We start from the raw sequence: 121,896 nt of genomic DNA, 5'->3' as shown, positions 1-121,896 counted from the left end.
GGGCAGCGAGCAGGAGTGAGTTTGAGGTGCGGAGTACCGTGCTGATGAATGGATGCTGCGCTGCCTAGCGACCAAACCACCAATGAAAATAGTTTGCAGAAGATTTGACAGAGGGAGAATATTCCACAATCCCACCTCGCTGGAAGAATATACGTTGAAATGAGTCACCGAGACTATTTCCATATAACTAGGCTACGGTGATCCTGTCCATAATTCAGTAATCTTAAAATATTTATATTTATTCTGATGCATAATTATCACATCAACAGGAACATCTCGAGCGTACAAAGGACGGTAAATAACAGAGACAACACATAGTTATGTCAGGTTTTATTCTGTTTAGTTTTATTGTTTTAATTCTGCAAACAGTGGCCTAATGTTTTTCAGTATTTCTGTACTACTTTGATTTAGAGAGAAGTGTCTCTCCTACCATGACGTTGAGTGAACCGGCGTGCTGTCTGACCAGCACTAAATCTACAGCGCCCTCTAGTGAATTCATTGGGTATGTAGGTCAATATGCAGGACGGACAGGAGTTGGAGTTGCCCTGTGGAGGGAATTGTGCTACACTTAACTTGCCTAAATAAACCTTGCTCATCAGGCTATCTGCCGTGTTCACCAGGCCTAGAATATAAAGTCCTAATAGTCCATGAGGAGAGCGCAGTGGCGGCTCTCATCGTATGTGAGCCATTTCCTCCAGAAAAGGGGTTTTCATGCAGCCGGTGCAAAGCTGGTCCATCCACAGCGGAGCCTCGTGCTGCAGAGGGGTGCGGCGGGGGTAGAACGTGTAGGAGAGGTCGTAGTTCAACAGGCAGCTGAGGGACGCCATGTAGATGTCCGAGAAACGACACAGACGCCTGGAGAAGTAGGTGGGGTTGTGGCACGTTCTGAAGATGCTGCCGAACTGAGGGTTGAACAGGTTCTTGGTCATCAACCTGGAAAATAAAAGATCATGGTGCGCTTTGAGATGATTTATCTATGCAGTGAAACACTTGACAAAAGCAAGTTCATTGTGAGGCGAAAGTGGATGTTTAGCTGAATACGGAGATTTAGAATGTAGCAAATGCATTTAAGATATAAGTGGTATTCACCTGAGTTCCTCTCTCTCCTTGAGCCATTCCTGCAAAACCTGTTTTGACTCTGTGTCCCGATGCATCTAGATTAAAAATGAATATAACAGTATGAACAAATCAAGGTGTACTCTTATATAAAAAATAAAAAAAAACTGTTAAAGATGGAAGATTAACCCATATTTTAGCAAAGAATTATCAGATCCTCAGCTCAAGGTTGCGATACACATACAGTTTGTTTTCTTTGGTCCAAACCTAAATTAACCTAACTTAATTTTTGTATTTGGTTCATTTAGGTTCACACTGCCCAATTACAAGCAAACAAGGGCTTGTAAACTAAAGTTATATGAACACACAATGGGCTCATTTAGTTTTGGTAACCTGGCTTCATACCAGGTAAGAAAACATGAAGAAATAGCTGAATATGAGCATCATCCCAGACTGCAGTTTACCCTCAAGTTCATTTTGTGATGCTAGGCATTCCAAGCATGAGGAACTGCTGGGTAACAGATGTCTACGTATGTTTCCTTATACCCATAAAACCTTGAGTTTTGGGGTAATTTCCTGAAGTTGGTTCCAATTACATTCTCGTTACTAAGGAACTGCACCACAGTTCTCTTGGAAGAGGAACGAACCCAAACCCGCATTTCCAGGTGTCTGTGTGATTATTTGGTGCCACCGGAGTTCAACTGAACCACTCCAAAGGTGCTTGGTGTGAATCTCTCACCTGCAGGCGTTCCAGTAGTCCTGTTAGAGCCTGCAGCCAGGTGAGACTCTGGGCATACTGCTCGGTGCTCACTACTTTGGTTTCCAGGTCTAGCTCAGGCACTATGGCTCCTGTGCGCCAGCCATGTCGCAACATCAGGTCCTGCCACAACAAGTACAAGTGCTTTGGTCAGACACGTGTGTGGGTGATGTAACATCCAACCATGTGTTATAATATGAATACTAGAGTCTGTTAGTTGTGGATGCCCTGTGCACAGCGGTGCTCTACTAAGCTGCTTGTTAGAGCATTAATAACAGTCCATACAATGATGAGTACGGTGGCCGAGAGAGCTCAACGCACTGCAACTTAAGAAAACACATGCAAATAGACAAAACACAAGCAAATTAAGAGAACATCTTCATCAATTTGACAACACATGCGCTGCAAATACACACAACACAACCAAATAGACAAACGCGCTGCAAATAGGACACAAAAAAGTGATGAACCCGGCTGGGACACGCTTGTTGTTCAATGTTTTGTAACTTTTGAAGTTATTGAAGTCGGCTACTCGTCAGTGGTGTTGGAAAATGAGCTAAAATGTAAGTTTTTTTGGTTTATTTTAATGTTTATTTTAGCATTTGTCTATTTGGTTGTGTTGTGAGTATTTGCAGCGCATGTGTTGTCAAATTGAAGAAGACGTTTTCTTAATTTGCTTGTGTTTTGTCTATTTGCATGTGTTTTCTTAAGTTGCAGTGTGTTGAGCTCTCTCGGCCACCGTAGGATGAGAGTATTCTACCGCACTCTGAAAGGACCCATTACATATTTACATATCTTTATCTGAGAGGAGAGAAACAGGAGAAAGCTGTAGGGCAATCTGATCCTGGGCCACATATGTGGCTCCTGAGGTGCGATACTTAACCACTCAGCTGTCTCAGGCACATGTTTACATCTCTTCAATGTGTCTAAGCAGCAGCAACAAAATAGATTGTTGTGAACAACATGTTTCATCACCAGGCTTCTACAGGATCGCTCATTCTCAAAGTCCACTGATTAGATACAATGAACATAATGTAAATGCAGAATTGGCCTGAAGCCTTTCAGTCTGTGGTAGAATACATTCATTTTCCCATAAATATTACAGTGTCTTTCAGGGCAGTGTGTGTATCTGTTAGTATGTTTGTGTAGGTGTGTGTCTTTCTGAGCCTCTATTCTAGGGTTGCGCAATTATTCATGTAAAATCTTATATTGTGATTTTAGTTTTCACAATGAATAACCATAGAAGATTGGCATATCAGCAATATTGAAAATTTTCATTTCATTTAGAATTCCTACTGCAGTTGGAAATACTGAAGACACTGCTATAAGATACATAAAAGGCAGTAAAATAAATGTGATATTAAATTCATAAAGACTAATAATTGTGATTAACAATCATGATCAATACCTAACAAAATAATCTAGATTAATTGTGGAATTCTAATGCATTCATTGATCTCTGATAATGTCATCATGATGTTTTGCCACTCACAGCTAAATCACTATAAAGATGGTCTCCAAAGTAAAGAACGCTTGATCCTCTCCAGCCTGTCAGTCTGAGGAAGTCAAACAGGTTCCCCTGAAACACAACAATAAAAGCCACAAACCACAGGGGATTTCATTTAGTTTATTAAGACTGAGACAACATGCATGGTGTAGAAACACAGCTATTAAATGCACATAGAGACACATAAGCCTTATGATGAGGTGATAAGGTAACATTTCGCTTTGAGAGAGAGCAGTAAAGGTGTACTTAAACCGGGCGCACACTACACAACTTGAGGCCCGATTTAGCTGTCCCAGACAAGTTCTTGAAGACAAAATCCTCATGTTGGAACGACAAGTTACCAAAGATTGTTAAGTCTGAGCGAGTCAGAGAAACACAGAGTTTCACAGACACTTTGAGCTGTCTCATACATCCAGAGGATTTCATGTTTGATTTTGTCAGCAAAAAAATCTGCAATGCTCTTGCAGTTCTGAGAATGGTGAGAAGCAATAACCAATGATGGCTTGTGAGGAAACCCGGCAGAATAGATGGAAACTATAAATATAAAACAACACGTCATTATGGCTTTATAATTTCCAAATTCTGCATCTAGCACTTCTTTTTTTGTTTTTTGGGACAAATGAGTGCACACAGAGTAAGTGCTGCCAGCTGCTCCTCCTTCTCAAACCCCATTTTTGCACAATCATGTGAAGAACAAAGTCATGTTTCACATTTGTTTTCGCAAGACAGTGCGATACTGAAATCCTTGAAGTGACGAATCATTTAATATGTGACTCATCGTTTGCAGTGCACACCACTATGTTGACGAGACAAGAAACTACAGGAAATAAGGTTGCTTAATGTGAGTGGTGGAGCGATCTTGGGTTTTCCACAGTTGTGTAGTTTGCCCTCTGTATTACCTGTTTGTAGATCTGTCCTTTCTCCAAACTGTTTATCTTGTCCCACTGAAGGTCACCATTTCCATCCAAGCGTCTGAAAGGCCTGAGAGAGTGACAATATTGAAGGACATTGCAAGGTGAAAAGTCACAATTGAAACTCCAATACAATAAACTGTGAATTTATCATGTTCGGTGTCATTTTTGAGTTGAAATACATTTTGACTTAACTTTTGACTTTAACTTTTCTGAATCAGATAATGAGGGTGGCACCTTCACCACAGAAACACTTACTCACTTGACACAGTCAGTGAAGAAGTGAGGTTTGTCTGCCTGTACAATGACCACATCAAAAAAGTCTCTCCAGTTTTGCCCCACCATGTGTATCATCCCTTTATCCCTGCAGACAGAAAAATATCAATATAACAGAGATTGCAGCAGTATTGTTTGCCTTCATCATCAGTCAGGTGGCACTTATGAAGGCACGGCTCTGTCTGATAGAGGCACTTACACAAAGCTGAAGGGGCTGTTGGTGATGAGGAATAGTTTCTTCCCTTGACTGACCAATTGATGCAACACAGCATAGGTCTCCTCTCCTCTCAGAATGAACTTCTCTATGGAGAGCAGAAAAAACACTTATGAGTACAAAGTGTAACGGTGAAGTCAGAGCATGTGCAGCAATATATTGGCTTCACAACATAGTAAGAAATGGATTTCTCACCCAGATCTTGCATGATCCATTTGTACATGTAGCCTTTGATGTGAACCATACCGATCGCTTCCTAAGGATTAGATCGATGTTACACAGTGACAACAGTTTTCTACAGTAAATCTGTGCTCTCCAAATTTTCTTGGTGCTCTCTTTGATCCAACACAACCGCCTGCTGAAGTAAATATGAAAAAAATGGAAAAGGGGGTGTAGACTAGCGGTAAACTAGCGAGGTCTGTGTCAAACTGACATTAGGATGAATATGGTAGTGGACACCATGCACTGTCCTGTAACTAAAAACCCCTCTCACCCCAGTACCAAGAGAGAGCAGTTATTGTCCTCTGTTCTACCCATGTGAATCCACTGCAAGCTTTCACCAAGGTCAACAGATACCTGAGCCTCCAGCTGAAGAATCACACTATGCCAAAAGAGTCAAATGAACTGGGTCAGTATGTTTCTCATCAGTATGTTTCTCGGTATGAGCTAGAGGGTGAGGACAGAACTTTATATAGTGTGAAATGAAAAGTACTGTGAGAGTCAGTGGGCGTGCTCACCGAGACGTCTCTGTAGAGGTGAACTGGGTCGTATTCGATGTCGTTGGAGATGAAGAAATCGTTAGCCACAGCCAGAAGGGTCATCTCTGGCAGGGAGAAGATGTCCATGAACTGTTTCACCTTCGGCCCCTGTGTTAGAGAATATTTTTAAATGCTTGAGATTTATTTGGCCTGTTTAGGAGGGATGCAGCAAATGTGTGTGAATTTGTAAAATGAAAACACACCTCTATACCCCTTTGAACCGCTTCCTAATTATGAAGCTAAATAATTGGAACCATTTTCTTTTCAGTGAAACAAGAACCCACTGAGAGGCTACCCTGCAAACACAGCTAATCCCTAATTGAGACGAGGGCCACAGCAAAATGATTTTGGGTAGGACTGTTTTTCACAGAGGATTAGAAGATGGAGAGGCATACTTCCCGCTGCAGGAAAGTACTTAAAAGACTTGATGGACCATAAACTATTTGAGCCAAAACGTCAAAGCCTGAACCGCTCCTAATTAGCAAACTAATCAAATTACCTGTGTGATTGTCAGACTCAATAGAGATTTGTTTAACTATGAACAACAGATTTTGTTGGACACAGAGTCCAGCTTTAGTCAGCTTTATTTGGGATTAGAAAACTGCCTTCCAGTTGATTCATGACGACATGGGAACAGCTGAGATTACAAAATTCAACCACAGGACTTACGTAATGGTAAAGCCATGCAAAGCCAGACACCTGACACAACTGTGGACAGCAAACACATTTAATCCTCGAACGCTTCGAGAGTTGCTGCATGAGATTATGACAGATGTGCTGAGCCTAAAACGTTAAGCAAAACTCTTTTTCATCTGCCAAAGCTGGAATGAACATAGTTTTAACCACATATTCAGTCAGAGAAGAGGCAGAGAACTATAATATTATACTTAAAAATGGCATTTACTTTTTCAAAATATTAGAAAGAACATGTTTTGATTAAAAGGTTGGATGGTTGTTGGATGTGATGTTTGTGTTTTTACACTGAATGTATAGTTTTACTCATCAGATTGTTCTCTCCCCTCAACTCCATTTTACATGAAAGTTGACATATTCATAAAAGTAAAAAAAAAATGTATATATATATTCAGAGGCACTGATTTGTTTTTAGGTCTGCCCTCCACTGACCTGGTGTACCTGACATAGATGATCCAATTGTATTACATAACACAGCATACAACTCTCCGCCTCACCTTTCCATAGAAGCCGCTGTCCTGCTGCAGAGGGACATGGTGCGTCCCCCCATAGAGCTGAAGGACCTCGTCATCTGGCAGCGGGCTCAGGCCCCTGGGGACGCCACAGAGGAATGAATGCACCAGAGCGTGTGATACCCAGGCAACAGGATCAGACAAAATAAAATAGCCTTCAGCAGCAGGGATGGGCATAAGGAAATGGGCAAAAATCACTGCAGCATATAAGGATCAAAAGCAGTAATAAAAAATGTTGGTTATAATTGTGGGCTAAATTGCATTTCTGCATTGCCTCGAAGACTTACTAGCGTTTTGGGACATTTGCACACAACACAGTATCAACCCTCACCGATACACAGTTCCTGGCTGAATGTAATGGAACGCATCTATCTTCATCAGGAGACCCTTAAGGGTGGGCAAAAAGCAGTTTTACTTGTAATTATCTGTATTCTCCTGCTGCAATCTAACAATTTTGTTTCCAAAGAAGGGCTTGGTTATAATGTTCACCTTTTCAATGTCATAGTGAAGGCCCCGAGCAGCGAAGTTGGGAATGTAGTCATACTTGCGGATACCTTCAGGGTACTGTCAAGCAAGAAGGACAAAATGGATTAATTATTGGGAATCTAAATGCCGTTGTAATGTCAAGACACTTTAAGCCCCTGGAACAGACCTTGAAGTGTTCGATGAGGAAGCCTCTTGCCGTGTTGTAGATCATGGTGTCGAGTACGTTAGAGTAGAGGGCCAGTGTGTAGTCGTAGTCGAAGCCATAGATGTCCACCTCAGCCAGGCTGACCTCGTTGTTGGCATAGATGGTGGAGGAGTTGAGCAGGTTACAGGCACCTGGTGGGATCAGGTCTGATCCAGAGAGAGCGGATGGGAAACCCTCATTCAAATTAAACAAGTACAATACAGATCAATTTAGACAGATCTAACACTGGCTAATCAGAATTAAGAGGATGATGCATAATCCAAATTAACCGTCGCTGGGTTTGGGCCGCCACCACGTTTGACTCAAATTTTAAAGTTTAAAATTCAGCACTAATCTTTTTTTTTGAGGAAAGGCATGCAGAGATTAGGAAACCTGTTGATTAAGCACTTCTGCAGGGGGGAAAGCAGTCCCTCTAGCGAGGCTGGCAACAACAGGATTACAGAGAAGTCAAAGTTGCGCAATGTGCAATTCTAGGATTTAAATGTACTTTTCATTGAACTGAATCCAAAAACCACTGCAAACAATCAAACCATATGAAATCAAAACCTTATTTTTCCAGTTTTTTCCATCACTGTAGAGTAATGAATCATTGAATCTGAGCACATCTTTCATGATCTGTTATCCAAATGGAGATTTTTGTTTTTGTATAATCTATTTCATCACCTGTTTTTTTTCCTGGACACTATTTATTTAAACAAGGACAACAGTCACACAACAAACACACAGGCACAGATTAAACAAAGATTTTAGAATCTATTTCCCAATCTGACTCTAAACCCCTCACTGGAACATGAACACGGGACAGTTTGACTGCATGTCCATGGGTGAAAGTGGGACATGGCCTTCTGTCCTGGCACAGTTCAGTGGGGGCAGCAGCTGGGCAGCAGAGGTGATGGATCTACCCGCTCTGAGGCAAGTTCACCATCAGCTCTACTGCTGGAAATATCTTCCTTTCCAGACTTAAAATACTATGTCATATGTCAAAACATTATTTCTATGGCATTACTAGTTCATTAGAGAGCATAGAGAGGGGATGGCATTTGACTGGCCAGATTAAAACCTAGGATGTTGTCAATGCGTGTTTTGCTTTGGCATTTACAAAAAATAAGTCTGGAAAATTATAGCAGTATTATATTGATACCATAGGGGTGAAACAATATACCAAAGCAGGGCTGCGCTATATGGACAAATCACATCACATCACAATACATCACAATATCAACATCACAATAATCATAGGAAATTATTTTGATATGGCTATATAAACAACATCTGCTTACATTATGCAAAAACACATGCTAAATAATCAAATTGATGTGCATTGTATTGAACTGCATGGTAATGTAACTATGATCAAACTGACATTTTCAAATAAGATTCCTTACTTTGTTTTAGATCTCATTCTGTGACAGATTTTAATCAGTATTACCTTTTTAGAATTTACTTATTCAACCGAATTGTGTATCACAATAACTCCACATCTTTAATTCACCATGATGTAATTCTAATGAAACAATAATAATGCAATAATATTTAATAATTGTCCACCCCTAGTCCAAACAACCACAGGAACACTTCAAGTCCCTATAAGAATATATATTTCAGTGATTTCAAGATCATGGCATATCAGCTATAATAACAGGTTATATTGTTGAGGTTAGATGCTGTTGAAGAGTTGCAGCCGAAAGATGAACCACAGACTTGTTGACTTGTTATAGGCTTGTTGCTTTCGCTCATACCGCGTGCGGTATTCAGTTGTTTCAGCTTAATTACTGTAATACAATTGGCATAGAGGAACTGGCAGCATTAATTTGCCATCTGTCCGATTTGACCTACTTCGAAAGAGGATGAACACAATCCCTGAACAAAATGTCTTCAAGAGATAAAGGGCATTTTATGCCAACATGTTTATTCTGGGAACAGTGGGACTAGATGACGTGGTTATGACTAAAGCGGTTCCCTAAGTATCAGGGCAGAAAAATGCTGAAATGTGCATAAAGAGTTTCTAATGGCGGAGACACGGGACTGTGTGGCATAGAGCTGCCCCACTTACCGTGAACCAGCCGTTTCATCTCACTGTAACGAGCCCAGAGGTAAGTCTTCTGGTCCACTTTAGTGGCGGTGGATGAGTACGACCGCCCAGTAAAACCAGTATCACCAGTGGCACCAGTAGCACCCAGGGGCTCCTGGGGTCTCTTCTTACCCCCAGCCTGGTGTCTGTGAGCGGCTGGTGAAGGCTCGCTGGATAAAAGCGCGTCTCTGCAGGAGTTTGAGCCACAACTTTGCTCATCGTTTTGGGTTTTTTTATGGGCGGCCTGCCGTCCACTTCCAGTAACCACACATCTGGAGGACACTGCGTTCACTTTACAAGATCTCGCAACAGGAGGAGTCCTGTTCCCTTTAGTCCACAACGCGCGGCTTATAGCAGTACCTGCTGTCTTGAAAGACATTGTTACCGTCCAATACAGCAAATCACACCAGATATGTTCTTCTGCTTCTGTAAGCTGGTACTTGACAAAACTTTGCCTGACGCTTGTCTGCCATTGCCTCGTTTTCCACTGCCACTTGTCACGCCCCTTTATTAAAAAGAGGCGAGACAGGGGAGGGGCCGTAGTCTCTGTAACCAATCAGAACTAAGATCTACCTGCACGCTTCCATCTCAGCCTCCTCCCAAAATCTGTTTACAGCTCCAAAAAAGTATGAAATGTCCATTAAATGTCTCCAAACAGCTCGAGCAGCATGTCCCAAGTTTTGAAGCGATACGATTGCATTGTGGGTCAAAATATCCAATATTTAGCTCATTATCGCCTATATTTTCCTCACAGAGAGGGTGAATTATTCCTTTAATGAGTGCAGATTGCATAGTGCAAGTTACTAACAGTCTCATTACTGGGTAGTCAATACACATGTGTATTTATGTTATTTTCCCCTAAAACAATAGTAGCCTATATCCCATATAATTAACAGCAGGCATCTAAAAAATACTATATCAATAAGTTTCAAATAATACTGCATTAGTACCCAAATTCCACGGTACATGTACAGTGTTCGCTTTATTTATTCTTCATGACAAAAGTGGTTCACAGGTCAATAAAATAAGTTGCATACACATGAACAGTTGAGGACCACCAAATGTGTATGTGGGGCATGTGCATGTCATTTTCTACAACAATATACACAAAATGCAGACCACATACAGTTGTTAATTAAAAACATTATACAGCAATAGCCGATAAATTATACACAACTTGCAAAAGAGTGAATTAAATAGATTCAGAAATCCATTTACAACCTTCAAGACAATATTTCATTATGGTAGGACATTTTCGCTTTTTAGCATACTTACCCTCATTTGAGTTAATGAACAGTCAACTATCAATAGGCTCCCTGGTTGTCTATAGCTATGTTATTATACTGTCTAAACCATATTTAGACATCGTACCTCTAATGTTTCTATGGACTATGGTGATGATAATGTTTTCTGCATCCACAATCAGAAATAAGCAATTTTGTCTCTTTTCAGTTCTCAATAGGCTAATAATTGTTGATGGTGACCATTACTTCCAGGGGAATTGTTGACTGACAATGAACTCATTCAAGGGTATGCATGCTAAAAAGTGAAAATATTCCACCAAAATGAAATATTACTTTAAATCAGTGCTAACACTTGCCAATGAGTTACCTCAAAAACAAGCGAAACATTCCTTCAAATAAAAAAAAAAAATACACATCACTTCTACAGTGCTGAATAGTAGTCTATATTAAAAATGTGATGTAGTCTAAAACCAACAGACCAGAGGAAAACCAAGGCACTAAAATTTTCAACACAAAAAAAAAACATCAATCAGCAGGACGTGGCCTCTTCTTCTAAAACCTACAATACAGGACGGTAAAGAAAGTGAAACAATTTGCTGTCAACATTTTCTTGCATTCAGTTTTCCTTCTTTTTAACAGACATTTCCAAACGTTGACCAAAATATGACTGGCCTCATTAGATTCTCTAATTTCTTTGAATTTAAAATGCACTCTGAAGCAGGCGGTAGATCCACTGTGGTCCTAAAAAGACAGTCCTGGCATCAAACTACTGTATTACCATTCCTGTCTTGGGTTCCTAAAGGGATACGTTTACATTGTGAATCATTTTCCATTTTATTTCATGATAGGGCTTTTGCCATCCATCTTCTCAATTCTATTGAGTTCTGTTTTGCTATTGGCTATAAAGCACATTATAACTTCTGAAAAGTGCTATACAAATAATGTTTATTATTGGTATTTTGTTCTCCTACAGTCAGGTAGGGAAATGTTTCTACATTTGTCCTTCAGCAACCATAACAGCTTGCTAGCATTGTTAGCATTCCTAGTTAACCACAGGCAAACAAACTAGCTTGCTGTGTGTATTACCTGTTAGTTTGAACTTGGAAAGCTCACTTTGGTAGCTATCAGAATTTTAGTTAACAGAGTGCCAATGCATACAAATGCCTGGTGAAATAAAATAATTAAATTCAAAATGTCAAAGTATCCCATTTAAGTAGTGAGAATATAGCTTAGCTGTTGAAAAGAGTGACACAAATCTGATGCTGAATTAGTGGGCTCGAGGCAACTGTTACCCTGACTTTGTAACCAAGAGAAATGTCCATTTGACATTTTTCCTGGTTAGTATTAGGTTTGGGTAAACTAAGCCCTGGAAGTCTTAAGTGATACAATGCAGTGTTATTGCAGCCCCACAACCCATCAAGCAGGAGAGCAGACTATCAGCAAATGCGATGCTTGGACCGGTTTGCGTCCCCAAATGACAACAAGATGTTTACTGTGAGAGATGCCAAATGACAGGTGTAAAATGACTGCAGCGGGCCTCTGTAATTAATCAAAAGTCAAGGTGAGCCTGAAGATCCACCCTGATCCTGATGAACAACAGGAAGGATACAGGCACTGTCCTGACTCGGTCTGCATAGTTTGCAAAGTAAGTATGATGCCCATTAAACATCTCCCAAATCACAAATCTGATTACTTGGTGTTTGACCTGAGGTGGTGAACTTATGGCTGATCTATTTCCATCAGTGAAATGACCTGTTTACTGACCTCAAGTTAAAGGGTATGGCTGATAGGCCAAAGACGCACACATTACAGGATAAAAAAGGGGATTTAACTACCGCCAATGAAAGGTATAAACCTCAAGACAACAGCAAGCTCTTTACTTTTGGTATAGCAATTATGTTAGTAAGGCTGCATTGTTCTATAAAACCATACTACCTGGGAGGGTTATCACAGCTGATCTAATGGGTAACTGTCACTACAAGCAGCCTGACAGGCCTGGTCAGGAGGCCAGGCCAAAGGCAAGAGTGTCAAGACATACAGCCTTGAAACAGATCATAGCCTTGCATATGCAAACATAGCAGGGTGAAACACAGGAGAGGCTGCTCAGTTAGACAAAGCCTGTTAATTGTGAGTTTGAGGACAGTAAATACTGTACATGAAGAGTGCATCAGTCTGGAATAAATACTGTCAATGGATCATCACAACACACAGCCTTTAACAAGACCATGAGATGGAGGTTGGTGCCACTCGGGACAAGACACAGTCAATGACATCACAGAGCAATGAGCAGCAAATCTGTCTCTTCATCCCTCCTCTCCAGGCTGCATGCAGGCATCGCCGCTCCGAGCAGAGAGGGCCGAGAAGGCGGGATGAGAGATGTTTTTTGTTTTTTTGTTTTTTTTTTAATCCATTGTTCTGGTGGGTAGAGCGGGGAATGTGGCGTTAAGTCTCGGATGGACAGGATGTCTCGGGTCAGGAAAGGAGGAGGGAGCCGGGGGGTCGACATGAAGACAGGTCCTTATGGAGGAGTGGGGGTTTGGAGTGATGGAAGGACTTTTTCAGCGCTACAGAGACAGGGGTGAGACAGAGACAAAAGAAAACATATTTAGTTCTCAACTCAAAAAAATAATCAATGAAAAGGGTGAGGATAATTAAGCCACAAAAAAATCAATGCAGCACATCAAGAGAGACAAAGGATCAGCAAATAAGGAGCTCACAAGAGGTTGGTGGCTATGAATTAAGGTTGAAATGTATAGAAAGCGAACACTTGTTAGCCCCAATGGGCATTCGTTCTTAACAAAATGTGTGCAACAAGACCCATGATTAAATTACAAATATTATTTATCGATTCTTGAAGATTATGATTCATAGCATATTTCTTTAGGTCGGTGAAGTATAATGCCACTTTATCTCATCGCCTGCGAGATGATTTAGACTGTGAGCTCCCTGCCCAAGCAGGTTTGGCCTGAGATTTATTACCGGAGCTCTTACTGGCATTAGCGTGCGATTCCTCAGACGTTCTACTTGCTGAGGCGGATCCACGTCTGGCCTCTCTACAGACCCCAGATATCTTGGACTTACCGGGTGGATTGTGCACAGAGAAAGAGGTGGTTGTCAGGGCCACTGTGGATTTAGCGTTAAATTGAGAAGAGATCACGTCTGGCTGAGACGTATTACGGCTTGTAGATGCTGCTTGCACAGAATTAGACCTGTGAGCCAAATGTTGTTTTCTTCGTACAGAAACATCTAAGTTTGCCTTTAACTGAGGCTTTTGGTCTTGTTTATTTACACCCTGCGCTTCAAATGTGTTAGTATGATTGACATACAGAGTTTTAGAAGAGGTTAGATTATCTATGGAGGAAGAAAACAAAGAAGACTTGAGCCTGGTGCAAGAGGAGGGTACAACGCGAGTTGTGATAAAGGTATCCTGACGTGCAGGGACTGATGCTCTCCGGCCTGCAGCACCCTGTCTTGTATCTCCGACACGCATCTTGACCATGAACTCACTGTTCAGGGAACTGGCTGAGCCTGTACGGGACAGGGAATGGTCACTACCCAGCTGTCCAGGATTTACCTCTGTGCTAAAAACATCACTGACACTACGACTTCTAATGAAGGTGGCGTCCCGTGGGAGGCCCTTGCCTCTGTGAGGCCGGCTGCTCCTCTGGATAGGGGTGTCAGGACAGAGGGAGGGGTGGGTTCTTACAGGACTGGTGTGGAGGCTTCGGGTTAGGGCTCGGAGGTGTTGCGTGGCCATGGTGGGAACGCTGCTGCCGAGAACTGGACTGGCGCGTGGACTGTTCCTCAGTGGCGGGCGTGCGGGACTACTGCGGGGGCTCCGTGGGGCCCGGCCCGACTTGGTGCCCAACTCCTTGGCCCGGGAGCGCCGGGGGCTGCTGCTCAGACTGTGGGGAGAGAGAGGAGCCTCCAGGTCCTCCAGGCGCTGGGTCAGGGCCAATTTCTGCTGGATGGCCATACGCAGCAGGGAGTTCAGTGTCTTCTTCTCATCCTCAGCCGCTGCCAGCTGCCTCTGCATCTCATCCAGCTGAGTGACATACTGGTCACACCTGAGAGACGCAGACACAAAGACGACAACATGCACAAACGGACAAAAACAAATTTAAGCACAAAGCCACAGACACACAACAGATATTATACACGACTCACAATGACGCAGACACATAATTCAAATACCAATTGTAAAAGAGAGGTAAGTAAAGATGGCAACAAGAATCCTGGGTTTTAAGAATTAAGACTTCTCTCTTGGCACCATATACAAATGCAGTCACTCCGACTGTCCACAAGATGGCACCACAAAACTGGATCATGAGCAGTCCGTTTTAAAAGCTATAATCTTTAGCCCTTCGCAACAGACAGTAGTCCTTGACCACCGTCTGTATTCCAATCCCTCTTAAGGATAATCGAATGCCAGCTCATAACCGTCTGGAGGGCCTAGACGGTCTAATGCAAGTCCAACAAGAAAGCTTCTGCTTGCTTTAATAACCAATAACATTAATGCACACATTTCTGCTGTCCACCACAAAAACATGTACTTATAGACAACTGCACAACTAAGAAACAGCAAAGGGGAAAAAATCCTTGTCAAACACTCATCCAGCACACACATTTAATCACACACAAGAACACAAACACTCCCAACTTCCCAACAGGCACTGCAAGGGCCCACGTGAACAGAGGCATAAGCTCTGAGGAGGTAAGTGAAGCAGAGAGTGTTGTGATCTGTAAGACCAACCATGGACAAACACCCCCTCTCTCTCATTAACATTAGGCTTCTTCCTTGAGGTCACCTGGCTTGACAGGACGAGTTTGTCCCTGCTCCCCCCTGTCGGCACAGGGCAGAGCATGTGGTTCCTAATCGTCACGTGAACCCATGGATTGTCCACAGGCTTAAGGATGGTGGTAAGCTTATTAGATGACACTAGCAGCAAAAGCTGTACCACAACAAGAGCACCAATACTAAGCATGAAGAATACTAGTTAAATGGAAAAGACCAGACAGTCAGAACTAATGAACCTGTTTGAGTTCAAACAAAACGCAAAGCAAACAAAAATCCACTGTCACAGGACAAAATGAATGCAACAGTCTTTCTGATAAGATAGTTTTCTGTTATTACCAGACTCAATAGGATGCATTTCCACCCAGTCCAGAGATTTCTAGGTTGCCACTGTGTTTGGCTGCAGACTACATAAAAAGAACAGCTTACCGGCTGGCAAACATGACGCGGAGTGAGGAGAATGTGGCAGCGTCTTCCTTCAGGGCTTTGAGTTCATTCCTCAGCTTCACCATGGTCTCCGACACCATGCTCTTCTCCGTCTCATACTTTGTTTTTAAGTTGGACAGAGCCAACTCTGCAGTCTGAAATCATGTCAAAAACAAATCCAACAGATTACATAACGGATTACACACCAACCACCAGCCAAAGGCTTGTAGATTTTCGCTATGGCGGGTTAGCTTGAAGACCCTCATTTTTTCTAAATGTTGTTACTCTGTAGAGCAGTGGTTCTCAACGTGGGGTCCGGGGACCACCAGGGGTCCCTGAGGGGGTTCCAGGGGGTCCCCAGAAAATATATCAATTGTTAAACTTCAGCATTACTTCATTTATAAGACGTTTACACAATTAGAGAATGTAGAAGAATGATTATTCTGATCATAGTTTGACTGTTATCTCTCTACCTACAATACGACAATACGGCATGGAATCCTGGACAAAATAATATCCAACAATAAAAATATTCTCTGATTTGGGTCTGATTTTGGTCACAAAATCTCATCAAATGGGGGTCCGTGGCTCTAATGTGGACTAAATTAGGGTCCTTGATATGAAAAAGGTTGAGAACCACTGCTGTAGAGTACGCATAATCAAACAAGCCATACATTTTGTGACTATGACATGCATTCTGTGCAATAGCAATCTGAATCAGAGCAACCAAGGTCAACCAAAAACCTTTTCTTTGATAATTTCAACATGAAAACTGTATTATCTGAGTCTTTCTGTCAAAGGACACACAGCAAAACACCCAGACATTGGACAAGAGAACGTAACCTATGTGAGCTTGGCCCAGCCAAGCAGATTAGGTTGAGTGTGTGTCTGTGTGTGTGTGTGTGTGTGTGTGTGTGTGTGTGTGTGTGTGTGTGTGTGTGTGTGTGTGTGTGAGAAAGGGAGAGTGGCAGTTAAGGGGATGACAGAAGCAGGTCACGCACTGCTTGAGGCACAGGAAAGGGAGGGGGAAGGAGTGCATCATCATACTCCACTCAAGGTGCAGAAGCCCAAGGGACTGTCTATACAAGAGTGACAATACAGGCCAGCCATGCTGCTTATGTCAAGATTATTCATGGATAATAGATTTATTAAGAAATAGAAAGAGTTCCCCTCTTACCTTATCAGGATAGCAAATTTAATAATGAAAAATACTGAATTTTATGAGGAGAATTCAAGAACGGGTCAAAATATTGGCAGTAGAAGAAAAAAAAGATCAAAAGACTAAACTTGACAACAATCTCTCAGTACCAAGGCAGCTGTTCTTAGTGGTCAGATAAAAGGATTTTTTGATATACCAAGAACCAGATGAGAACTCTCATAGTAAGCCAAAATGGAAAAATGTGGGAAAGTTTTTATCAAATGCCCAGCTACATAGTTAAAGTAAAAAAGTTCCACATTGACCATGGACCATACAGGAGTACAGTGTAGGGAAAGTCATTGACAGCTCAGGTTGATTGAGAGCAGCCTCTTCAGTGGAAAACTAGATTGTACAAGCCATTCAGCATCCTTGAAATAGCAACACAGTTTAATTTAATCAATCTAAGACCCCAACTACATCAAAAGAACCGTTTTGTGACCATGCTAAGAGATCAAAGAGGAAAGATGTGGCCTAGCAAATGCCTGCTGTGCCATACCTGTTTGTTAGCCTTGAGGACAGTCCTGAGGGTGGCAATCTGTTCTCTCTTGGTGCTGAGAAGGGACTTGAGTTTCAGTACTTCCTCCAAGAGGTTTTCAGCATCCCGCTCTGACTCTCCACTGTTGCTAAGCGCCGAGTAAGGCAACGCGCCCCTCTGGCGACACAGGTCCACCGCCACCTGTGGGAACACAGTCACTTCTTAAAGAGAAATGGTAGAGGATGGTAGAGAAATATGACATTTTTAAGTGTGTGTGTGTGTGCGTTTTTTAAATGTCTCAGTATGATTTTTTATCAGGGGCCAAACAACAGCTAATATGCTCAACGGCTCAGAAAAGTAGCATGTTACCCAGTGCATGCTCAGCAAAGGGATCAAATATTTTCTGCTCACATTCCTGAACAAAGGATTATATGCCTGTCAAATGAATCTTCAGCAGTACATATGGTCAAAATAAAAAACAACCAAGCATTTCTGTACAGAAATAGACAAGTTCCCAGTGTTCCAGGCCCTGTTATCTGAAAGGATTGACTCTGATGGTAGCCCTGGCTCGACTCTGACCTCTGATAATCCAATCCATTCAGACCTACACACGTGTCAACAGGGCCTAGACAGGGGGTTGATCTGGACAGGACCTGGAGCTACTAAACTACACCAAACAGTCTGAGCTGAGCATTAGGTGTGAGAAACTTGTGGAGGAGGGGAGGCTTCCCACAGAACAAAAGCAGGGCTTGTAATGATGAAGCCACTGTACAGGAGGAGTAAGAATTTGCCATGGTTATGCCTTTCAGCTCACAAGGAATCCATGTGAGAGCAGCAGCATTCTTCCTCTGAGGTTTCTGATAAATGACAAATGTGATAAACTGTCCTGTCCTACCTGGAGGTGTTTGATCTGACAACGGATAACCGCCACCAAGTTGCGAACGTTGGAGGGGTCCCTGAAGTCCAGGGTGGGGGATCCAGGGCAACTAGGAGGGTCTCCGCTGCCTCCTGCGCTGTCCACCTCCCCCATAAACTGCAATGCCGCAGCCTTGGAGATGAACATGTCATTGGGACGCTGCTTTCTCTGTGGGTTGTGGGGGTGGACGTGGTGTGCCCTCCGACCACTGCCCCCACCTCCGCTTGCCTTGGCGCCGTCACGGTAATAGTCCAAGGTGACCCGTTTGGGTGTCAGGTTGTTGCACACGCAGATGTGGTGATAGAGGTTGGACAGCTCCTCAGAGAACGCCAGCAGCTCCTCCTGGGCCACGCTCAAGTGGCCCTCGGAATCAGTGGCCACTTTCCGTGTGGCTCCGATCTCTTTCTCCAGCTCACTGATGCGCTCCTGGTCCTGCCTGCTGGACTTGATGCACTGACGGATCTTGTCAGCCAGCTCCTGGGCCTCTGCTCTCCAGCGTTCCTTCTCATACTTGCAGCGTTGCTCCAGGCTGTTGTAGCGAGCTCCTGCCTGGGACAGTTCCTCCCTCAGCTTGAGAAGCTCCTCGCTGGCCGCGCGCATGCGTGCCTCCAGCACCTCCGTACTCTTGGTGTCTAGCTCATAGTCAAAGTCCACATTGCCTCCATCTCCATTCTCTGCCTCATCATCCCCCCTGTCCTCTGCCTTCTCGGGGAGGTTGTGCTGCTGGCTGCCCTGCACAGCCTCCAGCTGCTGGGTCAGAGAGCCCACCTTGTCCTCCTGCTGACTGAGGGCCTGTTTTGACAGCACCAGCTGCATCTGCAGTTCCTCTACTGTGCTGGCCAGGCCAGACTTCTCTCGTTCTGCCTGGGGAACACAAAGGAAAAAATATGAAAATCTTGAGAGGTATAAACATTAGGAATACCTTACCTTTGCTAACCAGATTGAAAATCGTCAACTATTTATTTGAATAATCCTTTTATTCAGCACTAAGCCAAACAAAGGGCTATTAACCCCTGTAGATTGTTAATTATTTTCCATGAAACAAAAGGACAATTCTCCAAGCCCTTAAAACATACATTTTCCCCTCAACTGCAATGCATTATTTATGTACCTGAGTACTTGAGACACAGTGGCTGAACCCACTCAGCTCCACTTCTATGCTCCTAACATCTGCTGGGCAGGAGCTTGCTAACCCAACCCTTGATTTAAGTGCATCATGAATAATACATCTCCTTCAGGAAAAGAGCAAGACAAAAGGTCAACGTATTCTTAATTTTCTGAAGTATCCCTTATTTCTTAACGGAACAGGTAGGAGTTATTCTAGGTTGTTTGATGACTTGGATGACTGATAATACAGTATATCCTACAGAAAGGTACACTGCCCCAGTGACAGAGAGGATGTGGTCTAGAACAGGAAGCAGCAGATAGACAACTCAGTCACACAGACTAATCTGTCTGACAACCTTACTACTCAACTCATGATATGTAGGCTAGGTGTTATAAGCTAGCACGAGTAGATATGAATGGAGCAGTAACCATTTATGTAGGTGCAACGGTCTCCTTTCGTCAAGGCATAAAAGCACTTCTGGGAATAAAAATACATATTTCCAAGAAATAATCCATATGTGTATACAATGAGCCTTATACGTTATTTTCTTAACGTCTAATAGTGTTTTCTGTTGTGTTTTTGATTTGTGGATCCTCTTAGCCATGAGAAGAGTCAACACTGCAGACTGTCTGCATCAATTTCCATATCTGCTATACAGTATTTAGTAGTCATTCTGTAATAATCCATTACTGCCTTAGGCTTCCTTAGATTTCCTCAATATAAAAATAAAAAATGTTCAATAAGTCATTATCATATATTTTTCACACTTTGACAGCAAGCTAATTAGTGACACAAGAACAGCGAATCCTGTTTTTAGAATAGAGCTGTCCATTATGTAAGTTAGTTTGCACAGTGAAAGGAAAACACCCACCACAGCAGCACCATGTGCTACCGTTTCAGCTGCAACATGTAGCAGGGCAGTAAGGAAGATGGACAAAATGTCCTTTGCAACAAAAGTTCAAGTGACAGCAAAGAAGAGACATTCCCACAGCCATGACCCTTAGCTTAAATGAGCAAGACATTATTGACAGGAATAGTCATTCAACTTTGGCAGTGTGAAAATATTTTGGCTACTTAAAGTCTGACAATAAACAGAGCAGCGTGCACTGCAAACTGTGTCGAAGATCCACACCAACCCAGCCAGGCAATACAACAAAATCTGTTTCATCATTTGAAACCGTATCATGTTTAAGAGCATGTGGAATGTAAACAATTGCAGTCCCAAGTGAGTGCTGGTAGTCGACCACCAGGAACCACTGGACTACTGTGTGTCTAAGTTAGTGTGAAAACATTTTTGACCATTTTTGGCTGGTACAGTATAACTGTTTACAAGAGTGGCATATGGTGTCTTGTTGCCTACCTGTAGGAGTTGCTGTTTGAGTTTCTGGCTGTCTGAAAAGTGTAGCTCACTCAGCAGGTCCGACACCAGCCCGGAGGCCGGGGCACGCAGGAATACGTCACTATTCCGTGGAGTGGAGTAGCGCTGGATGAGGCCGTTAGTTTTGGAGCCCCCCAAGTGAGGAGGGTGAGCAGAATCGGGAGCAGACCCAGGACCATTATTATAGCCGCTGTCCTGGTCCTCTCCCTCACCCTCTCCCCCCCGGCCCTCCTCCTGGCTATCGTCCAGCTGCTCCAGGTGGAGCTCCAGGTTCCCCACAGAATCGAAGGGGTTGAGGGCCAGGGCGGAGAGCTCCCGCCTCAGACTGTTCTTCTGCTCCCTCTCCTCCTTCAGGGCTTCCAGGGCCTCATCCAGCTGCCTCTCTGCAATCTCCCTCAGCCTCCCCGCCTCCTCTAGCTGAGCGCGCAGCTCATCCTGCTCCTCGTCCTTCTGGGTCAACTCCAGCTTCACCGCCTCAAACTCCACCTGAAACGTGACCATGAACAAAACCAGGAGACAAAAAGGTTGTTGTTGTTTTTTTTATATCAAAGTTCTTCTCAGTGTTTTGTTTATTATATGGAAGACATGGTTGCACATTCTAGCATCCAACATGCCTAAATACATATCACTACATTCAGCACAATAGTGTTACAGTCACACACCTGGATGGCAGAGGTAATGAAACTATGGGGCAGCTGGTTTGTGATACCCATTATGGAATAAGGTGAACCAAAATCCCTTTGTACCTATAGCTGAAAGCTAATTGTATATACAGCAGAGTGAGAAGCAAGTCCTTTCACTTTCTTTTTTTAAATCAAGTGAACAAGCATCATCTTTCTACATAACCTGGAATTACAAGGGTCGTATGAAATCCATTTAGATTTTTACAAAAATGTTTTTTCCATTTTTATTCATTTATACTGAAGTCCCTGTAAACAGGGGGCATCGTAGTGGCTCAGATGCCAAAGGCACATACCATGTAACCAACCACAACATCCTGGGTTCATATCCTGCCTGGGGATTTTGTCTCATGTCATCTCCTTCTCTCTCCCCTTCTTTCTTGTCTCTCTCTACTGTCAATTATCTAATAAAGCAGAAGTGCCAAAATAAAATATTTTTTAAACAAGCATTTAATTTGTGATAAACTGTGACCTGTTTGGCTCTGTGAACACAAAAGCCTATTTTAGCAATCCTGGGATTAGAACCCAGGACGCCCCACATAAAAGTCTGCTGTCCTACCAAGTGAGCTAAAGCACCAGTGTCAGAGAAATAGCTATTGCATCTCTGTATCCCGCAGCTGTACATGTGCAGGGTTATGAAATCAAATTTTTTTGGGACCAAAAGACCAACCAGCTGCTGGTTGCAGCTAAAAAGGTGCCTGTAATCCAAATGTGGTTGTCTTACTTAATCCATCTATGCTTGCAATAACCATACATAAAGTGTAGCTTTCTTTATTAATTTAACAGGCATCTTTAACCATTGTGAACACTTGTGGCTGGTGGTGCTCAAAATCATTTGGGGGTGAATCTAAAACGTGGACAAAACATTTCTTACAGTAGAGGCAACATTAGGTTTTACCTAAAAGGCAGCTAACAAATGATGATGCACACACTAAGCATACAACACATAATGCAGAGCGCTTCTGATACACAGCGATGTTCAGAACTGGTCGTGGACTGTTTGAAAGTGACTGGGGCTTGGCAGAGCTGCACATACTTTGGAAAATATGTGCGGGTGATTAATGCCCAACTCTAAACTGTTTATGCTATTGTTGAGTATTGAGCAGAAACATGTATATTGCAAATGGGATATGTAGGCTCTAGCAGAAGGTCGACTGTCAATTCTACATTTTGGCTTCATAACCCACTTGGATTTTCCACCATACACTTAGATAAATTACAAAACTGCACAAATAGGCTACTTTCAACATCCAATGAACAAGTTCTGCTCCCCATATATGTCACCATGATATATACTCTGCTCATCTTTTCATTGTAGAAAGTACTCAGAAGAAAATGTTTTACTGTTTTTACAACAATTTTTCCATCTCATAATTCTGTGTGGTATTCCATGTTTATGTCTAAACTCCATTTTTAAACCCAGATTCAGTGATTCAGTTTGCGATTTCTGCAAAATGGATAATATAGGACCCAAGACTACTCTTCAACAATGAGTGTTTGTGTCCAACACACTGACAGAGGAAAGCATGGGCACGAGACAAAGAAAGCCAGATCCAGTGCCTCCAACACAGTAGACAAGGCTCATCTGCATTCAGAAGCACTTGTCTCACACCCTCAGACTCCAAACAATAGGAGTTCCACATAACCTCTTTCCTCTATCACTTGTGAGAAAGGACACAACCCACAAGAGAAGTAAACATCATTTCTCATGCAAGACACACAAAATTTTGAGACCATTTATCATTAACAACAGTTACAGTCAGACATTTTAACTGCAAACTAGATGGTAGAAAGCCTATAAAAAAACATTTGACGCATGCTGTGTTTTGAAAACGTTCTTGGCCTTGTTTTTCAGTACTTTTGCAATTTTTATTAATAAATTTATTTATTTAATAATTTATTTCTAATTGTGGTCGATTCTGTCCTCCATATATGAGGGCTCTAGACCCCAAAATGGCTTTTGGTGGAAATTCTGTGTATTTGGTGAGATTGAGGCTTGAGCGATGACTGACCTGATTCTCCTTGAGCACAGACACCTGCTTTTGCAGAGATATGTTCTCTTCCTCTAGCTCGCCGTTGTCCTGCAACTGGCGCAGCTCACGCACTTTATACTCCTTCATCTCATCCCTCAGATGGCCCTTCTCTGCCTCCAGACACTCACACTCCTGTGGAACACAACCCATTGTCAAGCCAATGCAAAGCACAACATTTAAGCTCCAGCTGATTTTACTTTGGTAAGGAGGCTACAAAACTAATATCTGAAATTAGTTGGAGCAGTATGATGGCTAGCGGTTCAGGGGTTCAATCCCTTCAATACAGCATCATGAGGATAATAGGCCTGAAACAGTATACAGTATAACATCAGTACACCAGTATAAATACAGGTGTGTTGAGTGAATAGATAAGTGGCCCTCTATACCTTCTTTAGCTGGGTGGAGACGACCCCCATTCTATCGATCTCTGCGTGGGCATTGCCCAGAGCAAGGCGCGCCTGCTTTAACTCTGCCTGTACTTCCTCTATACGGGTTGCCATGGCAGCCTCCTTAGTGGCCGTCTCCTGCAGCAGACTCTCCTCCCGGCACTCTCCATCAGCAGCTGCACGTTTCTGGCTGCTCACAGAATCTGCAAATGCCTACACACAAAGGAAAATGGCAAAAGAACAGGGTAAGATTTTACACATAGGAACAATATTAGCAGTACTCAATTGCATTCATGCATTGCTACTCATATCAAGGCAAGAAATGTAGACATTTTTAGCAGAGGAAAGGGAAATAGGATTTCCCTGACAACCACTAGCTGAAACCTGATCACACAGTGCAGAAGTCACCATTACATTTCTGTAACAGAACACGTCAGACCTCAACCACAGCTTCTACATCATTTCATCTGGTCTATTTTTATCTAACCAATGTGATACTACAAGCCCAATATATTGCATTATTACAGTAATACCAGGCTTTTCTTAAGTATAATGCATGAATTTCTTTGTGTTCTATTCACATGTGAAATGTCAAGAGAATTTTGCACAAAACAAATGTCAGAATTTCACAAATTGAGTTTATAAATTAGATTTGGCTGATGCTGAGTGTAGGCTGTAAGGAATTCTCAGCTCAGCATAATCAATAACTTTGACACAACATGCACTTGTAATGCTGCTCCTAGCAGTGTGCATCAACGACTGCTGATGAAAGTATTACCATATAAGGAGCTAAGTGAAATGAACATGCTACTAAATACGCTCAACTGAACATCATGATTTGGTTATATAATGATGCCAATTTACAACATGAGTCTGCTCTACATTGTAATAATGCTGCTGGGAACTAGGTAGGCAGGCTAAATGCCAAGGAATGAGGTTTATGCAGATTATGTGAAATATCTGAAACTCTGTACCACTAATTCCCTTCAGACATAAAGAGCTTTGCTCAATATTTGGTTTTATAACATTGTAATGGACCAGTTTCACTGTAATTCGGGAAACAACTCAATACTAAATGTCCGATTGCATTTAAGCAGGATTCTGAATGATTTTGTACCCTTGATTTGAACAAGTGGATGGAACAATTACAAAAGCAAAAATCTGACCACATGACAGATTAGAATTTTATGAGATTATTTTCTTACATAAACCAGTTTAATAATGCCTGCTTCAGCAATACTGAATATTTCTCAGGTCCCAACGGATGCATGGGCCAGTGCAGATGTTGACAACAGGAAACAAAATTAACCCATCTCACATCTGTCAGTAAAGACTGTTTCAAATTGAGCCTGATCCCTCTCCACAGTCAAGTTCGAGTCTCAAACAGCACCATAACCACAGAGTTTTACCACACAACGGTCAATTATCATGAATCAATGAGACTGAATGACACAATCTATAAATTTACCGGAGGGTTGTTTGTATAGAAAATTAGACTATGGTAAATTTACCAACTACATGTTACAATATCAATGCCAATCTGTGTAAGGCAAAGATTGCCTGATAATGTGTGCTTTGACATAAACCTCTAGTCTGTATCTTGACTATCCAGTGCTAACCTCAATCACTAATGCAACACTGTTTGTACAGAAGTACCAGAATCCGCTTTAGCTGAACACACAAATGAACCAGCAAGTCTAAAATACCGGATATGCTGACAAAGGGCTCTGGAGCCTGTCTCACCGGTTCTAAGCACTAAACAGTATCCTCTCTCTGATTCTATCAACATCATATGACATTACAAGAGCAAAACTGATTCAGCATCCTGATCACGAGCAAATTCATTAGATGATTCATAAGAAGCCTCAGCCTTAACAGAGAATTGTTATTCTGGTAGCAGGAAGACGAAGTTAACAAAAACCATTGTAGGGGTGAGCAATCATATAGTCATGCCATACTCTACTGGGCAAAATGTGGCATGCTAATCTAGGTCAATGGTAGTCTGTTCAGGCCCACAGAGTACACCAAAAGGCATCAACAGCCATTAATTTAAAATGAGCAGCATCACCAGAGAGGCTGTGCCTTTGTGAATAATGTCAGACATTAGAATTTTGACCGCATTTACCATTTGCAGAGATTGTCCTATGAAAATAGGTAGATTTTACAGAATAACATCCTCTCCCCAGTGTACATACACAAGCACGCACACTAGCACATACACACCCCCTATGCTTCATAGTAAACCAATATACTACATGCAGGATAACTACATCTTTATTTTATTTGTAGTCTTGCTTGTTGTTGTTTTTTTCACTAATATTATTTGCAGTCACTGACTAACATCAATGTTGAGTGAACTGGATAAGAAATGCATTGCTAATAATGGAATTACCACTTATGTTAGCTGCCTGACTGGCAAACAGGCTGCAGAAATCAAACTGTTCTCTTGCTTAGGCCCAATTCTCCAGAAAGGGTCAGGTGGCTCTTTCACTTAACCAGCTTATTCTTACCGTGAGAAAGGCATTAATTACTTAACATGTCACTATCAAAATGGGTCTTGTACTTGTTACCTTGGCAAGCAAGCTTATTTGAAGTTTAAAGTTGGGAGAGAGAAAATAACGGGGGCTATGATGTGTAAAAATAGGAAAATAATATGTATGAAAAATGGGCTACAGATTGCTACATTCCTGCATTATAATTGTATAACCAAAGTTGTATTAATCAAAACCTTTGGCAGTTGACACGCAACAAGCTTGCATAATACTAGTCCCAGAGTCTTAATTATTGCTTGATTCCTCTTCATTTCCCAACAGCAGCCCCTTTGTCAGACTAATCCAGAGCTGGTCAATGGTCAGTGCAGTACAGTGTGTGACTGGCACTTATTCATGCTGGAGTAGCATTAGAGCACGACTGTCAACCAAAAATAATGTAAGTAATGCACCTTGATGGAAAAAAAATCTCTTGTCTCAACTCTTCTTCAACAGAACAAGCATCATCATGGACATTCAATTCTAGAAAATCATGTATCAAGTACAAACAGTATATCATTACACACAATACTGTTTGATGTAAAGAAACATGGAAATGAGACTGAAAATGTGTTTTAAAAAAAGAAATCTCTGTTAGGCACAAATAGGAGTAATGTGTAGCAGAAATCTGTTCTGAAAAAGAAAGACCACAACTGTGAATGAGCTCGCTAGCTACCTAAGTTATCTAAAATAGACATGGCAGCGATGTGTAAAAAAAAACAAAAACTGGAATGCTGGGGGGGGGATCACAACCCTACAAGAGTAATCAATATATCTTGTCTACACATAACTTGAAGGCTCTGGGTCATCATACCTCTTTGAGCTGCTGTAGCTCCACTTTGAGGACTTCATGCTCCTCTTCCAGCTGTCTGTGTTTGGTCTTGAGAGCAGCACTCTCCTCCAGCACCACCAGGCCATAGCGGGCTGCCTGCAGCTTCTCCTCAGTGGCCTCCTGGAGCTCCAAAGTCAGTCGTAAAACCTCAGCCTTCAGGTCTCCACTCCCCATCTCCGTCTCCCTTTCTCCCTCCACTGCTGCACCTGCTGGGTCTGCATCCGCCTCCAGCATCCTTGCCTGGCCTCCCACTGGTCTACTAATACTCCACTGGGACGCCTGCCTCCTTCACTCCTCCACTCTCATTACTCCACGCTGTGGGGGAGAAGAAACACAAAGATGAAGGTTATCTGAGCTAACTGAGGCATAAGAACTGCTATCAAGTTTATATAGGCATATGGGTTTTGTATAAAGCCTACCAACCCACACTATGGCAAACTGCATACGGTGATTAGCAGAAGCCCAAACAGCCACTAGAGAAATGCAAGAACACATTACCTAAATGCTGCCTGTTTGGAAACATGGCTAACCTTATAGTTACCAAGTAGCTCGCCAATTCGGACTCTAATATCTATATTAGCAGGAGGTACAAAATACAGTTCACTCCTGCAGCTAGTAGCATTGCTAGCTAGCTAATTGGTTGGCTAAGCTACCTCCTAGGCCGTGGCTATCTTAAAGATCGCCATTGATGATTCCGCAAATCCCCTTAGTTAATAGCGACAGGCTGGCACTAAACTGAGATGCTAAGACTGGACTGTTCGCCACAGAGAAAACGTAATGCTAACTACATCACTGGCCAGTAATGTAATATAAGAGTTAACGTTATATCAACCATACCACGTCTCAATCAGAATATGCAGGTAGTTACTAGTTAACGTTAGCTAGATTGGAATTACATCCCCTGAAGTGTGTCCCCAAATGTCCTCCACAAAGTATCCGGGGAAACAAAACGCATTTATTTGAGGGTGTATGATTTCCCACCCGCGTTGCCTGGGTTGGGCGGAGTTCTCCCGTTTCCTGATGTCCACTTGTCTGACCGAAGATGAAACACCACACGCCGGGTTGTCCAGACTGACATTAACACTAACGTTAGCAAACAGGATACGATTGAGCAGTTCGCTAAGGGTAGCTTTGGCCTAAAATGACAAGAAGACGATAGTACAGCCCAACCAGCAATCTCTAGTTGGAAAATTTAGCTAGCTGCCTATTTTGTAACCGGCTAAATTACATTAAGGCAATACACGACACCGATCTCCCGAGTAGTGGGTTTGCTCTCTCGTTGTTAACACCAGTGGATCCCGGTTAACATTACTAGGCAAGCTAGTTAGCCAGTATTAGCCAAACGAGCTACTCACCTCCAGCCTTGCGTCAAGTATCCGGCGCGTCAATCGTCAACAAATGTGAATTGAGTTGTTCCTTCAGTAGCTAGCCAGTGGCAACGATAGCTAACAGTGACAGCAGGGCCAGGTTACAGAGAACAGCGCTTCTCCTCCCACCCAGTTCTCTCGTTTCCCGGTGAGGTCGAGTGTCAAAAGCGCGCCGAAATCGTAAAGCACGATTACCCCCCCTAGCAACGGCACTGTGCAATTTCACCAGGAAACAGTCTTTATCTTCTCACTGGGGCTTATCGTGGTCTGACCTATATATCAGTACATAGACATTTAAGTATGGATACACTATGCAATGCATTCTATTCTATTCTATTCTATTCTATCAACAAATGCGAAATAGGAGATAAATAATGAAAAGCCGGAGGTTAGTGAAGAAAGAGACTTCCGCTCGTAACGTCCTGGACTTCCTTTGTACTTCCGTATGTGCAGTGCACGTTGGTTGCGGTCTCAGTAATGTATTCAATCGCTGTGCATAGTTGTACACCATGAAGATCGTTACTTGGAACATAAATGGCATTAGGACTTTCAGAGGTGGCATTAAAAACGCTCTTGATTCGCTGGACGCAGATATTATCTGTGTTCAGGAGACAAAAGTGACAAGTAAGTGGTTGGAAAACGCGGGAGCTGTCAGCTAAAAGCAAGCCTATTATAACGTTATCCTAGGAAGCTCTTCATCTAATATTAACTTTGTTATACTAATATATTATTTTAATCGGTAACACCCCAAACTTTCCCCCACAGGAGACTTGCTTGATGAAAGAACTGCCATTGTTGACGGCTACAACTCCTATTTCAGCTTCAGTCGTGGACGCAGCGGCTATTCAGGTTCATAACATTGTCACAACAATTCACTTCACGCCATTAGGCTATGCCGCTGTTTCTGTCGTTTGTTTCAGTCATATCCCAAGTGTATCCACGCCAAAACCTCTTATCTAGCAGTAATTTTGCTGAATGGATACTTCTATTACTGATATTAGTTCATGAAGCAGTGAGTGCCCCCTGTCATCTGTTACACCAACTGTAGATGCTACGAACACACTACAGTATGCAAACTCTAAATTGACCTCCCATTCCTGCCCTGCACAGGGGTTGCCACTTACTGTAAAGACAGCGCCACTCCATTTGCTGCTGAGGAGGGTCTTACAGGTCTGCTGACCAACCATGAAGGGTCTGTTGGATGCCATGGTGACCGTACAGAATTTTCTGATGAGGAGTTGCAGCTTTTGGACAATGAAGGACGAGCTGTTATTACCCAGCACAGAATCATGTAAGAGGAAAATACTACTTTGAAGTTTCAATTACGATGCTTTGTTTAAGCATATTATGTTTTTGTGGCACACCTACTGTGTCTGTATTGGGTATTCATCTTTTGTTTATGTGGCCTTATATTTTTTTACCCCCACAGGTGTCAAGACCAAATGCAAACAGTTACAATAATCAATGTATACTGTCCAAGAGCTGACCCTGAAAAGCCGGAGCGAAAACAGTTCAAACTGCAGTTCTACAAGTTGCTGCAGTGTCGGGCTGAAGCCATACTCAAGGCTGGGAGGTGAGAGTTTAGGGAGGATTAGCAATGACATTTAACACTTGAGCAGTCTGAATTAAATATTATTATTATTATTATTAATTTGTTTCTCTGTTCATTCTTTCAGCCATGTGATTGTTTTAGGAGATGTGAATACATCTCACCGGCCACTAGACCACTGTGACCCCGATGGCATTGTAAGTGAAGGGTTAGAATACTCTCATATGAGGGCTTTTCTTGTTTCTTCTTTTATACTTTGGTATATTAAAGGATAATTTAGGTTAATTTCATATGGTGGGTAATAACAAATTCACATCCATGCTAAGTGTGCACAATGTATCCATGCTCATAATAATTAGACTCTTCCTACTTTATTTTTGCCATCACTTAGGATGATTTTGAGGAGAACCCTGGAAGAAAATGGCTGAATGGCTTCTTGCACAGTGACGGTAAAGGAAAAGGGAATGAGGAGGAACCAGCTGAAGAATGTGAGGTAACTTCAGTAGATCCCGTCCACAGTGGAAAATTTGTGGATACCTTTCGCTACTTCCACCCAACACGCACCCATGCTTTCACATGCTGGTCCACTCTCACCGGTGCCCGCCAGACCAACTACGGCACACGCATCGACTATATATTTGCTGACTACCTGCTGGCCAAGGAGCAGTTTGTGGCAGCAGACATCATGCCAGAGGTGGAGGGGTCAGACCACTGTCCCGTGTGGGGGGAACTCCGCTGCTCTCTTCTGCCCAGCTCTAAGATTCCTCCTCTCTGTACTCGCCATCTGCCAGAGTTTGCTGGCAAGCAGCAGAAACTCTCCCGGTTCCTCGTTAAAGTGGACCAAAAATCAATCCAGTCTGAGTCCAGGGATGCATTACCTGGATCTCAAGAGGCTGAAGAGAGGCGGGAGAACGTAAACCCCCTCAGAGCCGGAAACAGCTCTGGAAAGAAAAGGACATTGACGGCGGACTCTGCTGTCCCAAAGGGGAAAAAGACTAAGACAATAAAGACTTCCTCAAAGCCTCAGGGCAGCCTCCTTGCCTTTTTCAAACCCAAGCTCACTAATGTTGTTCCTTCTATGGAAACCCCTGCTAGTCACTGTGAAAAAATGCTTGGGATAGCGAGAGTGACCTCATCACAGAACTTCCAAAAAGGGTGTGCGACTAGACAAGATGTCTCCCCAGGCACAGGCGGGGACGCTGAGGTTACTGAGGGTGTCAGTGATGGCTCGCCACAGCTGTGCCCCGGCAGCAGCAGCACAGAGGAAAGTGACAAACAGATGGAGACGAAAGCTGAACGTTTAACCTCACAACCCACCGTGGGACCCTCGGATACCAAGAAGGGGGCATCGCTGGTGTTTTGGAAGTCTGTGCTTCACGGACCGCCCCCGCCACCCGCCTGTAAAGTTCATGGGGAACCCTGTGTGCTTCGGACTGTCAAAAAGGAGGGGCCTAACATGGGCAGGCAGTTCTTTGTGTGCGCCCGTCCTCAGGGGCATTCCTCCAATCCTGAGGCTCGCTGTAATTACTTTGCGTGGGTAGACAAGGGGAAATAGCAACGTGTTTATTGTAAGGACCACAAGTTTTTCCTGGCTCATCGATAAACTTAGGAAAACCCCTAGTTCAAACATAGTATGACTACTACACAGAAGTCTGGCATTATTTTACAGATGTTAACTGTTGATTATGTAATGATTTTTTTAGTTTTAGAATAAAGACGGTACTTTTTATGTCTTTGTGTTCGGTTTTACTTATTCTCATCGCATCATATAAAGAGTGTGAAATTGGCCTGTGTGTGTACAAGGGTAACGTGATAAGACTGCTGAAGCTCAGAGAGCCTCACACACCATATGGCCTCTGACGGTCTGAAACCAATTATTGTGTGACCTGGGTCTTAAGGATTGCAGGATGAATATTTAATGCTCCAGATGCTGTTTTCATTACATGACGATTGCCTTTGTACAGCATTAGATTTTTGGAGCTTATTGCAGTGTGACTATAGTGAGACTTTGTGCCCACTAGATAGCGTCACTACAGAAGTGATGACTAAAAGCTGAAGCACAATTAAAAAGTAATTTCCCACAACTAAACAGCCAACAGAATTGCCATCACCAGCTGCACAACCGCAATACGCCCACCATAATAGTATAAACCATGGAAGCATAGGATAGAATATTTCCAACATTGCTCAGTTTTAGGCCTACATTATATTGTAAAAGCTAGTTGAGCAGACATTTATCTAGCTCCACATGGTTTGCACATCTGCTTTAGTGCTCCTGGGCTGAAAATTCAGCCTCAACGCTGACAGTGTCCAAATATTTACAATAAGATTCTTTCATAAAGTAACAGAGCTCCACACGTGGCCTGCTTAGACTCTGCGGAATAGGGAGTGGCTTAGCTTGTGACATGGCAGGAAACATCTTAACGCGGGCAATTACTACCTCCCTCCTTTTTCCCAATTTTTCTCTCTGTCTACTTTCCTCTTACAGCTACAGAGAGCGTCTTGGCTCTCTAAAAAGCAGGTTTTGGAAGTGAACCAGGCACCAAGTTTAGACATAGAGGAAACTGCTACCCCGTTACTTCTGTCTAGACTGAAGACATCCCTCTGTCTGTGACTGTTGGTAGAGAGGTGAGTACAAGAGGAAGGCCTGAACACACTGGCTGTTCCACCATGTACGACACCATTTCCCATTCATATATGGGGAAAGTTACAAAAGAATAATATTATCCTTATTTCCACAGTAAAAACATTTAAATCCAACAGGATTCTGTTTTAACCATTCAGCTGAGGATATATTTATGTTCTTATTCCCAGCTTGTCCCTTTGGTTACATGTTGGCAGAATGCTAAGTGCAGAGGTGGCATTTTGAATGGCTTACTGAAACTGGAGCGCTACTTGGCTTCAATCATTGGCATGGCTATTACATCCCAAAATAAAATTAAATGTTTGATGCATGATTTCATTGAGACAAAATGTCTCCTCACGTCTGCAAATGTTTTACACAAGTTATATAATGTTATCACTGTTCTGCTCCATGTTGGCTTTTACCAAAGCACTTCCTTGACTGAATACGTGTCACTGAGGTCAATGACATGATTCAACGTAACCATTCTGTTCTCATTATTTAGATAAACTGTCCATGAGTGTTATCCAGATGTTTCACATGCTAGGAAATTTAACTTAACACTCCTGGATTTCTGAACTCTTGAAATGTGATGATTTTACTCTTTATTTTCATCATGATGCCCAGCTTTATAACAACTGACACAACTTGAGAACTTCTTTAGAGTAATGGAAATTGTTGCTTCTCATTTTGTGCTACTACTAGATGAGATCATTTTACAACAGAAAGGCTAACTTTCTAGAGAAGGATGTCATGTTGAGATAAAGAAAATGTGGGTGTTTCTTGGGTGTGCAGAGTTCAGTTGAATTTTATCAACTAACATCTTAGTTCTGATGAGCCAGCAACAGCTTGGGCATTTGTTTTAATTAATTGCTGTATTAGGAATGTATTGTGTGCTGCACAATATCTCCTTATATACAGCTTATAGAATGTGAACACTATCAATCTTCATGAGGTAACCCTCAGTTTTCTTGTGTATCTGAGACACTGGAACTGTGCAGGCAGAGCTCTAGGATCTCGCTGTAGTGACATAATACAGTAACTTGTAGTTTGCATGACTTGTTCATTGCTCCTCTTGCATGTCAGTGTGGGCCTAACTGTTTCTCTGTGTTCAAACACATGATACACACGATGTTTACAGTCTTAAGCAGAATCACATGCAGGCAACCTTAAAAAAGCACTTATCTCCTAAGCTAATTAACATCACTGTGACTTCCAGCAGGATGTAAACTGTCAATGAGTATCCGCCCATGCTGTAACAAAGCCCACCTCAGATGACACTCAGTTCGCCCCTCCCCTCTACTTGCATGAGTTTGTAATGACATGGTAACGGTCATGGTATTCTCCCTATTAGCATTAGAAGCACACCTGATCCGATGTGTTCCTGGGATTAAATGTAGGCTTAAACTACAATCACTCTATAAACTACAAGCAGTTTCTTTCTTTTCTTGTGCCTCTGAGATTTGACACCTTTTGAGTGTAGATACCAGTTAAGCGGATCCCACCAGTCTCTTTGCAACTGCGATTGTGTAAATGCACACTACCTGTAACTGGTTTAACAAAGGGTTAAGTATGGGTGTTCCCATTTCCCGCTCTCACTCCCACCCAGACACTAAGCTCTCTCTCACTCTCTCCTCCCTTCACTACCAAGGAGCTTTGGAGAGACAAGAAACTCCTCAGCAGAAGGCTATATATAAACACTGGAAGAGCCGAAAAATTGAGTGAACATCCTTGAGGATTTATTCTGTCAATATACAACAATTCCCACGGTGAAAACTATCCTTATTCTTGACCAGGGTAAGTTGCTGAATATCCTGCAGTGAGAGTCCTTTAGGTGTTGAGGAAGGGAAGGGCTAACTGTCAATAGTGAGCTGCTCTTGCATCAGACAAGAGCCATGTGGTATACTGCTGGATACTAAGGCCACAGTAATTTCTATTTGGTTTAACATAACTTGTGTGTTATGTGTGTTTTATTGAAAACAGGCGAGAGAACGCTTAGTGTTGTAAAAAAAAAAAAATTTTTGGCAGCTCAGGCCTTAAACATTTTATAAAGGTGGTGAGGGGAGCTTGCGGGGAAAAATGTTTGTACATGTAGATATAGATACAAGAATACTTTTTAAAAGTGGTTTTGATCTCTAACAGTGTATGCTGAGATCAGTAACATCGATCTAGTTTCTAGTAAACCAGGTTTGTCTAGTTTTTCCATTCTCCCATAAAAATGCAAAGCAGGACCCAATTGGAAAATAAGTCTTTTAAAATGAGACCGTAGTGATTAATCGCATGAAACTGTCTCTCTGTGGAAGTTAAAATGCAAAATATTCCTGACATGTACTCTATGCCTCTTTGGCTGTGTGTGTTGGCTGTGGGCCATGGGAATTTGGTTGGATATCTAGCTAAAGAAAGTTACTCTAACCAAGTTGACCGGAGGCCAGGATGCATGGGCCAGTCAAGCCAGTGTTTAGACTAATTAGTACCTTTTACACTGGAACCTATTGTTTATCTCCACAGGCCAGTGCTTTCAGCAACCAAGTAATATGCATCATCGTACTTCAATAGGCTTGTTCAAGGATTAGCGTAGGAATATAAAAATTCCTGTTTCGTGTGAAACTCCGAAGGAATGACACAATGTAGTGTGAGTGTGTCCTTAGGGGTCAGATGTGAAAACCCTGAGGGCAGCCTGACCCAGAGAGGAGGCAAGGATCCCATGACCCAGTGGCAGTAGCAGACCTACGCTCATTCTCAGTGTCTCTCCATGCCAGCTTTGTGTTGCCTAGAGCAGATTAGATCAACATAAGTCCTCTGACAACATTTGTTATTTAAAGCGTTTCATGTCACATAAGCTTTAAATTGACTTACATCCCAAACTAGAGTTTCCCTTTATTGTGCCAGTGGATTTATATTCTGTGGACCATCTTGGTTACCTAGAAGTTTTGTTATCCTCATCTCTAATGTTAGGGTAGGTACTATCAAATGATACAGTGTGAAAGGATAATTATATCGCTCAAAGAAAATGTGAGAAATCACATTCTTGTTAACCTTGCCAAGCAGGAAAACTGATCGCAGTGTGTGTGTCTCTCAAGACTTTATAAATAGGTCTGTTCCGTTGTATGCACATATCATTTTCAGTTTGTTTTATATAAGTCCACTTCAGTGGTTCTTGTCAGAGTAGTGCCTTCCTTCTGTTCAATTACAGGTAGTGTAGTGAGTTTGCAATGGAGAGGGGGATTCAAACAGTCTGTGTCATTCTAGGTCGAAAATCCATCTCATTAGAGTATCGAGCCAATATAGACATATTTTCCTGCAGCTTCTGGCAACACTGGTTCTGAGATTCCAGCTAAACCTTTAAAATGTTGATGCATACTAAAGCCAGCATACTATTGGTTTTGTCCATGGAACAGCGTGAGAGGTCAACGTGAGCAGCAATAGTCACCAGCAAAGAAAGTAAAGAGCTAGCATTCTTTCTGTTAATAATGGAAAGTTGGCAAGATCAGTGCAACAGTCCCATTGGAGTGTAACGTGTGGGGGGAAACAAAACAGTCCCAGGTGACATCAACCCTCCATGCACGTATTATGGGCAAACTCTTAGTAGATTTTGGTTTGAGTCCATGAACAAATGTCCAGGTTGATATATGCTGATTGACCATAAACAAATGACTGTTTTCACCAGACCGCTCCTCACATTAAGGAAAGCACAGATTAAACACTTGTTTTCTCCACTTCCTGCTAGGTGAAGGTTTCAAGAAGGTTCTGTCAGTCAAGCAAAGTAGACCTTCAAAGTCTCCCACCTCACAGACCTAACAACCAGAATGGAGCTTCAGAAGATGAATGGACATAGCAGGGATGATGGGTAAGCCTCATATGTTGAACACTAGTGACGTAGATTGCAACAAAAAACATAGAATCATGACCAGATTAGGGCAAAATAGTAGTGGAATACATTTAAATTCAGGAAAAAAGCTTGGTTTATCCCATCTCACAAGTGAGGTATACAACATTAAGGCTGCTAAGTGCCTGGAAACATAAATCAAGTGCAGCTCAACGAGTTCAAATTTTTGAAGCCATATTTAAATGTATGTTATAGTTTTACAGCAGTCGTCATGTCTGCCTATTTTGTTTGTTTATTGTCTTCATTCTCTCTTAATGTTTATTTTTTGTTATAGGTTTGATGCGCTGGAATCTATGGCTGAGCGCGATGAGTTTCTCCCACATAAAAGTGGTGGCAAGAAAGAAGCTCACTTTACAGATGTGAGTGCTTTGGCTCGGCCATACTTAAAAACACTGTTGAAATTAATTCAGTCATACTGAAATATAATATTGAAATGTGCTATATGCTTAAACTAATCAGCCGCAGTCTGATTGAAAAGTCTTTGGTGTGAATTATCTTAATCCTTCTTGGTAGATAGCTAATGTGATTTTTCCAGGCCTATTTTCTGGTTCATTAACTCCTTTCCTTGTATCCTTTGATATGATGTGGGTAACTTTGAATTTATGAAAGGATTCATCTGTGCAATATCCTCTGCTGTCCTCTTACTGCAGTTTGAGGGGAAGACTTCGTTTGGAATGTCCATCTTTAACCTCAGCAACGCCATAATGGGCAGTGGAATTCTGGGATTGGCTTTTGCAATGTCCAACACCGGAATTATCCTTTTTATGTGAGTATGCAGGCCAAACACACAATCCCACATTTGGCTGAACTCTGTCCCTGTGAGTATGTGTGTGTTTGTGTATGTGTGTGTGCATGCATGTGCATGTGCATGTATTTGCTCATAGCGCAGTGTGAGTGTACATGTGCATTTATATGTCCAGGTTCAAAATACCTTGTTGTGACAAAACAATATGATGTTGATTCGGGCCCCTTGTGCTTTATATTCAGCATGAGGATGCACCATGTTAGCAGAATATCCAGCCTGCCGCACTCTTTACTCACCAGTCTACCCTCCCAGCAAATCTTAAGTTTACTTACAAGAATAGAGCAGGAGTGTTTGTTTTGTGTGTTTGGGTATGTGTCGTCTGACTGTGACTGTGTCTGTGTGTGTATGTCTGTGTTTCTGTCCGTCTACCTGTGTGAGCGGCATGCATAACAACTGCTGTCTTGAGTATCTAGCCTGATCTATCAGAGTGTATAGTAGAGCTCATACACGCCGGCTTCCCTAAATCAGATTTGAGTGGTTAAAAATAGCCCGTAGTCATGATCAGATCCAAGGCACGCCTGCATGGATCAGTCCTGTGCTATGTAGCGGGGGGAGGGGGGCTGGCAGGCTGGTAAACCAATGAATGGTGTCATTTACTAATCTCACTTGTGTGGGTGTAAAAACACAAACAAAAAGTGTCCCCAAGAAATACAGGACATTTCTTACACACTTCATGGATTAGCCGTTTTTTCATTTGTCCACAGAGGGGCACTGTATAAGTATGGGACAGCATGTCTCCAGTAGATACTTTCTCATTACTGCAAGAATTGTGTATTAACAGAATATAACTGGCTAAAGAATAGCTAAATATTTTATTTACTTATTTTTATATACTTTTTTTAATTGAGAGAGTGCAGCACAGCTTCCACCCTTATACGAATAATGTAATGTTAAGATTGACTAGGCCATTGATAAGCCTTTATGTAGTCTTAAGAGGACTTGTGTGTCCTAACAGATCTCCTTTCTTGTGTGCTTCAGAATCCTGTTGGTGTTCATTGCCATTCTGTCGGCATATTCGATCCATCTCCTGCTGAGGAGTGCTGGAGTTGTTGGTAAGTTAGTAATAAATTGAGCACATGTAACTTGGCACTTGTGGCTGCAAAAGAAGTAATTTCTGTGTTTATTACTAGTCTTATGCATACATAATGTTTGTGTGTTTTCAGGCATCCGGGCCTATGAGCAGCTTGGGAATCGGGCCTTTGGACACCCAGGCAAAATGTTGGCTGCCTGTATCATAACGGTACACAACATTGGAGGTACTGAGCAATGTTATGCCATTTCTTCCTTTTGATGTTATGTACCTGATATCCCAAGGTGAATCTCTCAGTGAAAGTGTGTGTGTATTAGTAAGATCTAATTGTTTTCACTTTCTCTCAGCAATGTCCAGCTACCTCTTCATTGTGAAGTCCGAGCTCCCATTGGTCATTCAAGCTTTCCTTGGAAAACATGAAAACACAGGGTGAGTGTGATAGTGACATTTCCGGCATTAATTCATGTATAGTGCAGTAGTTACAATGTGTGGTGGTATACTGATTTATTTATTTATCTTTTTCATCTCTTTGTCTGGCTGTCTCTTAGAGAGTGGTTCTTGAATGGAAACTACTTGATCATGATTGTTAGCGCTGCCATCATCCTTCCTCTAGCACTCATGAAACAGCTTGGTATGTTTTTCACACCATTGTCACACTTTCTTTTTTTACTCTTCATACTCTCCCATGTCCATCATGTCTCCACTGTCTTATTTTGTTTACCTCCATGTCCTTTACTGAAATGAAACTACCACCTCATCCAGGATCTGTCTTCTGTCTGCGAGCATCATAAGTCATTCTGCTATTTCTTGTTTTTGGTGCAATCCAGGCTACCTGGGCTACACAAGTGGCTTCTCCCTCTCCTGCATGGTCTTTTTCCTGATTTCGGTGAGTCTTTGTCATTGAGCTAAGAGTCTACAGACCCTATAACCAACAACAACCAATTCCTCTAATAAATTTGATCTTCCATTAACGAGAGGGTTTGTCTCTCTAGGTGATCTACAAGAAATTCAACATCCCCTGTCCACTGGATGAGGACAATCATAATTTGACACAAATTGCTGCAGACTTCACTATCCACAATGGGACAGATGACTCCTGTGAAGCCAAGCTAGTCACCATGAACTCACAGGTTAGACGAAATGACATGTTCACATTGCCTCCTTCCAGTTTCCTGTATTGTGAACTATGTCTCCATGTCCTGGTTAGTGCAGCAAGTTCATCGTGTTCCGCACTAAAGCGTTATGTTGATATATATATCAACACAAGCTGTAAATTGTGTCGCCTGCTGGACATGAAATACTGGGCAGTCTTCTTCAATCAGTGTTTGGTGTGTTACTCACTGAGCTTGGGTTTGTTTGGTTTTCAGACAGCGTACACCATCCCAATCCTGGCCTTCGCTTTTGTTTGCCACCCTGAGGTGCTTCCCATCTACACTGAACTGCGAGAGTAAGTCAGGACATTATAATCCCCTATCAAAGAAACAGCATATCCAAACTGCGGTTCCTTCATCCGCACACAGATAGCAATGCTTAAAGTTTTATTTGGACTAATGTAATTTTTTTTCTGTTTACTTTTACCCCAGCGCTACCAAGAAACGCATGCAGACTGTTGCCAACATCTCCATCCTGGCCATGTTCGTCATGTACCTGCTAACTGCTCTTTTTGGTTACCTCACATTTTACGGTAAGAGCCGCTTACTCCCGACAGTCAAATGTCACCTTGTGCTGATGTTGTGAATCGCAGCGCTTGAAATGAATGACCCACTTGTTCTCACTTCACATCACTTGTTGTGAATGAGGGACTGGGCCACGTGAGATATGACTAGGGCTCTCTGTTTCTCTGCGGGCAGTTGCTGTTGAGTCGGAGCTGCTGCACACCTACAGTCGAGTGGACCCCTTGGACAGCCTGATTCTGTGTGTGCGTCTGGCTGTGCTGGTGGCTGTCACTCTGACTGTGCCTGTGGTTCTCTTCCCGGTGAGATGTACATCTGTCATTGTCTGTCCTTTTAGCTAGAAACATCATTGCACTTAATGATTACGCCCAGATAGCAAGGCGCAAGAGTGTCCCTGGCCTGGGTTGTATTTGTCTTGTGACAGTTATGTGGTAATTATCCAAATGATGCTTGAAATGAGATACATTACCACTGTATGAGACACATGAGCCTACCTTTGTTATGATGATGTCATTTTGTCTGGCTAAAACCTGTCTCCTCTCTTCCGCCCATCCTCCCCCCCTTTCTTCCTTTACTCTTTCCTTCCTCCCTCAGATCCGCAGGGCCGTGCTCCAGATCTTGTTCCCTGAGAAGCCCTTCCACTGGGCTAGACACATCTGCATTGCAATTTGTCTCCTCATCATCGTCAACCTGCTTGTTATCTTCGTGCCCTCTATCCGAGACATCTTTGGCCTCATTGGTATGTTCACAGAGGCAGAATGGCCAGCTGGTCCTGGCTTCACTGCATATTGTGTATTGTGAACTACTGTGTACAATCTCACTCATTTCACTTCTCTGTTCTCCTCTTCCGTCTTCAGGAGCCACATCTGCCCCCAGCCTCATCTTCATCCTTCCTGGAATCTTCTACATCCGGATCGTTCCTGAGGAACAGGAGCCTTTGCTGTCCAGACCCAAGATTCAGGTAGCGCTCGATTCCTTCACCTCTCGCAGGTTATATTTCTAGTCAGAGTAAAACAATGGTTATATCTATGACAGCATTATCAAACTTCTATGGCAGCCATCTTAGATGTACCAAAGGAGATTACCATCATACACCAGGAAACGCCCATTCTGTTTATTGCAATACTATGATACAGTCTTTACTTGCAGTATTTGATGCCTGAAAACCTTTGTTGTTGATATAGATTTTGTTCTCACTCCTCTTTCCCTCTTTCCCCTCCTGTAGGCCGCATGCTTTGCCGCAGTGGGATTTATCTTTATGATTATGAGCTTGTCCTTTATTATCATTGACTGGGTGACTGGAGAGGCACGAAGTGGAGGCGGCCACTAGCCGCTGCGACTGAACAGAGGACCTACGAACACAGAATGCCAACCAAAGCTCTCCCCGTCATTAAATTACCCCCGATCTGCCGAATACTCAACCAAATGTACACAAGAGCATTTGGCCGCACAAGAGGAGGGATACGTGATGAACCTTCGCCTACAAGAAAAGAAAGAGTTGTGACATTTGCTGGGGCAGACAATAGGTCCTATATGGAGGAGAGAACACAGATGCACGAGAATAGCAATGTGTTCTGACTGAGAAAATCTATATTGTGGCTCGCATTAAGGATGTTGTTTGGTGGCATTTGTAAAGATGTTGGAGAGGCAGCATGAAAAACATAGTGGCAGCATAAAGGATAAGAGGGAACAGCATGACTCAAATGGAAATCCCATTTTTAGAGTAAAGATGGTACAGGGTATGTGTACAGTTTCGTGGAATAGCTCAGTCACTGCCAAAGTCCTTCTTATCCACTTCCCTGCAATTTCTGTTTTTATGGAAAAGAAATTTGATATTGTGTTATATTGCATTTTTTCCCCTTCCTGGGAATTTGCTTTTTATCATAAACATTTTGCTCTGTTCATTCATCATTGACTGTTTTACTACATATTAGTACAATCAAGTCCATTTGTGCAGTGTTGTCCAAATATTGCTAACTGTGATTACTCTGACCTCACTGATTCAGCTAAGTATAGTCAGAGAGGGTTTGTATCTGTGACAATGGCACCACACTAACGTTTCCAGTCTATCAAACACAACGGATGACTTTTACATGGGAAAGAATTTAGTGTGTTCAATGTGTTATTTTATTCCTGTAACACTTAACATGAATATTGTGAAGATGATCGGCTTCAGACTCCAGTCTGAGGCAACCTACCATCAATACTATGATTTGCCAGATACCAGTACAACTTGCGGTCTTTTGCTGCTACTCATGAAGGTCATTTAAACAGACAATTACTGACACAAGTAACACATGTGAGTCATCAGAAGTGGAAAGATGGTTCTTAACAGTCTTGAGGGGGTTTTGTATGTCTGAAAACAATCATATTTCAAACCAAAGAATATCATGTGTCACATCAAGAAATAACTTTCTACAGTTTTATGATATTTTATTATATTTTATGTACAGTGAAGGCTGTTACAAAATGAAATGGAGCATTGAAACCCAGTGTCAAAAATGCTGTCCTTTATAGCAGTCCCAAAAACTTCACTATTGTGAATAACTGATCTATGGATCTTCTGTTAAAAAATGGAGTCTGTTCTGTTTTTGTTTTTTTTTGGTCTTGAAATTGGACTTAAAAGATATTTTGATTTTGTTATTCGTCCTGTATATTTTTAAATTAATTTGAATATTGTTATTGTCAATAAATTTCAATGTCTTTCATTTGTACATATGTTTTGAGATATTCTTTTTCTTCTTCATCTACATAAAAGGATAAGTGCACTAAAACCTCACAGTTGTATGACAATAAGCCGTAATCTGAATTTACACACAGGAGGAGAAAAACAGGGAAAATGGAAGTATCACATTCATTTGTGCTCAGCGCTTGAGAGAAGGAAGAAAAGTGGGGGTAGAGAAGTGCGGTTGTCCCTTTCCTGCTCTGAGTTGTTATGTGCACATCACACATCACAGAAGAGAGAAGAGAAACTCCCTTGACACTCTTGAGCTCAGTATTCTGTCGGTGTTGAGAGGAGAGGAGAGGACGGGCACTTAAATGCCGTACGCAATCCTTTAAGACCAACTGGGAGATTTTGTTTTTTCATCAGAGGACCATGAGCCGTGGATCCAAAACTAAAACGGAGAACAGCCACAGCTCTCTGCTGACCCTGCAGGAGAATGAGAAGGTGGAGGAGCTGCTGGGCAGAAGGTGTACTGTAAGTCCTGACCTGGCCCGCTGTAGGAGTTATACACTGTGTCTGTCCTGGCTGTTGTGTGCTTTCTGATGCGAGGCTATGTTGTAAAGTGAATGTTGTAAAGTGACAGGAGGCATCCAGGTAGTACAGGTTATCCTAGTAGTTCTTCACCATGTCAACTCTCGAGCCTTGTCTCTGTTGCCTTTGGCGGTGAAGCACCATGTCTAGAATTTTTATGAGCAAATGTGAGAGCCGTTAAGCCACAGGCTTTTATTAGCTTTCTGTGTGTTTTAGTAGGATATATTAGAAACTCGGTAACGCTTTATATTAAGGTCCTTGTAATAAGCGTTAATTAATAGGTAATAAGGCCCTTATAAGTCCTTATAAGGTGCTTATTAACACTATTATGTGTTAATAAGACTATATAAGTGTTAATAATAGCATCATAAACACGTTTATTGTTAGATTATAAGACATTTATAAGCACATATAAGAAACTTGTTAACAATTTATAGACTGCTTAAGAACACTAATAAAAGCCTTATGAGTTTCTTATAATTGTTTATAATTGCATTACAAACACATTTATTGAGTTTAACTAACTTACCTATTATGTCATTGTTAAGCCTTTACTAAGCTTTTTATGTTGCTTTATTAAGATTAGTACATACTTTAGTATGCATTTATTAGCAGTTAACTATGCACTTATTAACAGTTAACTATGCTTTTCGCAGCTCCCCCATCTGGAATGAGCAGTACATGTGGTCAAGGTTGATAAAATGTGAACAAAAAATTACATATAAATACAATGTTTTAGAGGTGAAGCACAAAAACACACTTTAAGACAGCTCTTTAAAAACATTTTTTTTTTTACTTTCCATCATTTTCACGTAAATGGCAGCCACATTAACTACAATTAACCTGAACTCAATGTCCCCCTTTGAAATATGTATATTATGTATTAATATACCCCCAGTCTTCAACCTTTTGCTGTAACTGTAAAGTTAGAAGGTAGTCTCAAAGGAGAGAGAGAGGCCGGAGTCAGATGAGGACATCTAGACAATTAGAAGGGAGAGGGTGTAGCCCAGGGTGAATTTTAGTTAGTTTCTATAAAAAGTTTGTTAAGTTATATAGTTATACATAATTCTAAATTGGATTGAAATTAAATTGGTTTTACACATGTGTAGTACGGCCTAACCCACTGATTGCCAACCGGGTAGATATTTGATATCCATTGGTGGTTAAATTGCTATCTTCCAATCGGAATTTAAGAGAGGTGGGACTTAGGCTGACTGCGAAAACTAGGTAGAGCACAGGGAGAACATGTGGAAGCAGCAGAGAAAGGATTATCCGTCTTGAAAACACCATCATAATATTCCTAACTGGGTTGACGGCATGTTAGACCTGTTAGCTGTCTGTCATGAGCTGTCTTAAAGTGTGTTTTTGTGCTTCACCTCTAAAACATTGTATTTATATGTAATTTTTTTTATCAACTTTGACCACATGTAGTGCTCATTGCAGGTGGGGGAGCTGCGAAAAGCATAGTTAACTGTTAATAAGTGCATAATAAAGGATTTATTAACCTTAATAAGGCACTGTTCTCGCTTTAGATCCGGTAGCTGCAAAAAGAGTAGTTAACTGCTAATAAATGGATAATAAAGTATGTACTTATCTTAAAGCAACATAAAAAGCTCAGTAAAGGCTTAACAATGACATAATAGGTAAGTTAGTTAAACTCAATAAATGTGTTTGTAATGCTATTATAAACAATTATAAGAAACTCATAAGGCTTTTATTAGTGTTCTTAAGCAGTCTATAAATTAACAAGTTTCTTATAAGTGCTTATAAATGTCTTATAATCTAACAATAAACGTGTTTATGATGCTATTATTAACACTTATATAGTCTTATTAACACATAATAGTGTTAAAAGAACAACAATAGATGGTGATGACCCACACGTTTTAAAAAGTAAAACAGCCAAAGTGGCCGTTTAGAGCAACACTCCACTGCAAGCTGTTATCTATATAAATGAAAGCACTTGAGGAAGTGAGTTGCCACCACAAAGCTGCAAAATAACTAGTGAACTGCAGTGAAATGCTGAAGTGCCGTATCAGTGCTCCATTGTATCTAATGTGTGTTGTGTGTGTGTGTGTGTGTGTGTGTGTGTGTGTTTAGTCCATGGCCGCTGCAGTAGCACAGCTGTACATGGCTCTGCCTCACAGTCCGTCCAGCTGGAGCCTGCAGCACACTGGAGTGGTTTGCTTCATCAAGGACAATCCTCAGCGCTCCTACTTTATACGCATATTTGACATGAAGGTAACCACACACAGCGGTGCCGTTATGTCAAGGGCCTGAACACATGAGACTGACCATGAGAGCTTTAGGCCCTCTTCAGACTGGTTGTTCTAACCACCACATTAAAGAATTAATACACAATGACAGAAGACGACTCAGATCTGACTGCTGTTATTATTATTCAAATTTGTTTATTGAATTTTTCAATTACAAAAAACATAATACACAGATACATAGGACATAAGGAAAACCAAGGCATGAAGCACAAAATAATAATTAAATAAATAAATAAGGAGACACAACAACTAAGAACCTCAAAATAACATCCACAAACATTACAATAATTACAATACAGTCGCAGGGAATGTGTTAACTGTTGAGGACATTCATGTTTCCGGAAACCATTGTCAAAAAGCTTTGCTGCAGCTACATCAGCCAGATCTTAAGTACTATAGCATCCACAAGATTACAATAATTACAATAAAGTTTGCAGGGGATGTGTTAGCTGTTGAGGATACTCATGTTTTCTGGCAAACCACTGTCAAAAAAGCTTTGCTGTATCTACATCAGCCAAATCTTAAATACTGTATATCCACAATGCACATTTATTATATCTGTAGTACAGAGGGCATGTCAAATCCCAGTCAAAATCAAACCGCTGACACTTAAATCCCTGAATCTCTACTCGGCAGTATTAAGAGGAGAGAGGTATTTTCGGTCAAAGTAATCCAGAAACGGACTCCACACTCTAAAAAATTTCTGAGCCGAACCACGCGTAATGTGCTTTAGTTTCTCTAATTTGAGATGCGCCATAACATCCCTGACCCAACATGCATGGGATGGAGGGGCAGATCTGACTGCTGTTGCAAGGCTGAAATATTTATCATGTTTTTATTTCCACAGGTTTACTGCTGTACTCAGCCATACTTTCACACTTTTGCTGCTGATGTAAGCAAGAACACACACACTTTTTCTTTTTTTTTGCAATTTCTTGAAATTAAACATGCAACTTCCTGTGTTGAATATAGAGAACTTCAGAATATTGTGGGGTTTTTAATGAGTGTGTGATATCTTGTTCATTTCTAACACAATGCAGGACTGTCAAGTGGGGCTGAACTTTGCTACTGTACAGGAAGCTGAGGCTTTCCAACACGCTGTGGAGGAAAAGATTAACCAAAGAAATAACCGTCAAGGTCAGCGAGTTCAACGTCTCCATGTAGTTGTTTGTTTTTAGAATTACAATTCATGTAATTGAGTTTTTAGATTATGGTTCATAGCCATATCTTAAAGCATAACACCTGACTATACGATATTTATACAGTATATACGTAAGATATTCAGATGGTTCTTTGACTTAAGAGTAGTCCAAAAACTCTGTGCAAGTGAAATGGTTTGCTTCTTCAATAATTGCCACACAAATATCTAATCACTGGTTATACTACATCAATGTGATTCAAAGGGGCAACTGCAATATGTTTCATCATTCTTAGTCAAATCAGTTGAAATCCACTTAAATGAGGATGATTTAAACCAAAATTTGAAAGCTTTCAGGCCAAAACTCTTTATATATTCAGATACATCATTAGCAAGCAGTCTAACAATCAGTAGCCTATGTGCTTTATAAAACATACCAAAAAATAAATAAATTCTCAGGACAATCTTTAAAAAATGCAGCTCTAAATGGTACTGTATCTATTACAGCTTGCTCTGCTTTAGACAAGAAATAAATGTGTTAACTTTAAGGAAAAGTCAGTTGCAGAAATGCCATACATTAGTGTGATGAAGTGCTGCAAACTGTTTTTTCACACTCTCATATCCTCTGATGTTATTCACAGATAAGAAACAGCGCCCCCTGCTGTCTAATGGTAAGATGCAAATATAGTAGTATAGACAAAATGTAGTTAATAGTGGGGCGCCCTGGTGGCTGACCGAGTAGAGCGCGTACCATAAGGCTCAGTCCCTCCCGCAGCGAATCCGGCCTGCGGTCCTTTGCTGCATGTCCTCCCCTCGCTCTCTCTCCCATACCTTCCTGTCTCTCTCTCACTATATCTGTCCAATAAAGTATAAAATGCCCAAAAAAAAAAATCTTTAAATGTAGCTAATAGTGAAAGTAGTCCTTCCTTCCTCTTTTCATGTTGGCTGTCACTTTTACAGAAAGAGAAAACCTACCTCCACTGCCACATGGCAAAGGTGCGTCCCTCCTCATCCTCCTCCTCTGCATGTCTTTCTGTTGGAATTATTATTACCACCCATGATGCATTAGATAAAACGAGTGCCAAACTGTATCTAAGGTGTCTCTACTGCAAAACCAGGACCTGCTATCACCGCTTCTCCCTCCATGGCCATGGTGAACATCCAGAACCCAGATATCCAGCCTTCACGCTACCGCTCTGTGCTTTCACCAGTGGCTCCCGCAAATGTGACCAGCAAATCCAAGAAAGAGAAGAAGAGCAAGAAAAAGAGCACCAAGCTCTCCAAAGCAGACATGGGGGCACCCAGTGTGTTTAAGTGAGTAAAGTGAGATGTCAGGCATTGAAGTTTGGTATTATCTAGAAGAGAATCTTTGTTATTTTACTCCATATCCTCTCTCTCTATTATCCGATCTATTTGCTCAAATTGTAGCTGTATCTATCAGACTTAATTGTATTGCACTCTCTCCTGTTTCCCTCCTGTCAGGCATGTTACTCATGTCGGCTGGGACCCCAACAACCTCGACCCCGATCTGCTGAAGCTGCTCTCCTGCGCTGGGGTCGGTGAAGCCGAGATGAGGGACGAAGAAACCTCCCAGCTCATCTACAACATCATCGAGCAGTCCGGAGGCATGGAGGCGGTCAAGAAGGAGGTGAACCAAGGAGGTGAGACTGCATCATTTTGTGCTTCCTCTCCAACATCATTACTCTACTGATTACTGTGAGGGTCTAAAGCTCTGCTGGGTTGTAATCCAGCATCTTGTCTTTTCTCATTCCTTTGCTCTGTAGCTGGACCTCCACCCCCTCCACCTGGCAGGCAGGGCCCTCTCCCTCAGGTGCCTGGCTTCTCCTCCTCTGCCCCCGCCCCTCCACCTCCTCGAGGCCGCTCTGGCCCCCTGCCCCCTGTCCCGGGCCAGCCACAGCGTGGGGGCCCCCCACAGCCAGCCCCGGTGTGCGGAGGCCTGCTGCCCCCACCTCCCACGAATCGAGGCGGACCTCCACCGCCGCCCACCACTCCATCTGGGGGAGGAGGAGGTGGAGGTGGATCTGGGAGAGGGGCCCTGCTAGATCAGATGCACCTACACCTAACGTTTCCAGTCTATCAAACACAACAGATGACTTTTACATGGGAAATAATTTAGTGTGTTCAATATGTTATTTTATTCCTGTAACACTTAACATGAATATTGTGAAGATGATCGGCTTCAGACTCCAGTCTGAGGCAACCTACCATCAATACTATGATTTGCCAGATACCAGTACAACTTGCGGTCTTTTGCTGCTACTCATGAAGGTCATTTAAACAGACAATTACTGACACAAGTAACACATGTGAGTCATCAGAAGTGGAAAGATGGTTCTTAACAGTCTTGAGGGGGTTTTTTATGTCTGAAAACAATCATATTTCAAACCAAAGAATATCATGTGTCACATCAAGAAATACACTTTCTACAGTTTTATGATATTTTATTATATTTTATGTACAGTGAAGGCTGTTACAAAATGAAATGGAGCATTGAAACCCAGTGTCAAAAATGCTGTCCTTTATAGCAGTCTCAAAAACTTCACTACTGTGAATAACTGATCTATGAATCTTCTGTTAAAAAATGGAGTCTGTTCTGTTTTTGTTTTGTTTTTTTGTTTTTTTTTGGTCTTGAAATTGGACTTAAAAGATATTTTGATTTTGTTATTCGTCCTGTATATTTTTAAATTAATTTGAATATTGTTATCTGTCAATAAATGTCAATGTCTTTCATTTGTACATATGTTTTGAGATATTCTTCTTCTTCTTCATTTACATAAAAGGATAAGTGCACTAAAACGTCACAGTTGTATGACAATAAGCTGTAATCTGAATTTACACACAGGAGGAGAAAAACTGAGAAACAGAGCACTGCCTCTTCTGAAAATGGAAGTATCACATTCATTTGTGCTCAGCGCTTGAGAGAAGGAAGAAAAGTGGGGGTAGAGAAGTGCGGTTGTCCCTTTCCTGCTCTGAGTTGTTATGTGCACATCACACATCACAGAAGAGAGAAGAGGAACTTCCTTGACACTCTTGAGCTCAGTATTCTGTCGGTGTTGAGAGGAGAGGAGAGGACGGGCACTTAAATGCCGTACGCAATCCTTTAAGACCAACTGGGAGATTTTGTTTTTTCATCAGAGGACCATGAGCCGTGGATCCAAAACTAAAACGGAGAGCAGCCACAGCTCTCTGCTGACCCTGCAGGAGAATGAGAAGGTGGAGGAGCTGCTGGGCAGAAGGTGTACTGTAAGTCCTGACCTGGCCTGCTGTAGGAGTTATACACTGTGTCTGTCCTGGCTGTTGTGTGCTTTCTGATGCGAGGCTATGTTGTAAAGAGAATGTTGTAAAGTGACAGGAGGCATCCAGTTAGTACAGGTTATCCTAGTAGTTGCATACTAGTCTTCACCATGTCAACTCTCGAGCCTTGTCTCTGTTGCCTTTGGCGGTGAAGCACCATGTCTAGAATTTTTATGAGCAAATGTGAGAGTTGAGCCGTTAAACCACAGGCTTTTATTAGCTTTCTGTGTGTTTTAGTAGGATATTAGAATTTGAATATTAGAAACTCCAAAGGTAATTTGGCATATTTGTTCTTTAAGACAGCTTCAAAGGGATCTCCTGTATTTTGTTACAAATGCAGTTTAAAATAAGTTGCTGACATTAGGTCATCAAAAAGGAGGCAGCTGTAACAGGAAATGGTGGCTGAACCATTGCTTCCTCTGCTGACAGAATTAGAGGCTGTAGCTGGGTCTAGTCACACATCAGAGCAGAAGTTGCTCTCTTCAAGCTGGTGAGGTGAACTAAGTGTTTGCCTTCAGTTGCGGCTGGCTGGCATTACAAAAGAACAACAATAGATGGTGATGACCCACACGTTTTAAAAAGTAAAACAGCCAAAGTGGCCGTTTAGAGCAACACTCCACTGCAAGCTGTTATCTATATAAATGAAAGCACTTGAGGAAGTGAGTTGCCACCACAAAGCTGCAAAATATCTAGTGAACTGCAGTGAAATGCTGAAGTGCCGTATCAGTGCTCCATTGTATCTAATGTGTGTTGTGTGTGTGTGTGTGTGTGTGTGTGTGTGTGTGTGTGTGTGTGTGTGTGTGTTTTTAGTCCATGGCCACTGCAGTAGCACAGCTGTACATGGCTCTGCCTCACAGTCCGTCCAGCTGGAGCCTGCAGCACACTGGAGTGGTTTGCTTCGTCAAGGACAATCCTCAGCGCTCCTACTTCATACGCATATTTGACATGAAGGTAACCACACACAGCGGTGCCGTTATGTCAAGGGCCTGAACACATGAGACTGACCATGAGAGCTTTAGGCCCTCTTCAGACTGGTTGTTCTAACCACCACATTAAAGAATTAATACACAATGACAGAAGACGACTCAGATCTGACTGCTGTTGCAAGGCTGAAATATTTATCATGTTTTTATTTCCACAGGCAGGGAAGCAGGTGTGGGAGCAGGAGCTCTACAACCAGATTGTTTACTGCTGTACTCAGCCATACTTTCACACTTTTGCTGCTGATGTAAGCAAGAACACACACACTTTTTCTTTTTTTTTGCAATTTCTTGAAATTAAACATGCAACTTCCTGTGTTGAATATAGAGAACTTCAGAATATTGTGGGGTTTTTTAATGAGTGTGTGATATCTTGTTCATTTCTAACACAATGCAGGACTGTCAAGTGGGGCTGAACTTTGCTAATGTACAGGAAGCTGAGGCTTTCCAACACGCTGTGGAGGAAAAGATTAACCAAAGAAATAACCGTCAAGGTCAGCGAGTTCAACGTCTCCATGTAGTTGTTTGTTTTTAGAATTACAATTCATGTAATTGAGTTTTTAGATTATGGTTCATAGCCATATCTTAAAGCATAACTCCTGACTTTACAATATTTATACAGTATATTCGTAAGATATTCAGATGGTTCTTTGACTTAAGAGTAGTCCAAAAACTCTGTGCAAGTGAAATGGTTTGCTTCTTCAATAATTGCCACACAAATATCTAATCACTGGTTATACTACATCAATGTGATTCAAAGGGGCAACTGCAATATGTTTCATCATTCTTAGTCAAATCAATTGAAATCCACTTAAATGAGGATGATTTAAACCAAAATTTGAAAGCTTTCAGGCCAAAACTCTTTATATATTCAGATACATCATTAGCAAGCAGTCTAACAATCAGTAGCCTATGTGCTTTATAAAACATACCAAAAAATAAATAAATTCTCAGGACAATCTTTAAAAAATGCAGCTCTAAATGGTACTGTATCTATTACAGCTTGCTCTGCTTTAGACAAGAAATAAATGTGTTAACTTTAAGGAAAAGTCAGTTGCAGAAATGCCATACATTAGTGTGATGAAGTGCTGCAAACTGTTTTTTCACACTCTCATATCCTCTGATGTTATTCACAGATAAGAAACAGCGCCCCCTGCTGTCTAATGGTAAGATGCAAATATCGTAGTATAGACAAAATGTAGTTAATAGTGGGGCGCCCTGGTGGCTGACCGAGTAGAGCGCGTACCATAAGGCTCAGTCCCTCCCGCAGCGAATCCGGCCTGCGGTCCTTTGCTGCATGTCCTCCCCTCGCTCTCTCTCCCATACCTTCCTGTCTCTCTCTCACTATATCTGTCCAATAAAGTATAAAATGCCCAAAAAAAAAAATCTTTAAATGTAGCTAATAGTGAATGTAGTCCTTCCTTCCTCTTTTCATGTTGTCTGTCACTTTTACAGAAAGAGGCGCCCTACCTCCACTGCCACATGGCAAAGGTGCGTCCCTCCTCATCCTCCTCCTCTGCATGTCTTTCTGTTGGAACTATTATTACCACCCATGATGCATTAGATAAAACGAGTGCCAAACTGTATCTAAGCTGTCTCTACTGCAAAACCAGGACCTGCTATCGCCGGTTCTCCCTCCATGGCCACGGTGGACATCCAGAACCCAGATATCCAGCCTTCACGCTACCGCTCTGTGCTTTCACCAGTGGCTCCCGCAAATGTGACCAGCAAATCCAAGAAAGAGAAGAAGAGCAAGAAAAAGAGCACCAAGCTCTCCAAAGCAGACATAGGGGCACCCAGTGGGTTTAAGTGAGTAAAGTGAGATGTCAAGAGAATCTTTGTTATTTTACTCCATATCCTCTATCTCTATTATCCGATCTATTTGCTCAAATTGTAGCTGTATCTATCAGACTTAATTGTATTGCACTCTCTCCTGTTTCCCTCCTGTCAGGCATGTTACTCATGTCGGCTGGGACCCCAACAACCTCGACCCCGATCTGCTGAAGCTGCTCTCCTGCGCTGGGATCGGTGAAGCCGAGATGAGGGACGAAGAAACCTCCCAGCTCATCTACAACATCATCGAGCAGTCCGGAGGCATGGAGGCGGTCAAGAAGGAGGTGAACCAAGGAGGTGAGACTGCATCATTTTGTGCTTCCTCTCCAACATCATTACTCTACTGATTACTGTGAGGGTCTAAAGCTCTGCTGGGTTGTAATCCAGCATCTTGTCTTTTCTCATTCCTTTGCTCTGTAGCTGGACCTCCGCCCCCTCCACCTGGCAGGCAGGGCCCTCTCCCTCAGGTGCCTGGCTTCTCCTCCTCTGCCCCCGCCCCTCCACCTCCTCGAGGCCGCTCTGGCCCCCTGCCCCCTGTCCCGGGCCAGCCACAGCGAGGGGGCCCCCCACAGCCAGCCCCGATGCGCGGAGGCCTGCCGCCCCCACCTCCCACGAATCGAGGCGGACCTCCACCGCCGCCGCCGCACTCCACGTCTTCCCACTTCCCATCACACCCGCCCTCTAAGTCCTCTCACTTCTCCCCGCCGCCGCCACCCTCCATGTCATCCCATGCCGCTCCCCCTCCCCCGCCTCCCTCTGGCCCGCACCGCTCCATGGGCCCTCCACCTCCTCCTGCACTGTCTGCGGCCAGCAGGGGAGGCCCTGCACCTCCACCTCCTCCGCCTCCTCCCCCTCCGCCCCCACAAGCGCCAAGCTATTCAGACTTCCCTCCTCCTCCATCCGCTGGCCCACCGCCACCCACCACTCCATCTGGGGGAGGGGGAGGAGGTGGAGGTGGAGGTGGATCTGGGAGAGGGGCTCTGCTAGATCAGATCCGACTGGGGAAGAAGCTCAGAAATGTAAACCAAACTTTTTTTTTTTTTAAATATTCCACAAATATATATATGTCAACATGCAACTCTTGATTATCGTACTGAAATGCATCATAAGTAGAGTTTAACTTGAACACTTGAGCCCCATGTTCATGTCAAAATGGCGTCCTGCTGTCCCGGTGTGTATTCTAGGTGACAGAGAGTGCTGATCCAGCTCCATCTGCACAGCCAGAGGGAGGGGAGGGCATCGTAGGAGCTCTGATGATGGTCATGCAGAAGAGGAGTAAAGTCATCCATTCCTCTGGTAAATATGAATTATAAAAATCCTCCTCCACTTTCCATAGAAGGCAGTTCTGAAAACCTTGAATCAAGAGAGTGAAAAAAGTCTTATACTTTATATTTGTCTTCTGTTTCAGATGAAGGTGAAGATGACGGTGGGGATGATGACGATGATGATGACGAATGGGATGACTGATATACGAGTTGTTGTTCCTGTGGATTTTCCTTATATTTGCCCATAGGCAATGAACTTAATGTGACTGTGATTTTTACTTGTCAACCCCTAACTTGCAACACTGTTAAATGCTTTTTGATTTGTCACGGGTTCGTTCATTGCAGTCTGGAGTACAACTTGAATATGATTAAAACTGAGTGAGTGATTCAGTAAATATGTAATTCAGTATAAAGGACTGAAAGTGAAAGGCTAATTTGAGAATTCAGAAATCTTTATATATTTGTTTGAACATTTCCAGTGTAGAATTTATCAGCATGACAGCACATAGCACTGTGTTACTCACAATGAAGGTGAATGGTGGCTCTAATTGGAAGATAATTCCATTTAACTCCATTTGTTCCTTGTCCTTCCATTGAAAAGAGCCTTTTTAACTTTTGCAAATACAGTATTTGGCAGAACAACAACAACAATCAATACTAAATCTGAGCCAGTTTCATTCCCATTTTTATAACATGTACATATAAAATTATGTTCCTATATTTCTCATACATTTGTGCAAAGAGCCCTAATTCCCTCTAAAACCACCACCGACAAAGTGCATAACTGGAAGAATACTGTTTGCCATATCTTCAACACACACATAGGTCACTAGAGCACAGGACAGTAAGGGAGTCATTACATGACATGACAACATCCAATGGAATTGGTTTGAAAGAATACATTACACCTTACAGACAGCATTATACATCGAGGTTGCGAAAAAAAACAACAGAGTAAACTGTACAATTTGGAAACAAATAAGCATGCAACGTATGCATTTATACCCTTATATTATTATCATACAATACAAGAGTAAACCAATGGCTTGACCATATCATGACCATATATATTATATTCACAATCAATATATTACATTTCTATTTCAAGATACTTAACGACGGCATGAGAGCATCACCTGCTTTTGTGTGAATGGAGGTGACGCACAATCATGCGTGTCAAACATGGAAGTCCACCTAGAGTCCAGACAGGCCAGTATTGGACGGCGTCAGTCCCGTTCTCTCTAGCCGAGGCCTTGTTCCTGGCTCTCTGTGTGTCTGCGGCTGGTGCGTTTGCGCTGCTGCTGCTGCTGCTGTTTGGGACTGAGTTGCTCCCAGTAGGACTGGCAGTACTGGTTAATCAGTCTAATCTCAGGTGGGAAGGGCGTGGAGACGAGGGGTGATTGCTGGTAGGGCTGATAGGAGTTGTGGTGGTTTTGTCCTGCCGGGCGACTTTTTGGATGTTCGTCCTCATCCTGAGAGGTGAGGGCTAAAACAATGGCCCGGTCCAGGATGCGCAGCGCTACGCGGGCCACCGTGTGTTTGAAGTTGTTCTCTGTGGCGAGGCAGTGGTAGAGCCCGGCGTCTGATTGGTTGAGAGACTTCAGAAGGATACCGTGGTTTGTCTTCAGGACTCCCCCCACCCGGTTGAGCTGCAGAACAAAGAAAAGACAGTGAGAAAGTGTTTGAGTAAGGATTTCTAATGGTGGGTGATTCCCTTGATGTTTAGAAAAACGTAATTGTTCTTCCGTACCACTTTCCTCTTTCCCTCTCTCTGGAAGAGCCACTTGACTGTGGCCTGGGGCGAGCGGGGCTGACACTCCAAGAACGTACTGCTGCCCTCCACCCCAAACTGCACCGTCTCTCTCAGACGTTTCTCCACTGAACAGAAAGAACAGAGGAAGAGAAGTAGTGAGAATTGATTTTGACGAGGTTTCAGCAAAAATTTGAAGTGACCAGGATCCTTGAACACACACACACGCACACACACACATAAAAACTGCCACACCTTTGGCATTGAAGCCTCTGCACTGCCTCAGTGGATCGCCATGCTTAACGTCCTGTCTTCTGCTCCTCCTGAGACAGAAAATCAGAATTTAGAGGGAATTAAGTTGAGTTTACATTATTGCTTTGTAAACTCAACTTTACTGCTGCATAGGAAAGACCTGTAAACAGTCTGTGAAGATAGTGACCCTGACCTCTTGGTGGAGGGGGTGAAGGCAGAGCAGCTCTCTCCATCCCAGGCACAGTAGGGGTCCCGGGCCAGGCAGCAGTCAGAGCAGGCCCTGCCGTACGCACCACAGCGGTGCAGGGACACCTGGGTCAGCCCAGCATCCGACGACACGTACAGCTGTTGCTGTGGTGACACAAGCAAAATAAACTCAAATCAGTGTGCTTGTGAAGAATGGAACATATGTAATTTATTCAGACTTTTCTTAATGATCCCATGAAATGGCATCTTTACTTTTGATGCATTTCCTGTTGAAACAGGATGTTGGGGCGGGACATAATGCAGTGAGGGATCATTCAAAAGTCTAAACCAATTAAATATGAGTCAGGGAGAGAAAGGCAGTTTTATTTGATGGGAGGGGTGCGGAGGGGCGGGACTGTTAAAAAATCTGGTGGTTTTATTAGTTTATTAGTTTATATTTACGCCTACTAGTGCAGCATGAGGTCACCATGAAAGATACTCTGTTTTCCAGGAAGTAAATGTAATTGGAGTTCATTTCACGGGGACTTTAAATAATGAGAATTTTGCTTACTCTTTTCGAAGATATCTTCATTGTTTTGACAGGAGCTCTGGTCTGTAAATTAATAAAAAGCAGCCAGATCAATACATCTTCATCTTTGAGATCAATAGTTTAGTCTTTTCAGGACAACATATTGCGACATACCCTGAACACCTCCACTTCCTCCAGAGTGAGCTCCTCCATGCTGGTCGGGTCCTTGGGCAAAACGATAACTTTTTGGACAGTGCCGCGATCTGGGTGTGTGAGAGGGGGGAATTATATTTAAGACATGCTTTTCCAGACTAATCCTTCAGTCGGGCCGGTCCCATCAATCTTTCCTCGCTGCGTCTCTCTCACCTGTCCCTAGGAAGATCACCTCGTAGCGTCCATCCACAGCATCCACCTGATCCACCACCATGGCAGTGTAGCGGTAGTCCACGCCAGTTCGCACCACCAGGGGGCGGCGGTGGATAGGATAAACAGGATGGTACATGAGGGGATGGGCTCTGATGAAGTTCACTGCCTCGTCTGAGAAGTCCTTGGAGGAGCGGATGCCGGGGGTAAACGTTCCTCCTGGACACTGGATGGGAGGAAAGAAGGGGTGGAGATTTTTTTTAATTGGTTTGCTAGGTGTACGGTTGGTTGCAGTTTGGTTGAATACATACTGTATATAATTGGTCACTTTGGAGATAGCGTGAGTGAAACCTACTGTTCCAGGCCGTGGGTAGGGGATCTTGCCAGTGTATTCTGTCCATTGGTAATTATGGCCGTGTTTGTGGGCAAACGGTCCATTAAAGACGTTCCGGATGTCGGCCATGGAGTACACACAGACCGCTGAGCCCTTGAACACAGAGCTAGAACAGAAAAAAGACAATTATGAGAGGTAGGAGGCAGCTAGCACCCAACCCCAGAAATGAAAGATAGGGAGATGAATCCTATATAAAAATGGATAAGAAGACATCCAAGCATCCATAACCTGCTCACCCAGCGGTAGTGAAGAGAGCGTACACCACAGGGTTTCGTTCGTCCTGTGTGGGCTGAATAAAAACATCCCCTGGAAGAATAACGACGGCCAAATCAATAACACAATCGTAAAAGCAGTTTCAATTAAGATGCAATCAGTTTAAATGGGGGTATTGTATTGTGGCCTTACTCAGTTCATCAAACGGCGTCTCCACCCCGTCTTCTCCGATCACGGAGCAGATGAGGCGAGCCTTCAGGAACGTCGTCCAACGGTTCACCAGGGACTTCTGTCCACCCTCGTCGTTCTAGACAGGTGGAAAAATCAGGTTACAACTCAGTACAACAGCCTCTGCTTCATATTACGAGCTGCATAGATTGTTACTACAGATGGAATTTGGTTTAACTCACCAGACACACTCTTCCCACCCTCGCTAGAACGCTGGGGCTCGCCCCGCCGCCGGAGTCCAGACTCTTTTCACGGAAAAAGAAGTAAAGCTTGTCGTCGTTCCTTTCAGCACTGTCGGGGATCTGTTGGATCTGAGTAAACACAGGCTCTAGAGGATAAAAAAAAAGACTAGGGATGAGAGGAGTGAAGCTGGTGGTTGAGATATAAAATGAGAGGAATCATAATAAACTATCATCAGCAACATGTACCTGCTCACACACGCACTTACTCACCATTGAGCCACCTGGAGTCATATTGCTCCGTCCTAATTGCTGTTCTTCCTCCCATGGTCCTAAACAGGGCCGCATCTGTACTCATGAAGTCAATATGGACACCTGCATAAAGGTTCCCATCTGCAAAGACAATGGGACATCAGAGAGATGGCAGATTAGGGTTCAACAGTACAAGGAGTTTAAAAGGCTTTATCAGGTTTTTTTAACATATAAATGAAGGGAATCTTACTGATCAGAACAGCAAAGTTCTCCTGGTTGGGATCATAGGAACATTTTCCCTTCCCTGAATCCACATACCCAGGGACCAGCCTAAACAGGTAGTCCTGCAGGAGCAGATTAGAGAGGGAGAGGACGCATAAAAATAGAGCGCTAACACGTCACAAGGGAGCATGGGAAAATTGTAAACAAATCAGTGTCCCAGATTGTAGTCCTGAAATATTTAGCAGGACAAAGCTTTCCAGGCCTGCCGCTGAGGGACTTTGTGTTAAATCCCGCTTTAAGCACTGCACATTTCTTTGTGTTCACCTCTGCCCTCCAGCCTCTGTTGATGAAGGTGCATATGGGTTGGTACGCCCCTGTACCACAAGTGTAGAGGTGGGTGCGGTTCCACGGCTCTATCAACCGCACAAAGTTGGCACACTCGCCCTGGGTAAAGAGGGTAAGACAAATGGAATTCAAACACCATGGGGAATCATTGTCCCATCTTGAAAAGTCTCAGATCCTTGAAAGAGCAGCATACAAGAACAAGATCCCACCTGTCTTCCCTTTCCTGTCATCTGACATTCTCCCTTTCTCTTGGCAGATGCTGGCCAGTGGATCTGCATTGAGGAAAGTACAGATAACTGTTAAATTCCCCAAAATACAGAATTATTAGGGATTACATTTACAGATCTGGAGAACTATACTGAATACCAGATACCAAATAGCAGACTGCATTTAAGAAAACACAAACTGTTGGTTTGTACATACTATGAGTGGCTCCTTGTTGACATTGTGCATGTCCAGGGCCACCAGGTACTCCCGGCTGCCCAGGTAGAGACGGCCTTGGTCCTGATCCATCAGTAGGATGCGGTAGTCGCTGGTGTTGAAGGAGAAACTGAATGGCCGCGCCGCCCGAGTGTCCATCAGTTCTGTGGGGCAAACACACATGTATAGGGATGCACACACATGCATGGACACACACAAACACACACAGTTTCCAGTGGGAAAAGTGTTGCAGCATTGTCATAAATGTCTGCACCGTTTGCACAACAAACTATTTCATATCCAGCAGGGGGAGCAAAGTTTTCCTTTACTTAACTCTCAAAATCTGTTCATATTATTCCCCTAACGCCTTCACTTAAAATGCTTCATCACTGGCTTGGATGAATTTACGGTCCCTTGACCAACACCATTTGTCACTTATTTTTCGGTAAAATGTGTGTCAGTGATTAAATATGACTCAACTTAGAGCATTTTAAGAAACAGATTCGCTTTTAAGATCTCAATATTTTATGCGTTCCGACTGTCTGATTGAGTTTAAGGCACCGCATGCCCTGTGGAGCTAGACGAAAAAGCAGGTCCCTTAGGATACACGGTCAGTGGAACTCAGAGCTAATTCTTAAGATCAGGGTTGTGTTCGGTAGAGCATGACCTGTTAAGACATGCTGAAATGGAAAATGTTTCTCGTCTTTTGTTTCACGAGGCATTCTCCCGAAAGCTTTGATTGAACAATTTTCATCTGCTGTAAAACAAATGGACTCGGCGCTGCACTACTCTACCTCAGAATGTGAATTACTTTCCCCTCCTCCATCCACACAATAATTCACTGCGGTATTTTGAATTCACAAGGCATCACACAAATCATGTGCATGTGTAAGATATTCATCATGCTGTGTGCAGACTGAGTCATGGCCTATGGCAGAGGCATGTGAAAAACAACAGGCTTACAATCACAAAGCAGTTCACAGAGACTTTCAGAAGCTGGCTTACAGGGAAGCAGGAGGAAGAGCATCTTTATTTACTTCAAAGTGCCTGCCATCTTCCGTTTGAGGTCAATGTTAACAGGATGCAGTCAATGTGCCACTAAAATAAGCTAAGCAATCGCATCTTTGGCAGCAGCGGGATGGGGTCTTAGAGGTGGGGCAAGGTCCGGTTCTGTTCCTGAGAGGTAAACACAGGATAACAAGCCTCTGGCCAAGCTCCACTGGGCCATAGTGGACTCACAGCACAGGCTAAAACTAGCAACGCCACACCCCTATACATGTCTCCATCCTCCGCAAATAGCAAACAATGTACTGCCATCATCCGGTAAACATCCAGAAAACACTTATCCCCTGACAACATTGTAATAACAGTGGAAAGAAAACACTGTAAACAGACATATGATGCAGGTACGAGGCTACAGCTAGGCCGCTATCAGCTTTCATATTTCAACTTGACAACATACTGTCACAATGGCAATATTGACAATTACCTTTCAGTCCTAGGCATAACAAAAATATGAAGAAACTGACTGTGCTGAGTGGGCATGAGATCCTAAAACGTGGCTTCAATTACACCGCACACTCTGCTCTCTAGCAATGCTGACTAATTCTGTCCGACTAACAGTCGAACGGGACTCAGTCAATCCCTTTGAAGTGTGTATAACTGACACAATTTCCCAGAAACAGAGGAAACAATACAAGATCTCTATCCTCTGCAGGCCTCCCATACCCCAGAGTCTCTCCCGGGCGAGCTCATTCGTTCAGAAGAGTCACATGCACCCCCCACCTCTCCAAAACCTCCTCCGCAGGCGCCTTTGGGAACAAAGAGAGTCCCTGTCACAAACAATGAACAATAAATTCTTAGAGTGGCAGAAAACAGTTGGGTCGTAAATCCAACTTTTCTCCCTTTGCTTTGGTATTAGGGGGAAGGGTGACTGAGGTCTGTGAAAGCGGCCACCGTTATCTCTAAGCCCGTGCCAACAATCTAATAGTTCAATACTTCTCAGTTGTCACTTATCACACCAGCTGCTGTATATTAACTCATGATGGAGTGCTCTGTAATGATGTGGGCAGGAACACGAGCTTGTACAAGACCAAATGCGTGTACAGATTACTACTTCATGCAACCTGCTGTAAAACACAGTGGTGTGTATAAGCTGTTTACTGAATGGGATTAGAGTCAAGGGTCATATAAAAACGCACTGCAATTACTCTCAAGCTGTAAAATGAACCACCGCCCTGTACAATGACTATGTACTATATGTACACAGCTGATTTCAGTCATGTCACTGCTGTCAGACTGTAATGGGGCCACTTTGGGTCATTATCATTCACAGATTTCATGATTATCTCACCTCTGATCTGACTTTCAGTGGCTGGTATGAAGCAAAAAATTGTGTAAAATCATTGTTTCTTATTGTGTAACAAGATAAGGCACCAAACATGCTAACATTGCCTAGACCTGACCTGGGAACAAAATGTCTTGACTCAGCTCCACATGAAAGCAGTAAGGAATTTCATAAATCTGAGTCAAACCTCTAATTCTTATTTACAGGTACTTGAGGCGTGCTGTGTGTGTGTGTGTGTGTACTTGTGGGTGTTGAGTGAAGAAGTGACAACATCATAGGGATTTAGGAATAACTGTAATCATCCAGCATTGTTTTGATCAAAGGTGTCATCCAGGTATTTGTAACATAAATCTCTACCATTACAGCTAATGAGGACAGGGAGCAGACTACATGGGAAAATCCCAAATGCCGATTCCATCTGCCCCAGCTTGTATTCACACCTCTTGGCGATGATATTAAAGTTGGAAAATACCATTTTGCGCTTGTGATCAAATTTCACTCGTTTCCCTGTTGTGTCATTATGTTAAACATCAAGAACAGAGCAGAAACGTCAGATCTGACTGTGTGTGTGCATGTGGGCTTTAGGGTGTGGGGAGAAACTTTTTCGAAGGGCACTACCAGCAACGAGCCACGCAACATCCACCTTTTGTTTTCTGTGGTGCACTGTTTGACATGAGGCAGGAAATACGTTCTTTACATATGTATAAAAAGGAAACATAACCGGTGGTGCGTATGTGTGAGTGTGCGCGCGCGCACGGATGTGTGTGAGTGCGTATGTGTGAGTGACTAAGGAGGAAACCAAATAACCAAAAGAAACTATTACGACAATCCCAGCTGTCATTGGAGTTTTTAGTTCGTCTGTATGAGCTCACCTTTGAAGGAGAGGCGAACCCGTGGGGCGGACTGCTGCAGGCCCGAGCCTCTGTAAACACATAAGGCCAACAGGAGGAGTTGGACCCCAGATGCTGTCATGGTAACAGTCATGCAGGTAGACCACAGAGATCTAAATCTGGACGAAGAAAGACAGAGGAATGAGCTATTATTACAGAGCGCCCCATGAGAAATATGAGACAGAAAAAGAAGGAAGGACAAGCAAGAGACTCCCTCTGATCTCCCTGATCAGAAGATTGGCACACAGCCTTCTGAGGCGAGATGTATAGTTTGGCAGGAAAGAACAAAATCCAAATCTGCACACCTGCTCTGGAAAATATAACAGCCCTATTCTTTATTTAGAGCACAAATGTAGGGAGGTATGTGTAAAGACTATATACAGTAATGGTACTTGCAAGCAAAGAAACTTTCAGAAAACAGGACCCCAACACTCATCAGTGATCCTCTTTCTCTCTGACTGTCTCTCAATCTTTCAACAAAGCACACCTACTTTCCAAAATGCATGACTGAAATACATGACAGTTCAAAGAAACAGGTAGTCCTATCTGAAACAATTTCTGACAGTTTAGGGGTGTTGAAAGGTAGCCTAACTGTTAGACCTTAACTCAAGCATTCATTATGCATCTGCACTTTGCTGGAGAGGATCCCATATAAATTATGAATACTAAAAGCTGAGTCCATAACATCCATTAAATTGTCTCTCTGAAGGTGTGCTTTGCTTCGGCTATAGGCCATTCCACGGCCTTTCTTTTTCTCATGACATCCATGTAGCCAAGGCAGGAAATTATGGCTTTTAAAAGAAGTATTCATGGTTCAAAACTTAACAAACTTCACAAATGCTCCTATATTCATTAGATTTCATAATAAGGTGTGCTGAGATAAAGCCTTTAGACCAGGCTTTCCCAGCCATGGAAACTATGTGGGGTCCCATGATATGAAAATGGGGTCCCATGGAAAAATTTGGATCAAACTAAAATGACTGGTGTGCTGATCATTTAGAAACTAAAAACAGAAGCCACTTCCTGGCCTGATTGCCATGGACCAGCTCACCAGAGCAGCTTGACTTCTGCCCCCCTTATGGGTGACTTATATTCAGTATGTGTAATCACACTGATGTGAACAGATTTCATGAAGAGTCATAGGAATTTGTGACCTAAATACAGGATCACCCACTAAAAAAGGTTGTAAACCCTTAATTGTACTAATCCTATAATAGATTTTATAATAGAACAAAAAAAAAACTATAAGACCACTATAAAGTCACTACTGAGTACCACAGACACAAAAGAATTCCCTTTAGGAATTTTATCATAAGCATTCCTATAGGTAATTCTTATATAGGGAATTAAGTTAAAGATTTTGGGTCTAAACATATGGGCTATCTCAATAGTATAGACTAAAACCCAATCCTACCCATTACACTTAATCTAGGGTCATCTAAAATTATGATTAAAAAAATATAACTAGAAGCATGATAGATATTCATCAAATTCAAAACCTTGAAATATCTAAATTGCGACCATCACCAGTAAGAAATATCACTGGCGTGCCTGTGGTAGTCAATGGTGATTTTATGGTGACCCATTGTACCCACGGTACTTCTGTAGGATTTTCTATGGTAAAAATTACTGACCGGTGGTAGCGGCGTGATATTTGAAAGTTTTGCTGTAATATTTACACGGTATACCTTTAAAATGTATTATAGGCTTCTACTATAACCTAGTTCGTTTTTCCATGGGGAGTGCACACTTACCTGTGAACTCAACATCCCGAGATAGAAACCGTCCTATTTACTTCAATGATCTACAGTAGAGAACATAGGTTAAAAGTTGAGGTTGAGAGAGAGAGAGAAAAAGTTGTCCTACCTTTGTTTTCTGACTTTCTCGATACCCGCTAAGCCACGGAGATTCAAAACTTGCAGGATGTTATCGCTGCATTCCCTGCGTTTCGCACCTCGGCGCGGTATTGGAAAATCTTTCCCAGCCCTGCGCAGGAACAAAACAATCCAATGCGTTTTAAAATCCCCTTGATAAAAAACGCTGCCTAGTAATCGACGGTATTTCTTCAGTGTAAGACAGAAAAAAACAAAACAAGCAACAATAATTGATCCCTGAACGCTTATTCCACTCCTCCCAAAAAACTTTCAGTATGGATGGCAACAACCATCACCATTATCTGATGCGATCAAGATGCTGCTCCATGTATCCTTTACTGGGAGTTTGATGCTGTTCCAGTCTGAATCAAGTGACCAGGTGCAGGTGTTGGGAGTCTGTCTGTCCCGCTGTCCTCTCCCTTCTGTTCTCCCCCACCCTCCCTTCCCTCTCCTGTTGGCCCACAGCAGCATTGGACCAAACCTCTTGGTACACCATATGGGTATTATTAACCCTCTTGCTGCTGGTGAGTTTATCACACTGCTTCCATCTACACTGGCTTCAAGGTGTAAAAGTGAAACTATTTATTATTAATCTATATAGTTTTTTGGCCAAGTTTATTTGCACTGGATTTGATTGAGTTTGATGGAACCTGATGTGATGGACTTACACCCACTGTCTTATATAAATGCTTTTCTCATGCACCAGGAGGGCTATTCTTACACACGAATGCAGGAGCAGTGATTCACTATTAATGGGGAGCCAGTTCTGTGTCTTGAAAAATGCCACCATTACTCTACAGCGGGACAGATGAAAAAGATTCCTGGGATTCCTCTTTGGCCAGCTCCTGGGCTCACGACAACGGTGACAAAGTCAATTGAGGGGGGGGGCTGGACGCAAAGGACATGCATCCTCTTAATACAGCCCCGAGCTCGAAATTAAACTGCTTCGAGAGTGCTTTGTGGTAAGCTCTGACGCAGTAGGTGCACTGAAGACACAAAAGCAGAGGCTGGATATATTCTGAGCAATGGCCTTGCAGACAGTAAATAAAATAAACACATGGAGCAAAGCGGTGCGTCAGTGACAGCAATGTGTGTGAAAAGCCAAAGAGGAGGGCAGTTCCTGGCAAACTTCAGGAACCTTCAGTTCAGACTTCCCTCTCCCAGAAATGACCTTTATTTGACAACATTCTTGGGTTTCATGTGTTTTCATGTTGGGTTTTAACCAGATGTGATCTACAATGGTGTCTCCAAGATGTGTCCAGGTTTAGAGCGGAGGGGGTCTTTGTTTCCCTCTCTATGGGAGGCATCCCTCTCTTTCCAGCTGAGGAAATGAGTCATGAGTGTGTGCTGAGTTCAGGTTTCCGTGTGCTCTCAAGTTTGGCCATGGACAGCAGCACACTGCCCGGCTCCCACTGCATCACAAGCCCCTCTAACGTCACCCATGGCTCTGATACTGCACCATTCAATGGTCTTATCTGAGCAGCACCCACCCACTATTGCCTCAACTTGCTGAGAGAGATAGGAACCACTGTGTGTTCACCACCGTTACACTGGAATGGAGATTTTTACTCTGTGTGAGTGGAAGGACCAGACACAAAAGGGTGCGAATAGGCCTGCTACCTACAGCATGATGGATGGATTTGGTATTACAGAGACAGACAGCATGTGTTAGAAAGCAAACTTTGTGTCTGTCTGTCTGGTCTACAAAAAGCTTTGTCAGGAGGATCTTCTGGTCTAATGGATAGGTAATGTGAAATGTGAGGGAGACATCCATCTCTGCAGGACAAGAAGGCTCCAGTTGAATCCCTGACCCTCAGACACATCAATCATGTCATCAAGTCTAAGGGCGGAGTATTGTCCCCTGAGGAAAAACAACCCATTATTTGACTTACTGACGGCCTTTTCTGTATTGATGAATTGAACATTGAGAGTCTTTGAACAAGCCCTGCGATGGACTGGTGGCCTGTCTCCCGGCCTTCCACCCAATGCATGCTGGGATAGGCTGCAGCCCCCCTGCAACCCTGAGAGGAATTGAGTGGGTAGAGAAAATGAAGGACATTATTGATCAGGATTATTCCAAAAATGTATAACCACAACACTTTCCAGTTGCAGGAATATTTCTCTCCCAGCTTTTTTTTTTTTTGCTTACAATTACTATCTTACAGGACAGAAAAAATGTAAACATCCAAAACTTAAAGATATGGGAACAGGTGCTGCTACTGACATCCACGAACTTCACGCGCCAATGAATATCAAAAGAAGAGAACAACTTCTGAAAACATCTTTGACACGAAGGTGCGCATACGTGGCGCACATTCCAGTCGCAGCTTGCTTGCCTCGCACTGTATTGGAAGTGGGGAGATAGCAGGTTTTTACAGAGAGGACAGTCTTCCCTGAGCTTCCTTGCTGAAGCTCAGGAAGACGGAGCGGCGTGTACAGCATGCCACGTGTCCACCAGGCCGGCCAGCCAGCCAGCCAGCCACCATCTGCCTTGAAGACAAGACTGGCACTCTCCTTCACTATAAAATGCAGCTGGGAGAATCAACAGCTGTTGAAGAATAGCTCCTTCCAAATAACAAAGGGGGGGGGGGGGGGGTGCACAGAAAAAGAGGGATAGTGAGTACTTATAGAAAGTACAGTGCTTGTGTCTTGCAAGGTAAATCTGTCACCACTCTTGCATTAGCATTTGGAACCAGCTGAATGAATGAGTGTGCGGATGTTCTAGCTAATTAAAGATAGATTCTGTGGTTTTGGAGGCACTAAAAAGTCCAGAATGGTTTTGTTTTTAGTATGCACTAAAATCTTCACTTCAACTCCATCTGAACCTGTATCACAGACATCCTTTGTGCTTACATATGTATGGAGAATCCCATTGGAAAGCCTGTCAGGTTTAAAAAAAATAGCTCTTCTGGAGACAAATTCATATACCCATATGCATGCACATGTGCACACAGACATGGACACACACACACACATACACTCGCTCCAACAAGCTACAGCTCTGCAGCTTCAATTAGAATGAAAATCATTCCCCTTTTCTCTCTCTCCATCCCCCCCTCTCTCTCCCTCTCTCTCTCTTTCTTTCTCTCTGCGTACATCCTTGAGACGCCAGGCTCCAGGTGAATTTCAATGTCAAAGACAAGTAGGTAATACAAGCGCTGCAATCTGTTCATTCTGTCAATTGGTTTGCGTGTGTACGGGTGTGCATGCACGTGCACGTGTATGTGCGCGCGTGCGTGTGTGCATGTGCGATGTGAATGGTGGGGGGTAGGCCTATTCATCTGTCTGGTGTGATCATGGCTCTCTGTAACTGGGCCTAGGCGTCACTGTGCACTCTGTGATCTCCCAGATAAGAGTCATCCATCTGCCGCGCGTATCTGTCAGGGCCTGGGCGGCTCGGCTTATCGCTCCAGTCATCTATTTCCCTCAATCATACTCACTCCGTTCTCCATTCTCATCCCTCTCCATTTTCTCTCGCCACAGTTCAAATGCTGTGTTTAATCTTGATTAGCTGTACAGGCGGACAGGACAGGCATGCGTGCACACTGTGGTATTTAAAACCTGCAAAAATGTATGGAACCGGCAACGTATGTGTGTGCATGCATGTAGGCGCACAAATGAATGCACACTTTCACAAACAAGCCAACATGCACGCACACACACACACACACACACACACACACACACACACACACACACACACACACAGGTAGATGGCAGTCAGGGGCCCTGCTTTAACCTATCAGATTACCCGCCTCAGCGCAACACAAGCCCTTTTCTTCCTCATACTCTACACCATACAGTCATTAACCTGGAGAAAAGCTCCTTGTCAACATCAATCACACAGAAGATGGACGAGTTGCCAGTGTGTTATCTTTTCATTTTTAGATTTGAGTTCATTCTGCAGTGAATCTGAGGAGCAGGTTCCAGGGAACTACCTTGTGAAACCTGAGAATGCGTCAAGCAGCATGACAAGAAGATTTGTGTACAGTAGCAACACGGCTCAACCCTGGGGAGTGTAGTTTACACTAGGGAATCCATTTAGGCTTTTACCACCCCATACATAACAAAGCCTTCACAGAAAGCCCTCAGACCACAAACAAGCCCAAGCAGTGACATTGTTGTCTCAGCAATCTGTACATAGTTTGTCATGATCAATATTGTAGGAACCACCTCCATTATTAATTCATAGTCATAAAAACATGTGTTGTGCTCGAAGGTGGTACACTAACCCACTGGGCTGAATAAAACTGCTTCAAAGATGAGACAAACACTGTGTTTCACATGGGATCATTTGATGGGATATAATATGTTTCCATTGCCTGTATTAATAGTATATCCCCATCCTAGAACTGCATGCCTCTGGGTGCTGGGCCTACAGCAGGACAGGTTTTTGCTAGTGGAATATTTATAGCTGTGCATTAAAAGTGGAATCAAGGGTTTAAGTGTTCCATTGCAACATCGCTGCTGTTCCTTTGTCTGGGCCTGTCCAAAAATGTCTTGCCTGGGGCTATTTGCAGTGCTAAGAGTACATGCAAAATGTCAGTCATATCACATACCCACGTCATATCAAAGATGAACTGCAGATTGACACTTACCTTAAAGGCTATCAGTAGTATTTTTTTTTATTCTTTCCTACAAGAAAACAAATGTTGTAGCCAACCTACATATCCCATAAGTGTTTTCTTTCACTACCTCATGCATAATTTGTTGTCACTAGTAAAACAGACTTGAGGAACAGCTGTGCAAGATTCAACTAATCATCCTCATTTATGTTGGGGCACAAGAAAATTAAATCTTTAATACTGGCATCAAAGCACTATACAGCATATCCATCCCAAACCAGAACTCACAGCACACCTAGAGCGTGGGATGTGATAATGATCTTAACTACACTGCCATCTTCTGGCTCTGCTGTACACAAATTACAGTTGAGTGAAGGTCCAATCCTGGTGCACAGGAAATATTGAAATGTCCTATACTGTATGTGTTCATGTGTGGTGATGTTGCAAAGTGCTGCGCAAAACACAACAGACCACAAGGTGAAACAATTTGCTATTTTATTAGGTCTGACTCAGAAGGTGGACATGATTTTATCTTTAAGCAAACAAAATAAAACAAAGCCATAAACAATTAGGTATTTTTAAACTACAGTGTTCTATAAAATGCAGCACACAAAATATAACTTTCTGATCATGTTTCCTATGTAAAATTCCAGATTATTTGAGAAATTTGTCATTTAAACAGATCTACTGCCTTATCCAAAAGACTGTTGAAATATTATTTACAAATCATTGACTGCTAAGAAAAGTAAGTAAATACAAATACTAGTTTCGTTACTGTCCACCCCGTACTGCTGCTCTCAACTTAACTCATCTATGACTGACATTTGAGCACAGCAAAATATTTCCTCTAAACAGCACAGCCATGTATCTAATGTAATCATTGTGTTACGTCTCATGCACACAGGCATGTCGTACAGTGGAAAATATGTAGAAAAAAATTTAATAAATACCATATTTTTTTAAAGAAATGACCACAAATCAAAAACACAAAAACACAAATACAAACTAAACACAAAAAATAAAACTTTTGAGAAAGCAAATTCAAAGTATTATTCAGTTAAAACCTTAGCAAAAAAACTATCAGCTACATATAGCAGGAGCATGTTACAAAATTTAAGTATCCACAGAAATAGGTCAATGTATTGATTAAATATAAACTACCCGATGAATTTAAACAAACATCATAGATGGTTATAAATTGATAAATTGTGTTAACGGGGATAAAGGTTGGTGTGCAGCAACACTGAGGAAATGGAAGGAGAGGAAAACACAGGCAGTACATCAAACAATATTTGTTTCTAGTTACTACAGTAGAGTACACCTATCTTATACACAGCCAACAATAACCAGAGAGAAAAAAAGGTCTCAAAATCAATATGTTTCTTTCAATAAAATCACCGCCACAATCATCCCTGAGAACAAAATTTGGTTCAGTACTTAGTGCATCTGAAATGTACTGTCACTATCTCAATTTAGCTTAAACAAAGCTTTTACCTTGTCACATATTCTACAACAGGCAACCTTGAAATGACCACTGATGCCATTGAAGGTTTCAGTAATATTTGTTAGGAGAACTTTCAATGAAAACAAATTTAATGCCAACAAGCCAAGTCAAGGCAATCAAATAAAGTCTCACCTACCTATGGGTAGGCTGTCATATTTTATTCTCCATTAAAGAGAAGACTAATTGTACTGTGTGGCATAATATGCCTAGGAACCTGTTCTAGAAAAACATCTGTCAAAAAGTGAATTAGAGTACATTAGAATACACAGTATAGACTGTATAAAATAGAGGGGAACACGCTGCCTTGGCTTTTTTTTTTTTATTAGTTAACCCTGATTTAAAATGCTGTTAAGCATTTTAGGTATAAAACAACAACAACTACAGAGCTTCTGTGCATAAAAAATGACGAACATTGGGAAGAAAGATTCAATCTTTGCTCTCGTCCTCTTCGTCAACCTCAATATCCTCTTCATCGTCCTGATCTCTGGCCTTCTGTTCCCTTGACGACTCCTCGTCTTCATCGACATACACCTCCTCATCCTTCTCCCCAAAGGACTCCTCCTCATCTTCTCTGGCCTCCTGGTCACTGTCATCAGAGCCTGGGGGACAAAATTAAGACTGTTTATGTTTCAAGGGATACACTTTGGGTAAGGATGGCAATGATATAAGAATAACTACCCAAATAAAATCCAAACAAATCTGATTTTGCGTTAATGTAGAGCGCTGTCACATTGTCAAGTAAAACTGCATAATCAAGAGCAGAGAAAGAGCAACAGAAACAAGAACAAGCCAAAATGCACCGCCACCCCAAGATTTCCCAAACCCTGATTGTTTGTGATAAAGGTGAATTTGCAACACTGCTGTTGAGGGTGATGTCTTACCGTCAATCACAATTTCTCCATCATCCTCCTCCTCTGGGCTCTCATCTGAGGAGGAGATATTGCCTGTCTATTCAGTTTAGCCTGCATTACTCAGACATTTGTATTTCAACTACAGGACAACAAGCCCATTGAGCTTGATGCTGACAAGCCCTTGGCCTCTCATTCACAACATAAAGCAGCGGCAAACACTGTGGATTTCATACATGGAATCATTTTATAACAGCTTTCGTATGGGTGCTATTTGCCATCATATGATTTAAAAATAAATCCTAAGCTGTATTAATAATAGAATACTAGTGTATCAACATCAAGTCCAATTAAATGTATTAAGTGTATCTGTATAAGTGTGTAAAAGTAACTGCAAACTGTACCCAGGGTTCCCACACTCATATAGACATCAAATTCAAGGATTTTTCAGTGACTTCAAATGCCTTTTTTGGTGAAATTCAAGGACTTGAAATTGGCATGTTTTGGGGTAAGATATGACATCATAGAGGCCTCTTTTTTTTTACTTATGATCGCAAATATCCATCACAGGGTTTTCCTCAGGATGTATAGTCTTGTGGTCCTAGCATCAAGGTCCAGAGAGCTGAGACATATTGATGAATTTGGGTGCTGAAAAATCAATTCATCCATCTATGGGTTCAAACCATCTATTCATTTTCAAACACTTTCAAGGCCTTATTTAATTTTTCTCAAATCCACAAACTTTCAAGGATTTTAAAGGCCTGTGGGAACCCTTTCTACCCCAACAGGCCCCCGGGGGCCATCGAGGGTTTCAGCTGTCTTTAACATGAAAGCCAATGGCAGCTTGTTACTAACCTGCACTTTGCCCCCTCTCTTCCTCATCGTCATCTTCCTCCTCCTCCTCCCTGCTGTGGCCTTGTCCAGCCTCACCAGGCTCCTGGTCATCGTCTGAGTCTGAGATCACCACACACTCGTCCCCATTGCTGTTGTCAGCTGCTCTGGCCCCACTGGTACTACTGAAGGAAGGAAAAACACACACACACACACACACACACACACACACACACACACACACACACACACACGTTAAGAATGAACACCCTAATGGCTTCAGCATGCATTCCGCCTGGCTGATGGTGTCCTCCTGGCAGACAAAATTTCAGGAAACTGTTAAAAGTTTTCACATGAACTATAATTTAGATGTCCTGAGGCCAAGAACGTTTCTGGACTATATAACCTTAATAAGCAGTTTGTCCACTGACTACATATTTCACTGTTTCTGCAGCTTGACTACATTGAGAAGTGGTATGAGAAGTGGCTGTGTGACGTACCTGCCATTCTCCCTTGGTTCCCAGAGAGGAGTGAGGTAGTATCTCAGAGGGTCTCTGTACAGGTCATCCTTAAGTATCTAGACATTGGCATAGACATTATTTTCAATACATTTGGATGAAAATGCTCTTTAAAATCTTTTAATACACCATATACAGACCTGCTACACAGGCCTCTTCCAGCATACACCTTACACATATGACTGCAGTAGCATGTGTATTTTGGCGTATTTTATAGTGACAACTCATACTAGCTAGCCGCTTTGCCAACATACAGGCTAGATACTGCCAGCTCATGTTGTTGGCATCAAGTGTGTGTTTGCATATTGTCTGTGATATTAAAAATGAGCCACCTCGATCTGCATTACTTGCAGACGAACAGTACAAATGATACAGACTGATTCATCATTTTCAACCCAAGAAAACTGTTGCTTTCATGACAAAAAAGGAAACAAGCTTTTACTTTTTGCTTCATAATTCAAAGTACCACTGTCACCATGTCAGCTCCACAGACACTTGACCCAATTGGGCCAGTGTCTGATCAATTGACTTGCCCAAGTCAATGTCTACTGGCCCTGGGCAATCAAGCAATCCTCATTGTTGAACATTCCAAAATGTACAGTACAAACTTACAGTACAATGAGTGCATACATTTGTGTGTACATGAGTGTGTACATTTTAAGAATGGTTGGCCCCCTAAACCTGGCAGTGTAAATGCCATGCTATATCTGTTGAGTTACACAGGACCACATTTCTGTGTGCTATATTCACGTACTCTTGTCTCACTCACCTGTGCTATATCATCTCGTCCTGGGTTGCTATGGTCACTGAACCAGCTGAAGAAGGTCTGGTAGACCCCACGCGACGACTTCCTGGGTTCACTGTGGGCCGTCAGGTTCTGTCCACGATGCCACAGGATGGGGTTGGAGAACGACACAGGAGATCCTGAGACAGGAACAGCCAACATTAAAACTTAAGTCCTGATCCAGAATTTAAATGGCCATATTAATTTTAGGTATTTTCACAGATTCCAGAGCTTGACTTGTACAGGGGAAATAAGCATTTTTGTATGCGATCCTTTTAAAGCCTCCAAATACAAGCAAAACTCATGTTTAGCTGTCACACACTGTCTGCTTGCTCAATCAGTGAAGTGAATACACCTTTGTGATAGAAGTCCACTCTATAAAAGCATCAATATATATTCAACTCACCACTGATACATAATGTTAGGTTCAAGATCAATGCTGTCATAATATCAGAAGTGCAGTAAATATACCAATTTCCCAATAACAAATGAAGTTTAGGCCTGCTATGGCTACTTTTTCTTTCTTTTTTTTTATATAGACAAATAAATGTATAAGGGCATCATAAAGAGTAAGTTGTCAGGAAACTCTGATGTGAAACTGTGATTTGAATTGGTAAATTCTGTGATCCAATTGTAGTTAGGTTCATCAGATTATTCTTAAAACAATATTTGCAAATATCACAATACCTTGTCCTTGACACCAATATTGTGACAATAGCCACGTTATTGCAGCATTTACTGTACAGTTGCACCGTTTCTACATTGTGGGTGTTGATGAAAACAAGCTTGCTGAACTTCATCTTGGGTTTCCTGGCCATACACTCCTCAGACTCACAACTTTTTGTCAGTTCTTACAGAAAATGTTTCTTGTAATTTATTTCAAACCCAAAATATGACCAAATAACTTTCAAATACCCTGTTTGGCTATTAATGCATTTTGTTAGGTTTGATTTTAGACAGGCATGTTTTTTTTGTTAGGCCTACTAAAAATATAACCAATTAAATTAAAAAATATATATATAAATATTATGTATATGATAAATGAAAATGTTGGTATCTGACATTCAGGTGTCACCCAGCTACACAATACATCTTTTATAACTCCAAGATGCATATTGTGACTTCTTGTATCATGATATGGTGCATGATACTATGATGCATGCCTTTCTGTCAAATATGTATTTTTTCTACGCCTTGACATTAAACTCCACAGACTTATTCTCACCCCCCATCCCAAGGTGGAGCTCCTTCATGATGATGTTGTTCTGGAAGTAAGGGTTCCTTCTGAAGTGGAAGCGGATCCTGTAGCCCAGTTTGTTGTTCTTGAAAGACTCAATCTGAGAAAGACATGAGAAAATGTTTGAATTTTGCTACCAGGCAAAATAGCCTACTTTGACTTTGTTAGAATGCAACCCCAATTTTTTTTTTTTTACCTCAAGGTCAATCATGTAACTGAGAGCATCTTCATCAGTCTCATCGATGTGAGCCGACAGATGAGGATGGTTCAACAGCTGTCACATTGGAGTCAAGGATAAACAAACAAAAATGATTTTCTTTTATGACTTCACTCACTCAAACACAAACGAGGGAGGGAGAGGGACAGAGATAGATTTATAAAGATAGAGAGAGAGAGCGAGAGAGAGAGCGAGAGAGATTTCATCATTTAAGGATACTGCCGTGACCCAGAAGCCAGGAATGGATTGTGTGATGGAGCTGCGCTGGTCCAGATGCGGGCGCCGCTGACGACTCATCTTCAGCTCCAGCCGTTGGTGAAGCCGGGCACTCTTTTTCTCAAGAGCTTCCAGCCTCATCTGTACCTGCGCTAGAAGAGCCACTGACTGTCTTATCTCTGGGGCCATCTTAACCGAGACTATGGCACACTCCCCATCATCGTTGTCCTCGTTGTCAGATGGAAAAGAGGAGCTTGGTGTGGAGGAAGAACCAGGTATGGAATCATCTCCCTCATCTGCGTCTGGGATGTTCTCTGCGTCTTCTCTGTCAACATTATGCACTGATGTGGAGCTATCAGCTGCAGCTGCCTGCGTTTTAGAGCTTTCCTTTGAGGAGTCGTGGCCACCACGGTGTTTGAATTTACTCCCCCGTTTCTCCTGTTCAGCTCTTTCAGATGAGCAAGGAGTCTCTTCACTGTCTTCCCCATCTCCTCCTGTAAGACTGGCAAGTGCTTCAGCAGCTGCTATGGCTGCTGAATCGGATTGGTCCAGGGAAGTTGAGGGACGATACTCTCCTCTAGCATCTTTCTCAGCATCTACTTTTGCATCACCAGATCCCTGTGCATCTGAGGACTGTGGTTTTTCGGTGCCGCTGGCATCATGACGATCAGCCTTGGTTGAGTTGTTGATAGGCAGGACATTGGCGCTACCAGTGTTGTCAGAACCATGTTCCCTTTGCACAACAGCTGGTTCTCCCTCGCTATCTTTTGCTTGGTTCCCTCTCCCAGTTTCTTTACTTTCCGCTTCACTATTTTTGCAACTTTGTGAAGTCGAAAGCGTTTCATTTGATGCGTCACTTACTTTGGTAGATTTGCTGGGAATCGTGCTGCTTTCATCCTGGTCGGGTGACGGACATCGTTTCCTCGACCCAGAGTCAGCGGACTGCTTGCAGTCCGTCAATTCACTCATGCTAGCTAGCTAGCCAAAATAGCTAACCAGCTAGTTAGCCAGCTAGCGTAACTAAAACAAACTTAACTAAATCGATTAGACACCACTAAGCTAGTTAGTTATTTAACCACTGCGATTATGTTCCTCAGATGACAATATACATATTTAAGGAAGCTAATATAGGAAGCAGCTCTCTTGTTTTTCCGCGGCCTTGCGTGACAATTAGCTGGCTTTGGCTAACGTTGCTACAACTAGCTAACGTTAGCTACTGTTACCCACTTCGTGTGTCCTTCGAATCATAGCTGTACCCCATTTTCTCGAGTAAAAGTCCAACAAGCAAGAGTCTATAGAAATAACCCAAAATATCCGTGCTATGCAAAGCTAGCGCTTTGTTTAAAACCAGTATGCTTTATATTTGTTTATATTTGCCCTCTCCCTTTAGCTTACTATTCGTGCAGCGACGTGACAGAAAAACATTTCCCTGATTGGCTACGGTACGTCGCGCTAAAAGCTCTCCACCAATCATTTACAAGGGTTTGTTTACATGGATCAGCTCTAGCAGAGTAGGGACAACTGCGCAGCGAGCAAGTGCAGCTGTTGTAGTCACGAGATGATTCTGATGCCATGCTATTGAGTTCGTCAAATATTATTGGAAAAATGTTGTAGATTAAAACAATTTTTACTTTTTACGGGGTCGTCTTGTAGGAGTAAGTGAAACAGGCGACGTTACAATTTATACAATTTATTCATTATATTCATATAGGCTACAGAGGGTTCAAGATCTCAAACGTCAAGCCAGATGAAATCGAGCAGTTGTTATTGGGTGTGAAAGGAGGCGGGGTGCAACGTACTTTGTGCGTAGACAGACAGTGGCCTATGTTATAGCTTTGATAAGATCATTAGAAAAATGCAGCAATGTGTTGATATGTCCCATGCAAGATATCAATCAGGACGCACCAGCAGGCCAAGAGTCAGGCTTATAAACTTTGCAGCGTTTATTTCACTTAGCAAAAGTGTGTTTGTTTCTACCACTTTTAGGCTTAATAGTTTATTTTGCTCTGCTGCTTGCACAATTTTTGTCATTTTGGTTGGGCCTTTAAATAAATAGATTTTGTAACCGACACCTATCCGCTTTACTTCAGCACCAGAATCGCTGGACTGAGATCCCGCCATAGAAAAACTGAGGGGTCACCCAGGATGAGGTAGCCTACAATAAAAACAAAACACCTTTTTGGCAAAAAGGCAAGATCAAAAATCATTTTGGTTTGGTTGAGGTCTTATGTGCATAAACAGATAGTCTAATAGAAGCTGGGAAGCCCTTGAAAGACTTGGTTTGCTTATAGGCCAGGGAATTAAGTGGAATTGTAGGTTCTATAGCAGTGGGTCCAGGGGTCCTTGAGGGAGTTCCAGGGGGTCCCCAGCAAACTGATGAATTGTTAAACTTCACTAGTATTTCATTTACAAGAAGTTAACACAATTAGACAATTGGAGAACACAGAAGAATGACTGTTTTGATCATAGTTTCACTGTTCTCTCTCTACCGATAGTCATGGAATTCTGGATGAAATCATCTAACAATAAAAATATTGTCAGATTTGGGTCCGAGAGACATAATCTCATGGGGGTCCGTTGCCTTAATGTGTATTCATTTAAGGGTCCTTGATATGAAAAAGGTTGAGAATCACTGTCCTATAGCATAGCATGAATAGTAGCCTACATGAGCATCGATCCAAGTCTAAATTATAATATGGATGAAATAGATAAATGTATTTGTCATAACCTGCCGGGGCATTTTTGACCATTAAATTATGGTGACGAAATAATAGCAAGGTGCATTTCCGTCCGATAAGACAACATGCCTGCAGGTTATACCAAAACTATTTTGAGGGTGTCATTCGTTGAGGAGGGTGTCTAAATGCCTTACTATGACTTGCAGTATTTCCAAAAAGATACTATAACCTAGATGTGTTATATCGCATTTTCAGTTGATGTAGTATTAAAGTGGGCGTGTAGCCTGCCCGAACCAAACGAAACAAGGGGGAGTCGCAGGATTATACCAACTTAAAAGACACATTTGGGGCACGGAGTGCCGTTGGGTCAGGGCTAAAATTAGAGGTTGTTCCTTCCGCAACAGCAGCCAAACAGCGATGCATACTAAAGTCATGTAAACCAGAGGGATAGACTATCACAAGGGGTGGCAGTAAAGACAAGTTTTCCATGGGTGACATTTAACGCTCCACGTTGACTGAGGAGGCTCTGTGCGTAACGCAGGAACAGCGCTGGATCTAAACGGGCCACTGCTGCGCAAATCTGAAATATTTGGTAGTGTTTTGGAGACGCCATATGTGCTCTCTTCAGCGCACAGCTTCCCTGACAGTAAACAACTGCAGAAATGTCTTTCTTATCCATCCCAAGTCAAGAGGGCCTTTTCACCACGATCAAAACTGGCAAGTCAGCCGAGGAAGGAGAGTGTAAGTCCCCCCTGGACGATGATGATGAAGATGATGATACCGAGGACGTCCGTCTCATCCCAAGATGCTCCCCGGTGCCCAGAAAGCGAGGCCAGTCGATCTTTGACGAGACCGCCGAGTATATGCGGATCCACTCGGCGTTGCCTGCCGCCAGGAGGAGAGTGTCATTTGCCGATACAACAGGTGGGGATCTGACCGATGTGAAGGAATTTGTTGCCTTCGATTCGGACGATGAAGAGGATGATGCGAGGTGGGAGGAAGAGCAGGCAAGGTATCGGAAGCCAGAGCGAGAACCGACCTATCATGTGAACCCAGAGTTTCACGCGCCCACCGACAGTGTCCTGCTGCAGGCTGTGCACACTAATAAAGTGGAGGTTGAGCTGCTGTCTCCAGTAGAGAACGAGCCACTTGCCGTTAGTGGGATAATTCGAGTCCTGAACATCTCTTTCCACAAAGCAGTTTATATCAGATCCACCATGGACAACTGGGCTTCCTATTTTGATTACCCAGCTGAGTATGTGCAGGGCTCTCACGACGGGGACACTGACAAGTTTTCCTTCAAGTTGTGTTTCGCACCACCTTATAACACACACGGTTCCCGCATTGAGTTTGTTGTTCGCTATGAAACCTCTGATGGTGATTACTGGGCTAATAACTCACACATGAATTACGTGGTGACTCTCCTCCTGTCCTACGAAGACGATTCGGCTCAAACCAGCACCGGCATTCAAGACATAAGAGGTATCCTGAAACCTCCAAAAATGTACAGGTAAATTTCCTGTCGTGTGTGCATTCCATTGTCAAGCAGAAAACATGGGATGAAGATGGTTTTCACGCATGTGTGCTAGTTGCGGGAGGTAGCAATATTAAGTTCCCCTGAGATATTCCTTTGACCTCTGACCTCCACAGAGAGATCACCACAGAATGAATTACTGGAGGTCAAGCATGAGTCTCCTGCTGTCTTGCAATCCATACATCCTTTTGATCAGGGAAAAACTATGATTCTCTAAGGCAGAGAGGAGGTGGAGGGAGGTTCTGATTCAGCAACCTAAGCATTAGTGCATTAGCATTAGTACATTTTAGTTTAGGGACTATATTGTCCATCTACTCATAAAGAGATAGATGTCAATAAAATCACAAAAGCACAAGGTGTGGGCGGTGTGCTATACAACTGCAGAGCTCCAGAGGCCTAGTCACACCCTGCTGAGGCCAAGCTGTGACATGTCTGGGTGAAATGGGCATTCAGCTTTGTTCAGTGACTCTGCCTGAGACTGTCTTTGGCATAATAAGAACCCAAGTCTGAAGTTAAGCAGGATGTTAAGAGCCACAGCCACACACTCTGTTACATAATGAGGACACAGGACAAGCACCGAAGCCACCTGGTTAAGTGTTGGTAAAGTTTGTTTAGAACACAATGCTGCATGTGGGACAGGCTGATTTTTATACAGGCTGGTGTCCTCAGCCTTTGCAGCAGGGGAGAGAGGTGTTTTGGAGAGAGTACACACCCCTCTCAGAATGCCAATCATCCAGTGGTGTGCGTGGGTGATCAAAATAGGCAAAGGGCAGGTGTCATTTTCAGCCCTGGCGTTTCCCTGCACTAAGATTTACCTCTGACCTTTTCTATCAGAGCCTTAGAGGAACCAAAGCTGACATCAGACCAATCCAATTTCAATGGAATAGACTGGCCCCTTTCCTGTGCGTATTCTGAGTCTGTCGCACACACCCCCTTTGCTTCCTCCTTTACTGCGTTAATGTCAGATAATAGCAGAGAGGACTATTTAAATGCGTGATTTATTGTTACATCAACATGAAAGCACAAGATGAATCTCACAATGTGTAGTGACACAGGCAGAGGACATAAGGAAAAGTCCCCCAAGCTTAAAGACCCATAAAAGGGATGGTTGTTTGAGGGTTCAGGATATAAACTGATCTAGCTGTCATGTGGGTCTTCATTCCACCGCAGGCCTTGGGAAATAGGATGGGGTCAGATGGGTTGCAGACCCAACACACACCACCACAGCGACCACATTCATTAAGGGCTTTTGAAGTTGACTGATAATTTGAGTTTCACATGTTTACAGGGTTAGTATGTATTGGGAGCAGGTAACTATGGGGTGCAAAGAGTCCCAGGTGCCAAAATGTATAAAATATATGAATCCAATTGAGACATAGTTCCAGTTCCTGATTTGAAGTTCTGTTGGATTAGCAAATGTTTAACCAAACTGTATCCACCTAAGGTAAACATAGATATTGCTAGCCAGGGAGCTACGGCTGATACTGAATGTACACAGTCTGTTTTTGTCTTATATGACTGGAGCTGAGATTGGCTGCAGGTCCTTTATTTCAATGTCATCTGCCTTGATTGCCAAGTGATGAGGTTGCTGACTTTTGCAGTGGGACCGGTGGGCTTTTGCCTCAATCTTAGTCTTTTTTTACATCAGCTCACTGCTGAGTCAGGCTGACATCATGTTTGTAACCTTCAAATGTATCTGAAGACTTATGTCTGTTTCTTTCTAAAATCAAAGGTCCATTTTTACAATGGATTACTATGGATTTCTCTTGGTAGTGCACCTAATGTTTTTGTTGAGGAGTGCTTGCCCTGATGGAGCAAGAAAGCTTGACTTAACAGTAGGGGGGGGCGGGACTTAGCAAAAGGTGAATTGGGCCACTGCATGTCACCACAAATATATCTAGATTTTTGTCTGATCTCTGTCAGATTTGAACACACATCTGCCCCACTGACACAAAACTGGAAGTGCAGTAAGCATAGGGAGCATCAACAGCATGGCAGTTTTTTTCCATTCTATTTGCGTAGCTCTTGTCACATGCTCATCACACTTCTTGACCTTTATTTCATTTGGCATCCTTTGGGTGGACTCTTGCCAATGTTCCCCCTCCCCTCTTGGGAAGGAATGTGCCTATATGACAGAAAACCTTTCCTCAGTTTCTAGGCAGCTTCATGCTTTTGAAGACGATTTTTAAAAAAAATGGATCATTACTATGTTTTATCAATTCTCCCCTTATTCAAGCCTTATTTGTTCAAAGTAGAGAGACAGGAAAGACTGGGAGAGAGAGGGTGATGACATGCTGCAAAGGTCCTGGGCCAGATTTGAACCCAGGACGTCGCTCCTACATGGTACGCTCCTTCCACTGAGCCACTAGGAAGCCTCTTCAATCTCCATTTTATTGAAAATTGTTTATTAATGTTCCTGAATTTACATATACTTGGGATCTGATGTAACTTCCCTTTCTCTGTTTAGGGTGAGCACATAAACACCTGTGTTGGATGTTAGAGGAACGTGGGGTGGTGAATGAGAGCATGTATGTCATCAAGAGAAATACATTTAGTTGAATTAGGCCCATGTCTCCTCTAGAGCGCTCAATAACGAGTTCAGTCATCCCATTGATCAGACCTATACTCATTGATACATCACCTACACACGATATTGCACTTGCACAGACTTACATTGTATTTGCACTTACACTGACGCTCAGCCTCAGACTACAATATCTCACCCAGTAATATCTGACCTCACCATTGATCTCAACAGCAATAGGCCAATGGAATGGATCATGGCTGACCCTTTTGGCTCGAAATGCCCTGCTCAGCCTGCTCAGCAGTTCAGAAACTGAATTGTACCAGTACTGTTTCGCCAAAGGGACGGCTGACCGTGCTAGTTTGAAACGGCTGATTCAACAGTTAAGGAGTTGAATTGCATCAACAAACAATAAGCTTAAGTATGCAAAACAAACAGTGACAAGAGCTGAGGATGGTGTAGTATGACCACCCACTTCTGCCGCCTTTATATATACATGAACTCCTATTGTAACCATGAGATAGATTTCCATCTTTGGATCCAAAATGGTGTCCTTTTATTTCAGACAGGACCACTTACTCCTGAATTAAGTGGTAGTGGATGAGCCTACAAATCCATGATACCCAACTTCCACAGGGTGGACCTGCCTTTCTGGTCTCGCTGTTCAGCCTCAGCTGCAAACTCAGTACATCTAAGCTTCTTTCTTTCATATGTCTGTCTGCGGCTTCCTCATATGGTGCAGTCAGCTCAACAAATGAATACAGGCCACTGAGTGTATTTTAATTGTTGTTAGGCCTCAAATACTGCACTGTTATTACGATGTTATTATCTAAGCACAAGATCCCTCTGTGAGGTTTCAATTATGTCTTGGGTAATATGTACATTTGTAAAATCATAAAGATACTTGATTGTTTTATAGAATGTACTTTTGAATGGCTTTGTCTTTATGAGTTTATTGTCTCATAACCTAAATCTTCCGTCTCTTTCAGTATGGATGATGATTACGATTACGATTACGAGGACGAGTCAGACAGGGATGAAGGTATATGAATGCTGTCATGCAATATCACCACCAGACATGTTTCACTATCTGAGAACATGCCCTATAGAAAATGTTATTATTTGAATATTAATATAATGGGTAATTCGATATGATGGTATTGCATGACATTTGTAGAGATGTATAATTGATCCATTTATTTATACTTAATAAATGCAGATAATATCAGCAGTTCTGTTCTTTGAAATAAAGTCACAGGCTTCTTCTGTACAGATGAATCATCCTCTTATAGCATATTTATCCTTTTCTCATTTTCAGAGGACCCAGGCCCCTCCAAGTCCCAACCTTTTCGGCCCACACCCGTTGGCCCAACCATCATACAGCCAAAGATCGACGTAGAGGTAAGTGTAAAATATGAAGACTGGGTAAGAAGGGATTCTCCACCAACAGTTTCTAATGGAATAAATCATAAACTAATAGAGGTTTCATTGGGGATATGTATCTTCTTTGAACTTTCTGTGACCTGGAAAAGTTGAAATAAGTCCTTCATGTTTGGAATGGAATAGCTTGTTGGCTTACTTGCCAACAGAGGACAAACATTTAGCAAATGACTAGCTGGATTATGTCCAAATTATCTTGATTTGCATGCAGTTGTTGATACAATCACATTTAACAGGTAAGCAGGCTAAGTGCTTTATCCCTTTATGCAAGCCATGTGCCTAATAAAACATAACGAACATTTCTTTTGAACTTTTATAACTTTAAAAAAATATCTAATTTTTATGATTGGCTTGGTTGTTTATATTGTTCACAGCTCATTGAAGCTTCAGCCACAACTTAGGTAATGTCTTGCTCCACCCTGCTACAGCACGAGTCTTATGCTACTTGCACTGTCAGCTTCTTACTGTATTCACATCAGCATGCATGGTGTTCTTGTTTTTGTCCCCTTTGCTTTCTTGTCCCCCGTCATGGGTCCATTTAATTTGGATTTATGGCCTTTTTTCAATTTTAAGTGATTCAAGTGACTAACATCATTTACAACCTGTCTAATCCACTGTATGTTTGCATCATTATTGATTATAGTAGTGGTGTCCACCCATAATGTGCTATAGTCAAGGTGGAGAGAATGTTTTGTTGAATTGTTATTTGCTTTGATTAGACTCATCAGTTTTGGTGCAAAGGCGGCCATTTTGTATGTTAGTGATTCATCTGAAACGGCCCCCGATCTTGGAACAAAGATTGATTTAAAAATTTTAAATCAATTAATCATTTAAACTACATTTTTAGTGGGATTTCTGTCAAGATCCCAAACTTGCAATTATAAAAACGATTGTTTCAGAGCACAATTCTCCCACCATGACCCCGCAGCAAGCTTGCATGTAGCATTGCCATGTGTAAACACTAACTTCCAAAGTGGTGCTAAGTACAATTCAGTGATTAAATTGAACCTTTGGCTTACCAAAGAAATAGTAAGCTGTAGCATTTTAGAGTGTAAAAGGTTTTGCAATGTTCTATTATTTTTCTAATAAGAGGGTGGGAGAGCGAACTGTTGAGCTGCTTAAAACTGGGATTACCAGGGGGCTGGCATTAGCATTTTGGCAACCAACAGATGATTTTGGATTGGTTCCATACATAAATCACATCAAAGTTGAAAAAAATATATTATTTCAGAAGAAGACGAAAGTAACAGTTGGTCTGCATAAAGTTGATTAAACTACCTCAGACAGCCTATAGTTGGGCATTAAAGGTCCAGTGCAATGATAATTATATTTCTCAATTTCATGGCATAATTTAACAAAGGACCTGTTAATGTGAAGTTACGCAAAATATTCTAAATTTCACCATTGTGGAAATTTGACTGACGTCCTTAGAAAAAATCTGGTTGTCAACAGAATCAAACAGATTTAGAATTCAAACCTACTTCCTGGTGCAAATGCTGTCACCTACACTCAGGTTTTAATGAATGCTCTGATTGGTCGACAGCATGCGTAGTAGATGAGGTGCCTCATAGTCTGTCAGACAGTAGCCAGCCAGCTACTTGCCAAACTAGCCAAAATCTCTGTTCCTCCATTGTTGCTGGCTGGCGAACACTGGATAATTGTTCACCAAAGATAGAAATATTATCTCACTCAGTCCTACAAGCTTTGTACCATCTAATCATCAACTGAAAAAAAGAATGCTCATTGTGTTAGAAATCATCATCAAACTTTTCCTGATTTAGTTGAAATCAGTGCGCTGTCATTCATTGCGCTGGATCTTTTATTATAGCCCACCTTCTAGCAGCATAGGATTGATAGCATGTGGTCAGGTTTTACTGGGCTGAGGTGCTGGCAAAATTTCCACCTATCTGACTGATACTACGCAGATATCTTCCTGTTAGGCCTGTACTTATCTAGCTTGTCTATGTTTCTTTTAGATCAATATTTCACATGTATAATGTCACTTGAAGCCATCTTTCATTTTGGTAGAACATTAGAATTTAAGGTGAGTACATAGCCATGGTCAACTATCAACATCAACTTCAACCAATGTTTAGATATTTAGGGTCATAATTTTCAAATGAAAAGGTGTCAGTATAATTACCTTTCGCTAGCCAGTATCCACAGTTTCCATAGTTTACTTTCTGAGCATTTGGTCATGGGCAAAGGTTTGGGTCCCCTTTGGTTTTTACTCATTTTGTTCTGCATGAAATACTTTCTAAATTGACTTTTTTTGTCTGAGATCTACACAAAGTACTCTGTTCTGTCAAAGTGAAAACAATCTTCTAGGAAAGTATGTGGTGTAAAAACCTATGAGGCATGAAATTAGAATAAAAGAAAAATTCAGCATGCAAAATTATACATACCTCTTGTTTCATTTGTGGTCAATTGTGTCAATGACAAATATTTGTTGAGCATTTAATATCATATCTTACTTAAACTTTATATTGTTTTGGTTGTAGGACTTTTTCAAAATGTTAGTAATTCTGTATTTCTTTTTTGCCCACAACGCTGATATCAGGTCCCTTCAACATCTCAGTGGGATATTAGGCTAGACTAGGCTAGACAAACATGAGAATAGCATAGAGTATGTGATTCTTTTCAGGATGGCATTAGCGTCCAATTCCTGATGGTTAAAAAACAAAAAAAACTTATCACTGCCTCAGATCTATATATGAAAATACAGTAAGTACACTTTCAGTGGAGTTGCACCTGTCAATTTTATATTGAATTCCACAGTAAAATAGTTATTATTTCATTCTCTGTAAAGACCTTTGAGAGAGACATGGTTTGTGATGAAATGGCTTTATAAAAAACTTGACTTCACTTGACTTGACTTAAGAAAAAAATGTATTAATACAGTTTTTCTTCACCTTTGGATGCACTCCAATTGTATGGACTCCAGTTAACTGAAAGCATCTTTGATTCACCTCAGACTGCCATATCACAGAGGAAATATCTCTTTACAGCATTTTGTACTCATGTCAGGGAAAGTCAAAACATTACATTGTACGTTTTTGCCAACGTTTTTGGTGTAAAAATGTCGGCTAATCCCATCACACTGCTCTTGTTTTGTTTGCATTTCTCCACAATTACACTGTCAGCATGGAATCCATTTCACAGAAAAGCATTAGTATGCGGTAAAATGCTTTTCTTCTCTCCGTGTGCAATGTTAATGTGAAACACAATTTTTTTCCCCTTTGTCTTGATACTCTCCTGGCTGTCACTGTTGTCTCCACTTTTTCCTTTTGCAGATTGCAGATCACCCCTCTGGTCCCCCAGTCCCACCCAACCAAGAGCTTCCATCTGTTGGTGGCACACTGTCCACTACCCCTGTATCCCCAGGTGACCAGTTCCCTTCTATGTCTTCCGAAACCATGTTGCACACTGATGATGAAGAGATATCCTTTATACTCCAAGCCAGCGAACCAGTTCAGCCAAATAAGTCACAGCCTTTACCCAGACTCCACTGTGAATCAGGCAACCAAATCTCGGAGCAGCCCAAAGACAGTCGTCCCTCCGCACTGCCGTCTGCCTCAACCTCTTCCCTACCACACCTACCGATATGTAGCCTGGATCCCTGTGAGTACAAAACTAAAAGTAGCTCTCAAACAGAGATTTCCCTGGTCCATCCAGCTTCTTTTGAGAAGAAGACATCACTCGATGACATTGAGGCTGATCCTGGATTCCAAAAAAATGAAGAGGGAGCCTCACAGACCGACTCAAAGGTAAAATTAAAGGCCATTGGAGAGGAAGTTGGTATTCCAGACATTTTCCGTCCATCGACGACTAACACGCTGCCCACTGCCACTGTGATTCCGAGTGAACAATCGCCCTACGTGTCTTCCAAAATCAAACCGAAAACCATTGATGAAGAATTATTTATTGCATCCGAATGCAGCAAACATCTTGAAACAACTGAGCCATCTCTGGTGGAGGCGGCGATGGGTTCAGTTGAAGAATGTGAAAGTTTGAAGCAAGAGGAATTGATCAGCACAGATAGAGAGAAGGAGCAAGACTTTTCCATCCACACTGAGAAGCCACTCACTGCCTCAAGTAGTCCCTCAGCAGATCATTCAGATTCGTTCACTAGCCCACAAACAGAGATTTCTTCATCCTACGCTGAAGTGTCTGAGAGACGGGCATTAATGGATGACACGGATGTTGCATCCCTAGAGAGTGGTGAGGAAGTCCTGCTAACAAGGGCAAGCCTAGCCATCTCCCAGGTCATTGAAGAGGCAATCCCTAGTAATGAGAACACAGAGGAGGAGGAAGAGTCCCTTCAAGTCCAAGAGAGACACACTGCTGCTAGACGCAAAGAGTGTGATACGGAAGACCTGCTGACTGAGACAAGGCCTGGAGAGGGAATCCTTCGTTCAGTGGCCTCGAGTATGTGGCCACCTACCATAGAGACAAACCTTGGGCCAACCGGAGAGGACGGACTGTCCCGCAGCCTAGCCAGTCACCCTTCTCCTGAGCCGCCCGCTGACCATGAGTCTTTTCCCAGTGTGACTCCTCGGAGCTTTAAGCGAGGGGTTGTAGTCAGATCGAGGGAACTGGCTGCGGGGTTATCAGAAGATTCAAGCATCTCTGCACCGCATGATGAAAACAGTCCAGCTGCCCTCTTGTCCCTCGAGAGCCAGGTGTCTCTGGGAGCTGAAGGTGAAGCTGCACCATCACCTGCACTCACAGACAACACCTCAGTGATTACAGGTGTCACCGAGGTGAGCCAGAATTTACCTCCTAATTCTACCCAGGCCAGGAAAGAGAAGCAGCACTCTCTCCAGGTTTCCCCTGACACATTATTACTGAATCTACCAAACACCTTGTCGAAGGTTGCCAAGCCACTAAAGCCCCAGCCTGAGCGTGATTTGGACAGGAATCTGATACCATCCATCGTCTTCCTCAGCGGAGTCATCTTTCTCTCCGTAGAGTTGCAGGAACCCAGTGCCCTCTTCTTAGTGGGACTATTTTTTTGGTTTGCTTTGTTTCTGATTGTGGCAGAGTAGTTCCTTCTCCTACACTGATCTAACTTTGTTCTTCCAGTTAAGTGCCTTTTCATGATTCCAAAATAAGCAAACAAGTTAGAAGCACATGTGGGTCCTGTTCTAGTCGTTGTTGCTGCTGCTGTTTCTAGGTGTCCCTGTGTGAGTGTAAATGTATGTGCGATTTCATCAAAAGAAAAAGATATGGTGTTCCATTTGTGAATATTTTCAATGTCAATACAATGTCCAATGTGAGCAGAAAGTAATTGGTAAAATTTAGATTGTTAAACTCCTCACAATATAGTACAGACTACAGAGAACTTGAAAATATTTTCAATGCACAATAACTGAAAAAAGGTAGAAAGTTCTGGACAAATTGGTTAATTGGGCCACTTCTACAACAGCATTGTAATCACACTGTCATCTGTATTATAACAGATGTTTGTTTGCAAGTACTTTGCAATTACTTTCTTCTTGCTATGTGGAGATACTGTGTACCTGGTGTCATATTCCAATACACTCAGTACTATATTGCAGTAGATGTTTTTGTTGTGAATGTAGCTGAGGTTGTATCAGAATAACTGGAGTCTAACCACACTGCCATAGTTAACTCTATGTGTAATTATTTGTCATTATTGAGGAGCAAAAAAAAAGATTCCATAGCGGAACACTCTGAAAAGCCAAACTTTCTCAGTAATGAGGTTTGTTATACAAATGGAATTTGTAAAGCATGGTTATGCACAGTATTTTGTCTTAGTGTTTAAAAAATGATGACTTAATGACCTTTAGTAGTTGCCTAAACATTAGTTTTGAAATGGATCCTGCTGGAGAAGGGATAAAACAAACAAGTGGAAAACTGCCCTGTATGACATATGGCAGTGATATTTTTATTTTAGAGAATATCTGCCTCCTGGCTACTGCACCTGTCATTTAATACATGTTCCTACTGTTCTGTTTGCAAAGAGTAAGTGACAATTCATGCTTGTTAACCCACATTGTTGTTGCACAACACTCGATCCTATAGCACTACTTTGACAACCTCACAGACAGACTGAACCACTGTATGACATGTTTGAAGTGATGAAAGTTTTTCCAGTGTATTACCATAAAATATGGTCGTATACTCTGAAGCCCTGTGTGTCTTTTTCTTTCTTTCTTTCTTTCTTTCTTTCTTTCTTTCTTTCTTTCTTTCTTTCTTTCACCTGCACTTTAGAAATGTATATACAACAGTTGCATGCACAGCAACGGCACTGCAATGGACATTTTGTAAATATAGTTTGACAGACCACTAAAATATCATCAGAGGTTTTAGCCCCTCCATCTCTGGAGCATATCCTGCTTTGCATCAAGTGGAAATACACAGAGGCAACATGAGCTGCAGATATAAGCCAAAGGTCATGCATTGCACTGAAGTCATGGTGTCGTGCTACAGTGCAGCGCAGAGCAGCAATTGTAAACTGAGATCAGTGTTATTTGGAGGCTGACAATTCCCAGGGAAGCCTCCTCAGATGCTACATAGTTGACTGATGATTTGTCACTGACTATTTCTGATCATTCCATTATGGTAGGCTAATTTCTTAAAGACCCAGTCTATACTTTTGTGAGCATACAAATCGTGTGCACATACTGTATATACAGTATTCTTGAAGAGTTACATACTTCAAGGTGCAAAATAAGTATTTCTCTGCTGAATCAACCCATTATAGCTTGTATTTAACTTAAGAAACACAGCCATTCAAAACCCATTGCTGTCTCTATATCAGTCCTTGAATATCTCCCTAGTGTCAGGTATTCTTATGATTATGCTAGGATATATCTGGCCTTAAAACAAATATTACTATGATACATTAATAATACTGTTGTATTTAATAGACAACTGCAGGGAAAAGGGTGGGGATCTATTTCTATGTGTGGCTAACTGATTCTACAACAGAGGCTCATTTTGAAATAATCAATGCCATATTTAAGCAATAAGTCATTGAGAGCCATGTTTAACAGTGATTTTAGAAGAGCTAGGCATTGCAAGGCATGACACCAAACAGCAGTGACACATCATTATATTAAAAAACCATTTAACTTGAATCAATATAGCTAATGATTTTATTATAATAGGCCTAATAGTTAAATATTAGGCTATTATTTTGCCATGCAATATTTTAATTAACTATTTGACTGCATTTATTGGACATTTAACGATACTAATTTAATGGTAGCCTAATAATAGTTAAATATTATTCTTTCGCCAACCAATATCTTGAACAGTAACTAAACAACTTGGTTGCTAAGCGACAAAGTACCGGTAAGATATAGGCCATAAGGTGAACTAAGAAAAAGTGGCTAGAAAGTGATTTTCGGTTAGCGCATTGATACTGAAATTAACTGTTTAACTGCGTTTATTGGGTATTTTACAACGACTTGGAGGGTGACTCAGCCAATCAGATGTGAGGCCCGGGACCATCCGTTTCATAATTCATAAATTTCATAACGGTGGTTAGGGACCAGGCCTGTAGTGTCGTTATGGGTCCATCAGCCCAGTTTCTCTCCAAGGAAAAAAGAAAACCAACGTAGGACATGCGAAAGTTTGTTGACAGCTCGAGCTCCACACTTTCTACATACTGAAAAGCACGTGTCATGCATGATGCGCCTATCATTTCAGAGAGGATTAGAATAAAACATCACTTTAATGTTATGGCCTACAATGTTCCACAGTTCAGCCTCTCCCTCTCTCTCTCTCTCTGCCTTTCTCTCTCTCCCTGCCTCTCTCTCTCTCTCTCTGCTTCTCTCTCTCTCTCTCTCTCTCTCTCTCTCTCTCTCTCTCTCTCTGCCTCTCTCTCGCTCTCCGAACAAAACCGACGGATTCCGCGAATATGCGAGCTGCCTCCTTGCAAGCAGCCATAATTGGGATTATTCAGGAATAATTCGCCTAATCCAGCCGTGTTATTTTTGATTTTTATCGTGATTTCGACAGTGTTTGCGATGTGAATTTCAAGAGGCAATGCCGGATTTGTTCAAAAATGTATTTTTCTGTGATGGAGGCTTTTATTATGGACTATTGAGCTGTAGTCTACCTTCGCTGGACAGCAAAACAAAGACTGCATATTACTGTTCAGGGTAAATAAATAGCCTTTCGACTCAAAGATGAAAAAAAAGAAATGTATCGAGGCTGATGTCTATGTGGACTAATTGTTCGGGTGCCATTAGCCAATATACATGCCAAGACGATATTCATTGAGGGGATGCGCGATCTTTTTTTTTTCTCTCTCTAACGTTTGTGGGTGGGTTATTATAAGCATTGAAAATCTGACATCATTTGGATATATGAACAGAACAAGATATTTTTTCGCGTCTGTTCTAGTCTTCTGGAAATCCATCTTCGACGTGATGCAACATAAAATCTGTTTTCTCGGATGATTTTCAGACAGAGACCAAATGAACACATCCTTCTCTCTATGAAACTGTAAAAGGGTGGCAGTGAATATTTTTTTTGTATACCTTAACTGTGGCTTAACCCTAGAGTCCTCATCCTGGATTATTTGATCAGCTATTGATTATTAGATAGTTTGTAATGTGTTATGTTTATTATATGTTGCTCAATTCGATTTCCTTGCGATGGATTTATGCATAACAGGTGTTGTTTGAGCTTGACAGCACAGCAAGAGCATGAGGCTTCATAATGTTTTTTCTCTCAATTTAACAAATAGTGAAACAAAGCGACTCGGATCAATTCTAAACGTGTGAGAAGAATAAATCCAAACATGAAAGGATGAAAGGTAGGTTACACACACACACACACGCACACACACACACACACACACAGTAGAGGTGATTGTGACACCTGTTCATCTGTTTTTCACTTTAGGCTATACATGGTTCAGGCCTAGCTGACAGGACAGCCATCAAATCAGGTGAAATGCCATTTGTCAAGGTGGTAGAAGTCTGGTACATATGGAAAATATAAGGCCATTCACGTCAAATCATATTGCATTTCATGGCCTACATAGCGCCCACCCAGACAAGCACAGTTATGTGTTACACCTCATATCGTTGCCTTATGGCTACAAAGGGATTTTTAGGTGAGGTGTGTACAAAGGTTAGGTCTTGTATTTGGTTTTCAATTGACTAAAATGTCATTATTCTTTTTAATCCTTTCTTCAAACAAGGGTTTTTTCATGTTCCTTGCAAATACATCAAGAATGAGCTATGGAAATATGAATCACAATGAACATTTCCATGAGTGAATTTTCAATGTCTAACACTTCATGCACGGTAAAACCAAATGGCTGCCTCCCTGGCATTGTATTCTCATATTTGTTATATGCTGTGAATCCTACAGATTACACCCTCCGCTCTTTAACTGACACACACACGCACACACACATGCACACAGCAACAGAGAGAAAGCATAAAATGTTCTTTGCTCATTTACAACATCTCTGTTTGTTGGGCATGCCTAGTGTTGGTTGTACTGTGTCTGCTCCATCCCCCTGTACACCCCCATGCATTCACTCAAACACCCACACTTGCACAAAGTATGTGAGCTGTTGTATCTTAGCAACGGGCAAGGTAATTACTGAGAGAGCCAAGGAGCTGGCATGCTGTAGAGCTGCTGATCTGATCCCAGCCTTAGAGAAACAGGAAGGCAGAGATTTCCACAGTGTTGCCCAACACACCACTTCTGTAGCCATGCCTTTGGTTCCAAGTTTTGTTTCTGTCAGTGGATTGTTTCAGACCTAACAAACATGTCAGACATCTTGCTTTTCACTCAAGTGGCAGCCCTCACAATTTATGTCTCTATTCGCAGGTGGTGAGGTTGTGGACAAAGAGGAAAGATGAGTCTGTCATGTAGAATAGATCCTCACGGCCTCTCCTTGTAAGAAGAGAGAGCCGTGGGACACGACGGCTGTAGGAGGATCAGTGGTGTTGATAAAGGGCCCTAACCGCAGCTCCGGTGGAAGGTGGTAGAATGGCTAACCAGAGCTTTGCCATCGATGGCCCTGGCAGTTTGCTGGCTGTGCTGGCCTCACAGAGCGGACTGGCAAGAGGCGGCAGCAGCAGCAGCAGTAGTGGCAGCAGCAACAGTGGAGGAATCTCTGCCTCAGATGTGTCTGCCTACTTTAAGCTAGTCTTCTTGGGTTTGATCATCTGCGTCAGCCTTGCAGGCAACCTCTTAGTCTCCCTCCTGGTCCTACGAGACCGGGCCCTCCACAAGGCCCCCTACTTCTTCCTCCTGGACCTGTGCCTGGCCGATGCAGTTCGCTCTGCTGCCTGCTTCCCCTTTGTCCTGGTTTCCGTCCACAACAGCTCGGCCTGGACTTACAGTGCCTTGAGTTGTAAAGTGGTGGCTTTCATGGCTGTGCTATTTTGTTTTCACGCTGCCTTCATGCTGTTCTGTGTGGCTGTTACCCGCTACCTGGCCATCGCCCACCACCGATTCTACGCCAAGCGCATGACCATCTGGACCTGCGCCGCCATCATTTGCATGGTGTGGACTCTGGCCGTTGCCATGGCGTTTCCGCCCGTCTTTGATGTGGGGACATACAAGTTCATCCGCGATGAGGATCAGTGCATTTTCGAACACCGCTACCTGAAGACCAACGACACCCTGGGCTTCATGCTCATGCTGGCTGTGGTGGTCCTGGCCACCCACGGCTTCTACGCCAAGCTGCTGCTGTTTGAGTACCGGCACCGCAAGATGAAACCTGTCCAGCTGGTGCCAGCTATCAGCCAGAACTGGACTTTCCATGGTCCCGGGGCCACAGGTCAGGCCGCAGCTAACTGGATTGCAGGGTTCGGCCGTGGTCCCATGCCACCCACCCTATTGGGCATCAGGCAAAATTTACACAACCAACACCGGCGGCTGCTGGGGATGGAAGAGGTCAGGTCAGAGAGGAGGCTGGGCAGGATGTTCTACACCATCACCCTGCTCTTCCTGGTGCTCTGGGCTCCCTACATAGTGGCATGCTTCTGGAGGGTGTTTGTCAAGTCCTGCACCATCCCTCACAGGTACCTGTCCATCACGGTGTGGATGAGCTTTGCCCAGGCTGGAGTCAACCCCATCTTCTGCCTCCTGCTCAACGAGGACCTGAGGAAAGTGCTGAGAGCCCACCTGCCCACCTACTGGAGGACTAAACAACACCTGCCCCAGGATGAGGCCTACTGCATCATGTGATAATGTACGGGCTGGCTTAGCGACGATCTTAATGAGGGGAATGTTTCATGTTTAGAAGGGACATTTGGAGAGTAGAAGTAATGTAATGCACCTTGATTAAGTGTCAATGTGTGTTTTGTTGTCTCACACAACAAAATGAAAGTTTGCCAACGAATGCAGGCGCAGTGCCATTTGATTAAGAATGTTGATATTTGAATGAAAATGTCCGACAGTTTCTCTTCTGCGGCAGGTGAGAAGGTTTGAACAGGGCAATAAGAGAAGTCCTGGTAACACTTTTTATGGATTGTGTTTCTGTTCATGTACTGTATGGTTAATAGGTAGGAACGATCACAACAATCACCACACCAAGTAAGTATGACAGATGCCATTTTAAAATAATGTTGCCTTATTTCAGAGGGACACGCCCTAGAGCTTTCTACTGAGAATTAGCTTTTGTGTCACATGAGACATAAAACAGATACACAGAGGGTTGAAATCCTTGCGGAAATGTACTGGTGAACTATTGATAGAGAATGTTGTTCAGTGTGTGACTAACTTCGAAACTCATCAAGGGACTCAAAGGGTCTGAATGGATTGCTAGACGACCCTGGACGCCTTTTCATGTGATTCAGAGGAGACTGCAAAATATCAAGTGGACACGAAACCCTTGGATACATTTAAATAGCTGTTGTGAACCCAAACCCCTAACATGCTTAATTTTTTGGACTTGATTTAGGGCGTGTCAGGTTTATTTGTATCATAAAAATTGCCTGTTTTCCTTTATTTGTAAACAATACATGTTAAGCAGATGACACTATTTTGAAATATGACTTGATTTCATATTGTATAGACTGTACAGGAAAATATATTCCTGCTTGTGTGTTTTTATATAGCATTTGTGTGTGTGTGTGTGTGTGTGTGTGTGTGAGAGAGAGAGAGATATGAAGAGGAGGGAGAGAGGGAGGGGGGAGGGAGAGAGAGTGAAAGACAGAGAGAGAGAGAGAAAGGAGAGAGAAATAATGATGATAGAATAGGTTCCAGTAATATTGAGTCAATATGAAAGCAACCTCATTTTCTAGTCTTAAAACCATGACAAATTGAGCAGTTATCTTATGGAAATTTATCCTTTGAAGAGATTGCTGCAACTGACAATAATGTATTTTGATTTTGATGGCAATGTACAAGCAAATTTGAAATACAGATGGATAATGAGTAAGAGGACAGAATAATTAGAAAACATCACTTGTGCATTGCAAACATAGATCCTGGGAGTTAATGACTTGAATGATGATGTATGTGACGTTTAAAAAAAATCATTTGCAAATAACTCAAACATTTATTTGCAAATGATGAGCTTAGGAATGCTTCCAAAGTATGGTTTTGGTTCAAGAAATTAAGTGGCACTTATCATGAAGGAAACTTGAATGTGACCAGGCCCCCCTATATTTCCCTTCAGCATAAATGTCACCATTTGAGTGTCTGGGTCACAGTGCGTTCAATTATGTTTCGGGGCGGGACACGACTTGAGAGATGTTTGGTGTATGGAAATAGGCTTAGACTACACCAAGTTGGCTCTCCAAATTAAGATTCATGTAATGAAAATGTCTGACCTATGTTAGGCATAGGTATATGCATATTTGTGCAGTCAATTTTCTAAATGTGGACACTTGCACAGCATTCTGTATTAGCATGCATTCCACTGCATTTCATAGATCCAAGACTGGGGATTAAAAATTGTACAGATGTTGATGTGGAAAGACAAAGTGAAAAGTGAAATGAGGTCCATGATTTTTGCGTCTGGCATTCCTTCGCAAGATGATATTCTGTATCTGTACAGTTAAACTGAGGTGGTTCTTTTGCCCACTCATCAATAAAGACTCTACTTTTGATGCGTTTTGAGTTTTGACCTGATTGGATGTTGTAGGGTCACAGGAAATAGACACTACCACAAAACCACAAAATCACATACTATGTACTTGTTTGGTTCAAAAGATTTGGTTCAACAAATAAAATCATGATGCAAAATAGCTAATTGTAAAACATCAGTCTAGCTTTATTTACTTCAATGCGTCAAATGAAAAAAAAAATCTTCTGGACCATTTTCCCTGTGCATTGTGCACTGTGCATTGACCAAACAACCTCTATGGAGTTAAAAGGATGTATACAAAGATGCTTTCTTACTCCAGTACTAACCTTTTAAATCTATGGAGGCAAGTGCACAAATACACAAAAGAGTGAAGAGACATCTAGGGTTTAGAATTGTAATACAGGGCTTGAACTGAACAACTCAGAGTGGGAACATAAAACGTGGATTGATCCACCAAGTATGTTTCTGAAGACTCACACAGTGAGTTAATGGTGTAAAACCTATTAATACTTAGCAGCCACAATAAAACAGCAATACTTTTAGTTATGAATAATGTACATTTTGATGCTTATGAAAAAAACGTATTCCAATATAATGTGTTGTAAAAATCATACAGCAGACAATGAGGATAACAGAATAATAGGATTCAAACACTGAATGTGAAGATTCAAGCATAAACATCACAAGAAATGCACAGTGATGAGCAAACTGTAGAGATATACTAAGTTCAGACAGGCATCAATAGAGTAGAATTAGAAGAAACAGAACTAGCAATACAATATCCTCATTCTCCATAACAGAAACAACCTGACACATGATATAGAGTGTTTTTCATCATTAGGACAACTGAGGTATCCTAGAAGAGAACATTTAATTGCAAACAAAATCCAGTAGTGGTGATTGTAAAATGTGAAAATCAATACAAAGGACTGATATTCTATAGCAGATTTTTCAAGTGGCAGTGCTGGAAGCCTCCAAGGAAAAGAGTTATTGTAAATAAATAATCCTGAAAAATCAATGTTATTACAAAGGATGGTTAAAGCTCACATGTTTTTATACCGAGATATCTGGATGAGTCATTTTACAAGTATCACGCTGCAGTAGAATATTTCACACTTTCACAGGACCATATCCAAAAAACATAAAGCATAAAATAAAATGTATTTTCCATGTTGTTGTTAGCTCCTCTCCAGGCTTGATGCTACATGTTGAAAAGACGTCTAGGTGTGGGAGCATATGGTGCAGGTGGTTTATAACACCTTGCAAACCTGAAGGTTCGGGTCACACCAGGACAGGGGAAGGCAGAGCAATTAAATAAAACACTTCATTTACTAAATCTCCTTTTCCCCACCGGAAGAACAAATAACATGGATTTCACTGACACGGCAAACAAAAAGACTCCCATATACTAAATGATTATGCTTCTGGCATTCAAAACAAAATGAGGTGGGGGAGGGTGGAGGGGTGTGTGTGTGTGTGTGGAGGGGGGTCGGAGACAGAAATATTTTTCAATCTTAATTAGAGCCTGATTCAATTCCAGCCATCATATGATTGTGTATTCTCTTGGTAATTAATTGGCCTATATTTTGAATTTCAATGAATGATAATTTCCATTGAGTGTCTTTGTATTTGTGCACTCACGCTGTGGCTGATGGAGTGGGAGATGTTTCCATAGCGAGTGGCATCAACTGTGTAAACATCTTCTGAACAGTCCAGGTTTAACAGGTTCACTGAGCGCTGTCTGTCATGTGTGTGGCCTTGCCTCCCTCCTCAGAAGAGATGTTCTGAAAGGCGGCGCACAATCACATCCAACAGTTTTTCATTCGGCAAAGACAGAAAAATAAAGCATGACACTATAACAAATGCACATTTTAGTAGCCTGACAGTCACAACAGGTAAAGTACATGCCCACTACACTGATTCATCCAAGTACTTATTTTTAGTTTTCTTCCTACCTCTCAAAGATACAACAATGGCTGTCTTCTTAATGCGCTCATTGGTGCAATCTCCTTATCTTCGCCCACTGTATGTTCTGAAGATGCAAAGGTGTGCTGAATCCATTGTTGTGCTTAGGGCATTAGATGCTTAGATTAGGGCATTCAGGTTCGTAGGAGCTGTATTTGTTGCACTCCTGGACAGGTTCCCCTTGTTTTTATCGGCACCTGTCCTGCCTGTTTTAGACAAAGCCCTGGCCTGACCTTCCTGGACAGCAACTATTCACTCTGCACTCTCATCCACACAGCCAGACAGCCACACTGTGTCACGATACCCTCACCAACCTTGCAGAGAGGAAACAATTGACCATCAAGTATGAAGACGTTAAAGTCATACACTGCAAATTTTCAAAAACAAAAACTGGCAAATTATACAATTATAGGATTCCTACACACTCCATGCTTTTTCCATGACATGTAGTGCAACTTGAATGATCCAGGTCATGTTTTCAACCAATTTCCATGTTTCCAGCCAATTATACATGATTTTCATTGTGTCTCTAGGCCTGGGAAATACAAATGTTCACATTTCATGAATTTTCACATTTTCCGTGTATGAAACATTTCCACATTTTCCTGTAGGAGCTGTAGGAGCTTTATTATGTGGATGCAATCTATACTGTATAGTGGCTTTTTAATAAGTGACATTCATCACAGCATCTGCAAAAATTGGCAAGTTTTTACAGGCCTTGTAGTCATTGATGTAGGCAGAATCCTTGGAGGGACCTTCAAGGTCCACAATGCAGACCAAAATTAATTTACTACACTGTTGATCTGATCTGAGCCTACTACAATGACTAGTACTTCTGATGATAATCACATCACTTTATCATTGCTTATTTTTTTATTTTTTAATAACAGAGCTTGTGATAATGAACACAAGGTTACCGATAGTTACAGTAGTTTTATTCAGTATGTGCATTTAATAAATTATATTAATCTGCAACCAGCATGAGTTGAATAACACTCACATACAGGCTAGTACAAACACACATTAACACACACACTTGTTTCTTTTCTGATGGTCAATTTGATATGCCTTTACTGGCTGGTTCTGGGTTCAATGCCATGCACATCATGATACACCACCAAACATAAAAAGGGAAATGGTTGTCTAAAAGGCAAACAGGCAACTGCAGAATTGAAAGGAAATAAGGCGGTCTACTACACTTGATTACACTGCCTGATTAACAGTTACATAAATAGTAAACTAGATCTATGCCAGAGGGACTGTCAGTGTGTTGCGATAGAAGTGTTGGAACTGGTTTCTCTGGAAGATTACATTTCATTCTCTTCACATGAATTCAATGATATCCCTAACTGTCAGAGATAAGCCATGACACATGCATGGGAGTAGTGCTCTCTTTTTGAATGTTGAAAAGCAATTTCTCAGATGCCGTTGTAGGTGTATTCCCCCTCCCGCTGAATTCCTAAAACATCCCAACCACCTACACAACATGGTGCTCTATCTCATTGCACTTAAGTTTAATTACATTAAATGTTTAATGTAGCCTGTTACATTCCGAGTAAAAATCTACGGACTTATAGGACGGATAACGAGCGGCAGGTCTTTTGTATGCAGTGCATGGAAGCATTTTATTGGTGGGCCAGTCACTTCTGCTCCCGCCTCCAGATAATGACCATGCCGGTGGAATCAGCAGATGCCAGTAAACTCTCGTCGCAGTTGAAGCTGACGTCCAGCACTGGTCCCCCGTGACCCTGCAGTTTGTTCACTATAGCCTTGGTATTGCGCTCCACATCAAAGAAGTAGACACAAGCATCCTCACTGCCAGTCACTGTTAGAGAGAGAATCAAAAACAAATAACATGCTGAAAAGGGATTACAAGGAAACCTAGCTAAATAAATGAGGGAAATTGAAGCAATCCTCATTAAAAGGGATAGTATCAGCATAATTAAGATCTTGAGCGACGACTTTCTATCTCCCCAACTTCAGTTCAATCCACTGCTTCAGTGGAAATTTTGGATTGAAAATTAGTAACTTCATAGCTCACACTGCCTCTAAACACTCTCCAGAGACATAAATTGTACAGATGAAAAACTATCTATTATTGGTGACAACCACGCAATCATTTATATGTAGAATACACCCTTCAGATGTACTGCAGGAAAAAGAATTTGGAGACGCCCCACAACACTCTAGAGACGCTGATACGAGGTCAGTTTTGCTGCAACCGCCTAAGACAAGGAGTTAAAGTAAAGGCAAATCCCAGGTTGCCCGAACTGCTGGTTACTTCACATCCTTTTTAAACAAATGTAAGTAACCATGTTGCAAAACATCAGTGGTTTAAGTTTTGTAATGATGGAATTACAAAACACAAACTGGAGACAGCATGCAAGTCAGGTAAGGTCAAGTTCCGAGTAGAGTAGCAAATCTGAAAAGAGTCTTGAGGCTAGTGTCATGCTATTTTTTGCACACAGTTTCACTCAAATTGATGGAATTGTGGACAAATTGTATGTCATTTTAATTAAATGCAGCATTTTTGACACTAGCAAGCTACCTAGCACACAAGATGGCCTGCTGCATGTAATGAACTGTGGACTAATTATCTCAAACCAATTGGCAGACATCTTTGATGCACCTGTTCCCTTCTAACAGCAGGAGCAGTGTGAGAGACTCCTTACCTACACAGGCCCCCTGTCTGAAGGACATGAGGGGGCAGAAGATGCTATGAACGTGCTGGGAGCCGTGCTGGATTGGGAAGCTTCTCTTCAGCTGTAGCGTGCCTTCATTGTCCACAACCCTGCCAATGCAAAGTGAAATAACCAATCAAATTCAACAGCATGAATACACTGAAACTGAAAAAATCAAACTGCAATTACACAAGTCTATCTTAAAACACTATTTTAACACAGCAGAGACAGAACTACCTTTTACCAAACCACAACTTCCTCTCTGCCGGACTGACCTGTACAGCAGTAGCTTATTGACACAGGCGTTGACCAGCAGGGAGGGGTCCCTGGCCTCTCGGCTAATCCAGGACCGAGCAGATATGCTGCAGATGGAGCTGCCTTCACTCACCACCAGACGCTTGGCTTTGGTCAGCTTCCCTGTGTGGAGGCAGTCAGAAACAGCAGAGCCCAGCAGAAACAGATCAACCTCATTCTCTCTCAACCAGAGACACTATTTAGTGCATGAGACAAAAATAGATTATAATTTGTGATTCAGCCAGTACACACCTCCTGTACTCTCTACCAAGTGGATGTTTTGTTACTGTACCTGTGGCCATGTCAAACAGGAAGGAGAAAATGCTTCCCCTGTCGTCACCAGCCCAAAGGATCCTCCCTGGAGCATCAAAGGAGAGAGACAGCACCCGCCCTGTCAGCTTACTGGAGCCCCCTTTCACCTTCTTCCCAGTGGAGATGTTCACCACCTGCAGGTGGTGCTTGCTGTTTCCCACCTGCATGACAGAATTGGGAGTGAAGGCCCTCTTTGTTTGTGCCTAGCAGCGTTGAGGAGATGCTTGGAAGAAGCATTGGTTGTGGCTGTTGCTGGTGCAATGAGACTTTTGCAAACCAGTGAAGCAGGGCACTCTTGCTAAAAGATGAAATATAATTTTTAGTTCTAGTGCTTTGCACTCTGCATGTTAAGCATTTTCTTCTTTCAACGCTGTTGGAAACACTATGGATTATTATAAGGGAGAGAGGAGCAATATGTGTAGCAGAGAGAGAGAACACAGGGGGTAAAAACAATCATGATGGCTAACATCTATCTCTGTCACTCACATCCATGTTACCCTTGGTTACCATAAATAACAAGAGATTCAATATAAATATACAAATGTGCCATGTGTTTTGAATAGAAATATACATAATATTATGTGTGTTATGTGAATAAATATACATAATGTGTAATCCAACAGAATTCTTGTAGCATGAGGCAGAGTTCTTGTAGCCAATACATGGCTGCTCTGATACAGAGCCCAATTAAACTTGTACAAGCCAGATTTCAAAGTCTGTGCCATAAATAACACACAAATAACACATTTCTCCCTCCCATAATTAGTATACCTCGTTGTAGGTATTGATCGTCAGTTGAAAAACAAATAATATCAATCTCCTTAATGTTACATTTAATGAGGCATAATAGGACACTGTTGTGAGCAAGTCTCTTTCTTTCATTTTACTTTCTGCTAATCAATTATTTACCAACAAAACAGCGTACTGAACTCGACATTTTCCAAAGACAGGGAGAATTTGTTTCTGTATGTGAAGTTTGGTGAATTCACTTGATTGAATTTTGACTGTATGACTGTCAGTCATTACTATTTGGGACATGGTACATTATTGTTTTTTGTTTTTTTTAATCAATAAGGAATGAGGGTAGGTGTATGATGGCGATTGCCGGTGCAGCAAACATATTAGCAGGAGCTGACAGGTGCAGGGTGCATCTGGCTTGCACAGACCTCTAATACACAACCACTGTATTATCTTCTAATGATGTCACTGAATTGGCGCTATAAATTGTAGATACACACACACGTCTCATAAAACTGCAAGTGAAAAGGAAACTATTTGAAATATAATGATATTCTACTTCAAAATCGAAAGTAAAATTGGTGATAACTACGATAACCCAATAGCAGATGCCTCCTCGTGTTCAACAATTTCCCAGTCAAGGGCACAGAAAGAAATGTAGCCTGAAGTATACTATATTTAGTTTATGAATAAATTAAAAAAAATAAACAAAATGGTCAGTTATGTAGGGATCTTTACATAGAGCACTTCTTTCTAGTCTTGCATGAGTCCAATTTATGACTTCTTAGGGATTTCTTAATGTGGCTCGCTGTAATTGAGTTCAACTTCCTTGCCCATGGGCTTTTGGGACAATTGGCACTAGAGCATATAAAAACGACAGCCGGTCTCAAAAGGGACTCACCACAGTAAGGTTATTATTCATGGGCTGGAAGGTACAGCAGAGTAGCTCGCTGGATTCTGGGTCTCTGACCTCCCGGATGCACCGCCCATCCTCTGTATTCCAGATACGCAGAGTCCCATCCAGTGACGTCGACACAATGATGTCATTGCTGAGGGACCAAGCAAAGTCTGTGACAGGGCCTCCATGGCCTTTCAGAGTCACCTTGACACTGGGTGGAGGCGGGGACAGAGTCATGATGGACAGGGTGCCATCCAATGAGCAGCAGGCAAGGAGGTGCTTGTCATCATTGGCAAACTGCAACCGTGGAACTACAGAAGGAAAAGAGGGAAAAAAGGGATAAGGTGAAAAAACATTCAAGCTTAATTTTTCCAAACTGATGATTATACTTAAAAAAACAACAACATTTACTTACCAGCAGAGTCCACATGTTGGTCAAATATGTGATGCATGCCAGCGAAAGCATAGTTTTCGCTCAAAGTAGTGTCCCCTGCCATGGCACGACTTGCCTCTGCCACTGAGGTGGGCACCAAGCTGCCCGGAGGCCTGCAGCCAGAAATAAAAACAACCACGCAAGCATTTAATCAATACGACACACCTCACAACCATGGCCTGAAGCTGCCAACTCAATATGAGAGATTTGATCATTACTCAATACAACCAAACTAGAATTACAGCCGATAAATCTAACACAACGCAACTGCTCAAAGGGGAAATAAATCTAAGAGAATGCAATTGCTCAAAGAAGAAGTGAGAAGTTGTTGGAGGCAAGCTGGGGATGTATGTGAGCCGTTCTTCTGGCTACCTCTCATCGTAGACGGCTCTGTTCATCTGGGCCTGTAGCTGGTAGGAGCCTCTGCTGACGGAGCGGCGGTGACCACGAGCCCCCTGGGTGCGGGGGTCCTCCTCGAAGTCCTGTCGAGAAGAGGGGGGAGGGAGGGGAGCCACAGGAAGAGACAGATCCTCGTGGAGTGAGCGCAAGTGAATAGAAATACAGATCACAAATAACACAGTTCAAACATAAGACCCCATCACAGTCTGAGGAAAAACTTAACTACCATGCATTTTTAAGTTAATAGTATATCCCGTGTTTCTTTACACATGGGCAATACCAGCCATTTCAAGCAAGCTGCTCAGCTTAGTATGCATGGACAACCAAAGTGTTGTGTGTCTAAATTGTTACGTGATGAGTCCAATCGCCCACATGGCTCTCATCCGAGTTAGGATGAGAGCCAAACTCAGTACCGGCATCCCTCTTCTAGTCTATCTCTTTCACCGTCCCTCTCCTTTCTCCATTTCTTTGGGTCTGACCTCCATGCGGTCCAGTGTGGTGCGGGAGCTGCGCACACTGCTGGCCCTGAAGCTGCTCTGCTCGGACAGGGGCCCGTAGCGCAGGGCCAGCAGCTGACTGCGCAGCCTCAGGTACTGCCTGCGCAGCCCTGGCTCAAAGCCACACTTGGCGTTCTCTCTGAGCAGCTGGCTGCGCCGGCGGATGTATTGCGTGCGGAACTGTGGGAACGTAGGCGTGCGGTAAGCATTGTACCTGGGGAGGGAGAGAGGTGACAAGCACACGCAATAATTCACAACTGATCTATAAGCCATTACACATCTGAACAGTCTCTTCATCAGTTTAGATAATAAAACCCTGCTGCCTGACTGAGGCTCACCTTGCGTCCACTGCCAAAACCTGCTGCCAAACTGCTGCCATTCCACAAGCACTCTGGGTAGAGAGGAAGCCACTGCCAGGGCAGATTCCTGACAAAGTAAACATTTTACATTGTTACTTGCATTCATATAGTTTTAACTGAGGCATCATCATGTCAACCCCCCCATCCCCACCACAGCAAATGATACATTGAGTCAAGTGATGATGCCGAAGAATCTAATGCAACCACAGGGAAGAGAGATAGCTACTGAGCTGCTGGTTGGTACGTAAAGTAGAAACCAACAAATATGTGTTGAACTGACCCGAGGCAAGTGCAGTTATAGAGTGAATGGGTTTGTCTTAGTATTAAGTGTATAGGTAGCAAGTAGCGTTTGGTAGACAAACAGGAAAGGCCAGCCGAGCTGGCAGCTAGCTAGCTAACTAGCTAGCAATTAGCAAGTTAGCCTGTACATCATCTGCGATGTACTTGCATTAACAACTATTTTCGAGACATTCTTCGATGTACATAGCTACTCTACAACTTAAAAAATGTATAGATATTGTAAGACGTTCATTGTGACAATACAGTCAAGAAATACAGAGAAATACAGTCCAAAACGGCTCACCTTCCTTAGCTTTTCTCCATCGCTGCTTTTTCTGCCAAGTCACATGACACACTCTAACCTGCCCACTGGTGTACTGATGTGTAAATGAATCCTGATGGTTCACAGGATATTATAGGATTTAACTTTAAGATTTAGATCCTTTTTAGATCCTAACATGACCAACTGACCATATATTTTATAACTTAGAATATGCAACAAACCACAATGTTTCCATAAGTTTCCATTTTTCCAACGCCTATGGAAGACAACGAGCCTAGAAACAGACACCTAGTGACTTGATTTGCTATAGCTACTACCCTGGTTTCATAGGCAACAAATTACATTTTTTACATTAACTTTTCATCAAAGCTTGCAATGTTACGAAAGCATTCAATTTTCCATTCTCCCTCTCCCCTACACACAAGCACACATATTTACACCTTACAATCACCTAACCAATCACATGGTTCCTAAATTGGAGCCAGGGGGTCACCAGGGGTCATTGAGGGGTCCCAGGGGTCACAGCAGAATAGTGAATTGATTAAAATCACCACTGCTTTTCTACCTAGAACTCTGCACAATGAAAGAATGCATTCAGATGACTATTTTGATATTGGTTTTGCAGTCCCTGCTGTTAACCTCCACCTCTACAGTACCGCAGACAATTATGAAATCCTGAATTAAGTCATATCTAACCAAAAAATCTTGTCAGATGGGGTTTCTGGGGACAAAATCATATCAGGTTAAGGTCCATGGTCTAATTTGGATCCTTGACATAAAAAGGTTTGGGAACCCCTGACCCAGTAGAACAAATTTTAAATATAATACACCATCACCTTTCTGTTATGCCATTAATGGCATCAATAACATGATGAAAACGCTGTCTTGTCATGGACAATAGGTGAGCGCACAGTTCCAGTGGGTTCACAATGGTGGTATTATAAGGTCAGCTCTGAGGTTTCGCCTGGCTCAGCAAAGGCCCGCAGGACTGTGGGGCCTGCTGCTCAGCTGACGGGGCTCTTTGCTTGTTCATGTTGGTCTTTCTCGAAGGGGCCCCACTGACAGCCCCATTCACAACCTCAGGCCATAAATGAGCGAGTTGAACACCACATTAAGCACTGCATTTTCAAGTGAGCACGGACTTTGGAGCACAGCCAAAATGCCAGGAACAAAAGGTATGTGGAAGAAAAAATGTTAGTTTCCACAAAGTATTTTGTTTTATTTATCTGTATCCCACAACTGGGCTGTTGAAAGTTAAAAAATATAGATAATTAATTTGGAAACAGTTAAAATGGAAGAAAAGTTAGTTTGTGTCCAAAAGATTGACATAGCCTAATAAGTCTGAATGTTTCCACTATTTTCAGGTAATAAATCGGACAAGAAGTCAGCTACCAAGGTAGGAAAATGGTTCCTGTACTTTTCCAAAAACATCATTATTTGGTTTCACTCAATCTTTAAATTCTATTTTTTTTGTTGATTCTGTTCATTTATATTTGTTTTAATTTCACAGCAACCTCAGAGTCCTAAGGAGCAGCCGAAGAAAGGTGATCAGAAAGGAGATGATAACAAGAAGCAAGGAGGTAAGCATTTATATGAAAAAAAAAATTCTTGACCTTTTGTGAGAGGCATGTTTTTTTTAAACCAGACAAATCAAATGTGTGCGTAGACTACATGATTTTCCTGTAAAAAAAAAAAAAAAAAAATCATCTACAGAATTTAAATACTTTGGGACTCTGAGAACCACTCAGCTTAATATGTAAATGAGGCGCTGTGATTGCTGTGTGTCCCCAGTGAAGGTATCTGTCTGTTTCATCCCCTCGCAGGACAGCCGAAGGGAGAGAAGCAATAACTTCCAGGCATTTGTGAAGATGGCTTTGGAGACACTGCTGGGGTCCTGCCGTCGTAAGCATGGGGGTCCTCGGGGCAGGCAGGGCTGAGCGCACCTCTCCTTCCTTCCCCTCTTCCCCCCGGGCCTGCAGATAGGGCGGCTGTGTGGCGTCAGAGGCAGAAAGTGAACCTGATCTCCATCTCCATCCATCAGCATCTGTTGTCCAAACTCCGTTCCCTTTCCCCTCTCCCCCTCTGCTTTTCTGTCCCCCTCCCCACACCGCCTGCTCGGGCCTGTTGGACGCTCGGAAACGGACACAAGGTCGATCCAGGCCAATGCTTTAAGCAAAAAAAAAACTGAAGACCGTCACCTTTTTACAGTCCTTTCCTAACTCAACCCTCTTTCCTGAAACTCCATACCAAGATTGGCTGTCTAACAGTCCACACATTCTTCTTGTAAATAAATATTCAAATAAACGACTATTTCTTACAGCAGTCCAGTATGCATTTGACTTGTGCTTTCACCCGATATCTTAATGTTTCACACTTTGCAAGACAGCGTCTACTTGGCTTATTTTTCTCACTTTAAATTAAACAAAGACTGCCATCCAGGTTTCATGTAAAAATTTTATAAAAAAAAAAAAAAGATCACAGGTGTTTCAGTGGCTTCACATTTACAGGGAGAAAAAGTTTGCTTAAAGTGAAAATCAGTTCAATATTTCAAATACTGGGGGGATTTTGTGGAATTAGGTCAGCTAAGACTGAGCACTTGTTCTCAGGCATGAAAGATCATTCAGGCTCAGTAATCTAAAACGCTACAGCTTTGGATTGTAACCAAGAGGCAAATCCTTGATACATCTAGAGATGTTCTAGATGTAACAAAAGTATAAACACAAACTGAACACAATCTGATACACAGAAGCTCATGGTGATTTTTTTCATCAAGTAATCATGAATTACATAAAAGCATATTATTAAAAGCAGCAGTGTAATACCAGAATAATAGTCAAAATACAATCCTGAATCCTTACTTATCCTTATGATATTCAATATCATGTAGAATGGCATCTTGAATCTGCAATCTAAAGTTCAGTTTTAACATTTTTGCTCTACAGCAACACATATGAAATACCCTGATTATAAACTTTTATTTTTAATAATGACGTGTGTATGAGTGTTTCAGACGTTCACAAATACAAATAAGATCATCTCTAAGGAATCAAGGGATCAAATTATGGGAAAAGGATAAAAATAACACAAATCAAAATACAAACACCATTATGAAATTCTATCATTAAATTCATTCATAAAGAGTCATCAATTAATTTTCTTTATCTAAAATTCACAAAAAGGGAAATCATTACTGGCAACAATAAAATTGCAGCCCTATATCCATAATCTGTGCTCTTTCCATTCGAAAGTAAACTCTTTGTTTCCTTACACATGCTCAAGAGATAAGTTGTGTTAGACCTAAAGATATGATTGTAAAACACTCGAGGCGAAGGAAGACCAGACCTGAAGGTCATCTTCACCAGTTGATTCTGAAAGCTAGATAATGGGCTCTATGAACTGTCCACAGAAAGGAGCAGCCGATCACCACCATGCTGATAGGTATTGATTGCGACTCGCAGTGAGACATCAGTAGCTGCTGTCACAACATGAGGGGCTGACAACTGCGGCTCAGATAAAAGGGTGCGGTACGGAGAAAAGGAGGGAGGGGCGGGCCGTCGTTTCACGTGTATCAAAAATAGTCCCCAGCAGGTTATAATAATACGTACCCAGCCAGCAGAGTAAGCACTGCATGTCGGTGCTGACATGTTGGTTTACTTTACTGTATATAGGTTGATTCTGTTCTCTTCAGTCCGGTGCATGATCAGGTCACAGTGCAGGAGTGGAGAACCAGCCTTACATCTCTCATTATTGCTTCCTTCACTCTCTCTCTCTCTCTCTCTCTCTCTCTCACCATTAGAGAATGACACGGTACAATACCCAGCATCCGAACGTGACCCAGTGGCTGGTCCAGCTCAGCTCGGACCACTTCTGAATGGTATGATGGGTCACATCGTCCTGTAGGGGGCGATACACATGTAAGCTCAATGACAGTACACTTCCCTAAAAATACCCCGGCTGCGGTTACATTCTTACATGGCGTTTTGCTCGTTCGCATGTCACATACTGTACTGTAAACTGTATGTGAGTGCAGTGTGCGTAAATATAGTCGCGTATAACCTCGGAGACGTGCTGTGACCTCACCTCCTCCTCGTCCATGTAGTCCACACTGGAGTTGAACACCGAGCCCAGGTATGTCAGGTGGAGGACTGCCAAAGCGCTGAATGCTGTATTAATCATATACACCCATAGCGCCTGCAGAGGGGGGGACAGGCAATTTTGTAGGAACAAAACACCAAGTTCTATTTATATTCACAAGACTGCAACATCAAAACAAAAAGAAAATAGAATTCTGCAAGAATGTCAGATCATTTCTGAACTTCATCAATCATAACTTCAGGCAGTTTCACGCATTTCCTTTTCACAGTAACCTGCGTGGAATTTTCTCTAAATATATCATTGTCTAATGAATTGTGATAACAACTATCAGCACAATGTTGAACAGTGCCTGTGGGCTGCTTTCTATTGGCATGATTCATTATTTCCCCTCCCCGCTGCTCTTGATGTGTAACCAATCTAACATAAGGGTTTTTGCTGGGCATCATGCCAGAGAACTCCCAAAATGTATCACTTGACAGCACAAGGCAGATCACTGGGGCCGGGCTCCTGTTTTTTAACTGCAGCGGTTGTGTTTTTTCTTTTCTTGCAGGCATTAGAACCTAACGTCTCAATTATTTCACAATACACTGAATCTTTTTACAAGTAAATCTTACTCACAGCATCTTTAGACAATATTTCTATTTTTTTTTTTTTAAATGTGATAGTCACGTTTGCCTATAAGCAAGGTTATTAAACTATAACTAAGAAAAACATTGTCATAACCTGAAATAAAAATAAAAACTAGACTGAAAAAACTAAAACTGAACTGAAACTATCTTGTCTCCTTGTAAACTAACTAAAATGAAATAAAAATATATATACATGAATTGCTTTTAATTTTCATATTTTTGTTTATGTGCAGTATGTAAATAAAAACGAAACTAATCTGAAATTGATAAAAACAAAATCTAAAACTATATAAAAAATTGAAGAAATACTTTCCAAGAAATTGGAATATCTAGTTTGTGTCTCTGGTAATACTCATACAAACTGCACTGAAAAACCCACTGCTAATGCTAAATGAATGGCAATAAAGAACCTTATCTCAAAAAAGGAAAAAAAGGCCGGTGCACATTACCTTTTTGTTCTGGTGAGTGCAGTTTGGCTGACATTTCTTTGACAGTATACATGCGTTAAAAATGGCTGCAAGCCTCTTCCGCAGCACTGAAACACAGAACAACACCATAACATTAAAATGAAACAAGAGGAAGAGGTAAATTACAGCACTGCAGTGAACAGAAAGTGCAATACTGGGTGCGATTAACCATTACTGCAAAGCTAAGCACCTTCTCTGAATGGACAGGTTCTCATTTGGAAAAGAGACAACATTAGGCAGACTCTTACCGTGCTCAATGTACGTGATGAACCCCAGAGATATTAGTACTGCACCCAGATGGAAACTCAAACCCTACCAGTCGCAAGAGTTAGAAACAAAGAAATCCACTCATTCACTCATTGACACAGACAGAAATACAGAGGAGCTGTGACGACTGCTTGTGTACGACTTCGGCATGGTACTCACATGCAGCAGGGAACTGGCTGTGTATGTCACCAGGATCGCAGAAAACGTTCCAAATTTCAGAGCGCTCTTAAAAACATCTGCGAAAATGAGAGCATCAGCTTGCTTCAGAGTGTCTGTTTAACTGAGCCATTGTCATCCCATTCATAATGGGAGAGAAAAGCAAAAACAGCTGCTGCCATAAGGCATCAATGTTAACATTATAACTCACAGGTGTGGAGAAAGCGTGACATGGGCAGATTCCATGATGTCACAACCTCCACCATCGACCTGGGCAGCTCGACATCCAGCGGCTTGGCTACGGTCATATCCCTACCAAACAAAAGACGCAAGGTAAGGGGGGCCTGTTTAACAGAGTCTGAATAATGAGACTTTTATGTTATGATTGCAGCATTTAACTCTGACCATTTGAGGTTATCTTTCTCCTCGGTGAAGCCCGCTCCAGCCAGAGTAGTCGTGGTTTCACTCAAATAACCAACAAAGTAATTGCTGAAGTGGAAAGAGACTGCGTTCTCATAAGCCAGCAGCCACCTACGATAAAAAAGGTAATTAGTTACATTCAAATCTCTGGACAGCAACAACAACAACAACAACACCATTGTTCGGACGTTTGAGAGACGTACCTTGCCACAGAACCTCTGAGAAGCAAGTGGATAGAAGAGAGAAGTTGGAACAGTTAATTTCAGTGATTACAATGAATTCATACTAATGTTTTATTTCACTTGACATGTGACAATCTGTATCTCACCACGGTTTCCAAGATGGTGAAACAGTAGTGGTAAATGGGAGGGTGAGACTGGTGTCCAGGTATAGATGTGGATACACAGTGAGGGGGTGTGATGTGGGTGCAGGCGTGCAGGTGAGGGTGTGTCACACCTGGTAAACAGGAAATGAGCATGCAGGACAAAATATGTGGAGGGCATGCCTACTGTAAGGAGCATACAAGATGGTGCATATGTTCAGTCATTCTGGTGGATAATTAATTACCTGATCTTCCTCCTCTTTTTGCTGTGAACAAAGCATGTAGTAGGTAGAAGAAAACAGACAAGTCATAAGTAATCCAAGCCAAATAATAACTGGGACATTTGAGTAGTTTCAGCAGGACACGATGATCCACTCACCTTCGTAGCAGCTTGTCTCCATAGACAGGTATGAAATAAGGAAAGAGGTAGGGTGCCACACAGTTGGAAATAACAAGGCAGATCTGGCTCTTCACCCAGCTAATGGACACTTTTAAAAACCACGAGAAGCTCTGATGAGGAAGAGGAAGCAAAGTTTTTAAACAGTTAGCAGCTAGTCTCAGGATATTTCTTTTGAATAATCCTCACCCCCACCTTTCCCCATACTTAAAGATATCGATCTTACCAGCTTACGCCCTTCTAGAGAATCTTTGTAGCTGTTGAAACTGATCCAGGGCCCAAAGATGACTGTTCCCACAAAGTAAATATAGCCCATAAACTCAATGGGTGAGGGCACACTGGTCACCACACCTCTGTCCAAATCGAAAGCCAGAGAGATAGCTTTCATGGCAACCACCATCTGTGAACCTGGACAACAGCAGCCGCGCTTAATCCAAGATTAAATTATTATCATTGCTGGATATCAGGTGATATCAAGAGCAATTACATTTGCTGCTTTTATCTGAACTCAATGTGTCAATTGTTATTTGCTACACAAAAAGAAGCCTAATGTACCTCTCATCTTGTGCCAGGTGGTAGTGTCCATCATGTGCAGCTCTCTGAGAAAATTAGGAAAAGAAGAACAGTCTCAATTTTGATGCGCTACTCACCTCAAGTGAAACATTTTAAAAACCACAGCAGCACTGACTTTGAACTGTGCTTCATCAAAAGCCTTCACTTTAAGCAGATACTTGATGTGTGCAGGGCCGTCTGGTATCAGAGGAGGACCGTCTTACCCCAGCAGCAGGTAGATGAGGACAGTGATGGAGAGGAAGGTGCCTCGGATGCTGGAGTGACGGCACAGGAAGAGGATGAGGTAGCAGAGAAGGCTGAGAAGGACCACCCAGATCATGTGGAGCTCGAAGAACAGGTAGAGGGTGTAGAAACCTCCCGCCACTGTGCTCAGGTGTTTCACAAAAGACGGGAGGCCTGGTGTAGCAAGATAAAGAAATAAAGGCTAGAAAACAGTAGTAGTGATTATGATGAGGCAGGCGATACTGAGGGTGAACAACACTGACTGCACACAAATTACTCTCACCCAACATCCAGAGGAGCCGACACAGCAGGCAGATGACCAGCAGCTGCCACACCTGCTCCAGGCCCTGCTGGGCGGTGGGCAGCAGGCAGCCATGGGCGAGCTCCTGGAAAAACTCCTGTCGGCTGAAGCCTCCCATCACTACACTTCAGAAGCAGAGGAGGCAAACATTGCAAGGTTAAAGTGGGAAAAAAGGGTATCTGTATCCCCCGGTGTCAGCATATCTAGCGCTTACGCACACACATGCACACTTGGGGGCATGCACAGACTCAGGCATCCGTACTTTCACTCACTCACTCACTCACTCACAAGCAAAACCTCAAACTTCAAATCCCAGCATACATAGCAACGCACTACAAATCTGTGCAAATCCATGTAATAGCTGTCAGGGCTCAGTAATCATGATGATGATGATGATGGGTAAAACAGTTTTAGATTATTTTTTTTTTACATTTACACTTTTTGAATACGTATAAACTTTATTCATTATTTATTTATTTTATAACGAATATAGGCTATCAAACGTATGGATCCATGAGAATGATGAATTAATGTGTTAGAATGAAATCTCAGAGATGGATGCGAACAAACTGAGGTGCACACCACAGTACAATAACATGCTGTTAGGCCTATCGACCGCTGTATTGATATATTGAAAGCTTATTTACTGGGCAGTATGCTGAATATTATGCACATATGCTATTCTGCAAGGCATGCTCTCTCCGCAATGCAGTCGACCCCGGGACGAGTCGACTCACAGCTTCCTTCCTACAACCAGCCGCTGCTCATATGCGCAGCGCTGTGCAACTTAACTTGCCAGAAAGGTCCTAAAATTGAATGAGCGAAATGTTGTTGACCAGCTCTGCGACTCGCTGCTAACCTTGTGTAACCTCGCTAGCGGGATTTACCATCTTGCTACCAACACTCTTGGGGCTAACGAGCTACCCCCCACGTTAGAAACAGCTAACTCAACACCTCAGGCATTTCACTTTTATCTTTCCAGGAGAAAAGCCTTACCCTCTCCAAACAGCAGCTGCAGGCTCCGCCACGTGCTCCTAGCTAGCTGGTTATTCGTCCCTCACAATGAATTACACCGTGTTTGCTGCCTCTGTGTTTTATGCACACTCCGTCCAGATGATGCTTATCTGGATGACTCCCATTGTCACAGCATCAGCACCACTCGCTTCTGTCACTGATGCAGCCATGCGAAGAAATATCAGCCAATCAGCTGCGTGGGTCCGTCGACGCCGGCCAATCATTACTGTCGTTTGAGTAGAGTGACAATCGACACGGCCTATCAAAAATGGTAGCCACCATTACCGGTGTCTTTGGACCAATAGGCTGCGTACAGCGAATACAAAGTGCAGATGGAAACAGACGTGAGAATGTCAGTCTCCTCTGGGCTTGTTCACAGGAGTAATCTTACAGGAGGTTGCGCAGAGATGTAGCTATGAATAGGAAATATATTTTTTATTAATTTGCCCTGAAATTATAATCATAAGTGACCTATACAACTGAGTAACCCAATTCATCTACAGGCTTCTGTCTGCTTTTAACTATGCCGATGAGCGAGGGCCTCATTTTGTTTTACTTCAGAACTGTGCAGCAGTTTAGGTCAAAATACCCTCTGGAGCCACAACCAATACTATGAACATCAAGGCTATATTACAGGCCTTGCTCCTTGCATAAATACAAGTTCCCCTTCCATTCTGGTTCATTGGGAGAACTCCCATCTGGATTAAGCTTGTAAAGCTCCAACTCTGACCTTCATACTGGTCTGGACTGCACAAATGAGTTGATGAGCTTGCCAGTAAAACCTCAGCTTAATTCTCACTGGTGATGGATTTGTTGCCTCACCATTGTGGAAGAGTTGGATTTAGCCAGCATCAAACAACATTATCATTCACATCTGATTTACACACATAGTTCACTGTTTGGTAACAATATTGACAACTTTGGTGAGAAGCATTGCGCTATTAAACAGTTGCAGCAACTCCTCGTGGATAGACGGACACTGAACAGGATAGCAGCTGAGCAAAACAAAACTACAGTTGAATCAACATCTCTTGTTGTGAGTTGTGAGCTTCACAAAGCCGGTATTTATGGCAGGGCTGCCATTCGGAAACCAAATGTGTCCAAGGTCAACACAGAACACACATCTAAAATCTGACCCCCGAACAATGGAAAAAATATGGCCTGATGAGTTGTTTTTTTACCCTTTGTCCTTTGTCTAAACATCATTTAACCTTTTTGATTTCCAGCCTCTCAAAGAACTGGAGGTTTTCCAACTTGGAGAATTGTCCAATATCCCACTACACATAGTTCAAGGTTCAAGGATTGGAGCAGTTCTGAAGGCAAACCCTACTCCTTGTTGGGTACTTGATATTCAGTTGTTTTTATTTTGCCCACCCATTGTAGTTTGCAGCTGACTTTGCAGTGGACTGAGTGCGCACTACTGATCGAACTTTAGTACAAATTTACTTAATGCCCTAAGACAGTTACTAGTTTTAATACATTTTGTAGAATTTGGTAAAGATCAAATCTTGTAGTTCTCTCAGTGGTTAAATGCTTCTTGTCACATTTTCTATTACAGGCTACATTTCACCTTAGAAATTTTGTTCTGTTCCCTGTGGCCAAGTGAGAATTTACCTGATATCACCACCAAGATTTGACAATTTTCCACAATGTAGTTTGGATGCAGTTGAGCTACTTTACTAAAAAGTAGTTTTAAGTTTCCCCCAATACTGCATAACACTGAAACCATTGAGTAGATGAAGCGGAGCCACCAACAAAAGGATTTAATTTGTAATGTTTTCAATGAAGAGTTTCAATGTCTACTGCATGGTCCAAAAGCTTTCACAGAGGTGTTGAAAAAAATCTGGAAACATGTACATCAAACCTACAACTTTTAGATTTCCTGCACAAAGATAGCTTACAGAGCAGACAATAAGCCATCATCTTTAACATATTTATTAATTCTGATATAAATGTTCATCCAGTGATGACAAAAGTACAAAAAGGGACAGAAGCTGAGCCGAAGAGGACCAAAAAATAAAATTCAAGATAACCAGCCAGTTGAAAAACAAACTGTTACAGTCATTTATGATACCTGCTATAGCTTAATGTGACTATAACGTGATACTATATTGATGCCTGTAGAGAAATACTCTTTTCACTTGTCTTGCTCCACAGGGAGGTCAGAGGTCAGGGTCAGTTATAGAACAGCTCCCTTGTGATACTTTTTTTTTTTTTTTTTAATTACTATATTGGTATACATTCCATAGAAATATATTCATACAATACAAAACAACAAAAACATTTTCTCTGCGGCTCAAAGTATCTGAAGTCGTCGAGGTAGTTAGGACAAATGAATCCAGTGACTTTTCAGAGATATTATGCTGTATAATGATATTCACATCCACTTCCAGTCTACAGCGCTGTGCATTTGTTCACAGCATCAACCGATATCGCTCCACAAATTGCCAGTGCAGAATATAGCCTGCAGTACATACATATAGCAACTAACAAACAATTTTACAATCCAGATCAGTTACATTTAAGATCCTACATATAAAACAGTATGAGAATGACAGCAACTCAACCACAGAAAAAAGATCCCAGTTAAGCGCTATATAAAAACAGCAGCATTACAAGTTCACTCCCTTATTTCTGATGAACGTAGTGAGTTGCAAATAGTGTGCTGAAACAGGTTTAGAAAAAGGGGTATTGAAGAGAAGTATGTAGCTATACATTTACAGTAGACTTGTATCATAGAAACAGTAAACATGCTACCACTTCATATCATAAGGCAAAAAGCATGGCATACTAAAAAGGCTGCTGTCCATCCAAGTGAGTCCAATCTGCTCAGGGTGTAGTTCTGTTGGGATTTACCAAACACACTGATGTGCAAGAGAGAACAGCTTAATAGCTTTGTGATAAAAAGCAGGAGTCGCTGACACACAGCAGTGGCACTGTGGAATATTAAGGCTAAGGCAATTGGGCCATTCTGAGGGTAGAAGATGAGGGGAAAATGTATTTTCAAATATTTCCCCCAACCGTTGATATCACAGCACAACCTCTATGTCATAAGCAATTGTTTTCCGTTCATTCTTTCGCCCATGATTTTCCTCATCTTTCTTATCCTTCTTTTTCTTCCTGACACCACTTGTTTCCCTAAATAAATAATTCCTTTTAACCTCAAGTAATGCTGATGTGAGATATTTGGGTGAAAAGAGCTGCAGTGAGGATGTCGGGAGATGGCGCTGGGTGCTTGGGTACGGAGGTGGAGGTGGGGGTGGGCGGGGCCGGGGCTGGGTGCTGGGATACGGAGGCGGGGGTCGGCGGGGCTGGGGCTGGGTGCTGGGATTAGGAAGTGGGGGTGGCTGGGGCTGAGAGGAGGGCCAGGGGTCCGGCGGCAGGGGCGCGGGGTTTTGTAGTAAGATTATAGTGTAAGGGAACGTAGCTGGCGGCTCAGCGGCCTGGGGTGGTCCAGGTCCAGGGTTCGGGGATGCGGGTGACACAGTCTGGGCAGCAGGTGTGAGTGTGGGTGCAGCGGTGTCGCCGCTCTGTGAGTCGTCAGTCAGCTCCTCCTCCTCAGACTCCCGCTGATGATCGGTTTCTGATGTCGAATTGTCGCTCGGATTTGGAGGCGCGGCGACAGAGGGCCCGAGCTCGGCCTCCTCTTCCGACTCGAACATTGGCTGCGTGGCATTCGGCTCGTGGCGCTGGCAGAACAGCACGCCGCACTCCCGGCAGCGGTACATGTCCTCTTTGGTGTGGAGAACTAGATGACGCTTGAGGTTGTGGTTCGTCGTGAAAGACCAGCTGCACAGCTCGCAGGCAAAGGGACGCTCCCCCGTGTGGACGCGCTGGTGCTCGTTAAAGTGGCTGCGGGTCATGAAGCGCCTCCCGCAAGTTTCACAGCGAAAACGCCTTTCTTCATCATGAACCTGCTTGTGTCTTACAAGCTGTGGGAAAAGGGAGAAGTTCTGATTGCACACCTCACACTGATACCCACCTGGCCGGGGGACGGCAGGTGGCATGAGCACAACGGGACTCCTTTTGGACGGTTTTGGAATGCCTGCTGGTACCTTGAATGACAGCAAAGCTTTCTTTCGTTTGGATGATTTTTTTGGTTTGCTGCTTTTTTGGTAAGCTGCCGTTTTAGTCCCAGTCTCACCCTCTTCAGTCGATGTTTCTCCTTCCTAGAAAACACACACACACATAGAAGGATAGAGTGAGAAGGAGAGGCAAACTAAAAAAAAATAATGAATAAAATAAAACAAAAAACAGAGATTGCTGACTCATGTAATGGCAGAGAAATTACATAGACCACTTAATGAATACTGTTGCATCTTGCCAGCTCAAATGATGTGACATGTTCTATATCTTCTAGAGAGTATAAAACTACAGATAAATAGGTCTTACTACTTACTAATAGGCTACTACTGTTGAAGTGGAGGGCGATACTGGCATCAGTTCTACTTCAGATACTTTCTCTGATCCAACAACTTCAAAGTTGTGTTGATAAAGATATTGCTGACTACATATTATAGTCCTGTTCTGTCCTTTCAAATGTGAGACATGGCTTTTCTTAAAACAAAACACGACATGACAGAAAAACAGATCATTACTGCTACTGTTAAAGCTGATGGTGCTGTTGGTGTCACTTCTGAGAGTTCACTGTCAGTGGTTTCCATCGGAATAGAGGATTGGAGGATCTCAGGACTGAAATCAACTCGAGATCGGCCTCGAGACCGAGTTCTTCTTACTGTCGGGTCCACATGGACGGTGCGGAGGGGCCGGTGCTTTTTTGGGGGAGGGTAAAACCTTAGAAGAAATAGTGAATAAGCAATTAAATGGAGAACATCATATCTAATTTTAAAGTGTGTAACATACAGTTTCTAGTCAAAGCTGACAAGGAAAAGTTTGCCCTCAGCAACTTCAAATAAAGTATCACAAGTATATACTTATCCAGTAACTGTTGAAATTACTCAACCTAATGCAGTTTAGCATTAAACAATGACACAACATTATACAACAATCTATATGTTGTTGTGTGGGTTTATGTTTTAGGACATGAAAATAAATGTGAATATTCCTGGAGAACTACTGTTGTATAGACTTTTTTACAGTTTCATGGTGGAGAAACCTAGCAAAGACACATTTCAAGCATCTGTGTTATTAGATGTACATGACTGTTATCTGCAGTCATGCACAAGACGTTAAGTAACATGAGGCTTAGGTTGTAATACACAAGGATGGACATGGACTTGTAAGTGCATGGCAGGATAGGCTTGTTTGTAATATTGTTTACTTTTTTGTTGTTGGTTTGCTAGCCAGCACAGTACAGGGCTTGTCATCTTATGAGAAAGGGCACTTATCTGTAAAACTCATAATTGATATGCATCTCAATGCCAGCAGCTGTGACAATGGCTATAGATTGCTAGATAGCTGACAAATTGAGGTTATATTGAACTAACATGGACTCTAGAGATAACAACATTACATTTCTTACCTTTGCAGTTTTGCCTTGGGTTTCTGGCTCTGATTAGAGCATGCAAACACAGAAGGCACATAATCTGCACTCCTAAAGTCCATGGACGCCTCACCTGTAACACACACACACACCAAAAAGATCATAGTTTCCACTAGCCCATCTAACTGCTAATTAGGCAACTTTACCTTGCATCACATCACTTTACATCACATCTTCCAGACATTTAGACCAAGTTATAGTATGTGGTGAAAGGATAACGAACTGTCTATTTTACCTGATATAAAGTGAGCTCCGCATATCCGAACATGTTCTAAGGCTTCCTCTGTACATTTCACAGGTTTGATGGCTTGCAGCCATAAACGCCTCCGGTAGCTCTGAAACGGCTGTGACCCAGATGGTATTCCGTAAAATTTGACTTCGCTAGTATTGGAATCGCGATTTTTACAGCCGGTCACGCAACAAGCGGACATTTTTGCTTTAAAACAGTTTGGATTCAGTGTTTAGATGAAGTTAACTCTGCGTATCTCTGCAGAAAAACACTATTTCCGTTGCCAAACCGCGCGCGCATCTTCATGAAGGCATCGGCGAAACAAACATTTAGTTACGTTTGCGATACGTTGACTTAATGTTTTATACTTTAGCATTAAACCATCCCCCAACACTGAACAACAACCTCTCTGTTGTTGTGTGTGTTTATCAGTGAAGTAAAAACAACGGTAAATCTTGTTGGAGTACTGTGCAGTTACACTTTCTGAGTTCGAACGCTCGCGCACTCACTCTCCCGAACCAAAACAAGCGAGGAAAATACGTCCATGAGGAAAACAACTGTGTGTTGTGTAGCAGAGTTCAGGTCCGGTCGAAACAGGTATGACAAAGAGAGGTTCTCACATATTGACTGAGAAGGGCCTGCCTGTATTCACTGTCACAACTCTACCGATGGATGTCACTGTTGTTCCCGCCTGAAAAAAAACAAGCCTCGACAAAAAAGAAAATGCTGTAAATTAATTAGTATACGTATTGAAGCCACTATAAAACCTCCTTGTGAGAACAAAAGGCTAAATACAGAACTATATGGCAGTGAGCACCATGTCCCCTAGTCACTAAATTCTCAAACACGTTCATGTCAACTATTTGTCAAAAGACAAAATAGAAAATTGAGGACATGGCAACAAGGTTTACAAAATGCACAATGATAAAGATAATTTGAGTAATTACAATTCTTTATGGGTGAAAATAAAGCAGATTGACAAATTTGATAGGGAGGTTAGAGAAGGCCCTTGAGCAAGGCACTTAACCCTCAGCTGTTCCTGTGGAGCTGTCAGGTGTGAATGTGTGTAACTGTGTGAGCATGAAGCAGGACATTGCTGGAGAAAATCGAATAAACAAGCATGTAGGCTATTTAAGTTATTACAGGGTTTTGAAAAATGTCACACCATACCTTTAAACTCACTTTTGTCTCGTTTCATAAGTATATGACATATACCAATATATTATTTAGTGAACAGAAAAGAGCACAGTGTGTGTGATTTAAAACTTGCATTGAATGAATTCCCTCCATTTATCAGTGACATCCATGCTTACCATATTTAAACAGTAGACAGCCTACATTTT

The 121,896-nt window shown here is 42.3% G+C and overlaps 13 protein-coding genes across 23 annotated transcripts; 6 read left to right on the top strand and 7 right to left on the bottom strand.

The window, feature by feature from the left end:
• Positions 1-330: 330 nt before the first annotated feature.
• Positions 331-9,920, bottom strand: nt5dc2 (5'-nucleotidase domain containing 2). The gene is made up of 14 exons (XM_071538991.1): positions 9,429-9,920; positions 7,337-7,521; positions 7,174-7,248; positions 7,016-7,071; positions 6,670-6,763; positions 5,459-5,587; positions 4,917-4,977; positions 4,707-4,809; positions 4,494-4,595; positions 4,220-4,301; positions 3,306-3,392; positions 1,796-1,936; positions 1,090-1,154; positions 331-933 (listed from the first exon to the last, which is right to left on the bottom strand). The coding sequence occupies exons 1-14, from the start codon at positions 9,823-9,825 to the stop codon at positions 672-674; spliced, it is 1,839 nt and encodes a 612-aa protein (XP_071395092.1). The 5' UTR covers positions 9,826-9,920; the 3' UTR covers positions 331-671.
• A 482-nt stretch (positions 9,921-10,402) lies between these two features.
• On the bottom strand, positions 10,403-28,955 carry LOC139660758 (protein bicaudal D homolog 2). 2 transcript variants are annotated; one of them, XM_071538979.1, is made up of 10 exons: positions 28,801-28,955; positions 27,428-27,760; positions 24,086-24,298; positions 23,679-23,831; positions 20,969-21,472; positions 18,480-19,364; positions 17,606-17,785; positions 15,915-16,066; positions 14,397-14,757; positions 10,403-13,254 (listed from the first exon to the last, which is right to left on the bottom strand). In XM_071538979.1, the coding sequence occupies exons 2-10, from the start codon at positions 27,677-27,679 to the stop codon at positions 13,249-13,251; spliced, it is 2,706 nt and encodes a 901-aa protein (XP_071395080.1). In that variant the 5' UTR covers positions 27,680-27,760; positions 28,801-28,955; the 3' UTR covers positions 10,403-13,248. The 2 variants fall into 2 exon arrangements, with proteins under 2 accessions (XP_071395080.1, XP_071395081.1); XM_071538980.1 differs by lacking the exons at positions 10,403-13,254; positions 14,397-14,757; positions 15,915-16,066 and having other exon boundaries at positions 17,709-17,805.
• Positions 28,956-29,276: 321 nt separating this feature from the next.
• On the top strand, positions 29,277-32,078 carry apex2 (APEX nuclease (apurinic/apyrimidinic endonuclease) 2). Its single transcript, XM_071538981.1, has 6 exons — positions 29,277-29,436; positions 29,578-29,661; positions 29,923-30,103; positions 30,242-30,385; positions 30,489-30,558; positions 30,753-32,078. The coding sequence occupies exons 1-6, from the start codon at positions 29,322-29,324 to the stop codon at positions 31,914-31,916; spliced, it is 1,758 nt and encodes a 585-aa protein (XP_071395082.1). The 5' UTR covers positions 29,277-29,321; the 3' UTR covers positions 31,917-32,078.
• A 2,561-nt stretch (positions 32,079-34,639) lies between these two features.
• LOC139660778 (sodium-coupled neutral amino acid transporter 3-like) lies at positions 34,640-43,075 on the top strand. 2 transcript variants are annotated; one of them, XM_071539007.1, is made up of 16 exons: positions 34,640-34,781; positions 36,712-36,831; positions 37,145-37,229; positions 37,521-37,636; positions 38,654-38,727; positions 38,839-38,931; positions 39,053-39,134; positions 39,254-39,336; positions 39,533-39,591; positions 39,698-39,835; positions 40,073-40,152; positions 40,289-40,389; positions 40,556-40,680; positions 40,973-41,117; positions 41,236-41,339; positions 41,604-43,074. In XM_071539007.1, exons 2-16 carry the CDS (start codon positions 36,791-36,793, stop codon positions 41,706-41,708), a joined length of 1,431 nt encoding a protein of 476 aa, XP_071395108.1. In that variant the 5' UTR covers positions 34,640-34,781; positions 36,712-36,790; the 3' UTR covers positions 41,709-43,074. The 2 variants fall into 2 exon arrangements, with proteins under 2 accessions (XP_071395108.1, XP_071395109.1); XM_071539008.1 differs by lacking the exon at positions 34,640-34,781 and having other exon boundaries at positions 36,782-36,831; positions 41,604-43,075.
• A 2,662-nt stretch (positions 43,076-45,737) lies between these two features.
• Positions 45,738-49,805, top strand: LOC139660762 (actin nucleation-promoting factor WAS-like). Its single transcript, XM_071538985.1, has 8 exons — positions 45,738-45,875; positions 46,758-46,802; positions 46,951-47,047; positions 47,690-47,719; positions 48,009-48,044; positions 48,167-48,362; positions 48,531-48,709; positions 48,833-49,805. The coding sequence occupies exons 1-8, from the start codon at positions 45,738-45,740 to the stop codon at positions 49,183-49,185; spliced, it is 1,074 nt and encodes a 357-aa protein (XP_071395086.1). The 3' UTR covers positions 49,186-49,805.
• Positions 49,806-50,075: 270 nt separating this feature from the next.
• On the top strand, positions 50,076-54,768 carry LOC139660770 (actin nucleation-promoting factor WAS-like). The gene is made up of 11 exons (XM_071538994.1): positions 50,076-50,312; positions 51,174-51,314; positions 51,505-51,591; positions 51,741-51,837; positions 52,480-52,509; positions 52,799-52,834; positions 52,957-53,152; positions 53,295-53,473; positions 53,597-54,195; positions 54,361-54,472; positions 54,585-54,768. The coding sequence occupies exons 1-11, from the start codon at positions 50,211-50,213 to the stop codon at positions 54,641-54,643; spliced, it is 1,638 nt and encodes a 545-aa protein (XP_071395095.1). The 5' UTR covers positions 50,076-50,210; the 3' UTR covers positions 54,644-54,768.
• A 144-nt stretch (positions 54,769-54,912) lies between these two features.
• sema3ga (sema domain, immunoglobulin domain (Ig), short basic domain, secreted, (semaphorin) 3Ga) lies at positions 54,913-65,298 on the bottom strand. Its single transcript, XM_071538993.1, has 18 exons — positions 64,878-65,298; positions 62,994-63,130; positions 59,778-59,938; positions 59,564-59,626; positions 59,334-59,453; positions 59,038-59,131; positions 58,809-58,928; positions 58,539-58,684; positions 58,321-58,435; positions 58,152-58,221; positions 57,877-58,021; positions 57,525-57,747; positions 57,333-57,421; positions 57,201-57,242; positions 56,637-56,794; positions 56,447-56,514; positions 56,192-56,319; positions 54,913-56,090 (listed from the first exon to the last, which is right to left on the bottom strand). The coding sequence occupies exons 2-18, from the start codon at positions 63,103-63,105 to the stop codon at positions 55,683-55,685; spliced, it is 2,262 nt and encodes a 753-aa protein (XP_071395094.1). The 5' UTR covers positions 63,106-63,130; positions 64,878-65,298; the 3' UTR covers positions 54,913-55,682.
• A 4,647-nt stretch (positions 65,299-69,945) lies between these two features.
• Positions 69,946-77,120, bottom strand: tspy (testis specific protein Y-linked). Of its 3 annotated transcripts, none has more exons than XM_071538987.1 (8): positions 75,609-77,120; positions 75,369-75,446; positions 75,161-75,272; positions 73,921-74,075; positions 73,134-73,210; positions 72,658-72,815; positions 71,836-71,898; positions 69,946-71,553 (listed from the first exon to the last, which is right to left on the bottom strand). In XM_071538987.1, the coding sequence occupies exons 1-8, from the start codon at positions 76,572-76,574 to the stop codon at positions 71,381-71,383; spliced, it is 1,782 nt and encodes a 593-aa protein (XP_071395088.1). In that variant the 5' UTR covers positions 76,575-77,120; the 3' UTR covers positions 69,946-71,380. The 3 variants fall into 3 exon arrangements, with proteins under 3 accessions (XP_071395088.1, XP_071395087.1, XP_071395089.1); XM_071538986.1 differs by having other exon boundaries at positions 72,658-72,818; positions 75,609-77,117; XM_071538988.1 differs by having other exon boundaries at positions 71,836-71,880; positions 72,658-72,818; positions 75,609-77,113.
• A 1,598-nt stretch (positions 77,121-78,718) lies between these two features.
• On the top strand, positions 78,719-89,897 carry LOC139660767 (protein phosphatase 1 regulatory subunit 3A-like). Its single transcript, XM_071538992.1, has 4 exons — positions 78,719-79,793; positions 83,331-83,383; positions 83,660-83,742; positions 87,075-89,897. Exons 1-4 carry the CDS (start codon positions 78,946-78,948, stop codon positions 88,827-88,829), a joined length of 2,739 nt encoding a protein of 912 aa, XP_071395093.1. The 5' UTR covers positions 78,719-78,945; the 3' UTR covers positions 88,830-89,897.
• A 3,871-nt stretch (positions 89,898-93,768) lies between these two features.
• Positions 93,769-94,974, top strand: LOC139660774 (probable G-protein coupled receptor 173). 3 transcript variants are annotated; one of them, XM_071539004.1, is made up of 2 exons: positions 93,769-93,862; positions 93,905-94,974. In XM_071539004.1, exons 1-2 carry the CDS (start codon positions 93,769-93,771, stop codon positions 94,972-94,974), a joined length of 1,164 nt encoding a protein of 387 aa, XP_071395105.1. The 3 variants fall into 3 exon arrangements, with proteins under 3 accessions (XP_071395105.1, XP_071395104.1, XP_071395103.1); XM_071539003.1 differs by having other exon boundaries at positions 93,769-93,865; XM_071539002.1 differs by having other exon boundaries at positions 93,769-94,974.
• A 4,701-nt stretch (positions 94,975-99,675) lies between these two features.
• Positions 99,676-106,021, bottom strand: wdr13 (WD repeat domain 13). Of its 2 annotated transcripts, XM_071538982.1 has the most exons (10): positions 105,980-106,021; positions 105,376-105,463; positions 105,020-105,251; positions 104,514-104,623; positions 104,124-104,254; positions 103,712-104,019; positions 102,053-102,233; positions 101,742-101,883; positions 101,458-101,576; positions 99,676-100,610 (listed from the first exon to the last, which is right to left on the bottom strand). In XM_071538982.1, the coding sequence occupies exons 2-10, from the start codon at positions 105,414-105,416 to the stop codon at positions 100,426-100,428; spliced, it is 1,449 nt and encodes a 482-aa protein (XP_071395083.1). In that variant the 5' UTR covers positions 105,417-105,463; positions 105,980-106,021; the 3' UTR covers positions 99,676-100,425. The 2 variants fall into 2 exon arrangements, with proteins under 2 accessions (XP_071395083.1, XP_071395084.1); XM_071538983.1 differs by lacking the exons at positions 105,020-105,251; positions 105,376-105,463; positions 105,980-106,021 and adding an exon at positions 104,954-104,981 and having other exon boundaries at positions 99,677-100,610.
• Positions 106,022-109,750: 3,729 nt separating this feature from the next.
• On the bottom strand, positions 109,751-113,925 carry LOC139660773 (protein-serine O-palmitoleoyltransferase porcupine-like). Of its 4 annotated transcripts, XM_071538998.1 has the most exons (14): positions 113,790-113,925; positions 113,488-113,680; positions 113,267-113,310; positions 112,938-113,119; positions 112,694-112,824; positions 112,560-112,580; positions 112,196-112,210; positions 111,978-112,103; positions 111,784-111,884; positions 111,576-111,652; positions 111,398-111,461; positions 111,132-111,217; positions 110,039-110,149; positions 109,751-109,852 (listed from the first exon to the last, which is right to left on the bottom strand). In XM_071538998.1, exons 1-14 carry the CDS (start codon positions 113,923-113,925, stop codon positions 109,751-109,753), a joined length of 1,389 nt encoding a protein of 462 aa, XP_071395099.1. The 4 variants fall into 4 exon arrangements, with proteins under 4 accessions (XP_071395099.1, XP_071395100.1, XP_071395101.1 ...); XM_071538999.1 differs by lacking the exon at positions 112,196-112,210; XM_071539000.1 differs by lacking the exon at positions 112,560-112,580.
• A 2,730-nt stretch (positions 113,926-116,655) lies between these two features.
• Positions 116,656-121,019, bottom strand: LOC139660772 (zinc finger and SCAN domain-containing protein 5C-like). The gene is made up of 4 exons (XM_071538997.1): positions 120,560-121,019; positions 120,304-120,397; positions 119,420-119,615; positions 116,656-118,990 (listed from the first exon to the last, which is right to left on the bottom strand). Exons 1-4 carry the CDS (start codon positions 120,753-120,755, stop codon positions 117,851-117,853), a joined length of 1,626 nt encoding a protein of 541 aa, XP_071395098.1. The 5' UTR covers positions 120,756-121,019; the 3' UTR covers positions 116,656-117,850.
• Between the last annotated feature and the right edge of the window lie 877 nt (positions 121,020-121,896).

This window comes from Centroberyx affinis, unplaced genomic scaffold (genome assembly GCF_046629955.1).
Source record: "Centroberyx affinis isolate AG114_WGS23_722 - 3 ecotype Tasmania unplaced genomic scaffold, CSIRO-AGI_Caff_v1 ptg003381l_1, whole genome shotgun sequence".
In the NCBI taxonomy this organism is placed as follows: Eukaryota; Metazoa; Chordata; class Actinopteri; order Beryciformes; family Berycidae; genus Centroberyx; species Centroberyx affinis.
Note: the sequence above shows the minus strand (reverse complement) of the source record. Positions and strands in the feature narration are given on the sequence as shown.

Excerpts from the sequence above, each read along its gene's own strand:
- nt5dc2 (XM_071538991.1), bottom strand. The coding sequence starts at position 9,825 with ATGTCTTTCAAGACAGCAGGTACTGCTATAAGCCGCGCGTTGTGGACT. Across the intron at positions 7,522-9,428 it reads GATGAAACGGCTGGTTCACG|ACCTGATCCCACCAGGTGCC; the intron begins GTAAGTGGGGCA and ends TCTCTGGATCAG. Across the intron at positions 7,249-7,336 it reads TCCTCATCGAACACTTCAAG|TACCCTGAAGGTATCCGCAA; the intron begins GTCTGTTCCAGG and ends CTTGCTTGACAG.
- LOC139660758 (XM_071538979.1), bottom strand. The coding sequence starts at position 27,679 with ATGCTGGAGGCGGATGCAGACCCAGCAGGTGCAGCAGTGGAGGGAGAA. Across the intron at positions 24,299-27,427 it reads AGCTACAGCAGCTCAAAGAG|GCATTTGCAGATTCTGTGAG; the intron begins GTATGATGACCC and ends CTTTGTGTGTAG. Across the intron at positions 23,832-24,085 it reads TCTCCACCCAGCTAAAGAAG|GAGTGTGAGTGTCTGGAGGC; the intron begins GTATAGAGGGCC and ends TGTGTTCCACAG.
- apex2 (XM_071538981.1), top strand. The coding sequence starts at position 29,322 with ATGAAGATCGTTACTTGGAACATAAATGGCATTAGGACTTTCAGAGGT. Across the intron at positions 29,662-29,922 it reads TGGACGCAGCGGCTATTCAG|GGGTTGCCACTTACTGTAAA; the intron begins GTTCATAACATT and ends TGCCCTGCACAG. Across the intron at positions 30,104-30,241 it reads ATTACCCAGCACAGAATCAT|GTGTCAAGACCAAATGCAAA; the intron begins GTAAGAGGAAAA and ends TTACCCCCACAG.
- LOC139660778 (XM_071539008.1), top strand. The coding sequence starts at position 36,791 with ATGGAGCTTCAGAAGATGAATGGACATAGCAGGGATGATGG. Across the intron at positions 37,637-38,653 it reads ACCGGAATTATCCTTTTTAT|AATCCTGTTGGTGTTCATTG; the intron begins GTGAGTATGCAG and ends TGTGTGCTTCAG. Across the intron at positions 38,932-39,052 it reads AACGGTACACAACATTGGAG|CAATGTCCAGCTACCTCTTC; the intron begins GTACTGAGCAAT and ends ACTTTCTCTCAG.
- LOC139660762 (XM_071538985.1), top strand. The coding sequence starts at position 45,738 with ATGGCCGCTGCAGTAGCACAGCTGTACATGGCTCTGCCTCACAGTCCG. Across the intron at positions 48,045-48,166 it reads TCCACTGCCACATGGCAAAG|GACCTGCTATCACCGCTTCT; the intron begins GTGCGTCCCTCC and ends CTGCAAAACCAG. Across the intron at positions 48,710-48,832 it reads GAAGGAGGTGAACCAAGGAG|CTGGACCTCCACCCCCTCCA; the intron begins GTGAGACTGCAT and ends TTTGCTCTGTAG.
- LOC139660770 (XM_071538994.1), top strand. The coding sequence starts at position 50,211 with ATGAGCCGTGGATCCAAAACTAAAACGGAGAGCAGCCACAGCTCTCTG. Across the intron at positions 51,592-51,740 it reads TTCACACTTTTGCTGCTGAT|GACTGTCAAGTGGGGCTGAA; the intron begins GTAAGCAAGAAC and ends AACACAATGCAG. Across the intron at positions 53,474-53,596 it reads GAAGGAGGTGAACCAAGGAG|CTGGACCTCCGCCCCCTCCA; the intron begins GTGAGACTGCAT and ends TTTGCTCTGTAG.
- sema3ga (XM_071538993.1), bottom strand. The coding sequence starts at position 63,105 with ATGACTGTTACCATGACAGCATCTGGGGTCCAACTCCTCCTGTTGGCC. Across the intron at positions 59,132-59,333 it reads ACAGAGGCTGGAGGGCAGAG|GACTACCTGTTTAGGCTGGT; the intron begins GTGAACACAAAG and ends CTGCTCCTGCAG. Across the intron at positions 57,243-57,332 it reads AGGAAGTGGAGGTGTTCAGG|ACCAGAGCTCCTGTCAAAAC; the intron begins GTATGTCGCAAT and ends ATTAATTTACAG.
- tspy (XM_071538986.1), bottom strand. The coding sequence starts at position 76,574 with ATGAGTGAATTGACGGACTGCAAGCAGTCCGCTGACTCTGGGTCGAGG. Across the intron at positions 75,273-75,368 it reads GTTACATGATTGACCTTGAG|ATTGAGTCTTTCAAGAACAA; the intron begins GTAAAAAAAAAA and ends TGTCTTTCTCAG. Across the intron at positions 71,554-71,835 it reads TGGAGAAATTGTGATTGACG|GCTCTGATGACAGTGACCAG; the intron begins GTAAGACATCAC and ends TTTGTCCCCCAG.
- LOC139660767 (XM_071538992.1), top strand. The coding sequence starts at position 78,946 with ATGTCTTTCTTATCCATCCCAAGTCAAGAGGGCCTTTTCACCACGATC. Across the intron at positions 79,794-83,330 it reads AAACCTCCAAAAATGTACAG|TATGGATGATGATTACGATT; the intron begins GTAAATTTCCTG and ends CGTCTCTTTCAG. Across the intron at positions 83,384-83,659 it reads CGAGTCAGACAGGGATGAAG|AGGACCCAGGCCCCTCCAAG; the intron begins GTATATGAATGC and ends TCTCATTTTCAG.
- LOC139660774 (XM_071539002.1), top strand. The coding sequence starts at position 93,769 with ATGGCTAACCAGAGCTTTGCCATCGATGGCCCTGGCAGTTTGCTGGCT.
- wdr13 (XM_071538982.1), bottom strand. The coding sequence starts at position 105,416 with ATGGCAGCAGTTTGGCAGCAGGTTTTGGCAGTGGACGCAAG. Across the intron at positions 104,020-104,123 it reads CCAACATGTGGACTCTGCTG|TTCCACGGTTGCAGTTTGCC; the intron begins GTAAGTAAATGT and ends TTCCTTCTGTAG. Across the intron at positions 101,884-102,052 it reads CCTGTTTGACATGGCCACAG|GGAAGCTGACCAAAGCCAAG; the intron begins GTACAGTAACAA and ends GCCTCCACACAG.
- LOC139660773 (XM_071538998.1), bottom strand. The coding sequence starts at position 113,925 with ATGGGAGGCTTCAGCCGACAGGAGTTTTTCCAGGAGCTCGCCCATGGC. Across the intron at positions 111,462-111,575 it reads CAGCCAGTTCCCTGCTGCAT|GGTTTGAGTTTCCATCTGGG; the intron begins GTGAGTACCATG and ends TGCGACTGGTAG. Across the intron at positions 111,218-111,397 it reads CATCACGTACATTGAGCACG|TGCTGCGGAAGAGGCTTGCA; the intron begins GTAAGAGTCTGC and ends TCTGTGTTTCAG.
- LOC139660772 (XM_071538997.1), bottom strand. The coding sequence starts at position 120,755 with ATGTCCGCTTGTTGCGTGACCGGCTGTAAAAATCGCGATTCCAATACT. Across the intron at positions 120,398-120,559 it reads CGGAGCTCACTTTATATCAG|GTGAGGCGTCCATGGACTTT; the intron begins GTAAAATAGACA and ends TGTGTGTTACAG. Across the intron at positions 119,616-120,303 it reads CCCAAGGCAAAACTGCAAAG|GTTTTACCCTCCCCCAAAAA; the intron begins GTAAGAAATGTA and ends ATTTCTTCTAAG.